Raw genomic sequence first — 144179 nt, forward strand, 5'->3', positions numbered from 1 at the left:
ATAATTCCTCTGCCCTTTTAGTTTCTTTTAATAATAATAATTTTCACCATAACCATAACTTGCCCATAGATTCGACCATAATATTTCACTCACCTCGTGTAAGATAGCATTTCCTATTATTATTAACTTTGATGTTTCAAAACGTTATAACATGACCCATCTTTTTTCTAATTCATAGATAAATAATAAATATACTAAAAGGTATAGGTATTGCAATCCCGCTTGTATTTTTCTATTCATCGCTGTAATATGGTGGTTTTTTTTGTCCTTCACATAAAAATTTACTTGCCTTTAAAAAAACAGTATTTTTATCTTTTTATACAATGCATTAGACATTATGTATGTATTTTAGAGTATTTTGATCGATTCAATATATTTATAAACAATAAAATAACCAAAATATCTTCAGGTAGTGGCGGAGCCACCTAGTATATTAGGGGGGCAACTGCCCTCTTAATTGTTTTTGAATAATAGGAATTAATTTAATTGTTTTAAATTAATTGAAAGTTATATTATTTTTAATTGAATTAATAAAGGTATGAAATTAAATTTTTTTATGAGATGAATAAGCAAACATTTCAATTATTGTCAATGAATAAAGATTGATATTTGTAAAATTAAAGGTTGGTTTTTTTTAAAAGAAAAAAATTATTTTTTTATTTTTAAAAATAATTTATCATGATAAATTTAAACTATCAATGTTGATCCATATCCATACATTATATACAGCATGTTATATTGTAATAGGTGTGTGAAATGAGTTGTGATGAATTGATATTTATTTTATCATGAATTTCATATGGAAGATTTATAATTATTATGTAATTGAACTTAATTTTGTTATTATAAAAACTTAAAGAGAATGATTATAATGTAAGTTTTTTCATGTTAAAAGTATTTTTAAATTAATTTTACTCTATATGAGTTGGTATATTTATTTCAAATTAATTTTTAATGCATATCTATATAATATATTTGCCCCCACATTTAAAATATTTTGGCTCCGCCACTGTCTCCAGGTGTTAAAAAAAAAGGGTTCCATGTACAGGCATTTTGGTATTTGTATTTTTTTCATACATAATAGAGTTGCACATGTACCATTGGATTTAAGAAATTTAATTCATCGGGGGTAGGGGTATTATAATCTTTTAAACTCAGTTTATTTGTTTATTGTTAGTTTGATCAAGGATAGTTAAGTAATTTACCATTAAAATAATATTTTTAATTTGAAAAAGTTATTGGCATGTGCAGTGCACGCGCTAACGTGTTGGGGCCGCCCACACCCTTTAGGCAACACATGCAACAGCTTTGGGTGCTCAAAAATGAGCTTTTGATGTCTAATGTTATTCCTTGTCGTCTCCTTTTCCATTTGGAGTGGCATTCAGATGTTGTTGGTTTATTATTGATGATATTTTCCCCCCCTTCATTTCTCTCTCCTAGCCCGAAAAATGAACCATGGTTCTCATTGTTACTAGTATTTCAGATTCGATTATTTTAGTTTTGATTTATGTGTTTTTTTTATTTTTCTTTTTGTTAAAGTTTTTTTTTTTAATTTAACCCTTGCCTTTTAACTTTTATTGATAATTTTTTTATTCAGTCTTTCTACTTTTAATTTTTTATTTTTATCATTTGTCTTTTTATCAAAGTTTTTATGGCTTTCAATTATATAATTCAAATCAAGTTTATAATTTTTTGCCTTTTTATTAAAGTTTTGATATGCATCAAAGTTAATTTTATCCTTCAAATCAAATAATAATAATAGTAGTAATAGTAGTAACAACAGTGGTGGTAGTAATAACAGTAATAATAATGGTGATAATATTAATAGTTGTGATAAAAATATTGATAATAGTAGTAATAGTAACAGTAAAGACAATGATGATGATGATGATGATAACACTAATAGTGATGATAATAATTTCAAAGCATTTCTTCAATTTATTTTCTTATTCAAATTTGATCAATGTTTTTTTTTATTATTTTTATATTAAATTATTTATAGAATTGATCTTTTTTTTTATTTTCACCCTCCTTTAATTTTTTCACATGTCATATTTGGTGTCTATTTTTTATTTCTATTAAAAAAAAATTAATTTATTTTTCAATTTCATCCCCCATCATTTAATTTTATTTGTATGTCAAATCCGGTTCTTATTTTTTTACTTGTTTTAGTTTGAAAATTTTTTTAGATTTAAATATTTTGTTAATCTCATCCTTCAATATTGGGTTTGATTTGTTAGAAATTGAACCTTGTGATTTTTTCAGATTTTGTGCTTTTGATCTAGTAACTCAAGTCATGAGTTTAAAGAGATAACACGAATTGATATCATTATTTTCAATTTCATCACTGAATATTTTTTCTTAAAATAAAAAACATGAGTTTTATGATTTTTTTCATTTTCTTTTCTATCAGGTTATTCCGATCTCATGATCTTGGCTACAGATTTAACAAGTTAACCCGGGTTGACTTGACCCTTATTACCCAGGCTATAAATTTGTTATGCTAGCTAAAGTTGACTCGAGCTGGTTTTTTTTTTTTTTAACATAATTATATCCTTTCATATTTAATTTGTTAATAATTGACTTGTAGAATTTATGCCCTTTCAAGAAAAATGTTTTTTGTTTCAAGTTATCAATCACTTTTTTTTATTATTTGATTAATTTATTGTAATTATCTTTTTCATCTAAATAAAATAAAACTAAGTTATTTGACCCAAAATGTCTATAACCACAGCGGCATATGTTTATCCCTTCTTTAAAAAGTGCTTGGGCACCTAGGGATTATTTTTTATAGAAAAATAAAATATAAGCATGGATACTAAGGCTAGTTAAGGGCTAAATTAAAATTTACTGGAAATGCTTGGGGTTGTATTAGAAAACTTAAAACTACAGAGGCCAAAATAAAACATCTCTGCATCCCGGGGCAGAAAGCTCATCCAAAAAAACCACCAAAGCAATTTGCAAACTTATTGCTTCGTAGTTTTTTGCGAGGTTAATTAGGTCATACGAAAGGGCCAGGAACTCACAGGCCAGAGTCCCAAGATGCCCTGACTAAGCAATTGTGAAGCTTATCGTTCCCAGCAAGCAACCTGGTTTGGTAGGTACAAGCTTACAACAACAAGGGACTGTCCATTGTGCGAGCATTTGTTCAGTTTTTGCCAAAAAATATAGCAAAAGGTGCTTTAGTACCTTATTAAATGGGCTGTAGAGAGGTAAGTGTATGGAGAAAGCGGGGACAACAAGATCTCTGGACTATCTTCCATGGAGATATCCCATTTATAGTACCATATCCAACAGCTGCCACTCCTGGCCATTTTAGGTTTGAGGGCACTATATCCTACATTGTACTATTACTACTACCCTACTGTGCTCTGCCGTTCTATCTATCGGAGTCTATCCTACCTCTAGGTAGGGAGGGGCTAGGACTGGAGAAACATTGGGATAATGCATGGCGGATTGATCCTGTGGGCTTCCATCATCGTGACCTTTTTCTCTGCATTCTGCTTCTTCAAACTCCTCTTGCTAGGCAAGAAAACAAAAACTAGAATTTTCATGTCAATAATACCTCACCTTGGCCATTGATAGTTGAATGACATGATTTACTGTGCTCCTTGCCGCACGGAAAGAAACCCAAATTCTTAATTAACAAGAAAAACCAGCACCAGCAATCACCATGTGTTCCGGTGATAATGAAGCATTAAAGCAGCGGTGGCTGAAAGGTGGAGATTAAAATATCAGGAGCTGCAGAGCTCACGATCAAATCCTCAAAACCATTTCAATAAATAAATCCACGGCCCTTGCTTTTTTTAAAAGAACAAAACCGGGGAATAAAACACATCCAACTTGGCGAATAATGCAAGGTTAGTTCCTAAACCAAGAAATCGTTGGTGTAATGATAATAATGATATTACCCTTACCGAACCAGAAAGGAACAATCCTCCGTGTAATGCACTTGTTGTCTCCGTCTTTAAGGATTTTTAATTAAGTTTAATTAAATAAGGGCTTAAAATAAGAAACAATATTATCCATAATCATTCTTAAGGGAAGGCATTGCCCCTCTCTCTCTCTTTTCCCCTGACATTTAGCGCAGGGAAGATTGAGAAACAGAAGGCTGTCGGTTGGGACTTGGGGACAAGTACTCTTTCAATTTTTAATGTATAGTCCCTACCAAACCCTGGCACTTCAAAAGGGCACCAAAAACAGCACTTCTGCCGCCACTTGAGACAAAACACGCATGGCATGACTTTTTTGTTTTTCTTTTAATGATCTTGAAGAGCGATTTCGAATGAAAATAAAAAAGAGTCTTTGCTGTCCAGCGGAAACATGGTATTGTTTGAAATTGTATTTTAAACGGTGTTCTGTAAAAAATATTTAAAAAGTTTTAATGTATTCTTAAATAAAATAATATTTTACTTTAATTGAAATTTAGAATCTTCTTAATCAACCCTTGAAATTAAGATTTATCATTAAGAAATATATATATATATAGAGTACAAAATAATGGATTTACTATTTTCACAATTTTCTTTTTTGTATATATATTTTATTTCTTTTTCAATAATTTTGAGCCAAACCTTTTTGCTATGTATCAATATAAAATACACACATATTAATTGATGTTAGTCACGTCAACATTTAACAGTCTTAGGTGACTGTTGACATTGGTATACCTTCGAATAAAAAAAAAATATTGATAATTTAAGGAGGGTTTGAAAATGTGATTATATTCATGTTTTTAAAGAAATTATTTTTTTTATTAAAAGTTAATTTTTTATGTTTTAAATTATTTTGATGTGTTAATTTTAAAAATATAAAAATTATTTTAATATATCTCATTATAAAAGATATTTTAAAAAAATAATCACAACTATATTTTTAAATAACCCTTTAAAAAGATAAAATAAAAAACTACATACTTCAACAGAAAATTATAGTTTTGAACTATGAGCGTGTTTGGTAGTGTGGTAGCGGTTGCTTTTCAAATAGCTTTTCGTGCCGAAAAGCATGCCAATGATGTTTTTTTATTTTTTAAAAATCATTTTTGACATCAGCACATCAAAACGATTCAAAAAGTACAAACCGAACTCAATTTTAGCAAAAAAAAAAAAAAAATTTCAAAATTTAACGAAACACAGTTACAAACGCAATGCCAAACACTCTCTATGACCAATCACACAAGCATCAACCCATGTCTCTTCGAATCATGTCTGAATATTGAATAGCTCCGGCTATAGACCCTCAGACATGACAAAGTGTGTTTTCAATCCTTCGAACTTTTCATAATTATCAAAGACGCATCCAAGAATCCTAGTAATAAATCAAATATCACCATTACTTTTCTCTTTGTTTTTTCTTCTTTTTGTATTTTTAGAGGAAAAACAAACAAAAATGATGTGTTTAGTAACAAGAAAAAAATATATTTATCTTTTTATTTTCAGTTTTTGTAGAAAATTAAAAAAAGTATTTATTTGTTTGAAACAAACAGATTTTCTCATAAAAAAAAATAATTATATCAAGATAACAATTATTTTTCTGTAAAAGATTAAAACCATAATGTTATTTTATACATATTAAGAATTGTAATAAGAATTTATATTGTTGACAAAAAAATGAAATCTTTGTGTTGAATTTATAATAAGAATTAAATTCACAACACTAATTAAATATATAAAAAAATAATTTTAATATTTTACATTGCTAAAAAAATTATATATAGAATAAAAAATATATTGTTGAATTAAAAAAACAGTGAAAACTTGTATTAAAAAACTGAAGAGAATCTTTAAAATATGTTTTGTGAACTCGGTATAATATTATATTTGAAAACTGAAGAGAAGCTTGTACAAGGGGAATTTTGTCAAATTTTTGTTAAATTTGTATGAATCCTTTAAAATAAAATGGAAAACTCTTGGATGTTTGATTTGTATTTGTAGAGTACATGATTGGGAGGGCCTGGTTTAAAGGAAACTTGGTTCATTATATATATAAAAAAAAACCACTCCTTCTCTCACTTGCATGATCCTATGTTTAAGGCAAAAATTGTATTTCAAAAAGTAGAGTGATATAGTTGAGATGTGTTTTGACTTGCATTTTGTTGCTTATTAAATGTATAGTAGAATATTTTGATGTTAAATTATAGATTGATTTTATGAAATATAATTTTAGATTATTGTTGAAAAAAGAAGAAGGAAAAGACCAAGTAAACAAAGCCTTTCTCATTAAAGGTCATGAAAAACTACAATTTGGTTCCTCAAGTTTTTATTTTTTATATTTGATCTATGTTCTTTAATGTTTTTACAGTTTGGTCTTAAATTGTATTTTTATAACATCTCAATCTCTAAATGCTGAGAGATGAGAAATAAAGTCATCAAAAACAAAAAACCACGCTTTATTTTTTTTATATATATTGAACTTTACCATTAATTGTGAACTGATTTTGTATTTTTTACTATATAATAAAAATAAAAATTTATTCAATCTACTGAGTTCATAACTTAGATCTCAGGTTTGGTGGATTGACTAGGATGAATCTAGCTTATTTTTTGTTCTTTGATTTTTTATATCGGAAGTTATCCAATTGACAAGGTCATGATGAAGTAACTCTCACACAATTTAATTTAAAATTCAAGTTAAATAAATAGTCAAGTCGAGATTTTTCAAGTTTAAATTATTATATCGAGTTTAATGATAATACCAAAAACATCGATAATCTATATATTATTTTTTTATATTCTAAAAACTTTGTTGATCTATATGACGATGAGATCGCGATCAATAAACTAACTATCTTTGTGGTCCATCATAACATGCAAATCAAATTTGACTAACCAACTTGTTCATTTTTCTTTTCTTAAACATCAATTGCAAAAATCTTGAAGAAATTCAAACACATCGGGACGAGAAAGACTTTGTTGCCCATTTTGAAGGAAGAACCATCAATCATTAAATAAATACAAAAGTAATGTAATCTTCCAATCCATTGCGTGATTATTGATACAACGACACCTGTATCAAAGAAAAGGATATGACACCATTGTTGTCAAGGGTCCATCTTCTATAACCCTCTTGCTTAGAGGCATACTCTTTGTAGCTGTCTTAGCTTTGTAATTTTGTGGCTGCTAGCTTTCAAAAAACGACCTGTTTGCATCTTTTATTACAAAATTAAGGAGCTTTCTTAGCCAGTAGAAAGGGAAAAAGTTCGTGCCAATTTTTAATATACTTTCCACAGTGTAAATTCAAACAGAGATGGCTGAAAAAAAATAATAAAAAAATAATTCTTACAATGTTCCTGGAATAAGATCTTCACGAGCACTCTGTTTTACGAGGTTTTCGAATTGCATGCTCTAGAGCTCTGGCTCCACACGTACCGAGTTTATTGGCACGAGCTCTATTATTAAACTTCTAATTAATCATCCAATCCCCAATTATATCATAAAACAATCCATTCTCACGACTAGGTCAAATCGTCTCAAATCAATTTTTTTTATACAAGCGGCTGTCATTAAATAATATATTTTTTTTAGAAGCTATTTTTTTCTATGGAATTGACTTAAAAAAAACCTTTGCAGCGAACAAGAGTCATCCAATTTCCAGACACGAGAAGTCCACAAATTGTCAAAGCCAGTCTTCAATGCGAAAAATACCGGGAGCTAGGGACATGCGGTACTGCTTTAGCTATTAAATTAATAATGTTTCTGTTGATGCTACAGAAATGAGAGCTGAAAGCACACAGCAATGGCAACCATTCTGAATTATTAAGATAGAAAAAAAATAGAATCCCTAACCTGCCTCCTTAATCCAGTGTTAATTCTCTCTCAGGGTGCATGTATTAGTAAGATAATATCAATAATTATTAATTAAATGTAAATTTAATAGTTTATGATGTACTATTTTTTAAAAACTTAGTCATTATTCTTTTGATTTTTCTTCATTTTATTAAAGTTGATTTTTTTTTAATTTAACACCCCAATCAAATTTTTATTGGTGCTCTTTTAATTAATTAATTAATTAAAACAATAAAATCAGATTTTATGATTTAACCTGGTAAATCTACAACCTTGATCATGAATTCTATTAAATTTAATAATTTTATTCTTTTAATTACTTTTACTTAATAATATGAAAAACTAAAGGGTGGCGTAAGAAATATTTTTGAGTATCCATATTTCATATCTGAAAATTAGTACTTTATTTGACTAGTGTTTCAACACAAGTTGGATAATTTATTTTAATAAAAAAAATTATAATTATATATTGAAAAGTCTATATATATATTTAATTAAATAAATTAAAAACTATTCAACTCGTTTAGCTATAAATGTTAATAACAATTTTTTTTATATCAAGCAAAAAATATAATTGTGAATAAGAAAAATAATGTTTATTTATAATAAAATAAAATAAAAATTATATGTGTTAATAAAAATATATAAAATCTCAAATTAATTTTTAACGTAATAGAAAAATAAAATAATAATTACAGTATCTACTACAATAAAAAATTATAAAAAAATCATAATTATGCAATTTCTAAGAAAAACACAAGACCTTATATATATATATATATATATATATATCCTTAAAAAAACTCAAGATTACAATAAAAACCAATTCTAGCATTCCACAACAACTATTTTTTAGTTCTCTCGAGGAGAAATTACTTGAGACAACAAAAGAAACAGTACTGATAAATAAATCCTTCGTTTGGAAGCACACTTGCCTGCTCATCTACTGTTGACAATCAGAGCTGGATGTCGCAATGAATACCTTCATCATACATGCACATGAACTGAATTGGACGTCTAAACAACCCTAATTAAGCTGCCGATTAAAAAGCCTAGCTCCTCTAGTACACGGCAGCTATAGACGATCGGAAGTTATTATTATGCCTGCTTTTAAGCTTCCTAACACTGATGCCGGCCGTAGCCCACAAAGAGTACTCCCTTTCCTTTTCCTCTGGTCTCTGAAAAAAATCAAGGAGCACTAATCAATAATATCCAGAGTCCTGTACATCTTTCGCCATCAGTGTATCTTTTGGTTATTGCCGAAGCAAACTCATGGCGGAGACCCGCTCGCAAGAATTATTCAGGTACCAATCTGAAAGCAACTAGTTGAGCTAGGATGGAGACCTTGCTTGGTAGAGGGGGGGGGGGGGTTGAAGCATGAATTCTAAAGGCATGACAAGTGCAAATATCACAAGGTAGGACCTAACATGATCAGATGTTCTTTCATCTTAACATGCCATTCTAGCAGACATTGAAGGTTACCTGTCATCCTTCTTCTCTCCGATTACATTACATTTCCTCTACGTGTTCTTCCCATCCTTTTATATCCACGCTCCGGCGACAATATGAGAGAGTATATAATCTTCAAGGTTTTCACTACTAGTTCCCGTATCGCAGCATAACAAAAATTAATTATGGGAAATTTTAAATGGATGGCTTGATCGTTCGGGTTTTTAATTTGTTTTTTTTTTAAATTACAGTATTATAAATTTTAAAATTATTAAAAGTATATCTAATTATTAACTTTAGTATATCAAGAAATTAATTAAAATACATACATACAAACTGATACTTAATATATTAATTTTCACGCGCATCACACACGTTCATGTAAGATATTTGTACTAAGTTAGTGTATTTAAATATATAAACTCTTCTCTCTGATATCAAGAATATTTAAACTAATCTTCAAGTTAAAGGCTGCCGTGAACTTCCTTGACCGCCAAGGCTATCCTTTAGATTTATAATAATTAGGTGATTATGATAAAAGGGACACTTGAAGTGATAAATTATGGAATTATAAGTGCTTTATTAGAACCAAAAAAAAAACTGTGTGGTGATATTGGGCGCGAGTGAATCACTTTCCTTTAGGCTTGGTTTGTAGGAGAGGTAGAATTTGTCCTTGCAAAATTTAAGCGAGTTTGAAATAATTTTTTTATTTGGGTGAGTTTTTAAGGGAAGGTGAAATTAACACTTAGGGGGTAAGATATAACCTCCAAGGCTAGTTTATTATTATTATTATTTTTTTTTTTCCTCCCTCTTTACCTTCAAATTAAATACATATCAAACAGTTTTTTTTTTTTTATCTCTCGTTAATTGTCACTGATAATTTAATTGTTTTTAATATTTTTATTAATATTTCAACCTTTAATTTATTAGCGCACCAAATATTCTTAGAATCAAACTTTTATATCCTTAAAACTCATTCTTATAATAATTATGTTTATAACAATTTACTTTTATTTCTTAACCCCATACCAAATGACACCATAAATAAATCTTGCCGTCCCTTATATGTATTGTCCTGAAAATATCCCTCAAAACATATAATCTGAAAATAATTTTGAAAAAAAATACAAAACATCTATTCTGAATATAGGCTGGTGTTATAGCTCTTAGATAAGATAGAAATGAATGCCACGTGTACTGATTGGAAATAAACAAAAAGGTTATGATTATACAAAATCCTAAATGAATTAAAAAAAAAAAAGAAATCTGTAAAGGAAGGAGTTGCAAAGCGAATAAGGATATTACACGGCGTAAAATCTTGTGTTGGGCGCCCAAATCTCAAAAGACCAAATAGAAGCTGCGTACGGAGCTATTTATATTTCACACAGCAGCGATTAAAGGAAAAGGAAAATAACTGCACCAACAGAAAAAGTAAATAAATAAATAAATAGAAAGCCCTCGTGATTCTTTTTCCCCCCCTTCTCCGTTTACCTCTTTTTTTTTTTTTGTTATTATCAATCTTCTCTTTCTCTTTCCTTTTCTTGTGCAGAGAGCTCCCTCCTCCTCCTCCTCCTCCTCTCTCTTTCTATAAATACATCACTTTACTTTCTATGTGTGTAGCCTCTCTCCCCCTCTCTCACACGCACCTTTTATTATCTCTCCCTGTTCTGTATTTTTCTTCTTATTTTTACCATGAAAAACCGCTAGAGGAGCCAAAGAGAGACTGAGGCAGACACGCAGGCTTTCTTTCTTTCCTTGTTTTAGTGGAATTACTATTTCTTAAGACACATCAAAGTTGTTAAAATTACCACCACTGCTACTCTACATTGCAATGTCGGCTTACAGAGATGAAGATCCTCGTATTCATGACATCAAAACTAGGATTCGTGTTGTTCCCAATTTTCCAAAACCAGGTTTTTTCTGTTTTTTTTTTCTTGGTTGTTGAGAATCATAGACTTGGCGGAAATAGCTTTATGATCTCGAATTTTAGAGTTAAATTCAAGAATCGGTTGTTGCAACTGGGTTTCGCATACGAAGTTTCTTTTCGATTCAAAGTTTTGTTCCTTTTTAAAACCTTCACCAAGTTGTTTGAGTTTTTCTTTTCATTTCCATTTTGAACGGCACCGAATGTTTATGCTCTTTTGTTGTTTTGGTAAAACACGTTTAAGCTTCCATGATTCAAGACTGTACGTGCTTTTCCATGTATATATGCTACTCTACTGGCGGTGAAAAGCAGAGAATCTATGGTTATGCTTCATTTTTGGTTATAAGTTTATAAGTGATGGTTTATTATGGCAGGTATTATGTTTCAAGATATCACCACCCTATTACTGAATCCTAAAGCATTCAAGGACACAATTGATTTGTTTGTTGAGAGATACAAAGGCAAAAACATTTCAGTTGTTGCAGGTAAAAACAAAAAAACAAAACTCACAAGAAAGAGTGAAAGACCCCATTTCTGCTTTTTATTCTTGTTTTTTCCTAGGCAAATTTTCATTCTGTTTGAGGTGTAATTAGAAGATCTGATTTTAGGCCTTTTAACAACTGATCTTGGGTTCAAGGTGGTGTGGTCCTTTTGCTTACAGAGCAAAATGCACCACTGCCTAAGTTTCTGGTTGTCTTTTTTTCTTTTCTTTTTCTTTTTTTCTTTTTATGAATGGCTTTTTGATGGGCTCATTAAATGCTAAATGGAAGTGACTGTTTGAGTGTATGTGATGTTTAGTTTTTCATTCTTCTTTCTTGTTTGCCTTTTTTTTCTGCTAGAGAGTGATTTCTTGTTTGACTAATGGGCTTTGTTAGTGTGGTGTGCCATTGATTGCTCTCTGTTCATCCTTTTCCCCTTAGCGGCTCTCATCTGACCACTCTACTTCTCTCTATTGTTGCTGTTGTTGTGGGCATGTGCTAGGATCTGATTTGGGTGGATTGTGGTTGGTGATGGATGCCCACCCTGTTAAAAAAATAGGTGGACCCAAATGATGCTAAAGTTAAGATGGGCCGGCTTCTTTTGGCTATATTGTAACGTAGATTTCCCCATTTTACTGTTTGATGTTTTGATCCCATACCTCGGTTATATTGTCTCTTGTTTTCAGTCATATCCTTTTATTTTTCCTTTTGCAGTAGCCAGTTTCGCACCTGAAATTGATGGCGTTGTGAGGTCTTAAATGACGAACCGCTGTCTTTCTTATAGTGGTTTTAGGTTGTCTTCTGCGATGGGTGATTTTGTAAGATGGCCACGGTCGCATCCCTTTGGTTAACTAGTGTCTTAAGAGTGATTTTTTTATTAGCCGCACGTAATGTGTGGTCTTGCACTTGCAAATAATAGCAAACTATGCATACTTGAAGAGGTTTCATGACCTCTTACTGATAGTGCCGTTAGACCTCATTTTGATTTTGCTTTTCGATGATGAAGGATTCGGTCAGCACTTAAGTGTACTTTGCTTTGTCCCGTTGTGTGGGCATTAGAATCTGTCTCTTTGTAAGACCACGTGGATGGATTTTGTCTTCTTGTGTTTATGTGGAACTTTATACATTAGTGGAATCTTCTTTAGAGATTTTAGTTTCACATGGAAAAGTTTCGGCCTTTTCCTTTGCCAGATAATTATCTGTGTTTTTCGTACCTGTCACCAGTCTATTATGCTACCACTGGATTAGCTCTAGTGCATGTGTTCCGCGTTTGGTCAGTTGGAGATCTAGCTTATCAAATTCCAGTGCAGGTTCATGTCACATTCAAGTATTACGGGCATTGACTCTTGCCACTTGAGCTTAAAATAATCACGTTCACCATGATTTCTGTTGTTCTCTGCAAAGTCCTATTCATCATATTTTAGATGTGGAGTCTTCCAAAACTGTATATATAATGCTTTGCAGCTCATATAATTCTTTTTCCTTGATAGAAGAAGTTCTGATAAAAACAATTTGCTGGTCAGAAAGTTTTCCTTTGCATCATTTGCGTGTTCTAGCTTTTGTGTCGTTCAACTGCTAGGGGGCATTTTATGGTTTTCATCACTTGAAGTACTCCAAGTTCCATGGTGATCAAATCTTAAATATGTTTCTTGATAAGATATCTTGTCGCCTGCATTGATGTTCTCCTGCAAATTTCGTTAACTGCTGTCACAAAGTTTGTATTTGCCTCCTGTTACTGTTTATTATTATCATTACTTACCAGTAGTCAAGATTCTTTGACTTTTGAGCATTTTCCATGTGAGGTACTATTTCAAGATTCGAAATCTTAATTAATGGATGCTCCTCCCTAATACACGCATACAAGACTGATGTTTTAACTAATAAAAGAGCTCAGCTCAGCAATCTGTTTATATTCGGACCTAAAATGTGAGCAATTGTCTTTTTCAGGAATAGAGGCTCGGGGATTTATATTCGGACCTCCCATTGCTTTGGCAATTGGAGCAAAGTTTGTTCCTCTGAGAAAACCAAGGAAGTTGCCTGGTACTCCTCGTCTCTTTACTAATAACCTTTTCTACAGTGGCATGAACATGTTTATATTTCAAGATGTATTTGGTACGCTCATGATAAATATCAAGCTATATACTGATCGTACATTTTTTGATCACTGTATTGCATTTTATTTTTTCTTCTCTGCATGCTCTGGGACTCTACAATTGATACTGATATTTTTTTTAATGGCGCTTCACAATTTTTATTGAAGTTAAATCGTCAAAGGTGTAACTTGAAACTAAGACCTCACCCCTCTTGCTTATGCTAGTGGATATAGGCACTACTCCTTGAACTACATTCTTGGAGCTACGCTCATGTGGATCAATAATCAGCCGCTGATTTGCATCTTAATTTTATATTTTTATAGTTGCTAGAGTGTTAGTTAATGGGTGTGCCATACAGTTGGTCCATTTGGTAAATCAGCACCCTTGTATAGAATGTGTTTTGTTTTATCCTTAATAGGTGTGATCGTGGATGTCCATTCTGCGTTAGAAAGCCAAATATATTCCTCACAGTGGATATGGTTTACTGTATTAAGAGAATGCCTGTCTTCTTCGCACTGTTAGCCACCCAACCAGTTTAAGTGCTTGAGTGATTTGCGTTTTCTTTTTCTTTTCCTCCCCCACTGCTAGCTTAGCTGTGTGGAGTGCGTTTGTCCACATTAATTTTCACTCTCCATATTATCTGTCACGTCAGAGAATCTTTCAGACACATAAGTATTGATTTGTCATTGATTTCTGTAGATGTCTCTGTTTTTTATGGACTAGAAATCTCAGCTTCAAAGACGCTACATGTGGTGCTTTAATTCATATTTTCTCTGTTTACAATCTTGTTAATAATTATTGTCGTGTTGACAGGCGAAGTTATTTCAGAAAAGTATATTCTAGAATACGGAAGAGATTGTCTTGAGATGCATGTTGGAGCAGTCAAATCGGGTGAGCGTGCTTTGGTGGTTGATGATTTGATTGCCACTGGTGGCACTCTGTGTGCTGCCATGAATTTACTCGGTAAACCTATTTCTTGTTAAAAGACTTGAGATTCTTGTATGTGTTTTAGTTGTTACGTGAGCTGTCTGTATAACAATTCATGTATACAAGACCATTGATGAAAAGATAAGCAAGATTGTCCTATTCATTCTTAAATGTGATAAGAGTACAATGATCCAAAAACACTGAAATATTTATGTTTGCTTAAAATACAAATTCAGCTTCTGATCCACTCAATCTGGGACATTTAAAATGTCAATCAATCCTAATAAACTAGCAACGGAACATGCAATCTGGAAGTGAATGATAAACAAGTTTTAATGGCAATATTCTACAGTAGGAGTGATGCGTTTACTTGCATTATACATACTGTAAATGTTGGTTGCAGAGCTGTTCAAGTCTTCATAAACAGTAGATCCATTTACATGACAAATTAGAAACCCAAGTTTTTCTGTACTATAAAAAAGAAGACACTGAATAACAATTTTCACCAGGGGTTCATTGCTTCCCATGTGATGGAGAAGTTACTACAAGGTGATAGTTTTGTGATCTGATCAATGACTAATATTTTGATAAATTTGTCTCCTTGTTGATTGCTTTCTCAGAAATTTCACTGAAGCATGATCCAATTCCTTGTGATATATTTTGTTTGCGTATTATTCAAACCTTTGTTCTGATTGAGTGCACGGCTTCTCGATATTATCTTTCAGAACGTGCTGGAGCAGAAGTGGTTGAATGTGCATGTGTAATTGAATTACCAGATTTGAAGGTGTGTATGCTTCCATATTTTCTTATTTTTCACTATATTTTCTGTTGATCTTTGTGGTTGGAGATTCTGTTAGAAACAGGACTTATCTGTTTCTTTGATGTCTTGAATTTTTCTGTCCTCTGTCGGTCTTTCTCACTCTCACACACTCTGTAGCTAATCGTCTTAGTTACTTGAACGGAAGATGGGTTGCATAATTCAACAGTTGATGATCTATGTTCTTGTAATCCTAGGATTTTCAAATGTAACAAGAAAAAACTTCCCCTTTAACTGACGTCTCAAGTGCCTTATTTTGCCCTATGGCTTGAACTCTCTAGGTCATCATTTTACTACTTGTGTCTCTTGGTGGCAGCTTCCCTTTAGTTGTTGGTTTCATTTCCTGAGCCTTCTGACGCGTAAACCAGTTAAAAGGTCTGGATATTCAAATATAAGATTTTCAACGAAATCATAATTTTTAAATATGGAGTTACCAGCATAGAATTTCTCGGGAAATAGCTCAATGTGTTCCTTGTATAAATGGTCAGGTCTTCAACATGTCTTTATGGTTTTTATTATATCTATTATGTCCTTGTATAGTATCAAATTCTCCATTGTAAATTAACATAACTATACCTTTCATTCTTAAAATATCCTTGAACTATATAAGATTATAATTTTTAAAAAACATTTTGAGGAAATTTTCTATTATATCCTTGTATAACTCGAGGTTAATTTTGGGATGAAAAAATATAATTTTGTCAATTTGAGTGGAAAAACTTGAAGGTTAGATTGAAGAATTACTGTACAAGGACATAATGGACTCAAAGATGGGGGTATATACAGACTTTTCCAATTATACAAGGATACAAGGATAGATTAAGCTATTTACCTTTCACAATCTTGAGAATAATTTTTTAGTGGTACCAAAATTGGCCTGGATAATTTAATGATTCTAAGCAAGTTTTCCGCTGATTTTGCATGGGGTGAAACCATTATGTCCCAATACTGTCTACGAGAGATCTTTTGTTCGTCACTTTCTATGGAAATAATGGAACTATTAAGTTCGTACGAAAGTGAATTTAGTCCTTGTGAGATTAGAATTTTGACTTGATGGTGTCAAATGGAAGAGGATTCCTAAGAAGTGAGTTTTCTTCACTATGTAAAGAACCTTTAAAGAGGTTATGATCACCATTTCAGAACCTTAATCGTGTCTTTCCAAGAGCTACACTGTTTTAAAAAATAATGGGTTAATGGAGACCGACCCAGAGCAGTATATGGATTCCAATATTATTTTTTTCCAAATAATGCAACTTCAGGGTTGTTTCCCTTAGAATTGCCTTTTTATGGTCGTATGTGAAGTGCAGGTGCTCCGAGGAAAATTACATTTTCCTTGGTAGAGATGAAGTTTCTGTAATCAGGGTTAGAGTAGCATCACTAAATGCTGATTTTGCTGTGATTCTGAAGCTCAGCAAGTGCGTGCTTAAATTGACAATGGCTTTACTCATAAACTCTAATTGTTAATATAAAAGTAGTGCCGCTTATCTGCTAGTTTATTGATACTTTGAAACTGGCACTTGGATGCAATGCAGTGAAATATATTAAAACAAGATATTGTCAGCTCTCTTTTCAAGTCTACTTAATGCTTTCTATTTGAGCAGCATCACTTGTGTAAAAATTGCAGTTGCACCCTAACGTGTCTTTTCAGTTTGTTTACATGGGTGTTCATTCTCATTCATGAATGCATTTTTGAATTTTATGACAATCAACATTTCTCTGCTACAAAAATGGTATTCTTCCATTATCACATTTATGGGTCTGATGTTTCAGGGTCGGGAGCGATTGAATGGCAAGCCATTGTATGTACTCGTGGAGTCCCATTAATCATGTGGCAGATGATACCTGTGATGATGCAGAATGATAAATGTACATTAGAGGGATATCATTTGTTATTTTTCAGCTGGAATTTGCCTTTCATTTAGCCCAATTGTTTGGACTCGTAGTGGGTTTTTGATAAATCATGGTGGTTGAGATCCTTACCATGTAATGCAGAAACATCGAATTTATATGAAGGGCTTGATTTTAAGGAAATGATTGTAGGAATTTCTCCATTTTTTTCCTTCTGGAAGATGAATTCAACCTATCTTGTGTTAATACGAGGTTCAGACATCAACTTTCAGAACAGAGATTATGTTGCAATCCAATTATTCTCTGCCAAACAAGGCAACGAATGGAACATCCAAAGACAAACGGAAACGAGTCAAAACGACAATGCTTTCCTTGCTCACTTCTTCTCTCCATGATGTTACTTCAATTAACATGGATGGATTTTGTAGAGTTAGCTGTGTTAGTGTAGTTTTCCTGAACACATGGCTATGATATTTTCAGTAGGATGAAAAGCGGTCTTCTTCCTTGGAGAGGAAGAACCTTGCATGATAAGAGGTTGATGTTTTGCTCGCAGAATGAGTCGTCTTGATCAGTTTCTGGTTCCAATGGGATCTATCTAACTGGATTGGACATGTACTCCTTGAACCCCAAAAGTCTAAATCGGAAATCTTTGATTTTTGTTGTTGTTTGTATTTGATAGCCAAGCAACCATGTCATGGAATTTGTGTCAGCTATGGAGTTGCAATCTTTACTTAAACTACCAAAACATATAGGCAGGTAAGTGTATGGTAGGGGGTCATAGGTTCGGAATTAGATTAATGAAACAATAGGATGAGAAGTGTTTATCAAAGACGGTGACCACGAACCATCCATCTGCCGTTCATTTTCTCCCCAGGGAAGCAATTGCTCAATCAACTTGTTCAAAGTTTGACATTTTGATTTTATGTTTTTAAATCATACATTTTAATATAATAACTACTCAAACTTCTTTATTTATAAATAATTTAAATATTAGATAAAATATTATTAAATAATTCATATGTGAAATGTATATGTTTACACAGTTTATTTTACAGCAAATCCGAGACGGTCTTTTTTTTTTATTAGCCTTTAAACAATTATTTGATTTCAATTATTAAACTTATTTTGTTTTTGTTTTCATCATCTCATGTTATGTTTACAATGTTTTAAGCTTAATAATTGATTTCGGTTCACATGCTATAAAAAAAAGTCATGGCATTAAATTAAAGCTTGATATTACAAAATAGAATTAAAGCTTATTAATTATAAAAGAAAATCCAACATTGAGGATTAAATAACTTTTCAAAATGTTAAACTCTCGCTCAATAGTGTTCTATATAAAACAATATTGATGATTAACTAACTCATTTTTATTTTTTTTAATGAATGGTTTGTAAACTCATTCAAGTGATATCAAATTCCATGTAAAGAAGAAATGATTTCTCTTTTGAATGTCGTAATTGACATCACCATGTTAATGTTTATTTATAAATAAGAATAAAATATATTACTATGTTTTTTTTCTTCTCTAATTTAGACATTTTAGATGCTTATTTCATTTAATAATTATTTTATTTTATACCTTCTTGAATTTTTAGGTCACTTGATTTTAATATTGCATAACCTAAAACACGTGAATCGTTTGCACTTCCTTCCCAATGAGCAAAAACATATGTAAACCTCAAATCAAAATTTATATCTACTAAAAATTTCCGGTTGTTTCTTCTTTTCTACTTTGAAACTTCTCTTGAATTTCAATAGGAATATTCAAAAGAACATGGTTATCGTTAATTGCTCTCACACAATTCTATATAAATATGAAACAATGATGATAAACCTTTTCTTTTTGAACATAATTAATTAATATATAAAAAATATTAGTATCATTATTATACTTTAAAATAAAAATAAAATCTTTGATTATTCATTATCTCTACAAGAACCATATTCTTTGGGTGTTTAATAAGGTGTTTGCACAACTGAAGAACAACTTTTAAAACAATTCTAAAATAACGATGAATAATTTCAATACACTTATAGTAAATACCACTAACAAAATGAAATCTTGGGTCTCATCCCATAATTTGTAAGAACACAATTACATGCTTCCTAATAAACATAATTTTAGCTTATCATAATAGGTCATGACTTGTGAAGAAGAAACACAAACAATAAAATATATGTGGTTTTGTATGGAATTTGTTCGATACAATATCTATCATTTCAATTCAAAATATTATTCATATAAATTTTTTTTTTGAGCAACTACATTTATATGTGATTCTCTTAGTATATAATTATATTTTTTTCTCGTACAATTATAATAACCACTGAAGCTAAAATAGGTACAACTGCTTATATACATGTTGTATGAACAGACTTATTATCTATAACGAGCAAGTGAAATTCTTGGATAACAAAGACAAATTTTTTTTTGTTAAAAATGCTGGATGGCAAGTCCATTGTTAGAGTACCCGAAGAAATATTAATCATAGTATTACAATATAAAAGGCAATATAAAAATATTGCTTTGCAGGTACAAAAATTCAAAACCACAATGACTCAACACAACACCACCATAAAACACCCTTTATGGCTTTATCTTAAGAAACCACACCCAATCACCGACCAAGTTACTACATTATCTTGCAGCCCACTAATAAATATAAAATTAAAAGTGTTCAAAGTCATAAGTTAATGCATACAACTATTTAAAAAAAAAAATCAAACTTCGTTATTTTGGACATATGCACTTAACATAGCTCTAATAATCTATATATACAACATCATCAACTGTTGGATATTTATTGCGCAAATTTGTGTGTGTGTGTGTGTGTGTATAGTGTTATTCCTGAAAACAATACCTAACATGTTTTGCTATAAAAGTTATGGATCTCCCTTACCAACACTCAATCTAGCACGACATTAAGTTGCAAAAAAAAAGCTGTGTTTTTTTTTACCTGTCAACACTAAATGTCTTTTGATCCCTTTGGCACTGATCACACCTTATTTCTTAATAACTCAATCCCTTTTCTTCAACTACTCCTATCATGACCAATGATAAATATTGTTAGACTTAGCACCATAAAACAAAACATGTAAACTAAACTAATCATGTCAATATATGAAGCATCAACCTAGAAAATAATGCTTTTGTTTCATTGCAAAGCTTAATCCCTTGTAACGGATTAAGGTTTGCCTCCAAACTTGGCTTCTTTATGACAATATTATTCCATAGTTCAGACTCTAATTTCTTTAAGATTATAAAAAGCTTAATTTGTCTTAAATTTGTAATGTAATTCACTATTTTCTAAATTCGTCGCCATTAACTACAAAAATATGTCTGTTGATTCTTGCATAAGAAAAACAAAATAAAATCAAGTTTAATAATAAAAGATTTATATATTTTTTAATCAAATAATCAACATTCTTCATTGATGATTCAAGGAAGGCATATCCACCAATGTATCAGTCTAATTTTGCTCAACCAGATCGATCGATCTAGGGACCTAAGCAAGGCTATAGCATGTAAGATAAGAATTCCCTAATTCCATCATTAGCAATAAACTTCCTTAACATCAAGGCTATATAGCCTCTAAGATAAGAATTCCCTAATTCCATCATTAGCAATAAACTTCCTTAACATCTTGCCCATAAAACCTAGATTCAAATCTCCTAAAACAAAAACAAAACCAAAAATCATCAAAATCAACACTTAAATTCAAAGAGACTAGCCACCAATAATAGAAAGCAATTCATTCCTTTACAAAGTAAAGTTTAACAAAAAATCATCAATTAGATCACAATTAAAAATACACATTATGAGAATTGTCTCGAAGGGTAAAATAATTGAAGCAAGTCAATTGAAAATGTAAAGCAATAATTGACGAAGCAAAGACAATAATCTTCTAAAACAAGAAACTAGGGCATGACTGAGACCAACGAGTAAGGACAATCGCTTCTTGTTCTTTTTAGAAAATCACAAAGAAGCTGAGGCACAGGGCTTTGAGGTATGTGGGCTTCTTGTTTTGTTTTTGAAGAGGGAAGCAAGAGGCAACTACAAATGAAAGTATCGCTGGTCAACTGCGGTATCTATCTTCTCCATGCCTTTTGTTTTACACTTCAACGAGAGAAAATGGATTTTGCCTATTGAAATAGTTATCCAATTAGAGCTACAAAAAAAATGGATAATAGTTAAATTAATATTTTTTTTTTAGTTTTGACTTTAATTTTATATCCTGCATTGGAGTTGATCTTGTAATTCAATAAATTTCTTTTTCAAAGGAACCCTACAAAAAATCCAACACTTAAATATTATTATCATAATTTTATAGTTCCCATAGCTCATCAATGTGCAAATAACTCTATCTATAACTAAGATTCCACTTAGCATTGTGATAATACGGTGCCATTAGAGATATTTTTAGGTTGATCACAACTTTAAGGATTATTTAGTTTTCATTATTTAAACTTGTTATTTCATCTCAATTTATGGTAAATACAATGTCAAACAAATTCTCACAGTCAAATCTCATTTTCATTTTTTTGTTTTTTTAAGAAAGAAACTATTACCCCGACTTTGCCTTGTCTTGTTGTCAGCACTAGAGCTCCAACAAAAAATGAGTTGATAGCTTAACAAAGCAGCATCGATATATAGTCATAAAACGACTAATGAGCCCCCACCCACACACTAACACTCTTTTGACCAAACTCTCTTAATTTATCACAAAAAAAAAAAGTTACAAAAGAACACGAACTGGTGGGCTGGTTAATGAGCAATCATAGCAATTATTAGTGCATTTAAACAAGAACAGGTGGGTAGATTAATTAGCATTTATCAACCCAATTTCTCTCACAATAACCACACCATTAAAAATAAAAACTATCCACAGCTCAGCATTTAAAAATCAAGAAGCAAAGAAAAATTGTGTTGGAAAATGCACCATGTTTTTTTTAAAAAAAGGATCTTCCCTGGAGATAAAAGAAAAGAGAGAAAATAATTTCCACGTATTTTTACAATCTATAGATAATAAGAAAACAAGGCAACACCGCACGACTATCAAATACCATCAACTCGCCATTATCCCCACTCACCGAGTCAAACCCGACCCGACAGTCATCTATCAACGAATCAAAACCGATTTGCTTTGTAACCCGACCCGCTACGACCCGACAAACAAGCATCGCTCTCCTTCCCCTACCAGCACCAGCGCTCTCATGAGCTCCTCCACTGCCGGAGAACGTGCAAACCACTGCCCCCTTTCCCCCTGGGAAAACCCACGCAGCACCACGCGCGTCCTGTACACCTCCAGCGGGACCCAGGCAATAAAACCGCATCATCTCGTTTCCATCCGCGACGCACCTTGCATTCTCCTCCCATGTGGTCCCACCCGACAACCCGGCCCGGGTTTTAACACTCTCTCGGTATTCTTCAAATCGGGCCACCGTTCTGGGCCCGTTTTGCACTTTGAAGATCATCTCGATCCGACCCGGAAAAGATTTATTGCTCCAACTCGTGTGAAAGATAATCTCTACCACATTTCTCGAAGGGTGTCCCTCGGGCAGCTCGGCGAGGACAGGGAAAACCGGGTCAGGGTTGCGGGCTGACCGAGAAAGCGTCGGGGGTGTAGAAACGAGTTCAGGTTTGGGCTTTTGTTGGTTCTGATTGATAGGATGGCGTTTAGGTTTTGGTTTCTTGGTTTTGGTTTCAATAATGACATCTTTAATGATTTTTGAAGAGGTTTTCTTGCAACTGGAACTGGGCAGTAAGTGTTTGGGGTTCGGGTTAAAAACATCATCAAATGCTCTTGACTTACATTGCAATGACTTAACCCACCCGCTCGCCATTGAACGGACCAACCTGCAGACTAATGGTTACTTCCAGCAAAGCAAATACTTGCTGTAAGGTTAAAGGACTCGAAAAGAGAACAAGAACGAGAGGGAGAGAAGGGTTTCTTGAATTCTTGTCTTTCTCCTTCTGTCTTGGGTTTCCTGGGTTAGAGTTTTTGGGGTTGTGTTTGGTGTTTGGTTTTCTTTTTCATGACAGAGGTGAGGAGTTTGAGTTGTGTAATGTAAAGAATGGCATGGAAGGGACATGGCGCGATAATAAATGGACTGCCCCTGCCCCTGCCTCTCATGGGGTATGTTTTTGAAATGACGATAATGACCTAGATAGGGTTGATCTCTGATTGCCCACGTGCGCGCGCGTTTTGCATAGTTTGGTTTTCCTGACGTGATAGATAGAGAAGGAACAGAAAAACGAACGTTGCTTTATGTGGTTTCTTCCGGTTAAAAAAAAGAAGAAGAAGAGATGCGGTTCAGGTGAATTTTCTTTTTACCACAGGTAAATATTTTGGGTTTTGAATGGTGGAAGGTAAAGGTTTTAACTTTTTATCAAGACTGGCTTCACTTGCCGGTTTTTAATTTAATGCTGTCGTTTTGATCATGAGAATGAAATCGCCATATCTTTTCGAGTTAAGTATCCTCTCTCTCTCTCTCTCTCTCTCTATGTATGTATGTCCATATAAAGTAAAGAAATTTGGTTGCTTTGGAAAGGATCTCATCTTACCAACGCTTTTTAATTTCATCTTTAATGCCTTTTTTGCAGTACAATTTCGTTTATATCGTGTCAAATATTTTTTAATGGGTCTAGAAAAGTACTATATACCCCGCACTACAATGTGGGGTTAAATTATTATTATTTTTATAAAGAATAATTTTTGAAAAAATATTTATTTTTTTTATTTTAAAAACAATTTTATAAAAAAAACTAAATCAACCCGAGTTAATCCGTTAAACTCGTGATCCTTGCAATGACATTAAAATAACCCAATATAAAAAAACAAAGAAAATCACAAAACCTATTTTTAAAATAATTAAAAATAATGTTGAATGATGAAATTAAAAAAAAATAAGTAAAAAAAAAAAACAATGTCAACCCGCACTCACTTTTCCAAACTCATAACTTATGTCATTAGACCGGAAGTATCCTATCTAAAAAAACTATGAAACTCAGTCCCCAACCAATCAAATATTGAAGGATGAAATTGAAAAAAATAATTAAACTATACAAAAGAATCCAAAAAAAAAACAAATAACAATTAAAAGAATGAAGATCAATATTCAAATAAAAAATAATTAGAGGATTGCTATTTTTTTTTATTGAAGGATAAAAAATAATAATTAAAAGAATAAGGATAAAAAATTAAAATAAAAATAAATTAGAGGACAACTACAAGTTTTTTGTTGAATGTTGAGATTGAAAAGAAAAATCAATTTAACAAAATCACAATTAAAATAATGAAGATCAAATTTGAATAAATAAATAAATTAGAGGATAAACTATAATTTTTTTATTGAATGGTGAAATTGAAAAGAAAAATTAATTTAACAAAAGGATAAAAATTCAAAACAATGAGGATGAAATTGAAAAAAAAAAATATCACTAATGAAAATTGGATGATAAAATTAAAAATAAATTAAAATTTTACAAAGGAACCAAGAGCAAAAACTAGAAATCAAAAGAATAATGATCAAAGTTGAACTCTCAGTAAATAAGGAGGTAACTCTAAAATTTTGCATGGTTAACGTAAATTTTAAGAAAATAAAGGAGAAAAGATGGGAAAAATAAAGAAAAAAAGTGTCTTTGACATTTTACTGTTACACCAACATCGACACGTGTTGCCCCAACAGGAAGAGGCCAGCACAATGCTTCCAATGACATGATAGAATAGAGATTTTGGCTAAGAGAGGTGTTACACACACATGAAAGCGGCACAAATCTTGATTTTAATGGTATTTTGATTGTTTTACTATATTTTTAAAATAAAATAAAATTTATTTGTCTTCAAATAATTTAATATAATAACTAATAAATTTTGTAAAAAAATCTAATTACCTACAATAACCATAACCGGTTAAAAAAAGTTTTATGCGAAGAGCAAAACTGTTATTATAATGTTGCAATGAACAATGTTTTCCCAATAAGTTTTAGCTTTTGATAATATACCGTGGAGATAAAAGTGAACCACATGTATGTATGTATGTGTGTGTGTGTGCATTCGCTTCTTTTCATTCTTAAACAAAAAAAAGGATAGTTTTCTGGTTTTGACTTGTTTTTTAGAAAAGAAAAAAGCAGGGAGGTATTTATGGCTTTCTTTGGAGTTTGGAAACCCACACCGGCTTGAATCTGTCACCATATCAACCCTGTATTCGAAGATTTCTTTAATCTTAGATAATTAATAGCATTTTCCAAATTGATCTGTACTCAACGAGAAAGAAAATTATAATGCTCAAATGTTGTTTTTCTTTTCTTTTTTTCGTTGGTTTGTTAATAATAGTTCATCACCCTATCGATCGGTAAAGTTGCTTGCCTTCGAGCTATATGATCGCAGATCACCTGTCAACAAAGGAAAAGAAATATTATATATGTCTTCTCTTATTTGGTAAATCCTACAATATCATACTGTCCCTTTCTCATTTTAACCTTGTTGTGGACATTTTTATTAGAAAATGCTGAGTAGCTTGAAGTTCATGATCAGTTCTCATTTCGGGCGTACCATCCATCTGCCCTAAACATAAAAAAAAAACTTAATTATTCTGCATCAACAAGTATAAATTAGTTAGCACTCAATCCAGTGAAGTCATTTTCCATTAAAGGCCAGCCCTGCCACCTGGTTTTGAATGCTTCGCGTCTAGCTTTGTCTCTCCTTCAAATCAAAGGAACATTAACTATAAACAGTTTTCTTGGTGGGGCTGAAGTTTCAATGCAATAGGAAACCCTATGGGACCCCTCCAGGTTTGTTCTTTATGCATTATTGACTCACCTGCACATATACAGGCAGCCTTGCCAAGTTTCTCAATCAAAGAAGGAAATAATTAGTTACAGAGACCTGTTTGAATGACATACTTAAGAGGGTTGTGCCGCCATTATAAGTAATCCCCGCTGTGTTCACGACGGAATCCAAGAATTTTTCCAGTGGCAATTTTCTATTTTGCGTGTAGAAATTAATTCCTTGGATTAAAAAAAGAAGAGTATGGAGGAGCAAGGAGGTGGAATCTTTTATTGGAGTTTGAAATGGTACAGGTGAGGGAACAGAAGAATAGAAAGAGAATGGAAACTGCAGAGAACGCAATATCTAAAAAAGCACTGAAATTTAAACTAATAAAACGACAATTTGTCTTCCACGTTTATTTTTCTTTTTGGATTTTAATATTCCTGATATCAACCAGCATCATGAGCTAGACTCAAGATAGGTAGCCGGTCGCTATTCAAAATGTTTGGTGCTCATTGGGATAATGGCTAGCGGCTATGTTAGGAGGCGACAGCATTGATTTGTGTAACCCTAACAATAATATTATATCCATCTTTTCCATGGCAAACAGTACTTACAAGGCTCAAGTATTTAGAACTGGAGACGGATATGGACGCCCGTTTAGCTATCGTAGCAGGAAATTTGAATCAAGCAAGTCTTGATTATATGGTAATAATGAGATTCCATACGGCCATTTGATTAAAAGAAGTGCAAGAGGTTTGTCATGGAAATGGTTAGGGCATAAAAGCTAAGTATTGGTGGGTGAAGGTGGGGTTGGGGCTGGGTCGCCAGCCTTAGCTCTCACGCCTGTAGAATCTATTTGAACTCCGGGAACTGCGTTGAATGTGGCGTGCTTGGTTTTTAACAAGCCCCCAGAATTTCTACTTTCTAGCCTCTTCAGTCTCCACCACTTTTGTTTCGAAAATGGTATGCATGTTTTAGTTTTCTTGGAGAAGCTTGTCCAACCACAAGTCCTGCTCGCTTTACTTCTAAACTTCTAGGTCTCCTTCATGAACTTTACGAGACCTAAATGATTTTACCTCTTAACTTTTGTGCCCGTAGTGGGGACTTGTGTGTTTTGCTTTTACCTCAGTGGGTAAGGCATTCTATGTTATCATTAGCGATTATGTTGAATCTGAATCCATAATTGTATCTAACATAATATCTTATATTTAACAAATAATAAACCAACTCATTTAATTTGTTTTGGATCCAGGCGGGTTAGATATTTCAGGTTGGTGTATTTTTTATGGATATTATAGATATTTGTGAAGTAAAATTATGTTGCTAATTTTTATGGGTTTGTATTTATAAGCAGACCTACAATATAAATTGTAGATGTCATGACACCCCTAGTATTATGTCTACTTTTCATACCTTACAACACCATTAAATTTTTGGTACCCCCTCTCTTCCAGCAAAGAGACAAACTCTTTTTTATTATGTTAAATAAATATATATAATAGGAAACTCACTAACAAGAGCTTTGAAGCTGAATAATTTATAAAATAAATAAAAATAAATGTTAAATCCATAAACTATCAAATATAAAAACAAAAGAAGTATATGGTATACGGGTTGATTAAGTTTCCTGAACATCACTAGTACCTATGTACTTTCATGTTTTGATCCAGTCATGAAAATAGGATAATTTGATTAAAAAAAAATGAAAAAAATCATAAAGCTTATTTTTTTTTTTTAAGAAAACCAATGTCAAATGATGATATTAAAAAGAAAAATAAATCTAAAAAAAAAAGATGTCAACCTGCGTTAAAGTTCCAAAACTATGATCTAGGTCATTAGATGGAAAGCACTTCACCTGGAAAAACCATAAAGTTCAATCCCAAACCAATCAAATACCAAGGGATTGGATTGGGAAAAGAAATAAATTATACAAAATAATTCAAAAAATAGCAATTTAAAAAATAAGAATTAATATTGAAATAAAAAATAAATTATAGGAAATCTATTTTTTTATTTAAGGGTGAAATTGAAAATAAAAATCGATTTAACAAAAGGATAAAAAAATCAAAATAAAGAGGACCAAATTGAAAAAAAATAAAACATCACAAATCAAGATTAAAGGATGAAATTGAAAAAAAAAATATAAAACAACAAACAAAAATTAAAAATTAAAAATATGAAGATCAGAGTTGAAATATTAATAGATAAGAGGATAATTTTGATTTTTTGCATGTCTAACATGAATTTCAAGGAAAAGAGAGATAAAAGAAAAAAGAAAAAAAAAAGCATTGTCAACGACAAATCGCGTCACCACCAACCACATACACCATCACATTAGGAAGAAGACGCCTTAAAGATCCTTCTATATAGTGGCACACATCAATCATTTTTTTAATTATATTTATTAAATTACTAAATTAACCCTTAATAAACTCAATTATCTCTAAAAAAACAATATGAAAAGGATAAAAGTGCCACTAAACACTAGTTTTAAAATTTTGATTTCTACAATATTTTTATTGTTTCACTATGTTTCTAAAATACAAAAAGACCCACGAGTCCCTATAATTTGATAATGACCCATGAACCTTGTGCAAAGACCGTACTACCATCAATAACCACTTTGTTTATTTTTTGTGGGAAGGGCAAAACTATCATTACACTATTCTATTGAACAATACCAATAAGTATGGATGAACGATATTTTTCCAAGGGGAATTAGATTTTTTAATGTTCTCTGCTCGTATGGTGGTTCATGAATGTATCTTTATATCCATGAACCACATCTATTTTTATAAAAAAAAGGCTAAAATGAGATAAAGATCGTGACACATGAAAAAATGGCAATCATTTAGGTAATTACCCCTAATGAGTGATGATGTTTTTTTCAAAAATAAATGATCTTATCACGTGGTACATCAACTAAGCTTATATAGGTCTAGTTATGATGTAGGCATGTTAGAAGAAGCATTTGAGATCGAGGTATGTATACTTGGGGCTAAGAGGGGACCCTTATCTTGTTATATAGTTACTAGGATTTTTAGGCAAATTTAAAACAATTAGGAGTTGTGTCATATCTGCTGGACTTTTTAAGAATATGTGTCATTCCTTTCAGTGGTTTAATTATGCTCAAAGCATATGAAGAAGATAAAGATATGAATACCAAAATAATTAGATAAAATATTCTTTACTTATATAATAGTTAGTGAACATATATACTTTCTAGTCAAGAATGCTAGAGAAAGGCTATGATCGGGGCAATAATGATGGCATTTGCTGCTTTTATGACTACATGTTGCTTTACTTCTAGATTTTTTTGTGTACCTACTCTAAAAATACTTTTATAGTGATGACAACAGCTCTTGGATGGACTCAAAGAATGACGATGCTCCTCTTACTCTTATGCATATCATTTTGACATGTCTCTTCATAGAAATGTAGTTATTTGCATGCATTAGAACACTACTAGAATTCTTATATTTATTGACAGATTTTTTGTTGGTATTTGTAATATCATTTCGTTGGCAATTAATTTACCGACGAAATCACATTAAAAAATGCTTTGTTGATGAATCATTCGTCGGTAATTTTTTAAAGAAAATGATGAAAAGAAAAGAAAAAAAAGAGAAGAAGACATACCTAAGAGTGGAGGAAAATAGGAGTTGAGGAGAGGAGAGGAGAGAAGAGAACGAAATGGATATTGATGTTTTTTATACAAGGGGAAGAAGAAGAAGAAGAGGCTCGTCTATTGTGAAATGAGAGATTCTATTTATTGGGCATTTTATTGACAGTTTTACTGACAGATAATTAAATATTAATATTTCCAACCATTTCATCGATGATTCCGTCTGTAATATTTAATTAAAAAATTTAATTTAATAAAAAAATTTCAGAAACCGTCAAATATTACCAACAACTTTTTAATATGTCAGTGATTTCGTTTGTAATATTTAATTTATTCAAAAATTTTCAGAAACCTGCTAAATAACATTGATAACTTTTCAATTTGTTAGTGATTCCATTTATAAAGAACAGTAATTAATAGTGCAATTGGAAAGTGAACAATTCCAGAGCTCTTTAGAAAATACCAACAGAATGTTTCGTCGATGATTTTCTTTGTAATTGACATGATGAACAATGTCAGGGAAAAGTGAACATTTTACCAATGATTTTACCGATGAAATTAATTCCGTTGGTAATTCTATTAATATAAATAACACGTCATCAAATTTTTGGTTTTATTTTAATTTTTTTTTCATTGTAATTCTATCAGTATATAATATCGAAGGAATATTTTTGTCAGGAAAATTCATTGTAATTTATCGACAAAAATATTCTGTCAATATTTTTATTTGTATTTATTAATTTTTTAACAGTGAAAGGTAGAGTTAAGGCTCGTAAGAAAGAGACAAAAACGTAAGCTGCTTTTATGTTGCCAAAAGAGTCTCTTTGCGCATTCTCATTTGTTGGGCTAGTTGGCAGAGATTTGAAGATGCTGATGGGGCACTTATGACGTGGAGATCTGTAACCCTCCAATGGCTTGTAGTTTATGGGTTATCTGATATGGAGAAAAACTAGAAAACTTCCAAAAAAAAAAAAAAAAAAAAGGTGAAATGACTCTTGTTTAATATTTCTTACAAACGACACTAATTAGGCTTGAAGCAAACCTAATTGGGTTGAAAAAGAAAGATACCAGTTGAAGAAAACCTACAGATTAAGTATGTTGTGTTGTTTACAATACCCTTTATTAATTTACGAGATGTTTGGAAGTGCAGTTTAACTATATTTTTTTAAAATGTTAATTTTTTTTACTTTAAATTAGTTTTTTTTATATTTTAAAATCATTTTAATAAACTGATATAAAAAAAATTAAAAAAAAAATAATAAAATATTATTCTAATACAATACTTTAAAAACCAATCTATATCAACACCCTAAAAAAGAAACGTTTCTTTGGAAGGTTTGACAAGTAGAAGATATTCAAAGGCTTAAATTTATTGAGTTGATGAATGTTTTGACCAGCTTGGAGGCATGAAAGAATCAAAGCAGTTTTAGGAAAACTAATGCAAATGAATTAAATGCACTAAGATCTCCCAATAAATGAGATATTATTTCTTGATCTACTATATTTCTCATTCAAAGCCTCATAAATGCCGGTTTGGAGTTTTCCCTTTAATGCCTCGTTGTCATCCAATTCTTACCATTTCCTGCCACGAATTTCCTGAGGAACATGTGACCCCTTCGTATACTTTTATTATCCTTACATCTGTATTAGCTCTGTTATATAGCAATAACTAGCCGAGTTTATGGATTTTTTTTTATCGAATTATGTGATGATTAAAATTATTTATAGCGATTTGTATTTCGGAGAAAAATGTATTCATGCATAAAAAGATGTTATTTTTTTACTCATGCATAGCTTTTTTATTTTGATAAAAAAATATATCTTTTTTTATTAGCAACATGGTTTTTTCGAATATAGATTTAAGTGGATGATTTTTAAATATTATTTAAAAAAAATCATTATAAACTATAAAATAATTAAAAAAAAAAACTAGAGTCCTAAAAAAATTAAGGTCAGTCTCGCGTGCCTTATTCATTAATTTTTAAACTCAAGTGCTATTTGATTGGACAATTGATATGCTGTTCACTATATCAAAAATTGGGGTCAGAGTATTTTTAGTCTTAAAAAAATTTTTTATTACTTTAGTTTAAAAAAATAATTTAAAACTGTGGTTAAAAGAGGTTGAACTCAGAATATGTTTGTAGAGTGCACATGGTTTTTTAACTTATTACTTCATAAAATATAATACTATATTTAGAGAATAAGATTATATTACAGCATAGTTTTTAAACTCTGGTTTGAAAAAAAAAATTCATTGTTTACATGACTACTGAAACCAAGCCATGTTAAAAAAAAAAAAAAAAAAAAAAAAAAAAAAAAAAAAAGTCTAGTGTGAATTGCCTGTTGACCCAGCACTGTTGGCGAAATTACTCGGTGTGACCCGGTTTTCAAACATCGCAGAGTCAAACAAACGGGCTTTAGTCTTAAATCTAAATTTTATTTATTTTTATTTTTTTACTCAGAAAAATTTTATTGTTTTTATTTAAAAAAAAAAAAATTAAATTGAGATGCACTGGCTAGTTTTGAAACCGGTCCAGATATCGATTCGGGACCCGATCGAAAAATCGAACATGAAAAAAAAAAAGAATCTGAAGCTGACCTAGCTACTTTGACAAAGTGACTTCAAACTCGTTGACTTTTATTTCATTTTGATTTTAAAAAAAATGCTAGCCGGCCTGGGTATAAGCAACTCAAGTATCCAAGGAATGAGAGCAACCATTGCACTAAACAGCAGCCCAATATCAATAAACCAGACAAGAACTGAGGTGATGGAAAAGCAAAAAAAAAAAAAAGTACTTAAAATAATAACATTGCCAATTAACTTAAAATATGAAAGAAAAGGAAAAGGACAGTGGGGAAAGGTCAGGAAGTCCAAGAAGCCACAGAAATTCTTGATCAGTTGAGGAGTGATTATCGGATAAATCAGAACAATTTAGTTTTGACAGTCCAAATGGAAACAAGATGTGACAAGGAAAGGACTCTGATCATCATGTGATTTTCTTGGCCATTAGGATTTGGCAGGCTGGTAAGGGAAGGTTGGCTGGGCATGGAAAACCGCTATTTGCAGGCCCCATTTCCAGAGGTTGGTCCCCGCTCAGGCCTTCGGTAACTTCCATGACAGCCACCCTTGATCTGCCCTACCACCATTTTGGATCTTCTATCCTTCCGGTAGCACTTTAGTATACAAATGATGGTGGGTTTTTTAAAAAACAAATTTGTGTGCAGATTTGGACCCTTACTGGCTTGGTATGTCTGCTGGGAAACCTGTGCTTGGTAATTAATTGGTGGCTGGTCACCAAATTGAAAAATATGTTACCGTTTTACGGCGCCGATGAGGTTTTCTCTTCATGTAGTATACACGTACACAGCTGGAATGCATGTTTTGAACCCAAAATCTCTTACTCTATATGGAGGTTAATCAGCTAGTTTTTTCTTTTTTTCGTAGATACGGGAGCCAAGAGTCCACGAAAAACAAAACAAAACAGTGAGAAAAGCTATCCCAATCGCATCCTGATGCAAAAGATCAACGATTCCTACGTACAAGCTGAGTATTATTGTGCCAAGATAGCCGTTTTATTGTGAGGTTCTGTAAAACAAGTGCCGGCACCAAGAGGGATGCTTTAAGAACTGAAAGTTGACCTCTGTTATTTCGTCAGAAGCTGTCCTTCCCCTTTTTTTTCACTCGAAACACTTCAAAACAGTAGGATAGGTCGTCATCGTAATCATGTGATGTTTAAGCACAGATAATGCATGGAGCAGCACATGATCAAATTCGATTCCTGACATGTTTTTCCTCCAAAAAAACACACTACTTCCTAACACCAGCATATTTAAGCACGATCTCAGCATAGGTGTTCTTGAATCACTTCACGTGTCGTCTTCCATTGTTAACAAATCATTGCAGGAGGACTGAATCCACCCGTGCTAATGCAGGCAAGCATCCCGTTTAATTACTACTAGTATCTCATTATCATCCATCGTATCATCACCATTTGCTGCCTCACTATCAGTATTCTACTTCCATAATTGAAGATTTCGTTGTTCGTTTCTTGCACAAACATTGCAGTATCTGATGATGATGCAATGTCTTGATTTGTCCCGTCGTATTCATCCATGCAAGGATTTCCCCATGAGCGCCCTGTTTTTCAAACTGTGTAAAGAAATGGATTTCATTCCAGTTGAGAGAAGGTGCTCTACCCAGCATTTAAGAGGCAAAATTGCTAAGAAGGCCCATTATATATTATTGTTAAAAAGAGCCGAAAGGTAAGAAGGCCCATTAGTAATGCATACTAGCCGGCACTATAAAGTTAAATAAAACCCATCCTAAAAACAGTAACACTACTAGCCCATTTTCTTAATGTAAAAAATAATAAATCAAGATTAAGCTATGTTTTCTTTAAAAAATAAAATAACCATTTTTAGATTAAATTGAAAGAGATTATAATTTTTTATCTGAAAAAATTATTGACAATGCTAGTGGTGTGAATGATAATATTACATACATCAATGAATCCTTTCGATATTTGGATGGCTTGCCGGTGTTTGGAAATAGTGTAACGTTGTGTTTTTAAAGTGTTTTTTGCTTAGAATTACATTAAAATATTATTTTATTATTTTTTAAAAAAATTTTTGACATCAGGATCATCAAAATTATTTGAAAACACCAAAAAAATATTAATTTAAAGTAAAGAAAAAAAAAGGTTTTATAACTATTTTTTTTAGAAAAAGGGAAAGGCTATGTTTTTAAACCTTGTTCTGTAAAGAGAATTTTAGCTAAATTAAAATTTCAACTGACATTACTTATAAAAAATGATTTTGTACTTTAAATCATATTTTAAATAAATAACTTTTGAAATGAATTAATGAATTTAATACGTTTTCCTCTTGTTCTTCCGCTTTGTCCCTAGCATCTTAATGTCCAATGCGGCCATGCACTAGTGCAAGAGTTTTTTTTTTTGGATTTGTGATGCCGGACAATTGTAGTTGTGGATACTTGTTTGCGTGGGCAACTGGATGCGAAGCTCCAGAATTCTGAGATAGTTCACTATAGAATACTGGAATGTGCTGTTGCTGGCTTTTGAAAAGAAGCAAATATGATTCTCTAATCTCTTGAATTTGAGTACTGAATGCAATTGCTGTTCACCACAATATTATCATACTGTGATTAGTGGAAGTTGTTCACTGGTACTTGGCATTAAATACGTTCAAGTCCACTTCTGCTGCAACAAAGCAAAAAAAAATGAAAACAATTCTACTCTTCGAGTCTTCCTGCGTCCCACTATAATGCTGATGCGAAGGCCAAGGAGTGCATTAATTTTCAGGGCTCAGAACAATTGTGCATGCATCTTGTGGAGGCTCAAAAGAAGGCCATGTTGTCTAAATGCCATTGATGGCCCAAAAACGTCCCGACTGTCCTTGACTTGCTGCACCCGGCCAGCTTTGCTTAATTTGGTCAGCCCCTTAAATCATAGTTTGCTTCAGTTAAGGTAATATAACGGCCCGGATGGTTGGTGGACTATTTGTGATAACATGCCTTTTCCGACAAAGTTGAGGAAAATAGACTTTCAACTCGCCACGCAGACCCCAGATGTGAGTACTGAACTGGAACTGGAGGCTGGACTTGTGCTGCTTCAATTCTTGTAAGTTGTAATTCTTAATGGAGCAGTTGAGGTCTCGCATGGCTCTCTTTGGTTGTAACATCCATGAAGCAGAAGCATGTGCTTGGAACTGCTCCTCTAGCTACAGAAGAGATTTGGGGATTTCATTCATTATGAAAAGCGAAGAGGAAAAAAAGAAAAAGAACAAAGTGGGTGGGGGCGGGGGCCTCTTGGCAGGATCTGTAACGTATTCAGTATTGTATTTCCAAAGGATAATGAAAAAGTTTAGAAAGTAGTCAGCTCAATGATTTATGCAAGTGCAAAACTTGCTTTTGATTTGTTTTTTTGATCTAGCTATGATAAGATAACACTATCCGATAAGGTAATGTTTGTTGTTTGATTGATTGATGTATTTCGTGTTGCTTTTAGTCAATCAGGAAAAGGGACATGGTAAACTTGCTAGATTAGTGCTGACAACGACTGTTGAAACTTCTCTAGTTGCATCACTGTTTTGTTAGAGTGTCATGATGGAAACAGGGAACACATCCAAGCAAAAAGAGCTTCAATGCTTGGTGCTAACATGCGAAACTGACATCCGGTAACACCAATGGGGATCAAAAGGATATACTGTACTGTATGTTAGCTTGTTGTATAGAGAACCAAGTTGTAGAATACTGGATGGTGGTTTTAACATGATCCATGTCATTATTGTTTCTTAAGTCCATTTCTAATTACTGTTGCTGAAAAAGATATGCACATGCGTTCTTTGAATTCTGTATACGTTTGCACTTCGTTTCGAGTTGCAATCACATTTTGTTGCTGTAGAATCTAAAGATGGTCTCTATCTAGCCTGCTAATGGAAGGGTCCTACCATGGAAATTAAGCCCTTTGAATCTGTGACCTGTTTTCATGTTTGTCTATATTGAGTCTTTCTTTGTGGCTGGTCCCCAGCTTAACGATTGACCGAAAATGATGGTTGCTAGCTTGCTGTTTTGATGATTACGTAATTTTGTTTTGGTTTTTGTGGAGATGCTGTTGGAGCTTGTCAATTTGCGAAATAACAGCTGCTTTTGTATGTGCTTTACTCTCTTCATTTACCATTTCTCGATTCTCCCGTTAAATCAAGCACACTAAACTCTTCAGGAACACGAATGCCCCAGTCGCGTTTAGTGTAGTGAGATTGAATTTGCCAAAGCGCTCCATTGGCGTTTTAAGAGTTTACAGAAAGAAACCCTTGTTTACACACCACTTTAATTTTATCCATGTATAGGCTATAGAAGCCCGCCCGCAGTACTTCTACGATCGACATGAAACATCAAGTTTTACGACTTTTTAAGTCCACAAAAACAACCCTGTCATTTTCTATATCGGGGCCAAGTTTTCATTATTTCACTATCTTACAACAAGATTAGAGCTGCAGATGATAAGATTACAAGCAATCTCTCTTCTTGTACTGCTCTCTTGGAGACTTGAGAGGCAATTATTTAAAGTTCCCTTGCATCGTCACCCAGATCAAGTTTTGAAATAAATTAATGGCCAGAAAGAACCATGGCCAGCGTGCCAGGGTGCACGGGTTTATAGAATGGCACCGCAGGCTATGTGGTTGTTCACCCATGTACCTTCAAGCTTCATGGACAGACCTTGCACCTGATTGCCTCTGAAATGTTAGACCAGTCAAATCGAACATTTATGATTATGACCAAATTTGAGACAAAAGTTATGCTGAGAAAGCCTGTTATGGATAGCACTGATCAGTAACTGTCATGTTTCTCTTCGTGCTAGCTTGTGAGTGGAAGCCCAAGAAAGTGATGCAAACATGTGAGGCATAACTGGGTTTTTTGCAGTTTGTACATGTACACTTCAAATTATTTTGGGAGGCTGGCTTTGGCAACTGGCAATTGCATAGGTCATTGGCTGATACGGACTAGTTTTGGACATATTCTGGTCACTAGCTGAATGATGGTTATGTTTCCATTTTCCAAAAAGATTTAGGATCGGACCAAATTGGGTTTTGGAGTGGTGAAGGTTTGGGGTCGGATTTTTTACTTACGGCTGTGGTTCTTTCTTCCCCCCCACTATTCACCATTTTATTTACCCTTTTGGTCATCGCCACTGGCACAGTCAAATTACCTGGGCAGAGAGAGTCAGAGGAGAAAGACTGACAAAATGGAAGAGAAATACACAGGTAAGAGTTTGCAGGGATGGAGTCGAAAGCACTGCATCATTTGAATGACTTTTCTCCTTTTTCCCACTTGCTATGAATAATGATGAATTTACAAAGCTCTTTTCATTTGCGTGTTTGTGTGTGTGAGAGAGAGAGAGAGAGAGGGGGGCGGATGTATGCGTATGTTTTTTAGCAGAAGGTGATCTTGCTTTCTTCACCATGCATGCACCCGTCGTTTTATTATTGCAGTGATAATCATTGGTGTTACAACACGCCAACAGGTTTGCTAATGAAGAAATCAAGAGGGTCAATTAATACATGGACTATACATCATCTAAACGACAACATATCAATATATAAACATGCTTATAACCACTGCATCATCTGATCGGTTAATTTACTCCGGTAGAAATCAAGTTTGTTCTTGACTTCTGGGTTGCGCGAGGATGCAGTTTCTAAATGTACGTAGCAGTAGGATTCCTTGGGATGCATTGATCGATCACGTCCACTTGGGAAGTTCATTTATTCTTAATTCCTATCACTATCATTACGTAGTTCCCTTGATTTCAATTTCGGAGAAAAACCTTCAAGATCGAAATCATGTCTCTTTCTTCCTTTATGCAGGAGAATATTGGATCGGTGGATGAATTTACAACTCAATGATAAAAGCGAAAGAATAGTAGAACATGATGGTTGTTGTCCTCCTACAGGAATTTTTTTTTTTTTTTAACTTGCCTCCCCCTCTGCAAATTTGGATGTTGTTATAAGTTGAAACACCAAGGAGCGTGTTTGTTTTATAGTTTTAAAAGATTTTTGAAAAAAAAAATGAAAGTGTTTTATTTTTATTTTAAATTAATATATTTTTGGTATTTTTTAATGTTAAAAATAATTTTTAAAAAATAAAAAATATATATTATTTTAATATATTTCTAAATAAAAAACATTTTTAAAAAATAATCATTATCACAATTTTAAATAAAGTCTAAGGAAAGCAAATAAAAGGGTTATTAGTTATAATTTGTCCTCAAGTTATTACAAATTTTACTACAGTAGTTGCAGTTGTGGTGGTTATATGGCTATTTTCTTGATTATTAATAAGGAAGTTTTCATGTGATTTGTTTTATTTAATTAATATATTCTTTTTAAGTTTTGATAAATTATTTTGATTTATCTTGCATTTTTACAATAACACTCTGTATATTTACCTTGACTGGACATGTCAATGATACTATATATATATATTTAAAGTTAGAAATTATTTGTACTATAAACAACACTATCATAAGTGTAGTGTCGGACATGTTTTTTTGTGCCAAAAATTTTTATTCGTTTTTTAGTTTCTAAATGAATATTTTTTAATTTTCGGATATTGTCTTTTCATGTTTCTATTAATACATTGCTAAAAATTGTTTTCTGGCTCATATCACAAATCACTTTCTAAAAGTGCTAGGTTTGGTTGACAACTTTTCAGATATTTTTAATATTTTTTTTAGATTTTTTTTTTTTTTTTATTTAATTTTTTTTTCATACAATAAAAAAAAAAATTGATGGTACTTTTTTTTATCTCCAGCCAAACCCAATAGCGTTGGGTCCGGCATCTAGCAGGACCCATTAGCATTGGGTCATATCTGACAACCAGAATTAATAACATTGGGTCTTGCCTCCAGTCTACCCAGCAACTTTTGAATATTTTGGCTGTCAGATCCAAGTATACTAAGTTTATACTAAGTTTAGCTTTGTTTTCCAATCCAAAATACTTAATAAATTTTTTATTTTTTAAAAAAAATTATTATTCATCTGCTGCAAAGTGCGGCAAATATATTAGTGTGTGTACACATTGAAAAAGAAGAAATTTGTGTTCATTAAGTAATATTCATTGAAAACATATTGAAAAAAGACGAGAGAAAATGGTGGTAAGTCCCCACTAATATAAATTCAAGAAAACGCATACTCTGGACACAAATACAAGACAACAGTTCATAAACAACAACACAAATCTCTATCAAGCTAACCTGCCCAATCAACAAAGACTAAGATCTTTCGCTGCAATCATCATCAAGTCAGATGAGAAATTTGTGAGTTACCATGATCTCTTCTTGTAAAAATTGATTGCGGCGGGCCCCGGAATATTTCCACCGATTGTCAATTGGAATACAAAAGTGCTTCTGACGGCTTAAATGCCTAGAAACAGGAGCAAGGGTTGATTACAAAGAGAGAGATGGGAGGTGGTAAAAATAAAAGATGATGCCTTTCTCGTACGGTACAAGTCGGTCACGCACCTTCATAATTGCAGTTGATAAAGCGCTTCCATATTGCAACTGCGTTTTTTTATAAATGAAACATCATTCAAATTCAAGGACGCAATAATTCCAACGTCTTTGTATTGTTCATTTAGTCAATGTGATTAGCATTTCCTGTATTTCTCGTAAAGAAAGTCCAAAATAATCATTTGCGATTCACACCGGAAATCCCCACTCAATAATTCCACGGTTCTGTTGATAGAATCATCGAGACCGGCCACAATTTCAAGTGGGTCATGTGCCTGAGCAGTCGATGTCTTCTCCCTGTTTTTTGCTTTGCTTTTTAAGGATGTAATCACGAATCTTTCATGCTTAATTCTACTAGTTTTGTTTTTTGCTTTGCTTTTTAAGGATGTAATCACGAATCTTTCATGCTTAATTCTACTAGTTTTGTTTTCTAATAGTGAGAAAGAAGACGGATTCTTCCATCTAGTGTCTCTCGAGGTCTTAATTAACACCATGGAAGGCCTAACAAGGGTCTTAATTACCATGGGCCAAGTCCACTCCGAGGTATATATTCTTTCCCCGTCAGATGAGGGAGACATGCTATCAAATATTCGTGAGTGGTAAAAATGAAAATGAAGAAAAACTGATCGGACTCCGAGGTGTATATTCTTTCCTTTGAAACTCAGCTTAATTCGACGGTTGTCTTCCTTCGAATGGAAGCCTTGGGATTATTCGTTTCTTCGGATTAAAGAGAAACCCATTTCGACAAAAGTGAGAATAGAACATGATCGATAACAAAAGGCAAAAAAATCAAGAAAACAAAAAAGCCCACAGCTAATTCTTGCCTCGGAAGGGTGAGGATACGTAGGGGCAGGCACACATGTAGTGCTGGTGAGGCACAGTTGTGATACGATATAAATTTTGAAATGATAGGGGAGAGTACAAGTGTTGCTTGCTCCATGCACAGATGACACGAAGAGGAGGAGAGGGGCCGGCGGGGGATGACGTTCTTATAGTGCTCCAATGAGTTGTTTCCCAGCTGGAAGTGGCGATCTCCATGCATATTGTTCAGTGTCAAGTGCTTGAGAAACATGGATGTGATTGCAGGTTGTTGGTTTCTTTGCAATTCTCCTCGACCCTCCCCCTTCTCCTTTGAATAAGCGAGCGTTTGCCATTTCATTGCTGTCCTTGATGCTCTTGAATTCCTCACCACGACTAAATATTGGAATAATTAAGAAGCCCCACACCCACAACAAATATCCATGCTTAATATCTCAACTACAAACCACAGCTAGCTCCATTGCGCCTAATTTGGTACCGTCTGATCTTGCCGGACCTCCCTTCTGTGACGAGTTTTTTACCGCCATGAACAGAATGCTCGTACGAGCTCGGACATGTTAAAGCCTTGTGTGATAGATATTAAATTTTAAAGTGTTTTTTTGTTTAAAAATATTTTAAAATAATGTTTTTTAATTTTTTAAATTTATCAAAAACACACATAAAAAATAATTTAAAAGTAAAAAATAAATTTCAAAAATAGGGATGTGCTGCAACTCGAAAGAATTCATGATTTACAAGTTCCGGTGGTTAAAAACTTGAAATAGAGAAAGTGCTCTTTACGGCTGTCATGGGATGGAATCTGTGTGATATTAACTGGACTATATATATATATATATATAGCTAGGTGGTGACACGACACCCCTCAGTCAACACAAAAAAATAAAAAATAAAACAAAAGTGCGGTAACAACTCTATTTATTTAGCACATGCACTGACACCTATATTCAGCTATAAGCGGTATGACCCCTATGATGAGGTGGGAGGCCTTGATCCAATAAGATTCCTTGGCGATGTTGTACGGCTCACATTCCATTTAACCGCATTAATCAAGGTTAGCTCCATTTATTTTAATTAGTTGCCAACTAGTATCATTTAATTCTCTAATTAAGTTGACACGAAGTACTTCTAATACTAATACTTATTTAAAAATAAAATTAATATTTTATCATAAAATAATTAAAATTAAAAATATGATTGTAGTTGTTTTTTAAAGTTTTTCTTGTACTAAAATATATTAAAATAATATTTTTTAAATTTTATTTTTATACTGCATTAAAATAATCCAAAATATAAAAAAAAATTATATTTTAAAAAACACTTATATAACTACTCCTGCTTTTCTCGTTTTCTTATATGCTGGTAGTTGTCTCCTGTTGTAGTTGGGTCATCACTTGCTAGCTTCATCATTATCTTTTTCTTTTATATTATACATACATGTCTAGGCTATGATCATTTTCAACAGCTAAATTATATATAAATATATAAACTTATTAAATCGAGATCCTTAATCAATTGTATATTTATATATAAATTGAAAAATACAAATAATAAAATTCAAACTGAGAATATTCTTTTTTCTTTTTAATTGACTCCTTGTAACCTGAATATTCCTCGTGCTAGCATGATTGTATACCAAAACATGTCATGCATAAAGCTTCTCGTGATTATGCATAATCTGCTTATTAATTACATTATTAGAGAACACCACCCCACATAACTTGGAAGTGATGCTCCTCATTGTTTGCCTCCAAATACACGAACAAAAACTGTATGTTAGTTGATGGCCACGGAAGTAATAAAGAATAATACCAAGTTGATGCCACGATACAAACACAGACACTCACACCTTATCTTCTTTGAGAAAGGGGGATTTTTATAAGCCTAATCTATGAAGGCCCGCATATGATAAACCACAAAAAGGTTTTATTTAATTTTCTTCTGTTTTTTCCTGCTTTTGTCTTCAATTAATATGGAAAACCAAAACAAACAGCTACGGTCCATAATGGAAATAAGGTGCCAGTTCATTCACTATGCGGGAGATAATGTTTTTTAATTTAGTTAGTTAGTTGATTAAAATAGAGATGTTCTGTTTACCAAATTAGGAAAAAAAAATTAAATTTTCATATAGATGAAAATGTTTTTGTTGATGTTGACGCTATGAAGTTAAATAATATTTTAATAATTAGTGAACATGCAGAAATTGATAAAGATGATGAGATCGACGAGCTTTAAATTAATAAAAAAAAAGATGATTGACATGATGATGATAAAATTAAAGAAGAAGATAATTTTGGATAAAAATATTTTAAAGTGACTTTATATATAAAAATCAATGTTTAATGAAATTGACATTAATATAATTTTTCTATATGTTATTGTTTTATAATGAACTATTGTTAGCATAAGTGGTGTTACTATATTGTGATTTTATTGTATTTGCAAGTTGTATAAACAAGGAATATAAAATTATTAAGGAAAAAGAAATTGTTTTATACCGATCATGAACTTAGTTCTTCAGTAAAATTTACAACTTTGTGATTTTTGTGTATATGCTTGCTTTTATTATTAGCATGTTACATTTTGTGTATGATTTTCTTTTAACAGTATTTTCACATAAAAAATAAAATAAAACTAGTTTGCAGCATAAGTTATTGATGCATATTTACAAGTTTTAAAGTTTGGGTAGGCTTTTGTATAAGAGAGATGTTGTTGAATTGTTTTTTTTTAAATAAAATACAGTGATGATTTTATTTTTTTTATATCAAATTTATTTAGATAAAGAAAAGAAAATTAGTAGAGATAGAGACGAACATATGTAGGTAATGCCACTAGATGCCAGCCATGATAAGGCATCTCAAGCACCCTTCCTCAATGCATGCTCGATGAGTGCGAGGGAGACTTACAGAGTGGGTATCCATTCTTAGTAGAATGTATACACTAGGAATTATATTGCTAAGTGAAAACCCGACCACAACATGTAAACTTATTTTCCCTACCTACATGATAAGAAATTAAACAACACTGGATAAAGTCTGAATGATTAATTTTATTGAATGGATTGAAATTTAGGTCTATAAATGTTGAGGTTGCTCCCATGATAACATCGACGAAGAAATCATTGATGGAAATGTCTTTATCTAAATGGAGCTAGGTTTTCAAGAATCCTGAATGGAAGCCTATGATTGATCATGCCTAGTGCAGAAAGTTCAAGGTTAATATATACATAACAATTATTTTTTTAATATTTAATTCAATTAATTTTTTATTTTTAATAAACTAATTATTTTATGAAATTGATATGTAAAGAAAAAAATTATTGAGAGGAGCTGGCAAAGGCGTGCCTAAGAGATAAATAAATTGTCTTTAATGATATCTTAAAAAATAATAATACAAATTTGGTTTTTTAATTTAATTTAATTATGTTTTATTTTCAAAAAAATTAATTGCATATAATACGGATGGAATTACAATCAATAACATATAAATATAATTTTTTAATGAATTAATTACATCGGTAATATGCCTACTTATGATTTACCAATAGAATTATTGCTGGTAATTTTTTTATGCAATAATTCTTTCAATAAATCTATTAATAATTATGTCACCGACGGAAAGATTGTCAAAATAAAAATTACCAATAATATATTTTGTGATGATATTTTTTGGGCCATCATTTTGTAGATAATTGTACTTTCAATAGAATCTGGCTTGAAACACCGACAGAATATTGCATTGGTGTTTTGCTATTTTTTGTAGTGATTTATTACCTAATTCATTTTGCTACAAAATCATCAAATGGAAATACTATATATGGCCACGCTTGGCAGGACACACGAAGTTGTGTCCTTTGGACAACTATTCAGAACTCACGAGGGTATTAGATTGGACCCACTTGAGAAATCTTGAAAAGTACCATCGACCATCCAAACCAAATAATACGTCGAGACCTGTATAATCTCAAGATTAAAAATAATAATAGAAAAATAAAAATACCACCATCAATCAGGCTAACTTGACTATTTGTCCTTACAAAGTTGAGGCTGCAATTTCCACCATTTAATTCATGTACGGACATATTGGATTAATTAAATTATTGATTACAATGCGAATGCGAATTAGATGCTGATGACTTGGAATGAAAACTTCGGAAGCGTTTGTTTTTGTGTTTGTAACTGCGTTTTGACAAATTTTAATTTTTTTTTTTTGCTAAAATTAAGTTACGGTTGTACTTTTTGGATCGTTTTGATGTGCTGATATCAAAAATAATTTTTAAAAAATGAAAAAACATCATTTGCATATATTTCGGCACGAAAAGCTATTTGAAAAGCAACCGCTACCATCCAAACACGCTCAAGAGTAAAGAGTTGAACGTTGGTATAGAGATCGACTCAAAAGGGACGTAGAATTCATGAGAGAGGTGGGTGTGTCTTAAGATTTTTTTTATTTATTTATTAATGTGAATAACCGGGTTAGTTTGTGTGTATCTTAACTAATTTTATAGATTCTAAAATTAATGACCATGTAAGCTTTTAATGATCCTAAAATTTATGATGCTTAAACTAATAATTTTTAAAAAATAAATTTAAATCTTAATTAGTTGAGCTATGTTACTGAAAATCATTATTATTTAGGGTAGTGGTCTTATTAAGAATATATGTTATGAACCCTTGTGTCAAGGCGTTCTCCTCTCCCTCGACACATGAGCATGTGGATCCCCACATATAGTCACACAACGAAGGACAAACTTCACTATTCTCAAGCATGATATATTATATATAAATATAAATAATTATTAAGAGCATAGTTGCAGTAGATATATTGTAGAAGAAGATCAACAAGCATTATATTGTGCTCATGGCAATCAGTGCAAGCAACACCTTCGAAAAGAATGAGAAAACGACTAATACATAAAGTTAAGGTGTCCACAGATAGAATAAATAAAGGATAAAAGAAGAGGTGCTTTACTTTGGTTCTGCATAAAGTGAGATTTAATTAGGGTTCCTTGCGTGACACTTAAATTAAACAGCCTTTGCCTTTTCAACATGGTGCCTGGAAGCGACTTGCGATTAATTGGGAATGTCAATTCTGGAGCTTATTGTGGGGCCACGTGTAATGGGGTATTAACGCACCTTAATGCAGACACATGGCTAGGGGATAACGCAGAGAGTCTTGGTCTCACAAAGACCTGACACCATTATTTCATGGAGCTGTGGGGGTTCGTGATTTGATTTGATTTGCTTCCTCCCTTTTCATGTTTTCTTTGAACTACCTCTCCCTCTCCTGCTTGGATTAGATTCCCTGTATTGTGACCTTCCTGCTTTGCCATGCAATCAAAATTGTCTTCTTCCTCCTTGATTTCTCTTCGTCGAGAGCCAGCATCCATCTCAGTTTTGAACGCGAATTAATTCCCAAAACACCACCGTCTTATTCCCGGACAAAAACCTAAAAGACACAAACCCGTTACTTTCTTGTACAAAATACTACCTAAAAACCCTAATTACCAATCTCAACACCACCCCTAAAAAACCCCAAATTTATTGACAGCGAGACTTTTATATATATATATATATATATATAAATGCCATCTATAGCGAAGGAAGTGGCCGACAAAGCTCCTCTTGATCATAAAGACATGTGGAATTCATCCCTTTCAGCCCCTGAACCTAATGAATTTGTTGTGCTCGGGAACTCGTGAAAGCAGTTTCACTTATGGCTGAAGTCCTTCTTTGTGCACAGCCAAACCTTCTGCTCGATCGATCCTTTCTATATAATTTTCTTTCATGAATGGTAGATGACAAATACAGTAGGATCGTGCAAGTTTAAAGGAGTTTCTTTGTTGATTCTCAATTTCTGATGCACTAAAACTTGAAACATCTAGAGGGTGTTTGAGAGTGTGGTAGCGGTTGCTTTTCAAATAGCTTTTCGTGCCGAAAAGCATGCCAATAATGTTTTTTTATTTTTTAAAAATTATTTTTGACATCAGCACATCAAAACGATCCAAAAAGTACAAACCACACTCAATTTTAGCAAAAAAAAAAAAAAATTTTGATGAAAAGCCGGTTTGGTCACAATACCAAACGGGCTCTTAGACTGCAAATTAAGTTGTATTCATGGAATTATTAACAACAAAACAAGCTTGGAGTTCGGTTGGGATGCTTAATTGTAATTTTTCAAACTATAGTGGGTTATCAGAATATAGATTTAACTACAGGATATTAGTGTAATTTTCCCAATATTATTTCATAAATTTTGATCAACTAATATAAATATCATGTTATATATATTACCAGATCAGAGAAACGAATTTAATTTTGATAAGTAAATCTTGTGAAAATATATATCACAAACCATAAAATTAAAAACATATTATATATTATGTCATGTATATGAGATCAATATTAATTTTCCCTCGATTTTTATTATTTCTTTTAATGGTATACGTATGTTAAGGCTAGTTTTTGCATACCCTAATTCTTTGATAATTGGATTAATACCCTAATATACCCTAATTCTTTGATAATTGGATTAAGCTAGTTATTTAGTGTGGCCGGGTTCTGTTTCCGCATGATCGAATCGACGTGTTAGCAACTCGCCAGGCCTGCTTTCTGACTAGCTTGAGTGATCACATTTTTCTTTTCTTTCCTTTTCTAATCGGTGCTGAGTTTGACACGTATATGATTAAAGCACCGGTGAAGTATAAGGAGAGTGACCATGTCTATGACCACAAAATCTACCTGAAACTGAAATCGGGGTCACCAATTTATAGAGAGGCACCCCTTGATTGCCGGGATATTTTTAATAAATTAGCATAATAAATTAAAAAGTTTAATAGAATAATATTATTTCAAAAAACAATTGTTTAAATAGTATATTTTTATTTTATCATGCTTCATAATAACGATATTTAATAAATATTATTTTTAAAAAGCATAATAACTATCAATTGGTTGGCCAATTTATAATTTTATAAAATTTTTTCTTTTAAATATATTTTATGAAATAAAAATATATATTTTATCCAACTTGTAAACTAAATATAAATTCCAATTAAAATCTTAAAAAGCTATCGTTAAAATAATTATATGTGATTCTAAGTGATTAGATGTGAATCTGCATAATTAAATAAGAATTTACAAAGAGTTTTTAAATGTTTTTTTTTTTTAAGTAACTATCCCACCCGTTTAAATTTTAAATTTTAAAAATCTAGCTTAAGGATACTAGTTTTTAGTAGTTTTGTGATTTTACTTCTAAACCAGTAAACTAATTAGATGTAAATTTAAATAAATATAATGATTTGTAATAATGATATCATGGTTTCTAATAGTGATATATAGAAGTATGGTATTTCATGGAAGCTTTTTAGTTCCCTGCATTATTTCACCGTATATTTGTATTTTACATGCTAATTGCCTGACTTATCATGATTGCCAAGGGTGGACTTCCATGACTCCAGGGAATACAGACGCAAACATACATGAATTTCTTTGTTTGAAAACGCGGATAAAACTGTATTTTTAAAAAAATTATTTATTTATTAAAAATTATTATATATATATATATATATATATATATTGTTTTTACGTGCTGGTTTTAATTTTTAAAATAAAAGTATATTATTTTAATAAAAAATATTTTATTATTATAATTCCAAACAAACAGTAAAAACTCTTGCGTGCGTCAGTAAATTTGGAAAACCAAAAGCATATTTAGGGACTTGCGCAAAAATTACATCACGAAAAGAATGGATTGTGGAGGACAGGATAGAAAAAAGAGAGAGAAGGAGCATGGATTGTAGGACCATGTAGATTCATTAAGGCGATAAATGTAATAAAATAATGTAAGGGACGACGTCATGAGCCCTGTAATGTGCCGCCTATCTTGTGCTGTGATGAGTCGTTACGGTATAATTGTATCCATTTTTATTGGGGTATACTTTCATTTATTTGAATAGAAGGAGGACTAGTTGAGTGGGTGAACCGCAAAGAAAAAATCAAGGAATAAAAAGAATCAAGACCAACATTGAAAAAATAAATAATCATTAGATTGAATGATAAAATTAAAAAAAAATAAAAAACTTATAAAAAAATTAATGAAAAAAATTACAAATAAAAAATGAGGACCGATACTTGAATACTCACAACTAAAAAAATTATCATGAAATTTGAATTGACCAATGCATGTTTTAAGGGATGAAATAGAAAAGAAAATAAAAGAGCTTATAGCAACAACGCGTTAAGAACTAACAAGCTGTTAACCTATGGGTTACATCACATTGCATGTATAAATATGATAGATATATATTTAATCAGTTCAAGTTTCATCATATTTAAAACTGTTAAAATTTGCTTTTAAGTTGAATCGGTCGATTGTTGTTATCTGTAATGAACATCTTGGAATTTTACAAGAACCGGTTGATTAAATGATATGGTATTGGTCAATTCTTTAGCCGTTAGAGGCATTCCAACGACTATAAACTACTAATTTCTTTTGAAAACATATATATAGCTCTCTTTTATGCAAAATTAAAAAATAGATTATGAACATACATGATATAAAAGTTATTTAAAAAGAAAAACCAACTAGAAATTATTAATCATAACATAATCTAAGTTGTGCTAAATTAAATCTTTATATTCTAGCATAATAGTATAAAATCTCACACTCATTACACTTACACATCTTCAATCATCCTAAGTGTTATTGAGTGAGCTATTGAGATTATAGTTTTCAATTGTATAATCTATTATTTTGAGAGAGTGAATCTTATTGTAAACAAATCATAGCCTTAAACACTTGAGGATTTCGAGAAACTCTTGGCATTAGCGAGTTATTTTCACAAAAAAAAATTAAAAAGAGAATATCTTTCAACTGATGTAATTACTTAGTGTAAAATCATCAAGAACATTGTATCTTTTACTTGAATTAGCAAAACAATACAATACTTAAGTATAGTTGGTATTTGAAGTGTGGATGTAAGCTTGTCAAACCACGTTAAAAATCGAGTTTAAAATCTCTCTTCCTTTATCTGTTTAATTTAAGCACTTTAATTATATTATTGGTTATTGTATTATATGTGTTTAGTGTTTTTATTTGCATTTTTTTTATTAAGATGAGTGTTCGGGTTAGTTTACGTGCACCTCAACTAATCTTACGAGCCTTGAAGTTAACGACTATATAAGCTTCTAGTGGCTATCATATTAACAATCACAAGGTTTGAACCTGGGATTACAAGAGGAGCAAACCCATTAATTTCAAACTTTTACTATTAGGCCACCTACTAAATAGTTATTTATTGATATAATTGATGGAGTATCTAATTCACCCCCTAGGTGTTATTTCTATCTTAATCCTATAACAATACCAGCATGCGTCGCCTCTTGAGAAACAAGATGCCACATGGAATTTCATGACATGATAGAAGAAAGGTTTTAACCACCGTATATAATATTAAAAAAAAATAAATGAATGGAAAAGGATAATTACATTTTTCTTGGGAATTTTATCACCACTTTAGAGTATTTATTTTAATTATGACACAAGAAAATGAAAATAAATTTAAAAAAGTGTTTCTTCACCGCTCATGTAACTATATTAGTAAGGAACTACATGACTATTTGGTGAGAATGTGTACTCCAACATTTTAATTGTAGAGGACGAAATGGCGGCTAGTTCATGAATAGCCCATACCATACCCAGCTGAAAACAATATGCCTAAATAGCAACGAATATTCAATGACTAATTATATTTTTTGCCTCATAAAATAAAAATAAAAAGTACAAATAAAAAGATATGAAACGATAAATTAAATACATATACAGAAACCATTTATTTGACTGTTCACACGAGTGGCATTGAAGAAATAGTCGAATAATTTGCTCTTTGTCAAGGGGGAGAGAGAGAGAGAGAGAGCCTGTGAAACCAAAATTAAGTTTCACTACGTGTCTAATTTTCAAACATAGCATCAATAACACCCACATAGTATTTTTAGATGATTTTAGTATATTAATATTAAAAATAAAAAAATTTAAAAAATTCATTTAAATATATGTTTAATTAAAAAATAATTTTAAAAATTATCTAACACTGTGGTATCAAATTATCTATTCCATATAAATATTATCATGTAGCATGACTAGCATTTCGCACGTAGGATAGGTGAATTATTGACGTCGATAAGACAAAAGAAAGGAAAGAGGAAGCGTGGGGAATGGAAGAGCGAGCCAAATGCACGTACCGAAACTACTGCTACTGCTGTTACATGTGATTTTTTTTTTTTAAAAAAAGAAGTTAAAGGACACAAAATTAAAAATATTCCTGGAATAACACAATAAATATTTGTGAAATAGGATAATTTAAAAAATAATTAGAATAGTAGCACAATTTATACTTGCATGGTTGAAAAACATGAGATTTATACCTTGTTGTTATTTATAATAATAACTTTTAATTTTTTTTATTAAATGGACAAGAGGAAAGAAAAAAAAATATTATAAAAATATATTAAAATTCTGATTAAGATACTACCAATTTCATTAAAAAAAAACAAATATAATAACATTAAAAAATATCTCCAACAAAAATATAACAGGGTCACATTTATTGCTAAAAACATACGAGACTGCTACTATTTTTAAATGATAAGTATGATACACTTAAGTTATTGTTGATGATTTTTTTTTAATATTATTGGATTTGTTTTATTAATATCTTTCTAATGATACCGATAATTTTATAATAGGAATTTCAATGTATATTCAAGTATTATTTTTTTTTTCTCATTTAAAATCTCTCCTGCTCATTTAATAATGTTTTTGAAGTTTTTACTCTAAACAACAAGAAGTTATAAATATTTTATTTTCATATCAAGAAATACATAACTTGTGTTATTTTACCGATTTTTTTTTAATTGCCAATGTTTTTTTTTTTTTTTTAAGTACCAATAAGTGAAAATAGCCACTACACGTGAGAGTTGGTGATTATTCCTCCTGTTTCATCGATAGCTGACACGTGTCAGATATAGAGTTGTCCGCCACTCTCGGCCCCTCTACGTCACGCCGGACCACTCTCAGATGCTATGGCTTTGAGATCCGTACGGACATCATGGTTAATTTTCACGGGCCGGCTGGCTCTTCCTAAAGGTTTGCTCCCAAAATTAATAATTTTTACTTTTTGTTTGCCGTAGCGGCAGTACCCAGCTAGTGAGATATTGACATTGTTGCATCGCTTTCACTGTGCAGATGTTCTTTTTGGACGTCCATATACACACATTTTTGTGACTTGCTCACAAGCCTCTATAATATTCAAATTCATTAAATTATTTCATTTTCACTTTTTACTCTTTCAACCTTTAAAAAAAAAACATGTTTTTCCCAATAAAATAAAGAAAACCGCTCACCTTTATTTTCCAGCAAGAAAATAATTATTACTATTCTTTAAAATAAAAAAAAAATTTATTGAAAAACAAATCTCAGGGTCTGTTCACCAAAAAAAATATTTTTCTTTTTCTTTTCCATTTTTTTTTATTGATGAAAAAATGAAAAATACATTCATTTACCGAGAACAAAGACAAATTTTTCCAATGCAAAAATGTATAATAATCACCTTAATATTTAATTTTGTGATGATCTAATTGTAAGACATTGATTTTATTTAAATTAAATTAAGAATTATCATGAAAAAAAATTATCTTTATTAATTTTATTATTTTTAATATTGAGCTGGTTAAAAATTACATCTATATATTTCTTCATGAAACACTATATATTGCTACAGTATTTTTATGCATGGTTTTTTTTTCTTTTATTTTTTTCTAAAATTTTCTTTATTAATTTTATTTTTTTAATATTAAACTTATTAAGAATTTAACTTTATAGTTTTTTCCTTAAAAATATTATGAATTATAACAATTTCTCTCTCTTTCTTTATATATATATATATATATATATATATATATTTTTTTTTTTCGACAAACCCACGACAATGCAGAAGCATCCCACGAGCCCACGGCATCTAGTATTTTCTAAACTTAGTATAAATTTGAAAAAAAAAAAAAAGTCTTTAAATACTTTAAACGAAGAATATTGATTAAAAAAATTACAATTTCCTAAAAAACAAAAAATCAATCTGTTATTCAATTGACTGATTGACATGTTCCAATAGGCTCTCCACTGTCCACTCCACCTCTTTGCCTCTTCCATGAAATTTCCTTGGAAGTGGATGGAACATGTCGACGAGCCCCTTGCGATGTTGCTTGGATCTCTAGCCTCCTTTTCGAGAAATGGAATTTATCGCTCGCATTGATCTGTCACTCTCACGAAACAAATAAGTAAATCTTGGTCAAAGAAAAACAGAGTAGAAATAATGGTCCTAAGAATTCATTGCGCAGGCTTTATTAGTGTTGAGTCAAGAACACTTTCTAGCCAAGAGAGAATAGGATGAAGTAGGAATAGTATACTAAGTACTGGTCCTATCCATGGCTATGGACTCAGTACTCTCAGCTCTGTCTGTGGTTACTGGAGCTGCGAGCGAGATTTGAAACCACCGCCAATCCCTCCTCTGTTCGCGTTCCAATATTTTCTTGTTTTTTAGCCACTCCCCGCGAGGTGGTGCCTCCATGCCCATGAGTTTTGAGGTAGTGGAGGTGGCTCTGTACTCCACGCACAGAACATGGTAAATGAATCCAAACATGACCCTGTTACCTGTAGGGGAGCGTCAATCGTCAACCTCAGCCGTGAATGATCTCAAGTGGTGATTTCCAATTTGATGTTCTCCACGTAAACACTTCATTTATCATGCTACACATATAAAACTCCGGAGAGCTGAGAAAAGCATTAATGGTGAGCAAGCTGTGTTTGAAAATGATGTTTAAATTGTGTTTTTTATTTAAAATTTTAATTATTTTCATTTTTTTAAAAATTATTTTGATATATTAATGTCATAAATATTTTTTTAATAAATTTATAATCAAAATATATTTTAAAAATCAAATATTATCACATTTCCAATTAGAGGTGATTATTTTCTGTCCGGTTTGGTTTTTATAAAAAAAATAACCAAACCGATTATTTAAAAAAAAAACAAAACCAAACTGAAATCGGTTCAAACCGATTAGTTTTGGTTCGGTTTTTTTTTAAAAAAAACTGGATCAAACCGGTGTGGCTCTGTTTTTTTCAAGTTTTTTTTGTTCGGTTTCAGACTAATAAAACCAAAACCGAACTTATCAGTTTTTTTAACATTTTAATCGGTTTTATTGGTTTTTTTTTTATGATTTGTTTTTTTCAATTATTTTTTTTAATTTTCTCAATTTAATTAATTTTTTAGTTTTTTTCTCACTCCTGTTTCCACTCACCTTTTAGAAATCACATACCAATATGATTAATGTTGTGATATTTGAGTTTGTCTTATTGTGTTAAATTGTTTTTATTTTTTCTTTTCTTTACCTTTTAATTAACTAATTAGACAAGTATCTTCTCCTTCCTTTACCCATTTTCGCTACAATTTTGCGCCACCTCAATATAAATTTGAATTTCAAACGATAGATCTCTTCCATTCAAATTGTCCACTGAAGCTACAGCAAGAAAATGATTCAAAGCTAAACACAGTGAAGGCAACTGATAAAAGTAAATTGCTTTTCAATTTCAAAAGTTCGTTTATTTTTATATTTTAAAAATATTTTTTAAAAAATATTTTTTGAAATATTGTTTTTTTTTATTTTTTCAGATCGTTATATATAATAAAATAATTTTTTTAAAAAAAATATTATTTCAATATATATATTATTTAAAAATATTTTAATTCTAATTAAATAAGCAGAGTTTTTCTTTACACACGCGTATCCTGTATAAGCAGAACAAATCCGTGCAAACATCACCAGATAATATAGTTTTGTCTGCTGGTGAAGCGTGGTAGTGTGAAACTTAAAAAGAAAACAATAGCAAGGTATAATTTCAAAACACTTCTATATTATTTGGGAATGCGGGTAAATCCGTGTTTTAGAAAAATTTAAATTTAACACCACTAATTATAATTATAATAACAATTGATATGATGAAGGGCTCTGGGAAAATAACAACAGTAAACACTGATGCATAGAAAAACCATGTTTTTTTTACATGGCTTCATCATATCCAAGGGCAGAGCCAGGAATTTTTCCTGTCCTGAACTATTAAATAAATATATATTTTTTTAAAAAATAACTATTAATTCATGTGTATAAATTTTTAAAGTTAACATTACAGTTTTAATTCAAATACATTACCTAAAATATTAAAAAAAAAATTAAAAAATGCATAAAATTGAAGTAAAAAGTAAAAAGAAACTTACTATTGAAGTTACATCCTTCGATGTTTTATGAAATATAATTCATTTATTATCAATTCTGAATAGATATTATAACAACCCCTCAAATGAAATAAAATAATAATCTCATGTCAACTAGAAAATAAAGTAATTAATTTTTTTCCCTCTCTCAATTCCTCCTTCCTTCACTTGATTCTTCCTTAGATTAGGGTTTTATAAGTTATACTTTGTAAGTTTATAAGGTTATTCTCTTACTTTTCTTAGTTTTTTTCCTTAGATTTTTTTTTTAATGTTTTCCCTTGTTTCTTTCTTTTTCTCTCTTGCCTTTTTTTTTTTTTTTTTTTTCTATTCTGCTTCTTTCCAGTCGGCAACATATAAAAAAAAAAGAGCTTATTTGTTTTATTTTTTAATGGCAAATAATAATTTTACCCTTAATGAGTTGTTTTGCTTTTATTTGACAATCTTTTTTTTGTTGGCACTACTAAGCTCCGTTTATTCTAAAATTTTAACCAGATTTTATTCAATATATTTTAAGATCCCTTGTAAAATTTCAGCTCAATTTAATAGTCGAATTGAAAATTATATTCAATAACGTAAAACTAGTCAAATTGTGATTCTCATCAAATTTCTAAATTTCTCCAAAAATTTAAAAATTTTAATCCAAGCTAAAGTATTATATTACAAGGCTCTACGCAAATTTTTAAAATTTTTTGATAACTCAATTAAAAATTTATTTTATATAAAATTAATTAAAAAAATATTGAATAAAATCTTAACCTGGGCTAGAACCCACCCTAACCTTCAGTACACACCTCCGCCTATGATCATATCACTGTTTTTTTTTAGCACCACTAATTATAATTATAATTGATTTAATGTTTAAAAAAGTCTTATAAGTGCTGTTAAAAAAAATCATCGATCTACACCTCTCTCTTCACCAATAGCCTCCCTTCACCACTGATCACCGGTCTTCCTCTTCTCTCCCCCACCAATCGTATCACTAACAAACTCCCCTTCACTCTCTCCAATCACCATCAACGACTAAAACCACCTAAATTAAGCCTAATTAATATCAGCAACCACATACTACTCACCCATCTCTGAGCAGCCCCGTCACTTCAAACCCCCCCCCCCCATCAACCACCATTGCAGGCTTCTCCACCATGCTAGCCTCTTCGTAACCTAGCAGCCCTTTTCTCTCTTCCACCACCGTAGTGAACCCAACACTACCACAACTGAACCACACGAACGCCAGAACTAGCACCACCACACCAGCCTAGCACTTCATTGCCCAACAGTCACCAGCTCTGATTGAAACAGCAACTACCAGATCTGGCCTGTGCACCACACCAGCTAAACTAGCAACATCCCCTCTCTCCCTCGCCAGAAAACAACCTCAACCTCAACCTCAACCTCACATGATTCCAACCACCCTACTTCTCTCATCTTGATTTTAGTGGCTGTGAAGCTCACGATTGCTTGGAGAAGGGGCATCATAGCCTCTAATATGACAAGTGTTGTTATTGTCATATTTAATGGGAGCTATTATTGGTGGTGATGATGTTGATTGTTGTGTCACTCACTAGTTGTTATGGAGAATCTCGACAATGAGGTTGCCATTCATTCACAATTGTTATTGCTATTAATAAATAAGGGTTGTTGTCGTTGTTTTTCCATTGATTTTCGTTGTGGGTAAATGTGCAGCAAGCTTTAAATCGTTTTAGGATCAAGGATGAAGTTTTCAATTTAGAAACAGTGATGGTTCACTATGATGATGGCATGGGGAAACAAACGAGAAAGTAGAGGAGAGGAGGGGGATGACTGTGGTGGCTGATGGAGATAGAAAGAGAGAAGGAAGGTATCGAAAAAAGAAGGAAGAAAAATCTAAGGACATTTTAGTCTTTTCATCAAAATTTTGATTTTGACTTGAAAAGTCGGAGAAAAAAATGTTATTGCATTCCAGCCTAAAAAGCAAAAAATAAAAATAACAATCAGATAAAATTATTTATTTTTAAAATTTATTTTTAGTATCAGATTATTAAAATAATAAAAATATAAAAATTTAATTTAAATTAAAAAATAAAAATTTTAAAATTTTTTAAAAGCATTTTCATTGAAAAAAAATCAAACAGACTCTTTTCGTTATCTAAAGAACGCTACTGATTTATAAATTAATTTATCACAACACATCAACTAAATAGATATACTAATTTATCGAAATTGCTATTTGATGAGTCATCACCTAATTGCCTGCGTTTGCACGCAACAGAGAGCTCACTACAAGCATCCTCGAGATGATTTAATTCATATCTCAATCCGTACGTGTGTAGTAGAGCCATTCATGTTTTCAAGATTTACTCGACGTGAATTACAATCAATTATTTTTGACGCAAGCATTTTTTTTTTCTTACAAATAATTTCTTGTTTATAATAATAATAAATTAATTTCCTCATGGTAAGATAACATGTGGCCCCTCCTCTTGCTTCTCCAGTTAAACCAAACTTGCACTTTATGTTAGACTAACAAATCAACTGCTCCACTTCCGGTTTTAAAATTGAAACTTGGTTGGTGATTTTTTTAAAAATATTTTTTTTATATTAAAATATATTAAAATGATATATTTTTTTTTATTTTTAAAAAATTATTTTTAAGATTAATATATCCAAATAATCTAAAAAATATTAAAAAAATTAAAATTTATAAAAAATATTAAATTTATTAAAAATACTGGTTAAGCTACATTTCCAAACATATAGTAAATGAAAAGCAAGAATTTTTTTTCAATTATATCTCGTGTTTTGCTGCTCAGTTACTTACAGTTTTTTTATGAAAAGGCAGAAAAATCACTACTAATATTAATTACAGCTTCCGTCCAATTTAATGCACACAATTAAAATGGATAAAATATAAAAAACAGAGGACCACATATTATTTTCACCTATATCTATTTTCTTAAAAAAAAATTGAGCAAACAAATATCACGATTACTCGGTAGATTATTTTAGCAACCGATCTCAATTTCATCGATGAAACCGGGTTGGTAATTGAGCCAATCAAGATTTATCCACTGGTTTTTTTAAAATTTGTGTGTGTGTATATATATATTATATATATTCTTTACTATAGATTGTGGTTTTTTCTATTTAGATATTTAAGATTTTAAATTTGATTTATAATTTTGATATTTGAATTATGATTCTTAATTTAAGTTTTTTATTTATCATTTTTTTCTTAAGTTAAAGTTAAAAACTATATTAAAATGGAGATTTAAATGACTTTTAATATAAGACGTCATCGATTCAATAGTTTAATAATCCAAACCATGCAACGAGTACGATAAAAATCAACAACTACCTCCATCCTCGTCTTTGCTTGCACTCTCAGAAATCAAATAAATTAATATACTCATTAATGTTCTCTTGAAAGAAAATAAAAAGAGAGAGAGAGAGAGAGAGAGAGAGAGAGGAGAAGAAGCAGCTCAAACTGGCACTTGAATTACCATTCTGCCATCATCCTCTCTTCCATAATTACCCCTTCTCCCTCAGTTTCACTCCCCTCCTTCAATGCATTGCGCGCACACATACACATACTATACATAAATATAACACAAAAACTGCAAATCTTCTGTACCAGTATAAATATTTTATACCTCAAGGACCCCTTTTATAAACAACCCAGAAACCAGAATCATCTCTTTCACCATTTCTCTCTGTCACAGGTATTGCCCAAACACTCTGTTCATTCTCTCACTATTTCTCTTCTGATTATTAATGCTGTTGTTTTGTTTTGATTATCGTCTCTCTTTTTGTGCGTGTCAATGCAGCAAGTGCTAGCTTGATGTGGGGATTGCCTTTCTTTTTGTTATCTGTAGCGAATTAGCATTAAGTTTGTTTTTGGCTCTAAAGATGAGGGTCAGAGAAATGCATCCATTATGCTGCATCTCACTAGAGAGTCCAGATATCGGGAGCCAATCACCGGATGCAACGTTGACTCGAGCAAGATCGTTGCCGGCGACATTTTCCGGCGGATCTAACGGCAATGTAGGGGGGAAAGCGGCGGGATCGGAGGCGACGGTGGCTGGGGTGTTGTATAAGTGGACGAATTATGGGAAAGGGTGGAGATCGCGGTGGTTCTTGTTGAAAAATGGCGTGCTTTCTTACTCGAAGATTCGTCGGCCGCCGGAGAGTATTAATCTTTGTGATGATGTTAGATTGATTGGAGAAATATCGACGAATCGATTATTGAGATGGGATAGTCGTGGCAGTGGAAGACAGAAACCGCAAAAAACTGTTGGCACTGTCCATCTAAAGGTATCATGAGTAAATTGAAAACCAGGAACGGGAAATTAATATTTATGGATCAATGAAGTGAAAGTGTTTGGTTGTTCATTCATCTATTTTTCTTTATTTTTTTGGGCGGTATTGGAGGAACTGTTGCTGATATCGGAAAGTTTTTGAAAAAAAAAAAAAGAGTTTACATTGGATTTATTTTTCTTTACCAATTCTATCAATTTATTTATCTTGCCAAATTGGTTTTGGATTCATACTTGAGTGAGCAAAAGAAGGAGATGTTTCCCTTTCCTTTTTAATTTCCCTTTGTTGTTGATTTTAACGTATGGAATGGAGTACTCTGTTTTGGTTTGTGTTTTTACAGTTTCAACTGGTTGTTAATGCATAGTGGGTCACATCAGCAGGGGGGGTTTTGGTGTGTTGTGGGGGTGGGTGGGTGGTGTAGCTAGAATAAGGTACGGTGTAGGTTAGGTATTTAAAGCTTCGGTCACACCAACGGTGTTGAATGAATGGATGGATTTTAGCAACTATCAAATGATCTTTCATTTCTTGCTTTTTATCATTGACTTGAGTTTTGTTTTCACACACATCCCATCCAATGCCAAATCCACTAGCTTCTTTACTGCCCTGTATTTTTCACACTTAGGTTTACTTCTTCTTCTTTCCTTTTTCTTTTTGTCTTTAAAATAATGAACATGGCATTGATCAAATGGTAGGGATGGCGTGTCTCTCCGAAATGATGAGATGGGTTTTGTTTGTTACTGGATTTAGGTGTTTGTTTTTTGGGATTTGAGTGGCTACGTGGGTAATTCTCTTATTATTATTTTATATAATAAGCTACTGGATTTTTTTTTTTTACTTGAGTTGATGGTTTTGATATTGAAGCAGTCACTGAACAATTTTGAGACAGGTAGGTGCCGGCTTCACTTATTTTGAAAGTCTCAGAGTTTGTTAATTTTAATTCTACTGCGAGTGTTTATAACCTAGAGAAAAAAATGATGCTTTTTTGCGAGCATTTTAAGCATATTCTTTTATAATCATTAGATCCAGCAGACTCCAATTTTATGCCTCTTTCTTACTAGTGACAAGCTTTAGCATATTTGGGGTCTCATTTTTTTTTTTTGACCAAAACATTTTGGAATCTGAACGGTGGTTCATCGCTTTTGAGTTCTTACACCTGATTTATATTCTCGTGGCCAAACAGTAGTCCGTGTTTTTACCGTTACTGGTGGTTTTGAGGCGCCATTTGGCCCTAAACTAGTTAAAGGCTTTTGCTCCTACTTGGGTTATTTCTTGGTTAGCTGAAAGGTGGGCAGGACCCGGTTCAAGAGTCTTAGCGGTTTCTCCTCTGGGCGTGTCCTGTTTTTTTGTTACAGTGATTTGTTACTTATCATGGGGAGCCTTGTCCTTTAACATTATAGCTTCTCCTTACCTAAATGAATCTTTGAAATGTTATCCCCATTTGAAATCAAGAACACATTCATTATTCGAGCTTATTCCTAATTTTTGATTTTGTTGTTGATTTAGTTAGACAACCATGCTACAATCTTAGTTGTGAAGAATAAAGATAGCATTTTTAGTATGTTTATATTGAACAATGTGATGATATGTAATTGTTGGGAATGTTTATCGGGATGTTGTCTGAATTGGTGTAGCAGATCTCATCATTTCGTGAGAGCAAGTCCGATGATAGGCGGTTTTATATATTTACAGCTACAAAGACACTTCATCTGAGGACTGATTCAAAGAGAGATAGAGTAGCTTGGATACAAGCCTTGGTCTCAACCCGGAGCCTCTTTCCATCAAGATCGCTAAATGATAGTCTCTCCCTTGTATCACATGATTTGTCTATCTCAACTGACAGGCTTAAAAAACGTTTACTTGAAGAGGGTATCAATGAGAACCTTGTAAAGGATTGCGAGCAGATCATGCTATCCGAGTTTTCTGAAGTACAAGGACAAGTTAAAGTTCTTTGTGAAGAACGGTCCAATTTGCTAGACACATTAAGGCAATTGGAGGTAACTAATAACCACTAACTTTCTATTGGAGATATTGGTAGTGATCTTCTGTATATTTATGCTCTTTTACACATCTGAATGAATTGTTCTTTTTTGTTCATTGCATTATCATGTCAATTTTAAAATTGTTGTGATCGATCCTTTTCTTGAAGACAAATTATTTAATGGGAGGATTGATTCAAGTATTTGTTCGTCTTCAAGTGAAAAAAATACTAAGGGTGGCCAAACAAATCTTCATCTTTTTAACAATACAAACATGACCCTAGCTCATGTAGATTAAATGTTATTGACTAGCGTATTTCTCGAGAAAATCCTTTGTGCATCTCCAATATCTTCATGGATCAAGTAGCAGCTTAGCATTTCCTGAGTGGTAAAAATATGTCCTACGTGCTTCTAACATGTACTATGCTTTCTAATCTCTTTTTGAAATTTGTTTGAAAACTTACTATTATAGTGCACGAGCAAGAGCAGAGAGTTAATAGAACGACACATGATGATGCCGATAGGGTTTTGAATTGAAAAAAAATATAATTTGCAGGTAGTTAATGCAATTTCTACTGTTCATTTGTAAAATCTGAGACTATTACAGCATATTGGAAAAGTGTGAATGCTTTGTAATTGATGGGAGTGCCAAAACAAGTTGCTATATCTTTCAATTTATGGAATAAAGAATCACTAATATATTCTACCAAACATAGACCAATATAATATTAATTTCGAACATAGAGGTTCACGTTTGTTTTCTTAGTACTAGTGTTGAATAATGACTGACATGATACTTTTGTCTTTGCATTGCAAGTGATGAACAGTCTGTGACAATTGACAAAGTTGATCCAAAAACTATTTGAATTGTAATATTATGTTCAGTACCATGGCTTCTCTAATGTTTGCTTTAGATCTTATATTTCTGGATATAACTATTTGTTTTCCTTATAAGGTGGATGGTTGCAGGTATTATTTTGTGAAGTATGTATGCTTTGAAATAAGCTTGCATTGCATAACCCAAATAATAATTTTTTTTCTTAACTTTTTTATGCAGGCAGCTAATATCGAGGCTGAAACCTCAGGAATTCAAGATGGTGAATATCAATTGACAAAGCATGAATTTTCAAGTTTACAACGTGGAAAATATAGTGGTATGGTACCTGGCACTTGATCTTCCTATTTTAAACACATTACTCGTACAAATTACTAGACTTTTGTCTTTCTTCTGATCACTGAAGTTAACTACTGCTTGCACAGCAAAAATTTGAGGGGATCTGGTGTATTTTCATGGAGTTGAAATATTTTAAATACAGAATGTTATACAACTTCTTTCTTGATTTTAGTGATGTTAATTGGTTGTCTCATATTTATTGAGCAATAGTTCATTAATATTCTGCCATGTTTATTTATTTATCTTTTTTATTTTTAAAAGGTTTCTTGCTCAACAAATTTGCATCAATAACTATATTTCACAAGGCTTTTTCCCATGTAGTCTTATCCCTGGTGTCCTATTATGAATTTCAGAATATAGCACAACTGAATCATCTGATGATATCGAGAAACAAGAGCTTGAGGAAGTGTCAGATGAAGATGGAACCTCCTTTCATGACACAAAAGAATATTTTACTGAACCGACATCAATGACAGAAGCTGCAAAGTACTCAGAGAAGCATAGGAGATTTAATCAACTTGATAGTGAAGAGAAAATGCGTGCTGATAAGCAATTTTGTAGTTCTGGATATCCACATATTGAAAGGCGAAAAAAGCTTCCTGACCCGGTTGAGAAAGAGAAAGGGGTCAGTCTGTGGTCTATGATCAAAGACAATGTGGGGAAGGATCTCACACGAGTTTGTCTCCCTGTTTACTTTAATGAACCAATATCCTCTCTTCAGAAGTGCTTTGAGGACTTGGAGTACTCCTATCTTTTGGACAGAGCCTATGAGTGTGGAAAAGCAGTAAGAGTTGCATACTTTATAGTTTATTAGATGCTCCTCATGTCTTGATTCACATTGAACAACCTTTTCATTATTACACAATGCACATGTCTAAGTGTCTTGAGTATTGCAAATTCGTTATTGTGTTTCTTTACATTGCAGTCCAATGTTTTTTACACTTGCATGTGAGATTCATAAATTATGCACGCTCCAATTCTATTGTCAACAATGAGATGGTAAACAACACGGATTCTCTATGGAAAGTGATAGATTTTATTCTTCTTTATATCTGGACATTTCTCACAGATTATGGTCTTTGTAACAAACATCAATGTATTTATAAGCATTTTAAATATCTATGAGTAATTAGGAAACCTGAGGACTTCAGCAACTGATCTCCTCTCTGTTGATGATGTTTCCTTGCTGTGATACTGACTCGTACGTTAAGGTGCCATGTGAAATAACAATAGCCGATCTAAGATCTATGGGAAAACCAGTGCCCCCCCAAGTAAATATAATTGACTCCATCAAACAAATATCTCTTGAATTCCATGCATGGAATTTGGCTAAACCTTCACATATTTTGACCAGTAGACGTTGATGGATTTCAGATAGCAGTTAAATTCTATAATTGCTAGTATAAAAAATCTTAGGCATGCAGTGAAATGCATGCGTTGTTAAGTCTCAGTTTCTTTCACTTCATGGACTTATTTGGCATGTTTCCAGCATCAAATATTTCATGAAAAAGGAAAATCTTATTGGATTGCTGTTTGGTCCTCACTGTTCCGATGTGTTTTATTTTTCAGGGGAACAGTGTCCTAAGGATCCTAAATGTTGCTGCTTTTGCCATCTCTGGATATGCTTCTTCTGAAGGCCGGCACTGTAAACCCTTTAATCCTTTGCTAGGAGAAACTTATGAAGCTGACTTTCCTGATAAAGGAGTTCGTTTCTTCTCTGAAAAGGTCAGTAATCTTCTCCGATTTATAACAGAACAGGGTGACTTAACCTAAGCTGTATTTAATATTTATATTGAACTCAGATTGATCGCCAGCTGCTGCCTGAGCTGTTATTGAGATATACTATTTTCTTTTCTATACTGAATGAAAGATTATGACATATACTTTGGCAGAGTTTCAATTTATTGCATAGGAAATTTTTTAGGAAAATCATGACTGTTTAGTGTCCTAATAAATGCGGAAGGGCCTGCCTGCACCACACTTTTTGTCAAAAGGGGAATTAAATTTTTTTATAAATCGCAACACTTGGGAAGAAAACTAGATGCTGGTCAAATCACTGTCCAGGGTTTGGGAGTAAAATTCTATGTGAAATTATCTAAACAAAATAGGACGGCTCATTTAGTTTGTCAAATAGGAGAAACGAGCCAAACAAAATGTTCTTTGGGAAGATAAAGGAACTGTCTGGTCATGAATGCTTCTCTCTTCATATGAAGTACATTTCAATGATATTTTGAGTTGAAACAGGTTAGTCACCACCCAACTCTCATTGCCTGCCACTGCGAAGGTAGAGGGTGGAAATTCTGGGGTGACAGCAACCTCCGCACAAAATTTTGGGGGCGGTCAATTCAGCTCGACCCTGTTGGAGTTCTGACCCTCGAGTTTGATGATGGTGAAATATTCCAGTGGAGCAAGGTATACACTTCTGTGTGACTGTCTGTGCAGGATATGATCGGTGAATTCTTTTGATCTTCTAGCTTCCATTTCTATCAGTATGGTGCATTTGATTTGACACAATATTTGCTTCTGTCAGGTCACAACAACGATTTATAATCTTATCCTTGGAAAAGTGTATTGTGATCACCATGGGATGATGCATATACAAGGAAATCGACAGTATTCATGCAAACTCAAATTCAAAGAACAATCTATTCTTGACAGAAATCCTCACCAGGTTAGAAGATGTTAGGTCTTCTGTCTTCATATGGTTTCCTCATTAGAATACAACATGGTTGGTCTTAGTTCTAGTTATTTTCCAATTCATTCAGTGTCCTGTATTTATAGGTCCAAGGGTTCGTTGAAGATGTTTCAGGTAATAAAGTAGCTTCATTATTTGGGAAGTGGGACGACAGCATGCATTATACTACTGGGGATGGCACTGGCAAGTCAAAGGATCGCATTACCTCTTCTAATGCCACCTTGCTTTGGAAAAGTAATAAGCCACCTGCTAATCTGACTCGGTACAACTTGTCATCATTTGCTATAACTCTAAATGAATTAACGCCAGGACTCCAGGTAGTGATGATTTATCATATAGATTTTCTAGTAACCATTTTCCACGTTTGCATCTCTAATTGTTTTTTATAGCCATGTCTGATCCCGGGTATTTGATAACGGATTAAGGAGAAGCTCCCGCCCACGGACTCCAGGCTTAGACCAGACCAGCGGCATTTGGAGAACGGGGAATATGAAAAAGCAAATGGAGAGAAACAGCGGCTGGAGAAGAGGCAAAGAATGGTATATTCAGAGCTCTTGATCTTTCTTTACTTAATTATACTTAATGTTAGTGCAGATATGTTGGAATAATTATAAGAACATGGTGTGTGGAGTTGGACTTTCTATTGGTGATGGAAGAAGATTTCTCTTTTGCCTCAGCAAAGATTTGAACACAATCACTGTTAGTAACTTGAGATTAGATATCACGGGTGTGATTATGCTGTTGCTTGTGCTACATATGAACTAATGAGATGCGGACAATTAGGCTGTTATGTAGTTTTTTTTAGTTTACTGATGCCTGGATGTTGATTGATTCTGTTACTTCGATCAACATCATTTAGACCCCTATATATCAGAGTATAAATCTGGAAGAAATAATATTTAAGAATTCTTTGCATGGCTAGATTTGAATATTAAGAGCTGGAATGAGTCATAAACCTTACATGTGCACTCACAAAGACCCGTCATCATTCCTTATTGGAGGTCATTATACTTTCGTTCATTCTATGCAGTCAAGGAAATTACAAGAGCATGGATGGAAGCCAAGATGGTTCCAAAAGGAAGGTGAAAATGGATCTTTCCGCTATGTTGGTGGCTACTGGGAAGCCCGAGAGCGGGGAAACTGGGATGGATGTCCAAATATATTTGGCGAGTTCAATGAAGAACTTGTGGAATCTTCTGAAGGGCCTTGACTTGATGGAGGTGTATATTATTCTAAAAACTGCATTTTTACGCTTTCTTAAAAGTGCAACTTCTTTGAAAACTTTTTGTGCTGGTGCACCATTGTTTGTGGTGAAACGAGAACCTAAAGCATGAATCAATACGGAGACTATCCTAGTCTAGAAATTCTTTCACCAATTTGTTTTTTTTTGGACTTGGCATGTGCTCTGCCCATGCCATGCTAGCTGGTGAAAAGGTTAAACGATGGAGTAGACATGCATTGTGATACAGTAAACCGAGGTCCCTCAAAAATTGTGTTTACCATTCATAGAAAATTCCTTGTGTCGAAAACGAAATTTCTAAGCAGGAAAAAAGTGGAAATCAAAACTGACCACAGACAATAGCCCTTCCTTCTATTAGAACTGATCTGTGCTTATTGATGATGCAGAAAGGGTTGTCACAGAGCAAGCTGTGGACATCAATTTGGTTGGGGTTAATGTTCCAGATTCCAGCCACTTTCAAAGGTTGTAGTCCAAGGTTGACAAAGTTTTTCCTGTGGACTCTGATTGAGCACCTTAATTTTTCAGTTTACAGAGGATGGACAGGATAGAGCCATTTCCTAGTAGCATTCGTAATTTTCTGCTATAAGGTGCTATTTGTGTTATGTAGTCTCTCCCTCTCTATTTGTTACACTTCTTTGAACTACACCAGCCATTGGCTGGAAATCTTATTTTGATATTTATTTATATTTCTGTCAGAAATAAAATTAGAAAAAGGAAATGTATTATTGCCATCATCCCACACCAACTTAATTGAAAATAAAACACACAAGTATTTGGATGAACCTTCCAAGCTTCATTGATTAAATCAAACTTACTTAAAATTAAATATATTTATCCTTATATATATATACACCTCTAACTATTCTAATCTAACCAGGAATCTAATTATCCAATTAAATAAGGATTTTAATAAATTAATCTAACAATTTTATTTTTTTTAAATCAAAGATTCCTACATATACTATGATTATAACTAGTATCTAATAATTCCTCTCTTAAACCCTCTCTTAAACTGATGTTCTTAACACTTAGTTTATCAATTTTTTCTTTTAATTTTATCTTGAATATCTATTTTACATCAATGATCTTTCTTCTTTGAAGTTTTGTTAATTCCAAAGTATTGTTTTCCATTTTAACATCAATTTCATCACTTAGGAGCCTTTTGACACTTTTTTTTTTTTTTTATATAGCATCTTCAAAAGTTATATGATCACAATAAAGAATAAAAACAAAATGAATAAGCGCAATCATCAAATTGATTAATTTCAATTATTATAATCACGCATCTATATAAGTTTTTTTTCCTAACATGTTACGATTATTGATTATTATAAGTTAATCTCATATTGCTTTATTCTCTAGTTTAAGGCTATCACCTTTATTTTTGAGCAACCTAGAAATAACTATTTATCCTTAATTGCTAATTTGATTTCCTTTCTTAGCTCTTCTTTTTCATTATTAATCAACTTCCACTCAATTTCAATATCATATTCTTTTCTCATTAGAACGGATGAACTTCTTTTTTTATTAACATTAATATAACATCAAATTTGATAAGATTTATCTAAATTAGAAAAGACAGATTTATCTCAACTCATATAATTGCTACACTTAGTGTCTAAATACCATAAATTTATGTGATTTTTCTCATTTATATTACAAGCCATCAATAAAGACGTTTCCTCTTTATTCTCTATAAAATTAGATTTTCTACCACTATTTTTATTCAAATTATTTTGATATTCAAATATCTATGACATTGAAAATCATTCAACATTTGATTTGTCTATTAACTTTGGCATATAAAATGTTGAATGATAATAATCATATCATTTTTCTTATTTTTAAGAATTAGAAGACTATTTATTTTTATATTTATGATGTGATGAAAATCTACCATTATTGCTGTTTGTGTTCCTTCCTCTTCATCTTACACCTATTTATGAGGTAGAAAAATTATTATTAGATGAAACTTGTAAAACTTGCTCATCCTTGTCTTGTCTATTCAATTTTTGCTCATTAATTAGCAATGAACTTTGCAATTAATCAATATCCTTACCTTCCTCTATTGAACACACAATAACATTCAATTTTGGCATCAATGATTGAGGGATTTTCTCAATAAAAGTGATATCCTCCATTTTATCACCATGGATTTACATCTTGTTAACAATTGCCATTGTTCATGAAAAATAGTCTATGACTGACTTTTCTATATTCATCCTAAGCAATTCAAATTCTATTCAAAGTACTTGAAATTGTTTTATTTTTGCTCTAGTTGTTACATGGTGTTTCTTTCTCATTAAATCCCAAATATACTTGGAGATTCCCTTACAAAGAATGGTTTCCAAGATTGATGAGTAAATTAATTAGAAAAAATAATTATTTAACTTAAATTCTTTTAATTGTTGTGCTTCCATCTCTATTTTATACGTATCTGTTATTGTTGATTTGGATAGTAGTTCAATTATTTCTTGAAAAACAATTTGCTAATACTCTTTTAATCATAATTTTTTTTTCATTAACATATACTTCAATAATCATAACAACCATCAAAGAATGGAATGGCCGGTTGAACAAAATTACCGAAAGCCTTATAAGTTATAACATGCCACACGGGTATAATTGAAATAGATGAAGTCTAGGTAGATTGTTTGAAACTACAAACGAGGAGCTTGCGTAGTTGGTAAAATTTCTCAAGTGATTTGGCCTCAAAATGCTGCTTATAACCAAAGAAAAGGAACTAACAAGTTCTGTACGATTGCCTTTCACACACACACGCACAAATGGGCGTAACACTTGCAATGTAATAACTTCAACTCCGGCGCATATATAGATTCTTTTTTCTTTATAAAAAATGTGAATTGCATTATGGATTAAATTAATCAAATTTACATGGCAGGTTGCCTGTAAACAGTACAGAGACTAATAATTAGTCCAAGGTTTATAAACAATGAGAAAAAAGATTTAAGTTTATACAGTAAAAGAATGCTAAAAACTCAAATACAAAGAACACATTGTCATAGACTTAAACCTATCAGATTAGATATGTACAGAGAAGAATATAAAAATCAATTGATGAATACAAAAACATTAATGTTATAAGCAATTTTTGAGACCTCGTCCAATAAATTGAGTTATTTGATTAAAATGGTTTTGTGGTGTAATTTTTATGCTGTAATTGCATTATATTGTATAGTTAACTAAAATGAAACTAATCATTGATCATCTCATCCAATTGGAAAAATAAGAAGTTGAATTTATCCTCCGCATGCACGTACGAGGGCCATTCTAATTACAATGAGAAAATGATTCCAATGAAAGATCATCGAACAGTAATTGTCACACAACGAAAACACAAAAAACTAAGAAATAATTCCTGCAATAGGAGCACACGCTGCTTCAGAAGCAAGGAAAGGCAAGGCAATACAGTGCATGATTAGGCACAAATGAAGTCAGAGGGTAGCTTCTTCCCGCATGTGTTGATAAGCAAGCTTAAGGAGATTGGGATATCAATGTTGATGCCGAGAATGTTAGCTTTGATGGCAGTGCAGAGGCAAACGGCTGCTTCAAGATCAACAAGTCCTTGAAGCACCGTGCAACAAGGTGTGTCTGGTGGGCTCCCCACAACCCCGCCAATAGCACCATTAAGCAACTTGGCACAGACACCCAGCTTTAGGGCATCTCTAGGGCAGTTATTTCTTGAAATAATAGGGTTTGGATTGGGGTTTGGGACAGGCTTAGGCTGAACACAAGTGTTGCACCCACTTGCCAGGGCAATGAAGAGAAGGTTGAGAAAGAGGAAGAGAACAGCCGGTGAACTCTTGGAACCCATCTCCTCGGACTTCACTGTCTGGAAAGTAGAGACGAAATGCCGTAGGAGTAGTAATTTGCTTGTAGTATTGTGGAAGTAACAATGTGCATGAGCGTTTTATAGAGTGGAATGGAGTCTTTGGAATGCGTTGCTACAACTGATAAGACAACACACCACGCATAAAACAAAATGTCGACAACCAGAGAGGAGACCATGTGAATTTAGCTGGCAACGTAAGAGATTCTAAGATAAATACAGGTTGGTTTCTGCCATAATTAGTTTTTTAGGTATTTGTTTTTTCATTCTCCGGATCACAAGATTGATTAGTGGCTTGCTTAGGCACCCCGTGAACATGATCCTGCGGCCTCGTGCTAGGGTTTGCGACTCAACAGGTAGATCGTTTTAATTGCACAGAAAACTGGATTTTCCATTTTTATAAATGGGCCAGAGAGATACAAAAGATGCAGTTTAGAAGCCCGCACAGAGAGGGTCAGGAGAGCACATGAAGCCGAGAACCAGAGCACTGGCATCTGACCCAAGAAAAGACTAGAAGGCTCTGACAATTAGACCCAGTATATGTGGGTCCATGACGATAGAAAAAATGGCTAGAAAACAACACGAGCCCGCAATCACTGAGGAGAGTGGCTCAGGAAGAAAATTCAATTTTAATAGCTACTTACTAAAGTTTCTCTTCCTTCTCTTATCCCATCTCACTTCTTATGAAATATTGATAAATAAAATATCTCGAAAAACACAAAACCAATATAGAAAGGCAATCGTGGGTTGAGTGAGGGGTTGGATCTTGGATTTAGATATTTAATTTCCTAGCATAGCATTAGCCTACTAGACTCTAAAATTTCTACATGTCCATCATGACCCAATCTTTTTTATAACAATAAAAATAAAAATAAAAATAAAAATAAATTTATTGGATTTGAGATCAAATTAAATTTAAAAACTTAGTTCAAATATATTTAATGAATCTTACTTTAGTGTCCCTCTAGTTAAGGCCACAATTTGTTTTTTTTTTTTTAAAAAAACAAGTATATAATACAAAAGACAAAAGAGAAGAAAAATATAGAATAAAAAACAATACGAATACTTGGAAATTCATTCAAAGAAATTCAAGTCTATCAAAAAAGTATAGGAACAAAATCTTTTTCTTCATCAAATTAAATTAATTTAAGATCTTATATGATTGAAGTTTTTGGGCTAATGTGAATACTTCATCTTCATCGAATCAAGCCAAGTCATAATTATACATCACATGAATAAATATTTCAAACTCGTGTGAATACTCTTTATTTTTATAAAATCAAGTTAATATATCGTATACTTAGAGCTTTTTAACTCTTATGAATATTTTTTCATCCAAAATAAAATTCAAATTTAATTGTCAAAGCACACTCAAAAGAATTTTTATTTTTTCTTGTAATCAAAGTCATTATTGTAATTTTGATATGAATCTTAGTATATGAAATTCTACGTGTATAGTTACCATAATCAAAGGAAAGGTAATTGTTGGGTCAAACAATATTTTTTAATTGAAGAGATTCAATTAAGTCAAAAATTGCTACGTGCATGTTTCACAAAGGATTCTCTAATCAATTATATCCAGGCTATCTAAGACCAAGCAAGAGATCAGACAAAGAAAGAGATCCAATGCAATGACTTTCAAAGCAGTAACCTTTCAAGCTTCTCTACTAGCGAAACATTGAAAAATGAAATCATTGGAAAATTCTTCTTGTTTTTTCTTTTTCAAATTTCTGATCAGAGTTATAACGTACCCACGATGTTGTAGATCTTCAATCAAGTAACAAATATCGTTTTGTTTTGTATTTAGTCTTCTGCCCTTGCCCTTGTCAGGAATCTATCGAAGAAGTTAGAGACGTCGTCTTACGGATCACGCCCTAATTTTCTGTTGGCTAGTGAGTTCACATACATAATATTGACAAATGGCCGTCGACCTGCGCGCTAACAGAGGAAATGCACAGATATAAATCCGTAGTATTCTCGTTTTAGCTTCGAATTTCCAAATGGACATCATTAACGCGTAAGCATTCATCTTCACTAGACAATGATGAAACCAATTAGAATCATATACCGATCTGTGATTAGTGATTAAACCAATAATTAAAATAAGATCATGGATCGGTTGCAAGATTGGATCGATGCTGACTTGGTTAAGAAATCGCAATCAAATTAACACAGGCTAGTGGATCTAAAGCTAAAACTGGCTCCACAGGGTATGAATGGTGGGAAGATTAAGAAATCGTAAAAATGGCTGAAGTTGATATTTTCTTCGGCTGTAGCAGACATAATTTCATCAAAATCCGCAGTGGACCCCAGATGGTAGGTTTTAGGGTTGCCCGTGACACTCCATCCAGCAAGCAACTTCCACATGAATCAAATAAGCCAAGATGGAAGTGTGTTTCCTTACTACACAATTTATATAAATCGACAAGATCCAAGTTTTATTTTCATAAATAGTACATTTGGAACACTAATTAAAAGGGAAAAAACCCATAGAAAAATCCAGCTGTGATTGAAATTATGGCTATCCATTATTTGGCGTGTTTAACAAAAACCACTAAAAACAATGTTCTTGAGGTGCTAGGTTTATCTCTGCAAATTTATGCATGGGTTGATTGCAATGGATCTCCTGATACGGATCAGTGGCGGTACTTTCACGGTGAAAGAGGAGTTGTGATTAGCATTGTCAGTGTCATTTTAGTTTCCTTGCATGCTTATTTTATTTTTCTCAAGTCTGCTCTTCACCCTGTGAGCTCTGTTTGAAAAACGGTAAGGGATTAGATTACAAAGTCAATCGTGAAGAAGGGGCGTTTTGAAGGGTGACCATTGGGGAAAGCTTAATATCATGAAAACCGATTTGTCCTTGGCAGCGGACAGCGTAGGATCTGGCCTAATATAGAAGGGAGGTTACGTAAGAGATATGCAACACCCTTCATGATGAGAACGAAAGTAGAAAAGAATAGCAGTCTTTGAAAAAGGAAGTGAAAATGAATAATTTTCTTTTTAAGAAAATCCACCCTCCACCAACTCTGATATGGGACATATGGCGACTCAACTTTGTTCCATCACGAGACACTCAAACAAGCAGAACATCTTTATTCTGTGGATGCACATGATTAATGAAACCAGAATGAAAACGAGATATTGGCTAACTAGATAGATCCATGGTAATAACGCTAGGGCCGAGGAACATGGCAATTTGCAAATCCCTTGCTATACAACACAAGCATCCAAGAGTTTGCCTAAAATTCTGCCTGTCTGCTGCCAGCTAATTAAATTCCCAGGATCACACATGGGTGCATGGGCTTCTTCCATTTCTCTTGTTATTTTGTCTCAACATCAAATTAACGGACTGGACCTCCTTGACCTCTATAAAAACCTACTCCTCGTTGCACATCCCTTCATCACTACAAGTGCTCTCTTCTATAGCTTCTATTAGCAAGCTAGAAGGCACTGTAACTAGTAATCTCAAAGAAAGCCATTAGCGTTTGAGAGAAATGGCTCCCAAAAGAACCACATCTCTTGCTCTCTTTCTTGCATTCAACCTTCTCTTCTTTTCCCTAGCCACTGCTTGCGGAGGTGGTTGCCCCTCTCCTAATCCTAAACCAAAGCGCCCAAACCCGAACCCGAACCCCAACCCAACACCAAACCCTTCCAGTGGAAAGTGCCCTAAGGATGCACTTAAATTAGGTGTGTGCGCTGACTTGCTGGGTTCATTACTTAACGTCACCATTGGCTCACCCCCAGTAAAACCTTGCTGCAGTGTCATTCAAGGCCTTCTTGATCTCGAGGCTACTGTTTGTCTTTGCACTGCCATCAAAGCTAACATCTTGGGCATCAACCTTAACATTCCACTTTCCCTAAGCTTGCTTGTCAACGTCTGTGGAAAGAAGGTTCCCAAAGACTTCCAATGCCCTTAAATATATTTATATCTTTCCATCATGGTTTTATTACAGTGTCATTTTCCATGTTCTGAAGTATGATTTTCTATTAAGAATATTTGTGTGATGTAAGGAAAACAGCTGCTGGTTTTCGCTTGTTACGTGCTTTTCTCTTTTATTCAGTTTCCACGAATAAGTTTAGTTTTCCTTGATGATTTCCAATGTATTAATTTTTATACCAAATGAATGTTTCTGTTAGTAGTTGATGGTCGTGATTGAAATGAAATGTTGTCCAATCTTCTGTTCAAATAAACCTTTTAATTTTTGTCTATTTCTGTTTGAAATCTTTGGGTGGTAAAGTCATGTCCCATGTCTACAATTTGCAATAAATTATGTATGCTTGCACTGGATGGTTCAAAAGATTTATCTCATGCATTTATTCTAGCAGCCTTTTGATGTCATCAATTGGTTTGAAATTTAGGATTTTTGACGCGTTCGTTGAAGCTATTTAAGGCTTTTATATTTACCATATTAAAATTTATAGTTAAGTTTGGGTTCCATTAAAAATACTTAAATCTCTTGATTGGTAATCCATTCCTAATTTTTTATATTATCAAGTATTTTTATAATTATTAGATCTGGGATAATTTATACAAGAAAAGAAGAAGAAGAAATTATCATTTAATTTAATTAATAATATTTTCAAACAACCATGGTTAACTTAAAAATCCTGTTTGATTTGAAACTTACTCATTCTTGTTATTATCTTGTGTTTAACTATTTAATTTTAATTGAAAATAGAGTGAAGATGGTATTGTTTGATCATCAAGGTTCATATTATTTTAAGAAACCATCTTAATTCTAAAATTTAAATTTTAGATGAAGTTCTAAGAATAATTTTATATTATTTTTTGATAATAATATTAGAAAATGTTAAAGAGATTTACTTAATGTACCGAAGAAATTTATTTTATCAATTTATAATTGCAATACTTATAAATAATTAAGTATAATTCTCTCTATAAAAATACCTTGTTATCTTAGTAAAAAACAAAGGTATAACTAATCTGGTAAAAATATGTCTTTGAAATTATTAGGAATTAATAAGTAAAGCATCATAAAATTTATTTTATTATTTTAGAAGTTACATATAAACAACAATTTAAAGTAATCATAGAAATACCCTTCTACCAATGGAGCGCTTCTTTTCCAAAAAGAAATGCGATCTTTAATTCAAGATTTACACATGTCATCTCTTATCAACCAAAGAAGAAGAAGAAGAAGACAGCAAATATGAACGAGCCAGTTTAATTAGCCAAGTCGAAAAATATTGGTGATCATGCCATTAATTTCCTTCGCTTGCAATTCATATTATTTTTTGACATTATTTTTACATCGATCTAAGCAAAATTCCATAACAGTACTTGTACAATTTTCTGTCAAATGAAAGCTGGTGCAGTTCCAAAACGGACAATTAATTTCCCAAAATCGTTCGGTCCAATGCATTATATATATATATATATATATATGAAAGTTTTGGGGTTTTTATTTTCTTGGTGTAAATGGACTTTTCACTGGATTGTGCCACGAAAATATATTCAGAAGAAAAATAAGACTAATTCAAAGCCAGGACAATAATCGAGCTTGGATCGCACTAAGTGGAGACAACAAGCATGTCTTTATTTTCCAGAACTGTTGCTAATTATTCCTTGGAGCACTTCTAGTGATAGAAGTAGCTGTTAAAAGACAGCACTGCTCTCTTTAATTACTTCATTAATTGATCAAGAGCACCAACGCATTCCATAAAGTCGATTGCAACTTCAGCCCGTGACTGGGAACTTTGCTTAAGGTAAACGCGTTTCATGATCACATGCAAAAAGAAAAACAGTAAACATTCCCTTCCGTTTCACTTCCCCGCTGCTCGAAAAGGCAAAGATTCCATGTTTTGTTCGATTCAAACTTACCAAAACGCTTAGTTTTCAAGAAGTTAATGATGATATCTGGCCGTCCTAAACGTGTTGAATATACATACTTGTTTCTGTATGTTTTTGAGACCTAATGATGCGAAAACGACATGTCATTTGACCTCCTATCAAATGTTTGTTTGTTAGTTATAGAATAAACCCATTTAAGAAATCAATAAATTTTGCGTCCTTGATGAGTATTAAGTACACAAGTTTCAATCCCGTGAACAATCCCTTGTGCTTTCCAGCTTTTCATTCTGTAAACGAGCAACTATGGATAGTTACGCCTTAATTATATTTCAGTTGAAAAAAAAAAGAAAAAAAAAAAAAAACTATCCTTGATTTTCAGTACATTGAAACTTTAGTCTCTACTTTTTTTTTTTTTTCTGATTTTGGTCCCTTATCATGTTTTTTTTTGTTTGGAATGTCATCCTATCATCAATCTGTTAAAGTTGCCTACACGTGACTTGCACACTAGCGATCACGGTTTGATTCATGTGATAGGTTAAAAAAAATGTAACTTTCAGTGGTCAAAATTAATGATCAATTTGTTAAAATCTGTTAGGGAAAAAGAAAATTAAAAAACAAGAGGTCAAAGTGTAAAATAAAGAGAAAGTCCTTTACCAATGTATTTGGCATGGAGTTTTTTCTCTCCCTCGTACCATTTCTTCTTTCTCTATAGTCCCCATATTTTTTATTGTTTTAATTTTGATATGAAAATTCATTTTATTTGCATTTTATTGCTGAGTTAGAAAGAGAAGATATAAAGTCTTATAAAAATGGTGAGAAGAGAGAAAGTCACTAGTTTAACTACTTTTTGGTGATAAAAATTATTGTTTTTTATGTCAACAATTTCCTTTCATCATGGAAGTTTAATGGTAATGATTTTTTCTCTCTCTCTAAACACTCTTGTAAATGGAGATCGAGTTCAATTTAGGTTTTTTTGACTTGATTGATTTTGATTTTATTTTAATAATTTTTAGAGTCATTCAGGTGGTTGATAAAGAGTTTATGTTATTTTTGAAGATGTTTTTAGATGAAAATGGCATGAACAAATTAAAATTCTAACAAATCCTTCCTTTAGATTTTTAGCAACCAAAATAGTGATTGGATATTCTAACAAGCGACATGTCATTTTTTTATTATAAACAATGTAGGAGTGACAAATGACATGTTATTCACCCTTATAAAATATAAGGAAATTGTCTCAAACATATGAGCTTAAGTTGGAAAGCCTGTGCACTTGAATTGTTTTTTAAAGGTCGAGGTGTGGTTGAGCTGCTCGGGCTAGGCCTAAATGCCTGATTTTTTATTTTTTATATAGTGTTTTAATTTTATTATTTTTTTCATGTTTTTTTTTAATTAATTCTTCTTTGTGATTTGAGAAAATTTTCATAAAACAATGAAACATAAAAGAGAAAATGTGATTATATTAGGACCAAGAAGTTTATAATTTTTTTTTAAAATTAGATATTTGAATTGCTAATTAAGATTTATTTTTGGTTTTCTAAAAAAAAAAGAAAGTAAAAAAAACTAATATATATATATATATGTGCAACCAAGTTGATAATTAAAGATATATTTAAATTGTTAAAAATAATTATGTTTTAAAGTAAATGTAAAATATTGTAATCAATATATTCACCACATGAAATACATGAGTTAAAGAATTATTTTTTAAAACAAAATTATACTCAATTGCTATCTGTATAACATATTATGATAATTAATGAATAATTAATTTCATTTTTTTTCCATAAGCGTGTCTAACTTTGCCTCTCTTTTTCTTTCTTTTCTTCTCCTATTTTAATTTTTAATATGAGTTTTTATTTAATTTTATTTTTTTAGGTAGACTACAAAATTAAAATTATAAAAAAATTATTATAGGTGCGTGTGTTGTATTATGGATTCAAGTCAATTTTTTATATATATAAAAATAAAGATGTTCAGATGATACAAATATTTTTTTTTAAAAAAAAATGTAAGACTCGAGTTATTAAATTGACTAAATTCAATAAACTCGATTAATTTAATAATATGATTTAAAAAAAAAGTAACAATAGTAATTAAAGAGAAAAAAACGACTGATTATTTGCAAAAAAAGGTTACCTATGGATACCCCTGGTCACACAAGAAAAAAGAAAAAAAGAAAACGTATATTGTGTTCATAATTTGTCTGTTTGAGACGTTGAGCAAGGTACGGAAGTGAAGTGGGAAATAGGAGGGAAATGGGTTCTGGACATTTGAGAAAAAGGCGGGTAACGGGCTTATCTAGTGATGTGGTGGTTTTATGCTCTAATGGTCCAGTTGGAGAATTAATAATTAGCCCATGGATTTCGAATCCTATTCCTAAAATATACATTACTGAGTTGCCATTTGCATACTATAAAGAGATTTGGAACTTAAAATAACAACTTAATTCTAATATTATGCTTAACAAGTAATTGTAATGAAATTTAAAATTTTTAATATCAATTTTTAAGATAAAAAAAAAAATAAATTTTATAGTGCTTAGAGAGTAACTAATGGTATTATATTAGTTACTTTTTAGGACTCCATTTTAAAAACATAATAAAGAGACATAAGCATGAGAGAAATATTAGGTGAAGATATTTTTATCACTTTTTATGGACCGTTAATTTTATTTTCTCTTTTACCATTAAAAACAAGCAACAATGTGGTTTGTCTGAAGTATGGTGTGCAGGGTGATTTTAATTTTTTTTTATTATATAACTATCTTATTGCCTGGAACTCTGAAGACCAATTTGAATTTCTAATTATCATAAAATTAAATAGTGAATCCTATTTTTAATTTTACCTAATGATACAAATTATATATCATTGAGATATTTCTCGTGACACATCTAATATTATATGTGAAATTTGTGTTTAAAGTCATATGAGTGTTGAGCATCAAATAAGGAATCCCTTTGCCCTAAGTATATCCAGACAAGCTAGCTTTGTATCCAACTTCCAATGCTTGGATAACCCATCTTCGAATACATGTAACTCAAGTTGGCATAATCACATGAATTTTTCTTGAAATAATTCTTAAAATGCTATAATGCTACAAGGATTTCAACAAAAACAAAATTATAATATTAAGGAGTTGTCTACTCAATACATCAATAAATTTAAAATTAGGCTATAAAATCAAAAAACTTATATCCATAATCTTGGAAGACAAGGAGAATGACCAACATTATGTTGGAAAGACCTCAAGGATCACTTCAAGCAATAAAAAAAAAATCTAAAAAAGCAAATGAAGCCAATCATGTTAAAGAGTGAAAAGCAAATAACATAGCCACAAGACTCTATGGATGATGATTATCAAATCATTAAGGAAAAAAATCAAAGCATCTATAGAAAAGTAAGAAAAACATTTTGGTTCAAAAAAAGAGAGTTAATTTTCAACCTAAAATCACCAACCCACCACTATATGTTCCATCATTGATTCCCTTTCTATGATGTTTGTGAAAGAATAAGCTAGATAAGCAATTCTCCAAATTCCTTTATATTTTAAGAAATTACATATTAACATTTTTTTTATAGAAGCCTTATAACGAAATGCCAAACTATGTAAGGCTAATGAAGAAAATATTGTCTAACAAAAAGAAATTATATGAGTATAAGACCGTGATGCTAACTAAGAAATGCATTACTATTTTAAAAAATAAATTACCACCAAATTTTAAAGATCAAAAGAGTTGTACTATTCCATACATAATTAGAAAATTATTATTTTGAAAAATCTTTGTGTGACTTAGGTTTAAATGTAAATTTGATGCTTTTTTAATGTTTTAAGAAACTTAGTATTGATAAGTCATAGGCCACTACAATATCGTTATAGTTTGTAGATAAATTGATCAAACATCTATAAATAATTGTATAAGACGTGTTTGTAAAGATCGATAAATTCATTTTCCCTAGGAAACTTTATTATTCTTGACATGGAGAAGCACTGTGAAGTCTTCTTTATTATTGGCTGACCATTATTAGCAATAAGGATGGAATTGATCAATGTTCAAGAAGAAAAACTAATTTTACATGTCAAAACCAAATTTTAATGATCTTTTCAAGGATTTTCCAAAAAATATATATATATATAAAAGAATAATAAAAAAACATGTTTTCATACATTCACACACCTATATTGTGATTTTTTACTTATGTTTTATCTTGTTGATTTCTACTCAAAACAATCAAAACTTTATTTATATATATATATTATATATTATATATATATATATATATATATTTATATATATATATATATATATATATTGATGTAATTGAGGCTATTAACGTGCCCATTTTATAATTTTTGACTACTTTTCTTATTGAATTGATGTTAACGTTGTTTTAAAAAAAAAACAAATTAATCAAAATAAAGAGCAAAGTGAACAACTAAACTAAAGTGCAAAATAAGAAAATGAGGGATCAAAATAAAATATAATTGTTTAGGGACCAAGCAATTAAAAAGAAATGACAATTTATTAGCCATAAATAGATGAGTGGATTCTTGAGAAACATTATAGGGGGGGTGTTAAAAAAGAAGGATAAACTCTAGCCATTATAGGAAGAGATAATGAGAGAGAGAGAGAGATAAGAAAAAAAACCCTAGCCACCATAGCACAAACCAACCCATAAAAAACCCTCTCTCTTCTCCCTCTCTCTCTCCAATAACAACCCTAACCTCTCTCATCTCTCCTCGCTATCTAGCCAACTACCCCAACCTTATCTCATTAAAAAAAATCAAATAAAAAAGAAAGATAATAAAGAAACAACATACTACCAAAAGTTTCAGGTGCTGGATATACTTCTTTAAATAACGATAATTAATAATGTTGCCACTAGTAGGAGGTGGCGCAAGCTAAAGGGTGGTCCACCGCCCCCCCTAATCATCAAGCTCAACAACACATTGTAAGGTTGGATATAAAATAAATAACAAGAGAAGAAAGAATTGGCCAAACTTTGAATGATCGGGTCTCCCTTATCAGAAGGTATGACCAGCTTCGCCACCCCCAGGAGAAAGAATAAGAGGAGATTAATTTTGGCAGACCTATCCATGTGCCTCCTCTTTTTGTCATTATTCCAAATGACATGACATAATTTGAGCTATTGCTATCAACTTTTCTAGTATTGTTGCTACTGTTTCAGTCTTTTCCAGTCCATCTCAGTCGCTTTAAAAGGTCTATTTCAAATCCCATACATCTTTTGATAATTATTTTATAATTTTTTCAAAATAAATCAATTTATTTGAGGAAACATGACTAGAAGTTAGGGTCAGAATTAATTAATTTTGGAAAGAAAATCAGGAAAACAAATAAGAATAGATTTTGAACCAATTTATGATATTTATTTTGATATGATTATGATGTTAATTAGACATAAATAATGACAGTAATGAAAGTAATGATGTCATTAATGGTTTTTTCATTTACAAGCTAGAGGTTGAGTGTAAAGAAAATATGTAAAGTGTTCCACAAAAGAAAGTTATTAATTTAGTTGGTGTTGATCATGTTAACTACAAGTTTACTATTATTCAAGAATTATATGGATACAACACATGTTGATGAAACATGTTTGATGTTTGCAATTCATTATTCTAAAAGCTAATGATAGAGAAATAATGATGTTTCTAATGTAAAATTTAATGTAAAGGGATTAGAGTTGAAATATAGAACTATAATACAACTGAAACAAAGAAAAAAAAAAAGATTGGAGAACCTTGATTAGATATCTACAAGATTGAGGTAAGAACAATTTGAACTCGAAAAGGAAACCGCACATTTGCACATGCTTTCAACTCTAGGCCATCGATCCTTGAGGCAATTATAGCTAGGTATAGGTAGATCTCACCGAAGTGAAGAGGAGGAGATTCAAGGGGAGGAGGAGGGCACAAGTTGGCTTTTAAAATCCTCACCGTGAACCATGAAGCCGGGAAAAATGGAGGTGACTGATTTGGCACGATCTCCCTCGATCTTGGAAGACTTATTCAGGTATCTTTCACTGTTGCTATAATTTTTCTGTATTGATTAGTTGTCTCACACATGCAATAATCTTTCACATATCTAACTCGTCAAAGTTTCTCGTTTTCATGTCTATAATGGTGATTAAAAGAATACTCTGCGCATCAGTCAGGATCTGATATTTGCAAGTTTGAATTAATATTCTACTTCTTTTGGTGACCACCATTTATTAATTTTTTTTCTCTCCGCCCAATTGCTAATGATGTTCTGTTAATTCTCTTCAACCGAAAACAGAATAATCAGTTCCCAGTTTGGACTTCCGCAAGCCAATTCAATTTACTGCTTCACTTCTTAGCATCATTTCGTAGAATAGCAATATTATGGCTAGAATGCTATTTGTATTTAGTATTGTGATAGATGATATTGTTTTAAAATATTTCTATATCAACATACCAAAACCTTCAAATAGCAATATAATGGCCCGCACAGTCATACGTGCTTAGTAATATGATGATAGGTGTTTTTTAAAAAATATTTTTTTATTTAAAAATATTATGTTTAGATTTATTTATTATTTTTTTATATCAACAAATCAAGAACTTTAAAAAAACATTAAAAAAATAATTAATTTAATATTCTTTCTTATTAAATATACTTTTAAAATGTAATAAAAAAATATGTTAAAACACAATAACAAACAACATGTTAAAAATGGAGTAAAATTATGGTGAGTTTTTTTAGCTGTGGCGTGGATAATCTAATTTCAACGTTAATGAGTGAGACTTAAGTGTTAATGTATTGGAATAAATAAAGTTGCTGCAAATCACCGAAGCCGAGAATTTTAGTTAAGAAAGCCCGATTGAAAAAAAAAAAAAAAAAACAAATTACAGGGGGCAAAATTTACATTTTACTAGTTTCAAGACCAGAACTATATATATATATATATATATATATATATATATATATATATATATATATATATATATATTATATATATATCTTGGAGGGGTCACCAGCCCCCTCACTATCACAATCTTTATATTTATCGATGTAATTTTTTGTCAGTGAATCTTTTATTAGTAATTTTTTATCCATTGGTAAGTCTATTGGTATTAAAAAAAAAAATTATTATCGATGGATTTAGTGATGAAAAAAGCATGTAAAAAAAAAATTATCCGCTTCATTTCATTGGTATTTTTCTCAAAAAAATAGCGTATGTAATTTTGTTGGTAATTATTTTAAAAATATTTTTTAAAAAAAAAAATCTATTTTACAAAACTATAAAATAATTAAATTAATATAAATAAACACTCTATAATACTCAAAATGCTTGGAAAAAAGAAGAAGAAAATCAGCTCAAACAAATTTACAACAAATAAATAACACGGAAAAATAAATTCAACTAAAAAAATTCATATGAGAAAAAACGAAGTTTGTGATTGTTAAACACTACAAGATTTCACAGTTTTACCGACGGACATATTCCGTCGGTGTGTGACAGAACGTTCGTCGGTAAATTATTTACCGACTATATTACCGACGGAATACTTCCGTCGGAATACCTTTTGTCGGTGATTCCACATTCCGTCGCTATATCCGTCGGTAATAAAAAAAACACATTTACCGACGGCGGTGCGCGCCAAAAAAAAAAAGTTTCCCGCTTGGAATATACCGACGGAATACATTCCGTCGGTGTTATTTAAATACCGACAGAGTAACTCCGTCGGCAAAAGTGTCGGTGATATTTCATACCGACCGAATAAATCCGTCTGTAAATTCGTCGGTATTTTTATAACGACGGAGTATGTCCGTCGGTGAGTATGTCGGTGATGGGATGGCATACCTCAGACACTGTCCAATGCCGACGGATTTATTCTGTCGGTAAATCCCTGTGTAATTTTTTTTTTTAATTATTTAGAAAAAATAATATAAATTAATAGTAATACAAACCAATTATGCAAATAAAATTTATATTAAGCAACAAAAACTCAAAGTTAAACAATATTCATTACAAAATGAATGTGTTTTAAAAAAAAACAATTAATATAAAGGTGGAGGAGGAGGAGGAGGAGGAGGGTGGGGGTTAGGCGGCCAAAAAGGATTAGGCGCACATGTTCCGCCTTGTGTCATGTTCATGACCATTTGACGAAGCTCTTCATAGGCCGCTCTTTGTTGTTCAGACTCTGCTCTGCGTTGTTCGTCCGCCAATCTGTGTTGTTCGTTCGCCAATCTTTGCTCTTCTTTGAGTTGTGTGTACGCCTCTGATAGGTGGTCGCACCTTTGCTGCAAGGCCACAAACTCCTTAGATTGGGAGCTCGATACAGATTGAGAGCTCCCACCGGTTGAAGCAGTACCGGTCGACCGCAACTTGGCAGCGGTAGTGTTGGAGAGCCCGTAAACCCGATTTTTATCGGGTCCACCTGACGATCCAGCCTCCATCCACAAATCCGGATCGAATTCCGGATGGGTCGAAGGATCATCCCCGTATCTCTCCCTCAACCGATTATTATAGGTCTCCTGAAAAAAAAAAATCATATTCAATTCAATAAACATAATAATAACTTACAAAATAAAATGGTTAAACAAACACACCACAAACTGTTGAGCACGGTTGTCAACGAACTGTTGCGTCCCCTTTTGGCGGTCATGACTCCGCACGTGCGTCTCCACAAACAGCTCCATAGGGCTCGGCTCACGTCCAAGAGACGTAGCCTATATATAATGAAAAAAATGTATTAACAACAAATTAATTGAACGATATATTTCATTTAAATTAATCTTACCATCCGTTTCGCATGTGCAGCAAACAGAACGGAGCCGCCGGTGTGCGTTGTAACCGAGCCATGAATTTGCCGATTCCGGTTGCCGGCACCAGACTGTGAGCGTCGAGTGAACCGCTCAGACGTCACGTGCTGAAGATAGTGCGGCCATATATCTTCCGGGATGTATATTGGTTTGAAATCCCTCCAAACCGCAACATCGTTCCAGCCTTGTAACCCTTATCCCTCGCTGTTTTTTTTGCTTTTTTTTCTGGGCGTCATACCAAAAATCACGCAACCTAATTCACGCACGAAAAAATTACATTTCAAAACATAAATAATTATGTAAAAAAAAGTCGTATTGTTTTCGATGTTACCTAATTGCCGCGTGATTTTCCCACACCCTCCTCACAACACTGTCATGTTCATCGTCCCAGCAGAATCGATGCTGTATATAAAAAAATAATTTTTTAAAATGTTAATAATTTATTTACAATTATAACATGAATTTATAATTAGAAATAAGCTGAAAATTATATATTAACATGAACCTCAAATCTACGAAACCATGCATTGATTTGAGGCATCCATTCAGGATGTCTGGATATCTGACTCCATTGAAACAATGGAATCTCCATCGACGCTTTAAACGCATATGATATTAATCGGGCGGCCTCAATGTTTGTGAACCTGAAAAGAAATGAAATTAATTTGTGATTACTTCATAAATTATGTTTTAAATTTGTTTTTTTATATATAAAAAACTAAAACATTAACAAACTTACATTGAAAGATCGTCCTTCCACTGTGCCTCGAACTGGCGGGTAAATTGATTCCGCTTCGAAGACATGCCGCGCGTCTGCGATGTGAAACATCGCTGGAAGAGGCAGCATCAGTTGACGGCGCAGGTGGTGTAGGTGCCTCTTCTTGAGAGGCACCTAAGGAAACATCATCATCGCTGCTAGACGAACTTGATTCGACTGGACGACCAGCTCTGGTTTTCATTTTGCGCATCTAAACAATTTTATATTAATAATTGTAAAATAAAATTCAAAAGTTAAAAAAAAAATCGGCAGCACCTCCCCTATACTGGATACTACCCAAATCCACAAACCTGCAAATATTAACAATAGCCACAACCAATCGAACCAATCTATACTAATTATTCCAACATATTCAACTATTAATCCTAAGATAAATTCAACGTTAACAATTACAATTCACAAATTAATCAATAATTATATTCAAAACAATAAAAAATATAACAAAAAATAAATTCAATAAATGCAACAAATTATACTTCAACAAATTAACAATTACAATTCAACAAATTCAAAAAATTCAAAAAAAATTCAAAAATTCAAACTTTAACTAATTCTAAGTTAAATTAACTAATAACAATTCTAACAACACAACAACAAAAAATATTCAATAAATCCAACAATTAAATTCAATTATTCAACAATTAAATTAACAAATATTCAACAAATTCAAAAAATATTCAAAAAATTCAACTTTAACTAATTCTAAGTTAAATTACCTAATAACAATTCTAACAACACAACAACAAAAAATATTCAATAAATCCAACAATTAAATTCAATTATTCAACAATTAAATTAACAAATATTCAACAAATTCAAAAAATTCAAAAAATATTCAAAAAAATTCAACTTTAACTAATTCTAAGTTAAATTACCTAATAACAATTCTAACAACACAACAACAAAAAATATTCAATAAATTCAACAATTAAATTCAATTATTCAACAATTAAATTAACAAATATTTCAACAAATTCAAAAAATTCAACTTTAACTAATTCTAAGTTAAATTACCTAATAAAAATTCTAACAACACAACAACAAAAAATATTCAATAAGTTCAACAATTAAAATTCAATTATTCAACAATTAAATTAACAAATATTCAACAAATTCAAAAAATATTCAAAAAAAAAAAGGAACGAAATATACATACCTTAATAATGTGTCAAATTCAAAACTTTATCCACATTTCAACAAAAAACACCAACACAACAAAAATAAAAACAACTAAAAATAAAATAAAATAAAATAAATTAGAGAAAAAACACATACCTTTTAATATAATGAAGATTTACAACACCAAATCTTGCTAGAGATTAAAGGTGAAAGTGTTTAAGGATTGAGGGGGAAAAAAATAAAAAATCTAGGCTGAAAAACGCAGGAGAAGAGAAGAAGCGGCGGGGAGAAGAAGAAAAAATGAGGCGAAGCGGCGGGGGTGGAACTTATAGGTCAATTTTACCGACGGAATCCCCGACGGAATTAACATCCGTCGGTAAAAGGTTACAAATCCGTCGGTAAAAGGTCAAAATTCCGTCGGTATTTTTCGAATTTCGCCCCGAATTTTTAAAAGCCCTCCAAAATTTTCGCAGTCCGTCGGTGATTCCGTCGGAAAGCTGACAAGTTCAGGGGCGCATTAATTAACCGCGGTCCGTCGGTAATGCTGTCGGTAAAATGGGTAACCGACAAATTACCGACGGACCTACGCCGTCGGTAATACCGTCGATGGTGGTGTTATGTTTTCGAGCTTACTGTGAGATGCCGACGGAGGGCGATTCGTCGGCATAGCCGTCGGTGATTGTGGCATTTTGTTGTAAATATTTTCGAACTCTCTGTGAGATACCGACGGATGGCGATCCGTCGGCAGGGCCGTCGGTGATTGTGGCATTTTGTTGTAAATATTTTCGAACTCTCTGTGAGATACTGACGGACGGTGATTCCGTCGGTATGGACGTCGGTAAGTTTGCATTATGCAGGAAAGTTTGTCTTTGTATTGCCTGTTTACCTTCCTGCAGAAACTTAACTAATAAACTGTCCATCACATAAACACAATAACCACATTGCTTAAACAGTAAATATTTTGTTTTACAAAATACATCATCAATAATCTAAATTACATGAGACAAATGTTTTTACATAGGGCTTCATGTTCATAATTAGTCGGAATTTTCTTCTTCTTCCTCGTCAATTGAATTGTCATCATCTTCATCGCAATCTTCAATATGGATATCATCTTCTTCATCGACATTTGGTTGTCCGCTAGAGCTGAGAACAACATTCAACTCCTCTCCGTCAATATCAACAAGACTATCATCGAGAACTCGAAAATTTGAATTTTCTTCCAATTCAATCGAAGGAGCAACTCGATATGGTTCAACCAACTCACGAACTTGAAAGACTTCATCTCGCACACTTGTGTCTTCGTTCTCATCCTGAACAACCTCGACACGACCCCGTGGTTTCGTTTTTAAAACGGACAACCAATCAACTCTTGAACGATCCTTTCTAAATGAAGGGGTGTATGTGTAATAAACTTGTTGACATTGCTTTGCGAAAACAAAGACATCGTTTATGTTGCGGAGTCTAGCTTTTGAGTTGATTTCGACCAGACCATGGTGCAGATCAACTCTGATTCCTCTGTCCGTCGTGTCATACCAATAGCATTTGAATAAAAACACTTTATTCTGCTCGCATGATATTGCAGTTCGACGACCTCTTCTAATCTACCATAGTAGTCAACTTCTAACTGGCTACTTGTGGATCCCTTAACAAAACACCGCAGTTGTATGTCTTTCTTCCTTGCCCGTATTCTTCAGTATGGAAAACATATCCATTGATAAAATACCCGTTATAGCACTTAACTTTTCTTTCAGGGCCGAGGCTTAGTGAAGACAATGACTTGGGCGCACTCCTTTCCCATTTGATAAACCTTGTAAATATATGTAATTAAATGTACATCAATACACGGTAAATGAACGAGAATCTCGTAATGACATGCATACGTTACAATGAGTTTGTGATAGTGCTTACATGTGTTCTGAACCATGTGGCAAATTGTTCATCTTGTAATTGAAAGATCTGGGATTCGGTCAGCTGCGAGTTATTGGAGAGCAAATATTGTCGATGTTGCCTGCAAGTGATAATGAGTGTATGATATTACAATATATAATTAACAGTATATTACTGACAAAGTTTAATTACTATTACACATATATAGACTTACTGAATAAATGGTCTCAGCTCATCACAGTTAAATAGAACATAGTTGTGTGCTTGTTTGAATTCTATTTCCGACAAATATCTTCCTCTTACGGCATTTTTAGGTGTGGGTCGTCCAGTATTGGAGAATATTGACAAGTTCCCACTGGAAGGCACTTCACCGCCATCGTCATGCCGTGGAACGCGATTGATTCTTGTTCTCATATGAGGTTCGAAATAGTACGAGATAAATGTTGATATCTCTTCAACAATATAGGCCTCAGATATCGAAGCCTCAACATGCGCCTTGTTCTTAACCTTTTTTTTTAGATTAAACAAGTACCTGCATTGAAGTACAATTCAAGTATTTTCAAATAAGAAAAACATAGAAAATACTTTAAGATATGAATTCCATTGCAACTGTAATATCTCACCGTTCGAATGGGTACATCCATCTATACTGGACCGGTCCTCCAGCTTTTGCCTCGAACGGTAGATGTATAGGGAGATGCTCCATTGTGTCAAAAAATGAAGGAGGGAATATCATCTCAAGTTTGCATAGTGTCTCGATGATATTCATTTGAAGCATCTCAATGTGCTCAACATTCATCTTGCTGGAGCATATATCTCTGAAGAAATGACTGATCTCCGTTAGTGCATCCCATATTCCCTTTGGCAACAAATCACGAAAAGCTAATGGGATGAGTGTTTGCATAAACACGTGGCAGTCATGGCTCTTCATTCCATACAATCTGCAGTCCTCTATGTTAACAAGCCTTGATATGTTCGATGCATGTCCATCCGGGAAACGCAGACTCTTAAGCCATTTGTAGACTAGCAGTTGTGCGTTTTTCTCTAACAAGAAGCTTGCCCTTGGTTTTGCAACCCGTGACTCGTCATAAACCAACTCCATATTTTTTCGGTTACAGTATAAAGCTATATCCAATCTAGCCTTCATGTTGTCCTTTGTCTTCCCCTTCACATCCATGACGGTGTTGAAAATATTCTCAAACACGTTCTTTTCGATGTGCATGACGTCAAGGTTATGGCGGAGAAGATTAGTCTTCCAATACGGAAGCTCCCAAAAGATACTTCGCTTTACCCAATTATGGGTCAAACCAAAACCAGAAAACTTTTGCTTACCTGATTGAAGGCCAAACACAATGTCACCGTACTCTGATACAACATGATGCAATTCTTCACCAGAAAGACGCGGGGATGCAACATCTTTTTCAACTCTACCAACAAAGAAATCTTTTATGTTCTTTCTGAACCTGTGATTAAGTGGCAAGAAGCGACGGTGACAGTAAAAAAAAGAAGCTTTACCTCCGTTTGCTAGCGTGAATGCCTTGTTATTTTCCATGCAGTATGGACATGCGAGTTTCCCATGCGTGCTCCAACCAGAAAGCATTCCATAAGCTGGAAAATCACTGATAGTCCACATCAAAGCCGCCCTCATAAGGAAATTTTGTTTCCTAGATATATCATAAGTCAGAGATCCGGAGGACCACAACTGCGCCAGCTCATCTATCAACGGTCGAAGACAAACATCTATATTCCACCCCGGGCTGCTTGGACCGGGTATGACAGTAGATAGAAACATGAACTCCGGCCTCATACACATTCCCGGTGGCAAGTTATAAATTGTGAGAATGACCGGCCAACAAGAATAGGGAGCAGCAAATGACCCAAATGGGTTGAACCCGTCTGTACACAACCCAAGTCGAACATTCCTTGATTCAGCAGAAAAGTCAGGATGAACACTGTTAAAGCGTTTCCACGCTTCGCCATCAGAAGGATGCACCATCACACCATCAACGACATCGTGTGTTTGGTGCCATGTCATGTGCTCAGCAGTCCTTGGTGACATAAACAACCTCTGCAGTCTAGGTATGATCGGGAAATATCTAAGTTTTTTATATGCCACTAGAGTCTTCCCCCTGCCAGTTCTAGGTTTGTAACGGGAATGCCCCCATGTCATGCACTCGGTCATCACAGCATTTTCAAGGTAGTATAACATGCAGAAGTTAGGGCACATGTCAATTTTCTGGTATCCTAAACCGAGGGGTTTCATCATGGACTTCGCAGCATAGAAGTTCTCTTTGAGCCTGTTCCCTTCTGGTAAAATGCTTCTTGCCCAATCAATAATTTTGTCATACCCGGCCTCACTCAACCCGTGATCTGACTTGATGGTGAACACCTGTGCCACAGCCGATAATTTACTGTGGTTTGTGCAGCCATCCCATAATGGTTCGTCAGAATCTTTCAACAAATCAAAAAACCTAGCTGCCTCTGCATTAGGTTCTTCTTCTACGATTGGACATTGATTGACATTATCTTGATTCATTCTCATTGCATCCATAACCATGTTTCTGTAAGGATTAGTGTTGTCATTTGTCGCTTCATGCACGTTGCTAGCACTAGAAGTTGACCCAACCACCGTTTCTCCCATTCTCCTATTACTAACAAATACCTCTCTATGTGCATACCAACACTCGTAATCCTCCACAAACCCTTTGTGTAGAAGATGCATCATTACAACATCTGGATGCAGATACTTTTTATTTTGACACTTCCTGCATGGACACCTAATACCGCCTCCGGTAAAATTTCTGGGAATAGATGTTGCGAAATTAATAAAACCCTGAACCCCGTTACAATAATCCATCCTCCGCAATCCTTGGGGTGAATCTAGATACATCCATGAACGATCATCCATGACTTCTATCGAACCTCTATAAAAAGGACCCATTAATTAAGCAAGCTCTTAATTATTTCAAAACACAACATGTAATTCGGTAATTCTACAAATTAAATTTTAACAATTTTCAAACAAATACAATCTTACAAAATCTAAAACAAACCATAACAAGTATAAAATTATACATTCATATACTACAAGTTTGTTTGAGAAATAACAATAAAACATGTACATCTACTAAAAAAAAATAATACATATACTAAAAAAACAATAAAATTAACATTTAAATGTTAAAATTTTAAAAGATAGAATTACTTACAAAAAATGATAAAATTCGTCGGTAAATCAGAACACGGATGCTGTGACCACAAAACAAATACAACTTGTTGTGCTGAGATGAGCAAAATTCTTGTTTTGGGGCGGGGGGGGCTGGTTATTTTGCAGATGGGGAGGGTTAGGATTAGGAAGAAGAAGGAGAAATGGGGGAGAGAGTGTCGGCAGAGGAGCCATATATTCACTTTTGCCGACGGACTTACCGACGGAATAAAGCCCGTCGGTGAATCCGTCGGCAAGATCGTCGGTAATTCTAACGGGCAATCGACACGTCACCGCACGGACCTGCTATTCAAATCCCTCGGTGATTCCGTCGGTATTTTTAACGGTGCACCCGTCACATCACCGGTACGGATCTAGCATTTCAAATCCGTCGGTGATTCCGTCGGTATTTTTTGACGGTGAATAGGTCCCATCACGCGTACGGGCCCCGGTTTTTAATTCCGTCGGTGATTCCGTCGGAAACATCACCCGCCAAAACCTCCGCGCCACTGCCCGCCCTTTTTTCATTAATTCTGAATTTTCGGTCGGTAATGACCGACCGAATTACCGACGAATATTGTCCGTCGGTGATTTCGGCCGAAAAATACCGACAGAAAAAATTCTGTCGGTATGTCCGTTGGTATTTAGCGATTTTCTGGTAGTGAAAAATCTAAAAATCCTATAAATAAATAAACTAAAAATTAATCTCATATGAAAAAAATCCTACAACAATATTCATACAATTATTAAGAACAAAAACAATTAAAAATAAAATACAAAAATAAATATAGTGAAAAAAAACACAAAAAAGGAGAAAAAGGAAAAATCTTATCTTAATGTGGTTGCAAGTGAAGCTAAGAAGAAGAAAAAAAATTTGTAAAGTACATTAATTAAAAAAAATGAGAAGAAAAAATAAAAGAAGCAGTTGAGGAGAGAAGATAAGATAAAGAAATGGATATTGAGTCCGCCCGCGTAGCGTGGGCTTCCAACTACTATATACTAGAAGAGCAAAATTCCTCTCGTTGCCTTTTCAAGAAAGTGTAAAAGCAAACTAATAAATTTATCGTTTTATCTTCCTTTCATCATCAAACAAGAGCTAATTGTTATTTTCATTCTAGAATTTATATATTTACCGTGCCACCAAATATTCTCAACCAAGATCCTTGGAAATTAACAACATAACAGAAATGCATAATATTATATTGTTAGTGACTTAGTTCTACAAGTAGAAAAAGCGCGAGAACATAAATCAAACTTCGTATTATTGCAGCATAATAGAAATAGATTACGAGCTAGGAAGAAAGGCAAAAGGAGCCTTTCAAGATAGTCACTACATACACTAATCGCAAATTACAGCGATTATTGATATAGCAATGTTTATGGCACGAGCCAGCAAAAGCCTTGCTAAAGTCCCAAGAAAAATAAAATGAGGTGGGGAGAGAAAGCAAGGAAAGCTAGATTATAAGCGGCAATTTAATATTAAACTGACGCGGGACAACAAAGAAAAAGAATTAAAGCAAGAAAAGAAAGAAGCTTTAGAGAAAGAAAGAAGCTAAGAAGAAGAGGAGGAGAGGGGTTGGAGATATGCAAATCTGCATTTTTTTCATTAATCATCAAAAGTCCCTTAACATTTAGAAAAGTAGGGTATTTATACTAAAACCCTAACTTGAATAAGCAATTGGGCTTATGGCCCATTAAATAAAATATCCAACATTAATTAAATCAAGCCCAACAAATAAAGCTAAATTAATAAAACTCAACTGAAAGTCCATATAAATTAAACCCAAAAACATAAGTTAAAGCCCAATTTCTTAATGGTTTGGGCTATCCTCCATCGTCTATGATCATACGTGTGCGTAAATAGTGTTTTCGGTTCGGTGTCCCCATCAATTCTCCCGGGGTTGGAAGAACTCGACCCCGTCGAGTATAGGTTAAGGCAGCTCCGATAATGCTCTCAAAGATAAGGATCAAACTGTTGTGATGTCTCTCTGATAATCCAAGTATATTATGAATCTGGTCGTCGAGTCCATATACTGGGATTTGCTGAAGTTCACCATCCCTGGTAAAAACAACTTGTGCATTCAAAGTAGCATTAATATGTTCCTTTTGTGCCAAAGATATGGATAATGAGGTAGGAGTATCAAAAGGAGCATCAAGGGTAGGCTGTATTTTATAAATACTGAGGTCTTTCATGTTCAAAGTAGAGTTAATATCAAAGTTTAATGGCAATTTAATGACATAATTATTTGATGTAATCATTTGCAACACTTTGAATGGTCTAGCACTACTTACTTGCAATTTATGATCGGTTTCCAAAGGACACCGTTCAGGTCTAATCTGTATCATGAAATAATCTCCAACATTAAGTGCATTATGATATTTAAGTAAATCAGCTCGAAATTTGTATTGTTCATTACTTGCTTGAATTTGTTTCATGATCTCAATATGCAAATTATGAACCCTACATGGTAATGACTCAGCTGACTTAGACATCCTATCATGAGGAGATATGGGAAGGTGTTCTATAGGCTTCTCAGGTTTGTAACTATGAACACTAAATGATTGAGGGTGTGGAATGAGACAAACATTATTTGAAACCTGTGTAGACATGGTATGGACACAATCAAGTAAACTAGGATTATCTTCATCTTCCTCATAACGTGCATGTGGTAAGGGGTCAAGAAGCTCAACATGTTGCTCTAAACTTATGATGTGCTGGACACCAAGCATGTGGGGTGAGGAATAAGATAATTCAGGAGGACTAATATCATGAGACTCTTCTAAGACCATACTTATCTCTATAGGTGATTCCACTGAAGAGTTCCTTAAAATTTCCTCTACCATTAAAGCAGACATATCAGATTCTTCCTTAACCTCAACCTCAAGCTCATGTGGGCTCATTGTGTTAAGTTCCTCTTCTTGCACATCCTCGTCATCTAGGTCACTAAAATCCTCAAGATTAGGCTCATACACTTCAACACTACAATATTCCTCTTTACATAGATCCTTATATTTTTCGATGACTAAAGGTTTAGAGGTACAATCTAAAGAGATATGACCAAAACCTAGACAATTAGTACACTTAACCATAGAACTCACTTTAGACACTTCATTAACAACTCGTTTGCCTTTATCTTTCTTGTAAGGTTGTGAGTTACTAGGATTAGGTCTGTGGGGTGAAGCAACTAACAAATAATCACTACTTCTGAATTGGGACCTAATAGGGATACTATAAGAGTCCTGGCGATTTTTCCACTGATTCTTTGTGACCAACTTGTAGTCTTTAGTTAAGGTATAAGCTTGGTCAAGGGTAGATACACCTTGAAATACAACTTCTCTTCTAAGATCATCATTTAAGCCTCTACAAAATCTACGCAAACTCATGGCTTCACTCTCTCTTATGGCACATCTAATAATGTAATCGTTAAATTGCCTTATGTACTCATTGATAGACTTATTTCCTTGTCTTAGATTGTTCCATTGGTCTAAGAGTTTATTCCTATAAGACTGGGGTACGTATTTCTCTTGAAGTTTTTGTTTCATTTTGATCCAGTCTGTTATAGGAGGTTTACCTCTCATCTCTAAACAATCTTCAACATCTCTCCAATAAATTTTGGCTTTATCAATGAGTTTCATCTTAGCAAATCTAACTTTCTTATTATCAGACAAATTATGCCACTCAAAGAATTGATCCATATCACGAATCCACATATCAAATATCCAAGGGTCATGACGACCGTCAAAAGTGGGGGCTTCTATTTTGTTAGGACTCAAGACTCGCTCATCAAAGTTATCGTGTTTAGAGTAACCTAAATGATGGTCATATTGGTGTCCCTCAGAGTGATCTTGTTCATAATGATTATTCTTGTGATATTTATTGGTCTTTGAGTGCCTTATTCGAAAACTCTCTTGGGGCTCAATTCTGCTAAACATGTTGATCACCTAAGTTTGCAGTTCCTTTAAAATGATCATCAGAGTATCACTAAAGGTTGAGTCTACAGTAAGTGTGAACTTGAGCTTAGACACTAGATGATCGTGACACAAATGCATGCAATACTAACTTATAAATGGAATTGAGATCACAAATGGTTCTTGCATGTAAAATCACAATACAAAAATAAAGCTAATTTGTTTTTTTTTTTTTTTGATCTTTTTTTTTTTTAATGTGGAGATTAATCAAGAACAAATTACACTAATAAAATTGTAAGCATGTAATACTAGATTTTTTTTTTTTTTTTTGTAAATGATTAAACAAACACGATGTCACAAGCGAGAACTTATAATTATCAAATAGAACAAGATATTAGCTATCACTAATGAAAGAGGTTGATGAACATAATTAATAATAAAAATGCTAGGTGAGATTTTTTTTTTTTTTTTTTTGGCACAAACAGAAATATTAATGATAATTTCGAATACTAAGTGCAATACCAAAGAAGTAAAAATCAACAAATCAAAGAGTAGAGTAATTTACCGACCAAGATTCAAATCGTCGAATTCGATAGCGGATGGACCTCAGATGACATGGCAATTGGGGTGACATGGCTGCTCATGCTGATGTGGCGGCTGATGTGGATTTAGAGGCTGACGTGGCTGCTGACACAGTTGATGCCTTGGCGTGATGACATGGCAGGTGACATGTCAATTATGTGGCCAGATGCTGTCTTTGAGTGATGACGTGGCAGGTGACGTGGCGCCGACGTGGCAGGTTAATTAATTTGCCTTGCACGCTGCTGTTTCCTTCTTCTCTGTCTCCTTGGGTGTTGTTGCTGGCGGCGCACGCGTGACTGCCGAAGGCGAGGACCACTGCAGTCTGTTGCAGATCGTGGTCGCCGCCGGTCGATTCTACTGCTCTATCGGTCGCTAATGGCGGGGCGCGACGATGGTACTGTGGGCGGTCGCTGGCGCTGAAGAGGACAACACCGGCTGAGGCGCTGCCTTTGCTGCTGTAAACCCGAATCGATGCTGGCTGTGATGGGTGTTGTGGGTGGCGGCGTCTGGTGGTTTGTGGTGTCTGGTGTGGTTTGTAATTCTGATTTGTGCTGCTGAAACCGCTGTGGTTCTGTGGAGGCGCCGCTGAAGACGATTTGGTGTCTGTCGATGGCGTAGGGAGCGGTCTTCTGTAGGAGAATCTGTCGTCGTGGATCTTGGTGTGACCGGCGTTGATGCAAGCTGTAATCGACGTTGAACAGTACCTGTGAACAGTAAATTCGAACAATACCGATGAACAGTATCGGCGTCCACACTTTCTTTGTAATCAGAACAACATATATTTTTTTTTTTTTTTCACGGCGAACAGTGACTTTTTTTTTTCTCAGATTAATCTAGGGGTAAACATAACACATAGATCGATTAATTGTAAGAACAATTAAAAGCCGTGCTCTGATACCAAATTTGACGCGGGACAACAAAGAAAAAGAATTAAAGCAAGAAAAGAAAGAAGCTTTAGAGAAAGAAAGAAGCTAAGAAGAAGAGGAGGAGAGGGGTTGGAGATATGCAAATCTGCATTTTTTTCATTAATCATCAAAAGTCCCTTAACATTTAGAAAAGTAGGGTATTTATACTAAAACCCTAACTTGAATAAGCAATTGGGCTTATGGCCCATTAAATAAAATATCCAACATTAATTAAATCAAGCCCAACAAATAAAGCTAAATTAATAAAACTCAACTGAAAGTCCATATAAATTAAACCCAAAAACATAAGTTAAAGCCCAATTTCTTAATGGTTTGGGCTATCCTCCATCGTCTATGATCATACGTGTGCGTAAATAGTGTTTTCGGTTCGGTGTCGCCATCATAAACTGAAGGACTTAGGAGGGAGGACACTTGAAATCTTTAGCGAGCTTCCTATCGCATTCGTTGAGCAACAACTCCACAGCAACAGGAACATCTAACTTAATAAGGCCCGAGAGATCAACTTTGATTCGAGTGCAAAGGCAGACAGCAGCATCAAGATCAACAAGACCATCAATGAGGCTGCAGCATTTGGCCTTTTCTTTTTCACCAACGAAGATTTTCAACAAATTCTTAGACGTGAGCCATATGCATGCAGCCGGGAAAATTGGAGGTGATAAATCTGGATCGAATATTTTCTAGTTGACTTTCCATGCTCTTTTTTTTCCTGTCTCTTTGTGGTAGTTAATAGTTAATTTAGTATCAGAACGATCAGTTCAGAGTTCGAAATGTAAAATTCTATGCCAAATAATCTAATGCAAAGTCACGAAAAAAAAAGATCATTTTCTAAAATAATCTCGATAAAAATAAAACCAACTCGGGTTAGTTCAATTAACTTACCATTCGTTATATAAGATTGAGATAAATATAACTTCAAAACAAACCTAGCAAAAAAAAAAACCGAAGCTAAATAAAAAAAATGTTGAAAAATAAACAAGATAACCCAAGTTAATGAACTTGACAAATCCACACTAAAAATAACCCTATAAAAAAAAGCAAAAAATCACAAAGCTCAAAGATCAATAATGTAATGCAAAAGGATGCTATTAAAAAAACTTAAATTAACTCAAGTTAACCTAAGTTAATTTGATTACCTTGTTTCTCGCAATATAAAATTAAGATAATTTAATATAAAAAGTTTCAGAAATAATGAAATTAAAGTTGGAATCACTGAAATATCAAAACGAGAAATGGTAGAAAACATGAAGCAAAAATTAAAAAGAACAAAATACTGAATTCTCATCTATTATTCTATTACTAGCGGAATAATATATACATTAAGAAGGCCTACAATTAAGGAGAAGAATCAGCAACATCAACTGACTCCTTTCATAGGATGATTACTGTCTAATTTCTAGAGATTTACAGGTATTGATATGGCAACACAATATTTGAATGTATCTGCAAGATAAACATTATCTTGGTAAATACTATCTTGAAGATCAACCATATCTTCAAGATCCCCCCTTAAGGTGGAGCAAGAAGATTTTGAATGCCCAACTTGCGAAGAAGAAAGTGAAATTCTGATTCAGCAAGTAGACTGTGTAACCATATCAGTTCACTAGCAGTGGCAGCTATAAAGTGATATTCTGATTCAGCAGAGGAACGTGACACTATGGGTTGTTTCTTGGACTTCCATGATATAGGAGCATCACCAAGGAAAATGTAATAACCATTAATTGATCGTCTAGTCATGGGACAGCTTGCCAAGTCGGCATCACAATAAGCTTTGATGTGAAAATCATTGTTTGATGGAAAGAAAAGACCTTAACTAGGAGAACTCTTCAAGTAACGAAGAACATAATAGGCAGCATCAAGACAGGGCTGACACGGTTTTTTCATGAACTGATTGAGAAGTTGCACTGCATAAGTGATATTGATCGAGAAATTGTGAGATAAATAAGACGTCCAATCAAGCGACGATATTGACTCAGATCTTGTAAAGGTTCTCCACAATTTGAAGACAGTCAATGCTGTTAAGGAATGGGAAAAGCAATTGGCTTACCGCCAGCCATACCAGTTTCTTTTAATAAATCGAGAGTATATTCGCGTTGGCAGAGAGTTATTCCTTGAGGAGAACGAGCCAACTCTAAGCCAAGAAAATACTTAAGTGTGCCGAGGTCTTTGATGGAGAAACATGTACTGAGATAATGCTTGAGTTTTTGAATCTGCAAATAATCATTTCCAACAATAACCATATCATCTACATAGACAAAAAAAAAAAACAATGAAAGATGTACCTTTAATCAGAGTAAAAAGTGAATGATCATTAGAGGATTGTGTGAATCCAAATTTTCTTAAGGAGAAGGAGAACTTTTCGAACCATTGACGAGGTGCTTGCTTTAGTCCATATAATGATTTATGAAGCCTGCATACTCGATTGTCACATGATGGCAGATAGCCTAGGGAGGAATAATATAGACTTCTTCATGTAATTCCCTATAAAGGAATGCATTGTTTACATTTAGTTGAAGTAATTCTCAATTCTTAGCAACAGCAACAACTAACAAGCATCTCACAATGGTCAATTTTGCAACCAGTGCAAATGTTGCAATATAATCCAATACTTCAATTTGTGTATATCTTTGAGCTACTAAACGAGATTTAGTGTTCAATGGAACCATCTAACATGTATTTCAGTTTGTATATACTAAACTCCAAGTTTGATTTTGCTTTAGCGCAGAAATTTCTTGTTTCATTGCTTCACACCATTGTCGGTCTGTTACAGCTTGGGAAAAGGTTTTAGGTTCACTCACAATAGAAATATTAGCCAAAAACACTTGATGACATGTAGCAAAACGAGCATAAGACAAATGACTTGCTATGGGATAAAGAGTACTTGAAGAAACTATATTAGATATGGGTTGTGATGACTTATCTATTCCAAGAAGCTGCCACACATAATCATCAAGATGAAAAGGAACTCGTCGAGGTCTTTGAGACCGTAAAGTGTTCGAGGGAACAACCTGATGATCAGAATTAATGACAGTAGGCAGCTTCAGCATCCAGATTATCTGGAGAAGTTTGAATTTGTGGACTATGATCCAGGAACATGGTGTATAACATCTCCAATGAGTCAAAAATAGGTAGAAGGACAACTACATTTGATTCCTTTGGAGGATTATGAAAGTGAAAATAGAATTTGTTTTCATAGAAAACGACATCATTAGATGTAAAAATTTTGTGTGATTCCATGTCACATACTTTGTATCCCTTTTTCCCTATAGGATAACCGATCAAAACACAAGTCTTATATCGGGGAGCAAATTTATCATTAGATCGATTTTTATCATGCACATAATATAAACAATAAAAAAACACGTAAATGTGAGTAAGATGGAGGTTTTGAAAACAGTATCTCATAAGGACTTTTTCCAGATAATTTAAAAGTGGGAATATAATTTATCAAGTAAGTTGCAGTCAGGACATATTTACCCCAAAATTTGATTGGTAAATTGGCTTGGAATCAGACAACACGAGCAACCTCTAACAAGTGACGATGTTGTCACTCTACTATTCCATTTTGTTGCATAGTATCAACACAATATGTTTAGTGTGAAATACCATTATGAGAGAAGAATATGAACATATGACCAGCAGTAAATTCCAGACCGTTATCACTCCTAACTATTTTGATACTCTGATTAAATAGAGTATTAACCATAGCATGAAATTGAATAAAGTATTTTTGTGCTTATAACTTGTGTTTGAGAAGATAAACCCATGTGTATCTAGAATAATCATCTACAATGGTAAAAAAAAAAAATAATGAGCACCTGACATAGATGGTGTTTTATATGGTCCCCAAATGTCGCAATGGACCATATCAAAAGGAAAATCAGATCTATTATTGCTTAAGGGAAAAACATTTCGAGTTTGTTTAGCTCGATGACACACATCACAACAGTTGTTTGAATTTTTAAAAGACAGACTAGATAATTCTTGAATTAGGGATAATCGATCAAATGAGATATGTCCTAACCGCTTATGCCACAAGTTGGAAAACGAAAGAAATGATGTTGTTAAGACAAAAGGTAAATACAGCCCATGGAAGTAGTATAAGCCAACACGTAATTCACCCATTCCAATCAGTTTTTTCGATTTGAGGTCCTGTAAGACATAAAAAGATGGAAAAAATATGATTGAACATTATAGTGCTTTTGTCAACCTACTTATTAAAAGAAGATAACATGTCAAAGATGGTATATAAGGAACATGATTTAAAGTCATGTTTGACAGTTGGATTTGACCAACAGAATGCACAGGAACAGATGTTCCATTCAGTAGTTTAACTGGAAAATAATGAGAAGGTGTTTTTGTATCACAAACAGTAAGTGCATCACATGTGATATGTTCAGAGGCACCACTATCTAGAATCCAATCTGTAGTATTAGATGAATGAGTGACCTTACCGACAAAGTTTGTTATATTCTAATTAGTAGAGGGTAGTAAGGACATGAGTTGTTCATATTGTTCTTAAGTGAGATTAAAACCTTTACCCGTAGGCTGACTTAACCCTGCAATGGCATTATTGGATGAAACATATTCTGGCTACCTTTTGAAGTTTTTGTTTTGTCTCACAAAATTTGAAATCTTTACTTTGATTTGCCAACCTAAAGGATATCCAACAAGTTTAAAACATTTATCTATGGATGTCTAGGTTTATCATGATATGAACATTTAAATTTGCTTGTCTCTCCTATTTGTTGTTCTCTTGCAAAATCCCTTACTAGAAATCTAAAAGGTTTGACAGTAAATGTTGTTGCCTCTATTGGCTGATCATGACCAATTGAAGCAATGGCTAGTTGCCTCTCTTCTCTGGTTACAAATGCATAAGCCTTGTTAATTGAAGGAAAGGGTTCCATGTTTAGTATTTGGGACCGAATGATTCCATATTGATCATTCAGTCCCATAAAAAACTGATAAACTTTTTTCATTTCCCTCTCTAGCTAGATTTCTTTTATAGCACCACATGAGCATGAAGGGACAGTAGAGTAGGCTGGCAACTCATCCCAAAGACCTTTTAGTTTGGTGTAGTAGACTACTACAGTAAGATCTTTTTGTTGTGCCACACAAATCTCTCTTTTTAATTCATGAATACATGGAACATTTCCTTGAGAGAAATGTTCCTGCAATTCTCCCCACATTTTATAAGTTGCACTCATATAGGCAACACTATAATGCAATTATAAAGCTAAGGCATTAAAAATCCAAGACATTACCATTGCTTTGCATTTTTCCCATACCTGAATTTCTTTGTTATCCTCCTCTATTTTGAGTAAAGAGCCATCAACAAAGCTCAACTTGTTTTTGGCTCATAGAGCATTCATTATAGCACGCCTCCATGTTGGATAATTGTCTCCTTTCAGAAGACAAGAAACAAGAATTGATCCTGGATTATCAAAAGAATTCAAGAAATAAGGTGATGATGAGTCGTGTTCATACATCGATTTTGATGTTGAACTTTTGAATGTGCTGGCGGGAATTTCTCCACTCATGATGATTGAGTGTTTTAGAAAATAAGGATCAGTATTTGCTCTGATACCATGTAAAAAACATGAAATGGAAATTAAAAAGAACAAAATATTGAATTCTCATCTATTATTCTATTGTTAACGGAAGAATATATATAGCAGGAAGGCCTGCAATTAAAGAGAAGAATCAGCAACATCAGCTGACTCCTTTCAAAGCACGATTACTGCCTAATTTCTAAAAATTTACAGGTATTGATATGGTAATATAATATTTGAATGTGTATGCAAGATAAATATTATCTTGATAAATACTATCTTGAAGATCAACCATATCTTCAAGATGAACCATATCTTAAAGAGAAATTTAAAAAAAGAACTCAAATCTGGTCACGAGAATGGTATACAACCTAGGGAGACATGGAAAAAGAAAAGGTACGTAATTTATTTGTCCTCGCCATAATAGCATCCACACTGTCGCTGCCCAGATCTAAATTCCTAAGACCACGAAAGTAATATATATGGGTGGCCAGGAAAGATGAAACTGCGGACAGCCCATCTTCCATTTTTTTTTTTTATGTAATTGGATCTCTGGAACCCTAGATTAGTCAAGTTAATGAGTTATGAGAAGTATAGACAAAAATGCATTAACACTAAACTATTAAAAAGCAAAACTCAAAAAAAAAAATTCGTATTAAAAAAAAAACTGAAGAGCCCTTAATTTTATATGTTTCGATTACCTCAACTGAAAACACATTTTGCAAGTATGAAAACTAATTCTAAAAGAAATGGGATCAAATTCGACTTTTATAAATTAATAGAAAAGGATTGGTTGGGAATATTGCTGTTTTGTTGCTATATATATAATAGATTTAAAACCCAATACTTGACAATATAAAATCCAGTGATAAAACGATTTTACAAAGAATCTATTATGGAAGCTATAATATAAAACAAGGGGAATATAATAAATAAAGAATTAGTTTGTTTGGAAAGAAGAATTCACATATAGAGCATAAAAACAAAGAAAATCAAAATAAATAAATCAATAAATATGAAAAAAAAATTATAAAAACTGGAACATGACTTTGATTCACATATTTAGAATAAGCTAAAACTTCAATAAAAAACACCTCTAAGACAACCAAAAACCGAACAGACCCTTGTATTCTAAAAACTATGAATTCAATCATCAAAAACAATTTAATCATGTGAAATTACCAAGGCAAACAGGCATCGGAGAGTAAAAGGGAAAAGTAGGGACTTTTAGCGAACACTGATATAAATATAAAATCACCTCTCTTATAAAATTTGTATATTTAATTATTAATTTGGTTGAACATATATATTAGGATGTGTAGTTTATTATAGCTGGTTTTTCTTTCGCAATTTAAATATCTAATGAAATAATTTTTAAAAAAAATTGTTTTAAACTTCTTTTATATATTTACATTTTCTCTCATATGTCACCAAAAGAAAAATATAATTTTTTTTTTATCAAAATATGATAGATAAATATAGTCACCAGAAGAAAACTTAATTTAAAATAAAAAATAATAATAATAGTAAACACTTCAAACCTTAAAAACTATCCTTTAATCTTCCCCGACATAGACAAAAAACAGGGAGAAGGATTAATCTCTGAAGAAGCAAATTAGTACAGTCAATTTGTTTTGTTAAATCAACACTGATCAATGCATTAAGGTTGTGACCAAACAGAGGAGCTGGCATATGCTTGCAGTTGCTGAAGCATGTGAAGTGGACAGCAGTTCCATGGCCTTTGGGAAGGAAGTTAATGTCTGAACCATAAAAGCATGCATTACTGCAGATATCTTATTTATTACCAGACAGGGCGATTGAAAGTTCAAAACCAGAGTTATGATCAGCAGCTCAACCTTTAGAAATTTCCATAACCAGGACAACCACTTTGGTTTTTCTACGAAAGATTTGAAACAATCATCATTAAGTTTCCTCGTAGAATAAGATTTGTTGATATCAAGATCAATGATTGTTATATCTGAAATTGATGTTAATCAATGATTTTATCTCTCTTTAATTAAAATCTAATGATTTTCTATCTTTTCTTTCACTTACCCAGGACTAAAATATAAAAGAAATAAACTTTTTAATCAAATTTGAAAGTACAAAAATTATAGGGACTCTAAAGGTAGGACAAGAAAAGTTACGAGGAAAAAAAAGAATTTTTCTCTCCAATTTTACGTTGTCCATGGGGTTTCTCCTTGTTTACACTTTGACCCCTTTTCACTAAATTTTTCTTCTTTTAACAACTTTTGATAAATTAGACTTCACATTGGGCATTGAATTGGGGGGCTAGAAAAACATGTTAGCCTTTGGCATATACCAATTCACTCTAACATGCCAATAAACTAATTGCTAATTGTGTTATAAATCAGAAGATTTTGTGGATTTAGAAGAACGATGATATTTATTATTATACAGTATAATTAAAAAGGGTGCATTTGTTCTTTACCAGGCCTCTAATTTTTTTTACACTTCAATCACCTCCCATATACGATTTGTTATAGAATATGTTAATATGCAATTAAAAATAAACTTTACATTGTAAAATTTTATGCTGTAATTTAAAAATTAATAGATCAATGACCAAAATTAACAAAAAAAAAAAAAACTCCTTCCACTTACTTTGTTCAAAGGAGACATAAAAGTTTACTTCGATCCCTCAAGTGTCATTATTTTTCTATTTAGTCCTTATTCTTTTTAATGTTTTCACTTCGGTTGTAAAACCTCAATTTTTTTATATTTCAATCCCTAACTATTAAAGGAGAGAGAAAGTTTAGCAAAAGATGGTGGTCAAGTTCTTGCCACCAATAACACAATTTTCATGTCGATAGGGAACTCAAAGGAGGTTGGTGGCCAAATTCCTGCCACCAATAACTACAATTTTCATGTAGATAGGGAACTCAAGATGGTTTCTACCATTAATGATTCTCGAAAAAGTAAATTGAAGCTTCACAAAAAATTGCCCACGATATAATCCAGGGATAAGGAATAAAACAAGAGGTTAGACATTACATAAACCACATGCTTAGAGTTGAGATAGTCACCCTTATTTAAAATAATCCAATTTACTGGCAGAAACATAAAAAAGGAATCTGAAAAAAGGAACGCCATCTTGCTTGAGAACCAGCTTTGAGAAACTTAAAAGGCTGTTTGTTTGATGTTAATTTCAGCAACAGCCATTATTTCTAACCATCACAGTTCACAAGGGCAAAATGATGAACAAAAGAGGACAGACATTGAAAAGAGCAAGCATACAACCACTCCTAGATCAAACCTACGGTTCTCCACCAAGCTCCACCTTCAGGTTGTCGTATGGATACACCTTCGGTGTCTTCTCAAAAGAATAAAAAAAAAAAAAAAAATGCTGTTGTCAGCATAAGAGATGTTAAATGTGGAACAGGAAAAATGTTGAGTGTGTGCACTCACAAGCATCAGAAACGTAAAGTTCTGAATAAGAAAAATGTTTAAAGCGCACTAGCGCACAGAAGCAGCACAATTGCCTTAAAAGAGGATGCCTAAAATGTTAAACATAAAATATGAAGTTATAGAACAAAATATGAAGATGAAACAAGTTATAAAGAGAACGCATGCAGCTGATGAGATAAAGTGATACTTGACAAAACATAACAAGGTTATTCACAAAGCAGAAGCATAACATCGTCATACACTATGAATACAGAATCATTATTGAAGTGCCCAAAAATTTCCATAAATTACAGAGCTCTCCACTAATGATAGACAAGATAAAAGACATCAGAATGCCAAAATGAAATGCTCTTAAAATGGATAGGACCTTCAAAATTCTGCTGCAAACACTTTTATGCTTGATCAATATCTTTGAACTTACAATTATTATCTCTCAAGAATAATTAGATTTTGCATAATGCCAAGGCAAAAGAAAATTCAGGGGAACAGGATGCTTCCCACAAAAATTTGTCCAGGCTTTCCGTATAATTCTCAAGGACTGTACATTTGGGAAAACATATCAGGAAATTGGTATAGCTTTCTAAGGAGATGATCAGGTTGAATTCCCACTCTAATACATGGGCTTGAATTACCCAGTCTAAGTATATCGGTATCAGTGATATTCAAATACTCTAATCAAGTTCAGAGATGAATCTCACCTCAGAGAACCTATATCATGTGAGGTGGTGGAAGTTTATGATTCACAATTCCTAGAAGGATAGACATTTTTTAAGCTCCACTTTTTTATCCAACAAACACAGGGTGTGATATTAATGACTGGATAATTTTCATATATCCAGAGGCATATCAACTGGCTCGATAGAAAAACCTTTGCTTGTGGAATCAGTGACAACAAACAAACATAAGGCTTCCCCAAGGAAAAACACAAGACAGACTCAAGTATCATCAAGTGCTATGAATATGAAAGGGTATATAAAATATGAAAGGGTATATAAACTCTATCAATGACTAGCAGTTGTTAGAATAAGCAGTTCCTGCAAGTTTACAAGTTCTAATGTATCCCATACTTAAAGACATAGGAAATTCAGATCAGTATAAAACTGCAGAATTTTGAAAGATATTTGAAAACTTGTCCTAAAGTGGAGTGATTGAGCACTGACTAGGAAATAGATTCACTGTGTTCAAATGTAGCACACTTCAAAATTCAACTCCTTCATCCCCTGTGACTTAGTTGAGTTAAGCTGAGCTGAGCAGTAATCTGCTGTGGCTATAATTGGATAAAGGACAAAACCAAGACAGATGCATCGAAGGAAAACTATGGTTCTCTGTCAAGTGTGAGGCTTTAGATTTGGAGCATGGACATCACATTCTCACTCGAGAGTTTTCTTCCAAAAGTTATAAGAAATCAATTCCCATCGCTAATTTTTGCAAGGTCATATGAGTAATCAGAGGAATCAGTTGTTTGTAATTGCGTCATCATCTGAATCCTAAGTTCAGTATCATGTTTTGTCCTAACTTGTAATCTAGCCAGCTCAAAGTTTGCTTCCAGAAAGACAAAGGTTTTATCTTTTTCAATATTTTTTGCACTGAAGCCAAGTATTATAGAAACTTGATGGTTATTACAAGTTCAAGAGCTTAACTTAATAATAGTTTTGACAAGAATACCAACTTCTTAAGCACATAACTAATAGCTCTTATCCAATGTAACAATGGAAATGCCATCATAGATGAAGGCACATCTGTTTTCCCCACTTTAACCAAAAGCAATACACTAGGAAAGGGTTGATTGAAACAAAATGTGCTCATGAAGTTGATAAATCTTCATCCAGGAGCTTCCAAGAACCACCAACATGTCCTCTACCATGGCATCAAGACAAAGTTGAATTGAAGTAGATGTCATCATACAGCATTTTTCAACTCAAAAGACAACGTATTTTCACATCACAAAACTCGATAACAAAGAACTAGTTTACTAGACTGATATCAAAAGTGCAACAAATACCAATTCCTTTCAAATACCAAAGCTAAATCTTATTAACATTTTAAACATTCATGACTATCCTAATATGTTCAGTTTTCTTTCTAAAACACTAGAGTAACATTTCAATCACAGAATTAGGGCAGAAATCAGAGCTCTATAACCAAGCAGATCTTAAATCCCCCCCCCCAACCCATTTGATGGTCATTTACTTTGCAAGATAGTCGCGCGTTAATCAGAGGAACCAGCCATTTATATTGCATCATTATTGAAAGCATAAGTTCAGAACTATATCATGTCCTAACTTGTAAGTTAGTCAGGTCGAAATTCACTTCCAAAGAGATCAAGGTTTTGTCTCTTTAACTAATGTTTGCACTACAGCTAAGTACCATGAAATTAAATTGATTATACAAGGTTGACAACTTAACTTGATAATATTAAGTGTGAATATCGGTTATGACTCGGAAGGAAATTTATTTCTCCACTTAATTAAACACGCCAACAAAAACACATTCACCAATTGATACCAAAATACCAACAAATATCGATTCCATTCAAGTGAGCAAATCAAATATTTAAATCCGAATGAAAATATGAGTTATTTAACTTACAAATGGAATCGTAGAAGCTTTATCATTCCACACAACTAACAACCCGAGACTCGCGAAAAATCCCAAACCTCCACATAACCAAGCCAAGGCCTCATACTATTACCATCAAAGAATCCCAAAAGGAAAAGGAAAATCAATAAATTGATATTTACAAGTTATAATAATAAAATCAATAGTCACTGGTTACCTTTCCAACAGTATCGGCGATTCGATCTATGCAAGGTTCTGGAAACGCAGTCCCATTGTCCCACGTCAGCTCATCATTCACGGAAATCTGAAAGAATAAAAACCCCAAATGAATTTTCTTTATGGATTTCATTTTTTTGTAAAAAATTGAAAATAGTTAATATATACTAACGGGTTTATCGGGGACGATGTGTTTTCCGACGGGGAGGCCCATGCCGGAACGGAGGCGAAGAGAGGAGGCGACAGAGCGGCTAACGACGCCGTTTCCTCCCATGATCCGTGAAGCCACGTTGCTCAATCTACCTGCCATTTCAGGTTTAGATTTAGCTTCCTTCTTCTACTTCCTGAGGTACTGTTGTTGTTGTTGTCAGCCAATCTTCACTACCTATCTGGTGATTTTCCCGAGTGTTTGTGAATTGATGAATTTCAGCAATTAGAAAGAAAGAGTTAAGTTCTAGTAAACGATAGCGTTTCAGATGTGTGCGGTGTAATGTTTTGGGCTCGGAGCCCAGTAGTTGGCTCGCTGTAATATTTTCATTTGCATTAATGATTAAATTTAATGTTTGATATTGTGAATTGTTTTTAAAAGTATTTTTTTTATTAGAGAATATATAAAAATAGTATTTTTTTTATTTTCAAGATTTTTTTTTAATATAAATATATTAAAATAATAAAAAAATGCCAAGAAACTTTATTTAATACAAAATAAATTTATTTTTAAAAAAAACACAATAAACACACTCAAACTCTTGGAACTACCCTTACTTGGCTACTTAGTTTTTTTTTAAAAAAAAAAAAAAAAAAAACCCTCTATAATAACATGGTTTAAATAGAGTTTAAATAAAACAAAAATAATATTGTTTTGATCTTAAAAAAATCAGTTCAAACTTCAAAGTTAAACTTAACCCCGACTAGCTTTAGGTCCATGAATCATCGGATTGATTCACAAGATAAGTAGAGTTTTGTAATCAAATATAACAGTGATTGTTACGACATTTGCACTGGAATACAGTGGTGAAAAATTGTAATATTCATTAAATATAAATCATTAGATTGAAATTAAATAATAGAATTTAATGCATCATAAAAATAAAAACAATTTAACTGTTAATATTTTTTTTCCACTTAATCCAAATCATTCAAAACCAAAAATAAGATTTGAAACATGATACATCATACTCTCATGAGAACTTGAGAAGCTACAAATCACTAACTATCTATATTATAATTCAAAAAAAAAAAAAGACCAAGAAAAAACCAAAGTATTCCCAGCTGATATTATAATTAAAAAAAAAACTACTGTGAAAAGACTAAGAAGCTTCTTGACGATATGTTTAAATTTTTTGCTAACATTGTACATTGAACATTATTAATAAGTATGGAGCTACACTAATTTCTCAAGGCTGATTAGCTATTTTTAATTAAAATGTAATACAGAAGATTTATTACTCTATATGTGCACCATTGGAGGGTTGGCCTTGCTTCAAATTCATAAAGAGATTGGGAGAAAAGAAATTTTATTGTAAAAAACCACCGGTTCAAATAGCCTGTACATACCTAACGCTTTAAGAAAAAATTATATAAGTGCTTTGTTTCTGTGTTTCACAAGTACATTTAAAAAAAATTTAAAAATTTTTATTTTTTTATTAATTTCAAATTAATATATTTTTAGTGTTTTCAAATCATTTTAATGTACTGATGTTAAAAATAAATTTTAAAAAATCAAAAAATATCATTAATAAATATTTTAATATAAAAAATTATTTAAAAAACAACAACAATATTGAATCACAGTCTTCCGAGGTGAGTGCACAAATTCACCGTCCTACTTGCGTATCTGCAAAAGGGTAAAAACACTAGGACGGCGAAAACAATTACCATCTCACATCTGCCGTGGAAAAAAAGACGCCTCGAATAGTCTGCATTTTTTTTTTCTTCGGACCGCGGTGTTCCAATTTTTGAACACCAATCATGGGATACCAGAACCATGATGCTGGACCTGGTCAATTGTCATCTGTTTTGGATTTTGGACTTTTGGTGTCGAGTCTTGACAATTGACATCCCCATTCGCTTAACTGCGGTTGTAGTGCGTTATCAGATAACTGGTCTCTGCTGCAATAAGGGTGGTATCAAGATTTTCTATTTTATAGAGAGATTATCTAAAAAATAAACAATATCTGATATTAGAATGTTTGTTTTTAATCATGATAACTCTATGGAGTAAAACAAAACAAATTATAAAATTCTATTATTAATATGATTTTTTAATTAAGAAGCCAGGATATGTTATTTATGATTTATAAAATAAATTAAGGTATTTATGAGCCGAGAAGTTGCTAAAACTAATTAAATATTAAAATAAAAGGTTAGTTTTCATAATAGAAATAAAATATAGATGTACTTGCAAATGTTTTATATCCATTATAGTTTTTTATTTGAAGTGTTTTCATTTATTTTATCTTAGTGGCTTATTGTTGTTACTAATAACAAATTATTTTTTATATTAAAAAGTGTATATAAATACACCTAATCTATACAAAATATATGAGGAAAAAAATTCAAGATAAATTAAATTAATCTCTTCAAAATATTATGCAATTAAAAAATATAAAAGAATCAATCATTTAAAAAAAACAAGCATTAGGCTTTGAAGCGTCAGCCCGTGCATGTTTTTTTTTTTTTTTTTTTTCTCAAGAGCAGCGAGAAATCATTCGTTTTTATTTTTTTTTTAGCAAGCAATAAGCCGTCTATTGTTATGTTTTTTGGTCACCTCCACTTAATAGAAAATCGAGGTCAAAGGTTTTGTATCCTAAAACCCAATTTTTAAATTGTTTTGATTCAAAACACTATAAAAATTTCATAAATAATTTACTGATACAAAAATACTCCAAAATCATTAAAAAAAGAATGGAAATCAACCAAATAAAAAATTCTAAATGAGACTTTATCTATTTTTAGGCCTATTTTTTTTTTAAAAAAAAGGTCATGCTCATTAAACGTTTTTTGTCAAATGAAATTTATTGATACAAAAAAAATATGTATTTTGTGGTCAAAAAGTAGTTATTTATTAACTTTCTCTCTTTTTAGTTATTTTTAAGCGACTTCATCTTTTCCTTCTTAAACTCGGGGTTGAAATGTTAAAAAAATAAATTTTTGAATTTAAATTAAAATTTCAAAAATTAAAAGGACTACAAAGTAAGAAAAATAAAAGTAGGTGCACTAAATGTTTTCTAGTACATTTGAGATTGATTATAAGATTTTTTTTTTCTTGTTTTACACTTCAAATCTCTTTTCTTGAATTTTTCTTATTTAACAAAATTTTAAAAAATTGATTATTAATTTGGGCGTAAGAAGTTATAAATAACAAAAAAATTAAGGTTGTGTTTGTTTTCCGGAAACTGGTTTTCGGAAAAATCACTTTCCAAACTTTTCCATATTTATTTGTCATTAGAAAAGTTGATCAACAAAAAATATTTTTTAGTTAAAAGAAAATTTGACTTGGTTTCCAGGAAAGTGTTTTCCTTTTATTTTAAGCAGAAAACACTTCCCGGAAATTGTAAAAAATATTTTAAAATGTCATATTATTTACTGATTATATCAAATTTGATCCTTAAACTTTTGATTGCTATATATTTTGTTTTGAATATTTATTTTTAATTTTATTCCTTAGAATTTAATTTTTATATTAATTTTGGTCCTTATTTTTATAATTTTTATTTGCTTTTCTCTTATTATTTTTCAATTTAAATTTTTTATCTATCAAATTTGATCCTTGTTTTTTTTATTGTTTCTTATTTTATTTGAAATAATTTATGAAATATTAATTATTATTATTTTATTTTCTTCATCTTTTATTATTATTTTTTAAAAAAATTTGATCTCTATTATTTTGATTATTCTTTATTTTATTTGAGATAATTTATGAAATTATATATATTTTTTAATTTTATTCTCACTCAACTTTTTAATTTGTAAAATTTGTTCCTCATTATTTGAAAAAACTTGAAAAAAATAAAACATTAACAAGTTATTTTTCAACTTATTTTCCATGACATAACCAAACACCGGAAAATATTTTTCAATTTATTTTCCATTCACTATCAAATATCAAAAAATAATTCACTTTTTCAAAATTTACTTTCTTAAAATTTATTTTCTAAAAAAAAACTACTTTTTAATAAACAAACAAGACCTAAGTTATATAGCGTGTAATCTAATCCAAGTATTTTATTGTAATGTAATAGCAATAGCTCTTTGAGGAGAATTGCCCTTGTAAAGGCATCTCCAATGTGCTAAATAAAAAACTAAAAAAAAATTAATTTAGCTTTTCGTTTAACATGCTAAGAGAAAAATGCTAAATATAAAGATAAAATATTGTTTCTCTTATAAATATATTATTACTACTATCTTGCAAAAATGCTAAAACCTTATAAATTATTCTTCATTCTAACAATTTTATTTTCCCTATTTTTCCTTCAATTTTTTTTAAAAATTTCTATTTTTTAGTTTATTTTTTTAAAAAATTATTTTAATCTTATGACTTGTATAATAAATTTAGCAAATTCACTTGAGTTGTTTTTTTATTAATTTTTTAATTGATTTTTTTTTAATTTCATCCTTAAATATTATGTTACAAGTTGTTTTTAACATGTCAAATCAATTAAATCATATCAAATGATTAAAATAATTATATATCAAATATATTAAAATACAATTGACTCTTCTAAACAAACACACGCACAACACAAAACACACACACACCCCATTCATAAAGCTATATTACAGATTTGAATCTTCTAAATAACATTTGTACTTGTAGATGCTCTAAGCAGGCTTGTTTGAGATGAATGCTGCAGATTTTCCAAAAAGAGTTCCAATCCGTACAGTTAGCTAAGTATGTCTTAAGGCCAGCGTGCTTTTGCAACATAACTTCCCACAGTCCAAGTTCTTCTTGCAAGAGTGACAGGACGAATATCACCATCGCAATTACTCCACATAATTGTTGCAACAGCAAAACAAAGCCATTTTTAGTTCGAAATGGATGGGAAACCTTTCCCAAAAATGTATTTATACTGACAAATGACAACGCTGAGTGAAAACTGGAAACATAAAAGTTACGAGTGAAAACAAGCCAAGATACTACCTACAAAGCGCAACGAATAGAACAAATGTCCATTGACCTCAAAGTCCCAACTGGCTTTGCACCTCCGAGATGGTCTTAGCAGAGTTCCTGAGCCTTTGTGCCTCCTCATCCGTCAAATGCACATTGGTCACCCCCAAAACCCCTCCTCTACCTAGCTGTGCCGGCAAGCTCAAGAACACATCCCCGTCGCCAATGCCATAAAACCCATTTGCAAGAACGGAAACAGGGTGGATTTTCCTCTGGTCTCTGAGAATGGACCGAGCCAGGTTAGCAGCTGAGTACCCAATTGCCCAAGATGTGTAGCCCTTGAGACTAATCACTTCATATGCACTCTCTACAACTGCTTTGTGGATTTTCTCCAGTGCATCCTTCTCATAGGGTATTTGCTGCTTCTCTAAGAAGCTCAATACGGGCACTCCTCCTACACTTATGCTAGACCATAATGCCACAGAACTATCCCCGTGCTCACCGACAATGTAGGCCTACCAAAGAAAAAGTAAAGATTCAGAAATATTTTTTCCTATAAAGAAATGTTAACAATTCAAAAATTCAAACGCAGATAGCGAAAGTCAAATTTCAATTTTGACCACATGATTTGCTCATGAGACTTCCTTCTTTTTTAAAAAAAATCAAAATGTACAGAAATACTTGCACAAGCAAGTAAATGATGGAAATGGAAACATGAATCATCAAGCATATCAGCAGGACAGCAAGATTGCAGAATATCATCAGAAAATTACAATCAATGATTCCTAATGCTCAGCTAGAGATAATTGTTTACGAGATTGTTTAGGGGAAGATTGATTCCTAAAGTTTAGCTTCATCAAATCTCTCAAAATCTGTATTGTAACTTCAATGCACGCTGTTGTGAACTTCTTCTACTTAAAAAACACTCAGCAACAACACAGACGAATGAAGAAAATATCTACTGTTCTTCTACCTCTTCTCTAAATTCTACAGAGCATAGCTGAAATTCTGTAATTTTTTTTCTTTTCTGTAGAATTCAATGTATTATCTGCCGGCTTTCACGCACCAAAGCTTCAAACAAAGTGACATGAAATGAAATTGAACATATGCTCGAAAAATTGCGGCGGGATAAATTGTGATTTTGCATGACTCAAAAAAAAAAATAACAAACAAGATCAATCGATGTCCTCACCTGTACATCCTGGGCATTGACATCAAGATGATCAGCAATCAAGAACCGAAACCTGGAGCTATCCAAATTGGTACCAGATCCAATAACCCGATTCGAAGGAAACCCCGACAACTTCCAGGCCACATAAGTCAACACATCAACAGGATTCGACACAATCATCAAGATCGCGTCAGGAGAATACTGAGCAAGTGGAGGTATAATCCCCTGAAACATTGCAACATTCCTCTGCAACAAATTCAACCTCGACTCCCCGGCAATCTGTCGAGCCCCAGCAGTTACAATACAAAGATCAGATCCAACAGTGACAGAGTAATCAGTGGATGCAAGAATTTTGGTGCGGGGTAAAAAAGCTGCAGCATGTTGGAGATCAAGCATTTCTCCGCGGAGCTTGTCAGGTATGGCATCAACAAGGGCAAGCTCGTCAGCTAAGTCTTGCGTCAAAATTGTTTGGGCTATTGCCATGCCTACATTGCCGGTACCAATAACAGAAATTTTGGTGTGGCGTTTGGTGGGTGATGGCGGAGATGTGTTTTGGATTGGTTTGAAGAAGATCTGAGACAGGTCTAGGCCTCCTGGGCCTAATGAAGAAGCTGAAGCGCTCTTTTGCATAGTGGAAAGTGAGAGATGAGAGTTCCTTTTCTTTTTTTGAGATGGTTTGTTTTTAGGGAGGAGAGATGAGAGTATTTAAGGTGGGAAAGTTGGGAGGCAAGGGTCGAGGCGTGCAGCGGGGGTCATGGAGGGATGTTTATGGAATAGTCAGAGGCCGTTTGGAACGCTTCCAAACGGCATTTTATTAAATTGTTTTAATTAGCTAATTACAAGAATAGTTTTTTTAATATATATATATATATATATATACACACCACACATTATTTTGATATACTTTTTAATAAAATATATTTTAAAAAACAGCTTCTACTACACTATGAAACATCCTCTCAATCTTCCATAAGATCCTTGAGATCTTAGATTTGCGATAAATACACACCTTTTGCATTATGAGCAACTCCCAAGCATGTTATAGTATATATTGTGGTAATTTTCATTAATGTAATTTAAAAAAAATATTTTTAGTTGAAATTAATTTAATTAAAAATATGTATTTGGTTAAAATTATAATTTAAAAAAAAACATATAAAAAATATTTAATTATAACAGTGATATTACTAATAAACTAACAAAAAAAACAGACATTTATTTATTATTTCACATTTACATTAATGTGCATATTGCATTAATGATACATTTTATCTACTTTTATAGTTCTATTAAACATGCAAAATCTCATCACAAAAGTAATTCATACATGAAGGCCTTTAGTTTTTATGAGTTTATGAACATGGAACTACTTTGTTTAAAAAATCCCTGGGAAGAAGATTGGGATGGTGATAAAATTTTATTCAAACAAATATAAATTACATGTTAAAATAACATATTGTTATTATATTTTGTGTTGATATATTTTTTTCCAGTAAATAATATTTAATTTTATGTAAATATACAAGCACGCATGTATATATCATTAATAACTCCAATACAATTCTATATAAGAAATAAGAAACACCAAACATAATTTTCAAATTAACAAGCCTAAAGCTATACCAACTATTAATCGACATTACGAATGTATCTAGGGCTCTTTGCAATCTTGCGTGGTGTGTTTTATCTTGACTTTAAGAATTTTCTATTTCCTTATATGATAACTTATTTCTAACCATAAAATTATATAGTTAATGTCGCAGGTACAATAAAATTATTAACTAGCAGCGTAAAAATGCCCGCTTGTATTGTGTAATTTAGAAATCGTGAAGTAAACATAACTATTGACAATAGTTCCTATGCTATAATAGGTTGCAAAACATAATTTATATTAATGTATGAAATTACATTTAAATATGTGTTTTAGATTCAATAAGTTATTACCTCGAATAATATAATTAAAACAAAAGTAATTAATCATTAAAGACAAGCTAAAGCTTTCTATTATTAACGTTGAAATCTTGAAACAATATTTGTGGAGTCATTAATATCTAAAATTTAGTATATCCATGAAACTTTCTTGGAATTTATTTTTTTAAAATTTATTTAAAAAAAAAACTATTTTATACCAAGCAAACGGACCTATATAAATAAAATTAGTTTTAATAGGAAATTGGTCTCAAACATGTTGCAAGTGCACGAATTTGGGCAAACGAGCCATGAGCAAAAACTAATACCTTTGCTCCACCTTGGGTGCCTCGAGAGGACATATATCACGCGCTTCAACTGCGCTTGGAACTTCAAGGTTTCATTCAATTCTTACCAGGTGTCGTCACTGTTGGAAGAAATTATATCCTACCATGCTCATGACCCAACAAAGTTGAGCCCATATGAACGGTGACGTGGCAAATTAAACCATGTCATCATCTTGTTTGTTTATGCGGCCACGATATATATATTTTTTAAAATTATTTTTTTATATAATTTTAAATCTTCTTCGGTGATATTAAAAATAAAAAAATATTAGTTTAATATATCTTTTAAAAAAAATAATTTAAACCATGTCACAACAATAGTTTACAATAACGAAGCCTACTTTAATTAGGTACATCGAAGAATCGTCAGATCACGTGGGGGTGTGGCTGCTTTTTCCTAAAAACATACAAGCGTGTCGCGAGACGAGAGATTTTGAATACTTGATGTCCGCTCCAAGTTAACGTGTCCGTACTTTTTCATTTTTATTACAACGAAGGAACGGAATGGTCTAAAGAGAAACAAGTCTGTTGGCAGCGGTTTTTTGGGTGGAGTTTCCAGAATCGTGGAAAAAATAGCCAAATCTGTGGGCCGTAATAGTATTCTTGCTCAGAAGATTTTCCAGTATTTCAAAACCACCGGCGTTTACATGGAAACTGTTACTAGTCAAGGGGTCTTTTAATTTTTTTTTTATTTGATTCCGATACAATTATAATAAATATTTATAAAAGAACAGCGATTTAAATTCTGAAAAAAATATTTTTTAGCTATTTTTTTTATTCACATATATATTTTTTAACCAAAGATATCCTTTATATTAACAAAATAGTTTTTTTTAATAAGAACTTAAGAAAACTAAAAGAAAATCCCTCGGTCTAGGATATCATTTTTTTTCCCGAGGTGCTCTCAATTTTTTTGGTATCATTATTTTAACCAAATATATTTTTTATATTTTTTTTTTTTAAGTCCAAAAATAATGTTTATTCGTTGGCTACGAGGATAAGCCATTTAAAATTTATTTTTGTGATGATTAATGATAATGTCATCATCTAATTTTGAATTCTTTCAAAATACAAATAAACAAACAACTTGGGTGATAAAAACAAGCTGAAAAAGGATCTATATATATAAATGAGAGCTGGAGTGACCAAACTGAGTTTATGACAACTTTGGAAATTCAAATACATATTTGAAAAACTCAAATGTTAAAGACAATGCAAGTTCAAAATGAATTTTGAACGAACTTACATAAAAATTAAGTCTAAAGACTCAATTAGATTTTTAATAGGTTAATTTGATTTAATCATGGACTTAATTAAGGATTTAATTAGACTTTTAACTGATCAAATTAATTTTACTAAGAATTGAATTGTTGAAAAATTAAGTTTGGAAACTTAATTTGAGCTTAATTGTTAAGATTGAAATTTTAAAGGGCCAGATTTAATTTTTACAAGCTTATTTGGATGAAATAAGGTGTGAAGTTGCAAAAGACGTTTAAGTTTAGGGACTAAAATCAGTCAAAATCAGGGGTCAATTTTAAAAAAAAATCAAAAGTTTGATGGTTGATAGGGGTCAAATTGAACAAATTAAAAACCAATGGCTAATTTGAAAAAGACACTCAAATTAGAGGAATCAAATCAAAGTTTTCAAGGATGCAATGCATAAAATTAGAAGTTTCATAGTCAATTGAGGGTGTATAAACTAGAATTGAAACAACAGGGACCAAATGAAGTTTGCAAAATCCTAATTATAAAATTTTAATTTCTAGGTTTTAATTTGAACAATATGTCACTCATTTTTAATAAAGAGAATAAGTGACATGTCGTTTAGTCTTTATTTGTCATCTTTTTCAGCCGAGAAGACTGATCAATTTACCAACTTCAAGCGAATGAATGTGACATCTCCAACTACCTCAAGGGCTTAAACCTCCACTAATGGACTTAGAAACACCTTCTCTATAAGGATCAATTATCATCATCACACGTTTATAACTACTTTGGCTAAATAAACTCAACAACATCATGTCCCTAATTAACTTCTCTTGCATTTGATAGTTTAAAGCTGATTAGGAGCCCGCATCTTAATTAATGAATGTAGAGTTCTAAACCTTCAAATCATATGAGATTTGATCCCCATTGTAGGTATACATTTCCTCTACAAGGATCAGCTACTCCTATCCTACATTTACATCCAGTTTGTTACAATGATCTCTCCAAATAGCTCATCGATCATTCATGATTGAAGAAGAAAATCACAATGATTGCTTAAACTTTGTGCATACCTTCTCTTGAAAGGTTTGGACTTATAAAAAGAAAAAAAGAACTAGAATACACCTTTCTAGGGAGGTTAGATGAGATAATGAGCAATAATCTTCTCTAACAAACTCTTAGCAAAACAACCATGGTTTTGTCATTTCTAGTTTGGTTTAGCTTATAACAAGGTTGTTCTCGAAGACACCAAAGAAGGAGGATCTGAAAAGAAAATGGAGAGAAAATCTCATAAAAAAAAACGAGAAAGAAAATACAAAAGAGTCAAAAGAATAATATTTAGAATATAAAGAAAAGTAACAAAGAGGTTTTTTAGGGTATCAATCTAAGATTGAAAATAAGCTAGAAATCAAAAGGAAAAAAAGCAAGGAATCCAGAGATGGAATCAACTTTTTTACTACTAGGTAAACCTTAAAATCTTTGATGAGGAGGTAGAGCTTAATGAGCACACCCCTTTCCTTTTTATTTCTATCTTTTATATTATTGTTTATAGTATTTGTTATGTATCATTTGACATCATATATCACTTTGAAAGCCATGATTATTGTTTGAGGATGTTTGGTTATATTGGTGTATTTTGTAAGAGTAATGATACACACACACATGTTAACAATTATTTTTTAATGAGAGACTAGTCATTTAAAACTCATAGAATCTATAATTTATTACTTATAGATTGACATATCATTTTATATATACAATTAGGATGAGAAATTTATTTGTAAATCATTTTCTATCATGCAATACAAAAACCTATTGAATGTTCAAAGGTAAACTAATAAGAGGCATAAACACATATAGCATAATACACACCCAGTGTTTGTTAATTTATATATACTATATTACTTTTTTCAAAGATGTAAACATCAACTTTATCGAAAATAAAGAAAGAAAAAAATTAAATATTAAGTATAGTTTTAAAACTTGGCTTGGCATGGCAAGTCGACCCGGGACTCGAACGTCCAGGGCCTAGAACCGTGCCAAGTCTAAGAAAAAACAAGCTGGGGATTTGGCCCAGCAAAACCAAGTCAACTCAAAGGGTCGATACAGGACCCGAACAACCCAGGTAAACCCAGCTAAGACTCAACTATTATATATATATATATATATATATATATATATATATATATATATATATATATATATAAAACGATATTGTTTGAGCATTTTACTGTCAAATAATTTAATAATAAAAGGCTAAAACGAAGAAGACAGAAATGAAAAAACATAATCTCTTATATCTACAATCCACACACTTCCAATTCCCATCTCCCAATTGAATTCACCTTATCAGAATAACATAGAAGCAACATCAACAACCAGACTTGAATTCCCAGTAGATTTAATCAAGAAAATCTCAACAAAAACATCAACAAAGTCAATCCAAATGCTATTTCATTGTCTCCAGCTCCACCGAGTTGTTTATCTAAGAATCAACTGAAACTGCAATTGAGAACAGCTGAAGCTAAAGACTGTGAAACTCGACGGCGTTCAAGTTGCTGTTAAAAGGCACCACCCTCTTAGAATCTCTTCCTCTGACAATTCAATCACCGGAGAAGTCTATTGTACATACTTTTAAATATCAAGTTTTATATAATAAGTGATTTTGTTAATTTATTTTAGAATTTCACTGGAAATTAGTACGTTTCAAACTTCCAGTAGAATAGGAGAATCAAAGATTCTTGAATTCAAAACATAATTGTACATGCTTTTAAATATCAATTTATTCGATACTGTAAACATCCTCTGTCCTTGCATCTTTCTTCCTTTCTTTATGTAAGATATTCCTTGATTTGCAGAATTGATGATGTTGGCGCCAAGCTGTTGCGTTGGATTTTTTTTTGGGTCAACCCATCTAACTCGTGACCCAATCATTATACTAGGTCAATCACCGGATCGAATTTAAAAACTATGATATTAAGCGTTAAGAACATATACAAGCATTTAAAAGCCCAAACAAATATAACAAAATTACGTGTTAGTTTAAATAACACCCATAGTAAGTACAGAGACTATTTTCTCTCTTTCTTCCATAATACCAATGTGTTGTGGTCTATATAGAGTTTAAGATTAACATATACACAAACTAATAAATAATGTTCAGTTTCCTTAATAATAAAAATTAAATTATAATAGTGAAGTTAGTGGGTTTCAAAATGTTTATTAAAGTATTTTAAATTAACCTAACTTATCTTCAAGTATCTATAGACTAATATAATATTTTATTAAACTTTGTTATGTTTTAAAAGTTTTGAATATGAAATACGTAGGATCAAGTATTTCATTGAAGAGGAGTATAGGACTATGCATATATACAAGAAGAAATTACTAGTTATAATACAAATTATATACTTAAATATATATATCTATCATAGTAATTCATATGCGAGAGATTTTTGAAACGCATGCATATTATTAGATTTGTAGCTTGCGCTATATCTCGGGACTAGATCCAAATTGTAAACTGTTTTGGGTTCCAACAATGGTAAAAAAAATAAAAAAATCTAAGCATATTATTTTCGATGGGAGAAATGTCCATGAAAATGTACAAGATCAAGTCAAAACAAATTTAATTAGTTAAAGCAGTTGTTAAGTTTCATGATCATATTTGTGTATTTTAAAGTCAAGTTATCGTTAAGCATAAACAAAGTAAATTCAACAGAGGATGGGGGGAAACTATTGAACCATAGTTTTGAAACTCGGCCTGGCCTGGCGGGTCGTCCCGAGGCTAGAACCGGGCCGGGTTGAAGAAAAAACAAAGAAAAGAAAAATCCGGTGGGTTGACCCGGCAACCCGGTTGACCTGGCGTGACCCGGTCAAGACCTGACCTTAAACATGTTGACTTTTATTTTATTTTTACTAAAACAATGTCATTTTGATTTAAGAAAAAAATTGACTCGGCCGACCCGACGACCTGGTCAAAACCCGGAACCCGGGCCTTGGACCGGGCCGGCCACCTGGTCGGCTCTTAAAACTATGGTTTCAACAGTAAAAATGGACAAAATTAGCTCATTATTTCTATAGCTTTACTCTCTGTGTCAAATCTAGTTTGAATATAAACTAACCTTAAGTATAAACACACTCACACAACAACAACAATAATGATTGAACATCTTAACATTTTCTTTAACAATAACCTAAAAATAGTAAATTGTCATATAATAAAACATCGTAATAACACTAAATATTAAATAGCCATCTGAGGCTATAATCTTTAGAGCTACAGAGAAGATATATATCAAGAGTAAACAAGTTGTTTTTCCTAAGAAGAGAAAAATTGACTGTCATCATGAATATAAAAGGAAAGTGAAGGCAGTTATGAGCACAAACACACCAAATAAAATAACATATGACATCAAGTTACAAGCATAAACTATGGGGAAAAGGGGTGGAAAAAAAAACAAAGAAACAAAGAAAGATCAACGTAGGAATCCTTACATATAAATGCAAAAACAAATAAATACAAGACCAAAAAGCAAACCATAACAATAGAGAAAACAACGTGCAAACCACCATGCTTGAAAAAAAAATATAACACAAAGAAATATTAATCCATGACAGATAAAACAGGTGCAAAACACAAAGACAACCTATAAGTTTGAAGGCCACAACAAGCAAGAAAATATAAGACCAAGCAAAGCACTATAACAACAATAACAAATATATATATATATATATATATATAGAGAGAGAGAGAGAGAGAGAGATTAAACAAGTAAAAGAAAAGCTTATAATAAATAAATAAATAAAAGTAATAATGAATATAAAACAACCCTAAGACCCGCTAATCAACCTGAAAATCACACAAAATAGTAGAAAGTAGAGCAATAATCAGAACTAGACATTGAATTGTTGGCAAGACAACAATGACCAACCAGGGAGTTATGATCAAACACACATGTATAAATAAAATAAAAAGGAAAGACTAACATGCACAATCCTACCACAGATGAAAAAAATCCAAGAAAAGCACAAAACATGCCCCCGTATATAACCTTGAAATAGTAAGGGAAAGAAATGAAAACTCAATAATCTTAATAATTAAATCCTCTTAATAAATCATTCATAATCTTTATCAAATCTTGTCTTGCCCCGCATCTATGCATGACAATAACTCAGAAATAACACCCAATCTAAAGAAAAAAAATCCCATAAAAGAAAAAAAAATCAAGATTTCAAAGGATATACCTATTTTTTCTTTTTCTTTTTTCATAGCCTGCAACCTATCTTGGAAGTGTCATTGCAAATACCACCATTTTCATTGTCAATGGCGCGATAGAAAAGCCTTCCTGCTACATCATTTTCTTCTCCATGGCGACCTACTTCACGTGTTTTTCTTCATTTGATTGTTTAAAAACAAAGAAGCAAGTGAAGTAAAAGATGAGATTTTAGTCATCAAAAAGTCCAAAAGCAAAGGGAGAACTATGATCTCTAGGCAATCATGTCTCTCAATAAAAAGAAGGGAAAAAAAAGAGGTGTTAGCCATGCTCTCAACAAAAGAAAGGACATACAAAGCAGGAGAATAAATTGAACAAAATTATAGTGAGATCGAACAAAATTTCTTAGAAGAAACATTACTTGAATCCAAGGTAAAAACACTCTTAATCTATAATGAATCCCTAATCCTTATTTATTTATTTATTGTAATGTCGAAGATTTTATCTAAAAACTGATCACGGGAAAGTCTAGGTGCCTAAAAGTTGGTTGTAGATTATTGACCGTTAAAACTTCAATAATAATAATAATAATAATAATAATAACAACAACGAGGAAAAATTACACTGAGTAATCCAAGATTTGGTCTTTTATTTTTTTTTTTATTTTTAACTATATTTCTAAATATTACACTTTTTATCTTAACCAAACCAGGTTTTAAAAAAATAACCATATGATTATAATACTCCTATATAAGTCTTGCAGTGTTTCGAAAATTGCATATTTGCAATCGATCCCAAGCACTTAAACTCTAGAATTTGAGGTGATGTTGGACCAGCTAGTACAATATCAGATAACCTATCTCATAAAAAATATGAACAACTCATTATGGATTATAAAGAAATCTATTGAGTTGTAATGGAGATAATATCATAAATGAATGGTACATGTGCACCCTCTATTTGGCCCATGGCCCTAGTGAAAACTAGCTTTCTCCTCCTCCAACGCCATTTTTATTTTAGTTTCATTGTATTTGAACGTACAAATATTTAAATTTGTAATAAAAATATGTATTTTTATATTAAAATAATTTATTTTTATATATTTAATTTTTATATTATTTTAATTATTTTTCTATTTTTTTTCAATATATATTTTTTAAAAATATCTTTTAAAATAATTGAAAATGGTATTACTAACGAAACAAGTTTGTCGGTATATTCCACAAAATTAGAAAAGAATTACAGCAAATGTCATTGCTACTATTAACTTACTGACAAAATAAGTATGTCAATATATTTTAGAAAGTTGGAAAAGAAATATTGTATATGTCATTGTTATTGTTATTGTATATGTCACTGTTATTGTTAACTCACCAACAAAATTGCTGATGGTATTCTATCGATGATATGTAATTTTACCGATGAAATTACATGTGGTTTAACTGTCAATGATATGCTAAATTATATTGAAGGAATTACCAACGGAATTACAACAACAACAACAACGATTCAGATCAGAAATTATTTAGCCCAATCATCTTGGGTAGGGTTATTCTTGGATATAATTGGGTTGGGTTTGGACACATAATTGCATCCAAACTAACTTCTAATAGTATACAAATTATAAACCCAAAACATTCAATTTTTTTTAAACCCAAGCGAGTTGAATATATAGGGTTGAACTAATTTTTTCATAAATATTATATATATCAACGAGTTTGATTTATATTCCTAATTTTCATATGTTGTATCACCATTAAATTTTAGATACCATCTTCTCCCTCCAACAAAAAAAATCAAGCTATTTTTTGTCACCTTAAATAAATTTAATCAAAATATTTTTAAATAAAATAAAAATAAATATTTAATCTATAAACAATCAAACAATATATATATATATATATATATATATATATATATATATATATATATATATATGTATGTATGTATGTATGTATGTATATTATACAGTCAGTTTAACTAAGTTTTAAAAATTCTAACTCGTGATATCTATTTTTTAATTTTTTTTATACATTATCATATTTTATATCTACATTATCTTGAGAGACACGAACGCGGCTACGATCTGCATAAACTGTCATACCTTTCATTCTCGTCCTCGTCAAGCTCACAGAAGATCACAACATAAAACGGAGCATCACCGTTCGATCGAGAGAGCGACAGTCTAACGAGAGCCGCAAATGGAACTACCGCAGCTAGCAGAGCTGGAGCGAGTCCAAACCGGAATCCTCAATGAAATATCAAACCTCGATCTCACTCTCCTCTCCAAACAACGACCTCTCCGCCGCCGCCAACGACGTCATGGGGCCACCTAAGCTCGTCTCTCCGCCATTCTCCGATCAAACGGTGTCGCTGACTTCGTCTTCGTAAAAGCTCCCGCCGATTACTACGACCGGTCTATCGAGTCCCGACTCGACAATCTCGGTGCCGCCTCTATTCATCACCGCTGTAAAAGCATCGTCTTGGTATATTGTTATTTAACACATTCGCTTTTTTTTTTTTATTTGCCATCTTAATTTGGTCAAATTTATAGCTTTATTAAGCTGTAATGAGGTTTTTGGATGTTAAAAAGTTTCTGAGGCTTAAATTAAATTGGACTCTGACCTTTATAGTTAAAGGAAGTTTTGACTCAGCGAAAATGCTTTTAATATGTTACCCTCGTGGAATTAAGTGAGGATTGAGTGTGAATTGATGACTAAATTTTATGCATTTGATTGATTATTCATCAAAGAGAGATTAAGAAGATGGTGCTTAAATGCATTCGTTCCATTGGATATGTCAAAAATTTGTTTGCAGTAATCTACACATTGTTGAATTTGTTTCCTATGCAAATGAAATTAGGATGCCCCGTGTGTTTTACCGAGGGAATGAGATTTTATTGAGCTTGGAATTAGAAATGAATGCAATCTTTGGAAGTTATTGATTGTTTTTTTGATTCATTATAGATAATGATCCATGGAATGGGTAGCTATGTTTGTGCTTTTAGTACTGTTCACATGGCTTAGGTTTAGGGAAACATGGGAAAGGAGAGGGCAGGCGAGAGGAGAATGCGGGGATCGTCACTGAAGATTCAATGGGGATATTCTTTGTTAGCTATTAGATTCCTTGGTGGTAACTGGTTAGGATTTCAAAGTTCTGAGTTTTGGGTACAAAACAATTACAGACAATTCGGTTCTGCCTGGTATTCCATTACAAATATCATGTCCCGCATTCCATAGTCTATATCTATGATTAGGAAAGGAGTTTGAGCATCTTATTTAGTTTTTGCTCTAGAAGTAAGAAATGGGAGAAGGGGGTAAGGGATTTGGACTTTGGAGGATTCAAAAGGTTAACTGCACGTGCACCACCTCACAAAAGTTGGTGAAAAATATTACTATACCTATTTGGAGCATGCATTTATCAATTAACAATAATTAAGTGGCATTTTGTGGATCTGAAAACTAGCTATGTTTTAGTTTGCAAAAACTTAAAAGTTTGACATCACTCAATTTAGATGTAACCTGGTCTCTCATGATAAAGTGTAATCCTTACAATAATCTCTGCTTGAGACTGCTGGAAAGTTGTTGTAAAGCGAGCACTCATCTGGAAATATCCATTAGCAATAACAGCACTAACCTGCTTCTTCTAATAGTGTCAATTCAATATTTTTCATCAGTCATCGATAGCGAGCACTCATCTGGAAATATCCATTAGCAATAACAGCACTAACCTGCTTCTTCTAATAGTGTCAATTCAATATTTTTCATCAGTCATCGATATTAGGATGGTTACTGAATAGAACTGTATGTTTTGGCAATTAGTATCAAAGTATTATCATTTTCTTGTATGTAAAACTCATCTTATAAGCCACAATTCATCATTTTCCTTCTGTATAACTTTGAATGGAATCATTTCATTATTGAACTATCTTCTTTTTCTTAATGTATGAGTTCCTAACCAAGAGATTTATCCTTTGACTTACTGAATGATGGGTTAAGTTCATTTATTTCCTCAGGTTAATACACAGGCCCCATCCAAAATCATTGACTGCAGTGATCACAATAATTCAAAGTATTACAGTGTTGTTTTTCTGGTACATTGCTGTTTCTATAATCCATATTTACAATTTTCCATTTATGTGATGCCTGGACATCTTACATATGGACACCTCCTTTATTTCAGTACACTGTTTGATTCAATGCTGAAGCGGTTAAAAACTATTTGTTTGCACTCAACGATGGGAAGATATCTAAAAAGAAAATCAATTGTAAGTTGTTATCCTCTTGATGATCATAAAGGCTCATACAACAACTTAAATAATCATTCTTCAGATGGAAAAGAGTGGTTTATTAATATAGGTTGCAAGTGTTTTTCAAGTCATTATGAATACATTTTCTGTGAATTCTCTCATGCCTTTGTGAACAAATAATCTCTGCAGTCAGTAACAATTGCAATACAATTCAATAGTTATTATTGCGCATAAGAGGTGGGTAACAATTAAAAACGCTCCATTAACTATTTGGTTATGTATTAGAAGTGGGTGGGTGTTGCATTTGGTACTGGAGACTGGATAGTTAATTCAGTTTAATTGATGCAAAGCAATAATATTGATGGCTCTTGTATCTTTGGGAATCACCATCTACCTAAAGATTTTGGGTTGTTGATCTAGTATATCACAGTTTCCAACAGAGCTGTGCCATGGCACATCCATTGTGCTAGTGATACGTCTTTCTTAATGTTTTACTATTTTCATTACCCTTTCCTTCTTATGCATAAATAACTTGAATATACTCTTATAGTTTCCTAACAATATGAAGAAAAAGGTAAAGATCACTTCCAATGGTTACTTGACAATAAATAAATAAAGAGTTTCCATGCCTTTGTATATCCGTGGAATGGAGTACCAAGATGGGACACTGACTCACCTCATGCTTCCTCACATGAAGATATCAGGATTATTTTTAAAATTAACACAGTAAATTAACAATTTTAACAGTGTAACACCATTTGAAATTTGTTTTAGTAAAATAGTATATTTTTACGTTATCGTGTTTTAAAATAGTAATATTTAAATATGTTATATTTATAAAATATGACAACTTGACATATTCTTATTATCAATTCTCTGGCGCAATCAGTTGGCCAATTCAACCAGTTATATGAACAAGTGGTTAACTGTTTTATATAAAAAATTATAATTTTATAGATTTTTTCTTCCAAATATGTTTTATAAGTCAAAAAATATATTTTTTTCCCAACCTATAAACTTAAAAATAAACTTAAAAATAGATTTCAATTAAAATCTCAAAAATTTATTGTTCACACAATAGTTATTCTTTGTTTTTTGTTTTTCAATGTCAATGATATAGTTGAGTTTGTGATAACTAGAAAATTTTAAACAGTTAGTTATAGATCTACCATAACTAGATAAAGATTTGCTTCATAGATTACTTGAGTAGCCTAGAAAATGCATTTATGATCAGTGAGACATGTCTAAGTCCAATAGAAGGTCTGGTCGTGTCAGATCATAATAATAGCTCAAAAAAGCTATAATTTTTTATCTGACTATTTGATTGCGCTTAAATTTTAACGGAAGTATCTGAAGATGGTTTTTTTTATGGAATCGCTACTTTAACCTTCAGATTTTTAGATTTTAAAATTTTGGTCTGGATATCTTAATTTTAGCAATTTTATGATTTCTTTTATTAACCAATTGACTAGTTAGTTTGTTCTAAATTTAATTTATGTCGTGGTTTAAAATCATAATATTTAAAAGTGTGTTATTTTATCAAAAAATTTTGCTTGTGTTATTTCACCAAAATTTTTGTTTTTGTATTTATTCGACATTTCTTTTCTTTTTATATGCTAATTACCCAATTTATCAAAGATATCATATTTGCATAAATATTTCAATATCTTTTATCAGCATCATTAACATAAGTTGCCGATATCTCTTCTTGTTTAAAATTTACATATACCTTCCAATATTCTTTTATTATCAAGATTGTGGAAACATTGTTTGAAGAATCTCGATTCCCATTGGACTCTGTGCGCATGTGTGTCCAAGTAAATGGCTTGTGAACAACAATCACAAGTCAATTGATTTGACTGATAAGAATGTTGTCCCCTTTCATAGACGCATAAGTAGTCATGATTTGCCTATTGTCAGTAAAAATTAGAGCACATAGACAAGATTTGTGGAGGACATGGCTTGTTTGAAAAATGGACATGAGATGTCGGGTTTCATTGACACCTTTTCTTATCTGCTTTTGTATTGTATTCATACAAAAGTTATAGCTTAAGTGGTTATATGCATGCACTATTAAAAACTTCCAAGTATGGTTATAAAGAAAATACTTGAAGAGTTATACAGCATCGTGAAAAGTTGAGAAAATGATGGTTGTCACAAGAATTGTCATTTGCATGAAGACTTTGTTGAACAGGGAACATAAAACAAACATAAGATAACACAGGAAATGCTAAAAGATTTGCGTCATTGAGAGCTCTACCCAAGAAGTGTTGAATAATGTCTTCACGATAGAAATATTTCAGTGATGGATGTTGTGTTATGTTTGAATGCCCTTTTGTTTCTTTGACTAATAAATCTGTAGGACTTGGACAGAGTTAAAAGCATCTGGGAACAAGTTTGATTAATACTTATTTATGTAAGACTCTGCACCATAGAAGATGCAAGTTTTGCTGTAAATTTTACTCCCCTTTTCTTTTTCATTTTTGTTGGTTTTTTCCTCTTTTCCCCTGGTAGGCTTGTAACACAAGTGCAGTTTCATCAACTTTTATGTGATTCTTAAGTAAGGCAATGCAATGTCGTCTTCTTTCGTTCTTATTTTTAACATGCAGTGAGGCTTGCCCCTGAGGAGACACCAGCTAAGCTGATGGGATGTGAGCATAATGCAGTGACGTGTTAGCTTGAAAGCAGACATTCCGATAAATACTCATCTTTTTTCTATGAAATCAAGAGATGGAAACTGTTCTTTCACTATTTAGTAAGTATCTTGACATTCCCTTCTGTTAAGTATTTTATTTCACCTCATTCTGACTTGGATGTTTCTTTGGTTATAGCCAATCTCATATTGCAACTTTTAGCATTTAATGCCTCTTCAAGCTCCGTCCTGGCTTGCAAGTATGTTGGTAATCTTTGGAAGGAAGATTAATTGCTAAGCTGTACAGCTTAATGCAATTCCCAGAGTTAGAGAATTTAGGATCAATCTCTATCAAGATTTGTTGGTTTTGATCCAAATTCTTCACTTCAATGCCTTTTCACTTCCTGTGATGTAAAGCTTACCTAAGGTCTTCTTGATGTGCACATGTACATGTTTTCCAGACAGTACACGCTTCAGTGTTCTGTCTTGCATGATGCAGTGTGAACACTTCGACAGTTTGTCCCAAGGATTAATAGCTGAGGTAGATACTTATCCCTGTTTTGCGTATGGGTGGTGTGGCTATTTTGTATACACGGCATGGAAATTTTGGCAAAAAAGAAAAGTAAACGGTACTCTTGATTTGTTATTCGTATCATGAATGCTAACATGGAACTATTTTTTCATTAATCAAATCGTCAATTGCTGTGCCAGCTATTGAGTATTCAAGTGGTCCATGGTTCAAAAAATCACACTGTCAATTTGGGATGTAACGTAGTGGTCCACTCTAATGGTGGTCAAGATCAATGATTTTCTGCCAGTCTGACACTAAAATAAACTTCGGGATGACACTTAACGTTGAGTTGCTCGCATAGATATAGGCCTGAGCTAGCTGGGAATATTTACTGCAAACAGCTGTAGAGATGCATATCTGTCTCTGTGATTTTGCACATACATTTGTATAGGGAACATCGTAAATTGTGACAGGGAAAGATGAAGTCTTTCAAAAATATTTTAGATTAGCAGGGGATGATCCTGAAAGATTGACACACAAGCGTATGGATATATATACATGAGGTGAGAGAATTATGCCTATCATTGTAGTCTTACTAATTGGATTGAAGAGTTTTGATCTCAGGTGATTTTGGATGATGCAATTGTAAGACTCAAACCTGATTTCTTCTTGTCGGGTGGTGGAGAGGTTTCTCTGAAGCTGGCGATAAGGACCTTGGAATTTATTCAGGACATGAAGAACAGACATTTCCATCAAGTTTTTACAGAGATTTATTTTTATCTTTTTAGGACAGTTATGATATTTGAAGTAGAAACCTTTGCTGTACACTTCATTCGTTCTTGGGATTGAAATTCTTTTGGAAGATCTTTAGATCTGTAGCGAATATATTAATTTTTGTTTTTTGCTAAGGATTTGGCAGGGAAAAGTATACTTTTGCCAAGATGACAGCATCTGCGTAATCCTTGATACTACGTATGTGTACCTGTTCAGTGTCCTGTTTTGTTTTCTCTCCCTTCTTTCCGTTTAATCCAGGGGAAAGCTAGAACTACAACATGATCCCATGTTGTTTTGAATGCGAATGCTTAAATCCCTTTAAAATCTTGGTAAATGGAGCACATTATTTTTATAGAGCAATCCTGGCAACTTCGCCCACTAGGTATTATCATCATCCTTCACAATTTGTAGAACACCAATCCAAATAGGTTTTACAAGAATGATGAGAGGAGCAATACTGCACGGGTCCTTGCAGTATCCATGGAGCCTGGAGGTGAGGGTTCTCAGTCATGATTCTTCATGGTGTCTCCTAGAGGTTAGCTGAATTTCCTTTCGTCCCCATGCGTCGGTGCAATTGATATAGCTTGATGTTTGCGTATTATCGTTTTCACCTTATTGCAGCTGTCTACGGAGAGAGATAACTGAAAAATCAAACTGCAACAGATACGATTGCTTTCATTTTAGAAACACCAACCAACCAACACAATGTCAACAATGGCGAGAAATCCATGTCAAGTTTGTCCCTTTTATTCACAAATGTCATTAATACAAAAGCGTAAAATACAGTGAATGGGGCCTCCATCCATCTTTTCACATCTTTTATCACTTAACCACCTCATTTAAAGTAGCTAGCCACTGAAACATTACACAGTTGTTGGAGCGAGCTGATATTGTGCGTGTCAGAAATTTAGACTTTTTAGGGCATCGATCCTTGTTGTCCAGTCACAGATCGAAGAAGCCACCATCAAAAAATTGAAATTATGGTATGTCTCTAAGACCTATCTCCATGTTTTGAAAGGCTTTAGAACTCGGTTGGAATGAATATTGAAAGGGTTTTTATTTTTTAAGTTGAGAGAGTTTGCTGCCCCTGGCTCGTTAATGTATAATGAAGGCTTTAGCGATCCTTTTAAACCAGTAGAGAAGACGAATGTTAACGAAAATGCTTAACAATATCGACCACAGGTATCACTCTTATTACTGACAGAAAATATGAAAAAGTGTTCTTGAAAATTGTTTTTTTACCTTGTTCTGAACTTTTTTACATTATTGCATGCAAATCTTGGAAATATGATCATCTTCCATTACACAGAAATTTGAAGGAGCTGGGTCGGAGAAGAAAGCCATTTAAGTACATGTATTATCACAATATATACTGGTCTAGGGTTTTTTATTGTGGATGGGTGGTTTCCGATGGGGTTGTGCATAATCCATGACAGCTACATCCTCGGCAATGTCATTTTCCTCAGATCGCACAGCTTCCTCGGTATCATTTGCTGTTGATCCTAGCATAGATCGTCCTCGCCCCTTCAATCCCTGAACAAACAATCAACCAAATTAACATCCCTATAAGCATCCATTTAATTGAATATCCTTGACATTTATTATATGTAAACATAAATGCATGTTCATACAAAATTTAATATTGATGATCAGCTACGGCATGTAATTAAGCAAATTCGTACTTTATGCTACTCATGATCTCATTGCTTGTATGGTGCATGCATGAGCAAACCAATCTGCTTTGCCATCCTGATGGAGGACATGGCGAGGAAGATGGGCCATGAGTCTTGGTCAGTACCACACCAAGAACATAACATGCCCAGCAACCATAAAAACCATCCTTCAATAAATTAATGATCATGGAGTATTTAACTCACCTCTATTATTATTTCAGACGACTGTTGAAAATCAGCCTTTGAAGATACGATAACTTTATTTCCTGCACAGGTAAAACATTAATTACTATCACATAGGAAAGCAGTCTTATAGAGCATATTCCTTTCTTTTAACATGTAAGCATTGAACAAATATTTATAAGACAAAGGCTAGACATCATTTCTCCATTTCCATGGATTATGGAGTAGAAGATTTAGTTTTTCTTTTTGCAAAGACATGGGTATCTTAAGATCTAGATAGGGGTACTTGAAGAGACTCAATACCGTATTAAATATTTGGAACCCTAGTTAAGCTGAATAATTAGATTACAGAACTTGAATTGCATGATTGATTTTCGACAGTGCTACTAGTTCATTGAAGAGTAACTTAGGATCCTCTAGGCCGAGTTATCGCGTTTGTTATAGTAAGGGTTTGTTTGTATATGTTTTATTTATGGTAGGTTGCATTCTGAGGTGGAAAATTACCTGAAGTTGGTCCTTGTGTGCCTTCTTCTTGCTTCATAAAAGCTTCTTCATCTTTCTTTTTCATAGTGGTTGCACTAAGTAAACTGATCTTACGAGTAATTGTATCATCTCTTCCAACTATTTGTTGTCCTTGTGCTCCTTGCTCCTCTGAAACTGGAGGCATCATCTCCGATGGAGCTAAAGTAGTTCTATCGATATTCAGTTTATCGACACCTTGCACCAAATCCTGAAAATCCGACTGAATCAATTATCGTGGACGTAAAAAAGTATAGACCAAAACTGAAATGTTTTATAAAAGCAAAATGAACTTAAATGTATACATTCACTTTTAGTTTTTTATATCAATAACCTTGTTCAGGACTTGTTTTTTGGTTTCCTTATCAGAGAGGCGAAGAACGCGAGCATTGCATGCATGCAAAGAAAGGCAAATGAGAAGTAAAAGAAAGAGAGTAGACATGGCGAGAGATGATCTTGGAAATCGATGTCACAGAATGAATGGCTGTTAAGGTTTGTTTGGTGATGAGTTCACCGTCAGGGCTCATAAGTATTTGTAATGCTTGGAGTAGCAAGAGCATTTAATGCAGGTTTTGTATGGTCTGAGAGACGTTCTACAAGAGAACATGCAAATGTTTGGGTGATGAACCTTGAAAGCGAAATCGAAGATATTCGGGGGCCTCCTTTGTCTCTCTCTTTCTCTCTCATTTAAAATCAACTGTGGAGAACCAAGAAAATAGAGAACATCATTATAGAGCCTCATAATGAAAATGTAGTGGTGGTGGTGGTTTATTGGAAATTTGAATTTTAAATGTATGTTCAATATTGTATATACCAACAGTATTTCTCGACGACAACCAGTTAGCTAGTCTAATGGTTTCTGAGCACATGACTAATGTTAATTTCTGCTGATCTGCAGTAACAATATTCCAGGGAAAATAATTTAAACAAGTTGACATTGCAGACAATCAAGCTATGTTGCATGCCTTCTTGCATCCATCTGAAGCTATAAGATGTCTAGCCAGATCTTCTTCGTCTTCTTCCTTTTTTCTTTCCAGAAAACAAGTTGGACGATTCTATTTTCTATCAGCATGTATAGGATCCACCATGGTAAATTAAGAACTGCTAGTGCATGATACACGTGAGGCTCTATACATACAGCAATATAAAAACGTTCTATAGGTCCGACCCATGTGTTTCTACAGAGGATTTCCATTCCTTGTCTTAGTTTGTGCATGGGATTTAGTAACTGCATATGGGCTTGTCAGTTGAGACAAACGTTTTTGATCTTTGTTGACATTATTTCCATGGAGAATTTAATCTATCCTGTGAAAAGGGGTGACCAGTCAATGTTCAATATTTCGATTTACTGTGCATAATTATCACTCCCTTTTTATTCGGCATGATATTAACAACGCAGCGGTCTTTCATTAGTTTCATTTTCATTTCGATTTTATTCATGAACATTTCTGAATTAATTTAGATGATAATAATTAATTGATAAACAAGCATAATATAACGATTTTCTGCGCCTATGCACGAAACAGAACACGATCTCATGAAGGATATATGAGCATAGACCTCATCTCACTTGCTAGAATACCAGAAAAAAACATAAAGAAAGGAATGGAAGGAGAAGAAGGGCGGTGACGGGGAGGCATTGATAGAACATGATCGTCCTTTAAATATATGCTTTCTGTTCTTGTTCACCAATTGCTGCTGACTTCTCATGACATTTCTAGATAAAAGAAAACTCAGCTCATGGCGTTGTTTGGAACTCACAGAAGCAAACAGAAACATCATATATATATGTAACAGATGTTGGATCACATACAGTATCACCATTTAAGGTGGCAATATCCTGTCACCGGCTTGATCAGACTAAGGTTTTTTTTTTCTCACATCGATTTCTTTAATTTCCAGTTTTATTGATAGATAGCTTTGATTCTTAATATCATTAATTATCCATGCTAAGTGTTAGTGATTGTTTTTTCTCTCTTTTTTTTTCCTGGAGATTAATCTATACTGCAATGGTAAAATTAAAGAGTTAATTATACAATATATATGGATATGGTACGTACATATGAAACCAAGTGAAACCTGGCCTGATCAGAGAGCGGTGTCTTAAATCTTTTCAAGAGCAAGTTGAAACACTAGGGACACTGGTGGGGACAGAAAATTGGAGAGACAAAGGTGCATGACAAACCATAACTTGCACCTCCTCTTTGGGACATGAGAGGGTCCGAAGCCCCCTCTCGCCGTCTACAACGAGCATCAACTAGGCAGGTAAACCATGTGCTATTCACATAAGCATGGCATTACCATGTCAGAATCTTGGGCCTCCCATTTGTAGCCCAAGCAAAGCAATGTGTTTAATCATGTTGCGGTGATCTCTGGGTTAGAATTATTAGTGTTTGAAAATATAGCTCCGGTTTAATTATTTTTTTAAGTATTTTTTATGTTAAAATATATTAAAATAATATTTTTTATTTTTAAAAAATTATTTTTAAGATTAGCATATCAAAACGATCCAAAACATGTATAAAAAAATAATTTTTAACAAAAAAATATATAATTTTTTAAAAAATATGAATATAACCGTGTTTTCTAAACACTCTATAGTTTTCTTAAGGGTCAATTTAACTAGGAGCAGGGAGAGGGAGCATTGACCTAAACAACTGGGAAGGATGTGGACATCCAATTGACATGGAGAAACCTGCCGAACAATTTCGCAAATGGAGCTGTTTAATATCTGCAACGCATTCTGAAGAATATGATCCTAACGTTGCAAGTTGCTCGTACACTTTCCATTTCGTTTTGAAAAACAAATAAAAATATTGAAGGTCACAGTTGAATCCTTTATGCTTGATCAATACCACATGTAAACGGCTAAACCTAATTTCTGAGTTCGTTTTATGACAATATACACAACAAAACTGTTGAAGAATTCACTCTTAATGCTTAACATTCATCATTCTGTTGCTTTCCACGATTCTTAAATCGAGTAAAGATAGAATTTACCTGGTGGCGAGTTCTTTTTCTGCCCAGCTTACAGATGAATGACGCTGTATTCTGTTGCAAGTTGAGGGAAGGACAATTAAAGCTACACTGAATAAAGAATGATAAGGCCTTTGTCGAAAGAAAGGAAATAATGCTAGGAAAATAGGATTTTCTATGATTTTTTAAACGATTTCGGGTTTTAATTTGTTGATAATTTTTTGTTTGATCACCGTGCACAGATTTATTTTATATAACATGGGGTTCTACACTGCATCGTCTATACTGATTTTACAAGAGGACAAAATCCCACGACAATGGAAGCCCAGTACTCCATTGTTACAACCGTGAGAGCCATTAGCAAGACCCACAACACAAAAGCGTGAACGGCAATACACCAGAGATTTTTCCAAGTGACAGCACTTAAGCCATCACCGAAAGGCCGTCCCTCCTGGATTGCCTGGCATCGGACTGTCACTAAGGCCTCGATATATTCACCGTCTTCTAGGGTCAACCTTTAACATTTCAATTTGATTAATATTTGCTTTATTTTCAAGATAAAGGCCGAAATCGAAACCACTCGATTAAAAAGCCCTTTGTGAAGTCTTAAAAGATGACTTGGGATTTGGGAATTAAAGGGTTTATCAAGCTTATATACATGACTGCAATTATCTTTACAATTAGGCAGAATAAAGAACTATTGACACGAGGGGGTGAAGACAATAGTAATGATATATAATTTGGTGGAACCAGGAAATAAACGAGGCAACCACAGATGTCTACAGTGGAATCTGAGACCCAAAAGTGTTCTCTCCGCTGTAGGTAACATAGAGAAACCCGTCTTCATCCTTTTTCTCCACATATATTGCAGACATGATAGCACCTGCAAACAGCAAACAGATGACAATGTCATGCACCTTTACCGATCCAGAGGCTGATGACAAGATCTTAAGAGAAAGACTATATATATATATATGCAAGAGTTTACCTGTGGGTGGGAGGACATTATCCACAAATATAAAGATTGCCTTTTCTGCACTCAACTTGATTCTTTTGCGGATAACATAGACAAACTGTCCTACAGTCAGGTCAGCTGGAACAAGGTACCTGCAATTTTCAGGTTCAGCTTATAGGGAGAAAGCTCAATACCATTAATCATAGCAGCTTATCAAAATCCCAGTAATAAAAAAAAAAGAATAGATATTTTCTAGGGCTAAACCACTTAAGAAAAGGCCATAATTAAAAGATGGAAAGGTAGACCATTCCACAGTGATAAAAAAAGATATAAGATAAACTATTCCAGTGACACAATGATATAAAGGTGTTCAGGTGTTATAGGGCTGGTCTGGAAAAAAGGGGGGTCAAGAAAAATTTATTGAGATACCGCTGGTATATTCTGGCAATCATGAAATGGAAATAATGAAGATAGAAACTGTAGGTTATATGGTGTTTCCCTTTCATGCAAAAACAATTTTACAATCGTCAGTTTTCTAATCATCTTTAAGTTCTAGCAGGTTACGAGCATTAGGTTATATTTCAGCTTTGTGCAACCTGCAGGAATCGGTGGTGTGTTCCCACATGCATACTCAAAGGTTGTCAAAGAAACTAGAAACCATTTGTGTTGGGTTCCCCTTCATGTGAGTGGTGGCAAAGTTAAGACATGAAGAAAATCAGAAAGCTATCCACTCTACTCACTTTTTCTTGTCTATGTTTGGGATATCACTTCTTTCTGCCTTCTCCACGATCACCTTAAAAACAAACAAGCACAATTGGAGACAGGTAACCTTAAAAACAAACAAACACAACTCATGCAATTGTATACAGCAACTACAAAGTAATGTCAGAGCTTAAATCATGAAATATTTTCTGAAGTGAGAGACATTTTAATCAAGTTTTGTATCCTGCAAAAAAATGAAACTCAATCCAACTGACTAGTAATATTATTTACATAGTAGAACAAAGCCAGATCATAAATATAAGGCACTTTTTAATACAACCCGGAGAAAAGAGAAGTATCCAGAGCATGCAGCAGATCCATTTTTTTACTTTCTCTGCAATGCACCATGCATTCATCATCAACTGCATTTCCTTGTTTTTAAAACTTTCCAACCAATTATTGTAAATAACACCCATGAGGCATCCCTATGAATGATAATTGCAAACAGAATTAACCCATTGCACAACCTGATTCCATGGAAAAGCAGAAGCAGTTTGTTGCTAGATCATTTGGACAAAAGACTATTGTTCAAGATTTTCATCATATTCATGTGTTAAACTGTCAAAACCCTGAAAGATTTTTTAAAATAAATTCAGCAAATATATTGTCCACATGGAAAGTAATGCACCATTCTGCAGTCAACTTTCCACCATATATTCAACCTTGGTAACAAATGGAGATACAAGACACCAATTTACAAACAGAAGAATAATAATCTCATTATTGGTTCTAATGCAAAAGATTTCAAGCATGAGAATCAATAACCAACAATTGAGAGAGGAAATTATCATTGGTCACTCACCGGAAACCTATCTGGGTACTTCTCCCTGATCCTAGCAGCCTCTGCCCTCCTCTTCTCTGAAGAAAAGAAAAAAATAAAACAAAAAAGTCAACACTTTTCGTCAATTTGCCATGATCAAAACAAAAAAATCCTACAAAATTCAAAGTATATACCAAGACCATGCTCTTGCTTGAAGTAACTATTCGCCATTCCTCCTGAAAACAGCACAAGGAATAAGTAAACAATCTTAGTCTTTGCCCATCACCCGTCTAGGAAAATGAGAACTTGCATCCATTAATCCGATCAACAACATAGCAACTAAAGCCCTTCTTTTCAATTCTTCAAAATGTAAGGTCCATGAGAATATCAGCTTCAATCCATAACTAAAAACTTACACAATATTTAACTTTTCCCCTTTCTTTTCCCAAGTAAAAAAAACAGGGGGGGGGGGGGCTAAATGATCACGGTACATGACATACTATTAACAGAAATGAATTATCCAAAAATAAACCCCAAAAGTAAATTAAAAAAAAAAAAACCAAAATTAAACAACACGAACCCTAAACTAATAGTTTCAGACAACAATAACAACCATATATTCAAAAACATCAAAAGCCCATGTTCAAACCTAAACAACAATAATCTAAGACTTCACTGAAACAAAAAGAACTAACTTTTAACTGAGCCATCTTTGTCAACATCAATAACCCACCACGTGAAAAGAATAAAAAAAAAAATCAAACCCAACTGCATAATTCAAGAAGGAGACGAAGAAATTACAATGCTAAGTTAGGAAAATCAAGTACAGTGAAACAACAGGTGCAAGCCTAACCTTGTGAATACGAAGCCAAAAGAGAAAAAAGAGCTGCTATTGTTGATGAAGATGAAAAACTCGTGAGTGTTAAAAGCTGCTTTAGTTTGGTTTTTTACCACATTGGTTCCCGCGCGTCCCAACGTAAAAAAAGATTTTGAGGAGAAAAATTTGAGGCTCGGAGGAGCATGACTTGATTAATTTATTAATATAATAATAATAAAAGGTAATAATGATAAAAATCGAATTAAAAAAATATACAATTATCAATTTAAAAAATAATTTTTTTAATATTATAGAAAGATATTCTTTTAATATTATTAAAATATTTCAATGAAATTATTTGATAATGAATCCAAAATAAAATAAATTTTCAATAAATTAAATATTAAATAATAAAATAAAAAAAAATAAAAAATTAACTTGATTTCATTCGAGTTACAGGATAGTAATATGATCATAAAACAATGATAAAAAATTAAATAAAACAACAAAAAAAAAGATTCTAATGAACCTGGGTAACTCACTAAGTTTGGGACCCAGACATGAAAACGGGATAACCTCATAAAAAAAAAATTAAATCACGAAACTCAATCCTTAATCAACCAAATATTAAAGAAAACAATTGAAAAAAATTCAATTTTAAAATAAAACTTAAAAAAAATATATCAAAATCAACCTAGAACTAGTGACATGTGTAATGATCAAGACTTACTTCATAAAAAATTGATCTAAAAAAGTCATAAAGTTAAATTCCTAACTAACAAAATATTAAAAAATAAAATTAAAGATAAAAAAATCAATAAAAAAGAATTCAGAATAAGATAGATAATAATCACAGGAATAAATACCAAGTTTGATATAAAAATAAATAATAATCACAAGAATAAAGATCAAGTTTGAAATAAAAATAAAATAAAACCAATTAATAAAATTAGAAAAAATAATAAAAAAAAATAACTATTGTAGCAGATGATGCAGGTGGTTGTAAATTTTTTTTACTTTGGGTGTTCAACACATCGTTCATCTAATCAGTGGCGGAGGGAGGGGGGACTGACAGGGGCCCCGGTCCCTCCAAGGAAATGCCCCTCCCTTGTATATTTATAATTGTAAATATTTATAATATTTCTTGGCCCTTCTAATTTATAATTTAGCCCCCCAAACTTTTTTTTCTTTGCTACACCCCTGCATCCAATACAAATTAGGTTGCAGGCAAACATGCATTTCCTCTTCTGAGGTTAGGTTTGGCCTCAAATAAATTATTGAAACTTTATTTTTAATTTAAAATAAATTATTATTTAAATTAATAATTATTATGATATTTAAAAAATTATGTCATACTTTTTAAATGAGACTAGATCCTCTTTTTATTATATTTGCAATAACTTTTTTAACAATCATATGAGCCTAGGATGTTATAAATTGTAAGAAATTCATACGAATATTCAATAGAAACTAAATCATTTTTTTATTTTTTTATATGGTTTTTATGAATTAATTATTCTTTGATTTTTTTTTTTCATATAGCCACATAAAAACTATGAAAATATTATTATTTTTTTATTTTTGTTTGAAAATTGCCTTTTATGTTATGATATTTCTTCTTGCTTAAAAAAAATATAATAGTAATAAACAAATTCTTGAAATATGAATTTTGCCTCCACAAAAATTTTTTCACTTCTTGAAAATATTATTTTAATTATCTTGTTTTTTTATTATAAAACAACTTTGTTAATAAAAATTAAGTTTTTTCATCAAAACTAAAAAAAACACACAAATAAGAAATAAGGTCTTAAACTTAAGAACACATTTTTCTCTTTTATAATTTAAATCTTTTAAACTCTTACAAATATTTATTTTAATCAACGTATAATTAAATGAAAAAATTATATTTAAAAAGAGCTCCACGGTCATAGAATCTGGTATAACACCAAGAATCTTTCAACCCCCCTTTTATGTTTGTGTTGCTTCCACTTTCATCTAGAGATTATAACTATAACTAGGTGACATGCCCGAGTGATGTCGCGGGCTTGCAACATGCTTATGCATTATCGTGGATTTGTGAAAAAAATCATATAAAAAAAATTGTTACCATCCACAATATTTTAAAGGAAAAAACTACAAAGCTATATTTTTAACCAGCTCATTATTAAAAATACAAAATCAACAAAAAAAATTATGGAAATAAAAAACACGAAAAAAATGAAAAAAAAGAAGATGACAATTTTGGAAGAAAAAAAAAGCAAAAAACAAATAATAAAAAAACATGTGGGGAAAGTTAAAGCTCAATTTTCAATCAGCTCAATATTAAAATCATTTAAGAAAACATTACAACAATCTATAGTGTTTTGTAAGTAAATATACAATTATAATTCTCAATCAGCTCAATATTAAAAAAAAATCAACAAAGATAATTTTGACAAATATAAAAAAAATAAAAGGAAAAAAAAACATGCAGGGAAACACTATAACAATCTATAGTGTTTCATGAGAAAATCTACAGTTGTAAATTTTAATCAGCTCAATATTTAAAACAATAAAAACGACAAAGACAATTAAAAAAAAAAAACACAACAAAAAAAATCATATGAGAAAACACCGTAGCAATCAATGATGTTTTAAGGAAAAAAAACTAAATTTTCAACTGACTTAGTATGAAAAAAATAAATTTGACAAAAATAAATTTGAAAAAAAAACATCGATAAAAAAAACATGCGAGGAAACACTATAGTAATGCAAAAATCATGTGGGAAAACACTGTAGCAATCTACAGTATTTTGAATAACTATAAAGCTAAATTTTTAATCATCTTAATATGAAAAAAAAAATCAACAAAGAGAATTCTAAAAAAAATTATTTAATAAAAAATCATTTAGAGAAACATTGTAACAATCTAGTGTTTTAAAGACAAAAATTAAAAAACTAAATTCTTAACTAGCTCAATAGTAAAAAAATAAAATCAACAAAAATAATTATATATATAAAAAAAGAAAATATAAAGAAGAAAGACAATTTTGGGAAAAATTAAAAAAAAAAAAAAAAAAAAAAAGTGGGGAAAGCTAAAGCTAAAGCTAAATTTTCAACCAACTCAATATTAAAAAAATAAATTTGACAAAGATAATTAAAAAAAAAAACATGTGGGGGAAACACTGCAGCCAAACAAAAACCATGTAAGGAAAATACTATAGTTATCCATAGTGGTTTTTTTTTTTAAAAGCTACAAAGTTAAGTTCTCAACTAGCTTGATATATATAAAAAAAACCGACAAAGACTATTTAAAAAAAAAAGAGTCAATTTTGGGTAAAAAAAATGAAAAAAAAACATGTAAAAAAAGAAGAAATAAGAGAGAAAAAAAAAAACACATGGGGAAAGCTACAGTGTTTTAAAGAAAATAACTAAAAAACTAAATTTTTAATTAACTCAATATTAAAAAAATAAAATCAACAAAAATAATTTTGAAAAATAAGAAAACAAAAAAAAAAAAAATATGTAA

General features: G+C 32.5%; 9 protein-coding genes and 2 long non-coding RNA genes across 22 annotated transcripts; 5 read left to right on the top strand and 6 right to left on the bottom strand.

Annotated features, from left to right (window-relative positions):
* The first annotated feature begins 10705 nt into the window (after positions 1–10705).
* LOC118035998 (adenine phosphoribosyltransferase 3) lies at positions 10706–17504 on the top strand. The gene is made up of 6 exons (XM_035041678.2): positions 10706–11146; positions 11532–11642; positions 13584–13676; positions 14543–14692; positions 15382–15440; positions 17244–17504. Exons 1-6 carry the CDS (start codon positions 11065–11067, stop codon positions 17295–17297), a joined length of 549 nt encoding a protein of 182 aa, XP_034897569.1. The 5' UTR covers positions 10706–11064; the 3' UTR covers positions 17298–17504.
* A 4686-nt stretch (positions 17505–22190) lies between these two features.
* On the bottom strand, positions 22191–23438 carry LOC118035997 (uncharacterized). The gene has a single exon (XM_035041676.2). It carries the CDS (start codon positions 23166–23168, stop codon positions 22335–22337), a length of 834 nt encoding a protein of 277 aa, XP_034897567.1. The 5' UTR covers positions 23169–23438; the 3' UTR covers positions 22191–22334.
* A 32275-nt stretch (positions 23439–55713) lies between these two features.
* LOC140955653 (uncharacterized) lies at positions 55714–56857 on the top strand. Its single transcript, XR_012170014.1, has 2 exons — positions 55714–56484; positions 56577–56857. It is a non-coding gene; the product is annotated as an uncharacterized lncRNA (long non-coding RNA).
* Positions 56858–58313: 1456 nt separating this feature from the next.
* LOC118035999 (oxysterol-binding protein-related protein 2A) lies at positions 58314–67005 on the top strand. Of its 6 annotated transcripts, none has more exons than XM_035041681.2 (12): positions 58316–58591; positions 58697–59183; positions 60818–61180; positions 62220–62316; positions 62690–63120; positions 63906–64061; positions 64581–64748; positions 64867–65007; positions 65118–65348; positions 65457–65570; positions 66062–66251; positions 66658–67005. In XM_035041681.2, exons 2-11 carry the CDS (start codon positions 58779–58781, stop codon positions 66239–66241), a joined length of 2286 nt encoding a protein of 761 aa, XP_034897572.1. In that variant the 5' UTR covers positions 58316–58591; positions 58697–58778; the 3' UTR covers positions 66242–66251; positions 66658–67005. The 6 variants fall into 6 exon arrangements, 5 of the variants coding, with proteins under 5 accessions (XP_073261908.1, XP_034897572.1, XP_073261906.1 ...); XM_073405805.1 differs by having other exon boundaries at positions 65118–65347; positions 65450–65570; XM_073405810.1 differs by having other exon boundaries at positions 60821–61180; positions 65118–65347; positions 65450–65570.
* A 2504-nt stretch (positions 67006–69509) lies between these two features.
* On the bottom strand, positions 69510–70190 carry LOC118036000 (14 kDa proline-rich protein DC2.15). The gene has a single exon (XM_035041684.2). The coding sequence runs from the start codon at positions 70104–70106 to the stop codon at positions 69711–69713; it is 396 nt and encodes a 131-aa protein (XP_034897575.1). The 5' UTR covers positions 70107–70190; the 3' UTR covers positions 69510–69710.
* A 3314-nt stretch (positions 70191–73504) lies between these two features.
* LOC118036001 (14 kDa proline-rich protein DC2.15) lies at positions 73505–74330 on the top strand. The gene has a single exon (XM_035041685.2). The coding sequence runs from the start codon at positions 73616–73618 to the stop codon at positions 74036–74038; it is 423 nt and encodes a 140-aa protein (XP_034897576.1). The 5' UTR covers positions 73505–73615; the 3' UTR covers positions 74039–74330.
* Positions 74331–105683: 31353 nt separating this feature from the next.
* LOC118036003 (NADH dehydrogenase [ubiquinone] 1 beta subcomplex subunit 8, mitochondrial) lies at positions 105684–109344 on the bottom strand. Of its 3 annotated transcripts, none has more exons than XM_035041686.2 (4): positions 109075–109342; positions 108904–108990; positions 108717–108812; positions 105684–106032 (listed from the first exon to the last, which is right to left on the bottom strand). In XM_035041686.2, the coding sequence occupies exons 1-4, from the start codon at positions 109210–109212 to the stop codon at positions 105976–105978; spliced, it is 378 nt and encodes a 125-aa protein (XP_034897577.1). In that variant the 5' UTR covers positions 109213–109342; the 3' UTR covers positions 105684–105975. The 3 variants fall into 3 exon arrangements, with proteins under 3 accessions (XP_034897577.1, XP_073266101.1, XP_034897578.1); XM_073410000.1 differs by lacking the exon at positions 105684–106032 and adding an exon at positions 106075–106665 and having other exon boundaries at positions 109075–109344; XM_035041687.2 differs by lacking the exon at positions 105684–106032 and adding an exon at positions 106673–107984 and having other exon boundaries at positions 109075–109343.
* A 4226-nt stretch (positions 109345–113570) lies between these two features.
* Positions 113571–115903, bottom strand: LOC118036004 (L-lactate dehydrogenase B). Its single transcript, XM_035041688.2, has 2 exons — positions 115205–115903; positions 113571–114527 (listed from the first exon to the last, which is right to left on the bottom strand). Exons 1-2 carry the CDS (start codon positions 115811–115813, stop codon positions 114084–114086), a joined length of 1053 nt encoding a protein of 350 aa, XP_034897579.1. The 5' UTR covers positions 115814–115903; the 3' UTR covers positions 113571–114083.
* Positions 115904–125903: 10000 nt separating this feature from the next.
* Positions 125904–132252, top strand: LOC118036005 (uncharacterized). Of its 4 annotated transcripts, none has more exons than XR_012168115.1 (4): positions 125904–126346; positions 127876–127953; positions 128043–131282; positions 131877–132252. It is a non-coding gene; the product is annotated as an uncharacterized lncRNA (long non-coding RNA). The 4 variants fall into 4 exon arrangements; XR_004685293.2 differs by lacking the exon at positions 131877–132252 and having other exon boundaries at positions 128043–130864; positions 130941–131467; XR_004685294.2 differs by lacking the exon at positions 131877–132252 and having other exon boundaries at positions 125910–126346; positions 128043–128127; positions 130719–131467.
* A 934-nt stretch (positions 132253–133186) lies between these two features.
* LOC118036006 (uncharacterized) lies at positions 133187–135174 on the bottom strand. Its single transcript, XM_035041690.2, has 4 exons — positions 134736–135174; positions 134387–134612; positions 133904–133965; positions 133187–133559 (listed from the first exon to the last, which is right to left on the bottom strand). The coding sequence occupies exons 1-4, from the start codon at positions 134841–134843 to the stop codon at positions 133404–133406; spliced, it is 552 nt and encodes a 183-aa protein (XP_034897581.1). The 5' UTR covers positions 134844–135174; the 3' UTR covers positions 133187–133403.
* A 2827-nt stretch (positions 135175–138001) lies between these two features.
* On the bottom strand, positions 138002–140831 carry LOC118036007 (autophagy-related protein 8f). Of its 2 annotated transcripts, none has more exons than XM_035041691.2 (6): positions 140708–140831; positions 140049–140090; positions 139897–139952; positions 139073–139125; positions 138366–138484; positions 138002–138260 (listed from the first exon to the last, which is right to left on the bottom strand). In XM_035041691.2, the coding sequence occupies exons 2-6, from the start codon at positions 140083–140085 to the stop codon at positions 138157–138159; spliced, it is 369 nt and encodes a 122-aa protein (XP_034897582.1). In that variant the 5' UTR covers positions 140086–140090; positions 140708–140831; the 3' UTR covers positions 138002–138156. The 2 variants fall into 2 exon arrangements, with proteins under 2 accessions (XP_034897582.1, XP_073267169.1); XM_073411068.1 differs by lacking the exon at positions 140708–140831 and adding an exon at positions 140656–140678.
* Between the last annotated feature and the right edge of the window lie 3348 nt (positions 140832–144179).

The sequence above is a fragment of the Populus alba genome, chromosome 1 (assembly GCF_005239225.2).
Source record: "Populus alba chromosome 1, ASM523922v2, whole genome shotgun sequence".
Lineage (NCBI taxonomy): Eukaryota > Viridiplantae > Streptophyta > Magnoliopsida > Malpighiales > Salicaceae > Populus > Populus alba.

Bases quoted from the DNA above. Each gene is read 5' to 3' on its own strand.
- LOC118035999 (XM_073405807.1), top strand. From the start codon at position 58,779: ATGAGGGTCAGAGAAATGCATCCATTATGCTGCATCTCACTAGAGAGT. The intron at 61,181-62,219 runs GTAACTAATAAC...TTTTTTATGCAG, and splicing joins ACACATTAAGGCAATTGGAG to GCAGCTAATATCGAGGCTGA. The intron at 64,749-64,866 runs GTATACACTTCT...TGCTTCTGTCAG, and splicing joins AAATATTCCAGTGGAGCAAG to GTCACAACAACGATTTATAA.
- LOC118036004 (XM_035041688.2), bottom strand. From the start codon at position 115,813: ATGCAAAAGAGCGCTTCAGCTTCTTCATTAGGCCCAGGAGGCCTAGAC. The intron at 114,528-115,204 runs GTGAGGACATCG...TTTCTTTGGTAG, and splicing joins TCAATGCCCAGGATGTACAG to GCCTACATTGTCGGTGAGCA.
- LOC118036003 (XM_073410000.1), bottom strand. From the start codon at position 109,212: ATGGCAGGTAGATTGAGCAACGTGGCTTCACGGATCATGGGAGGAAAC. The intron at 108,991-109,074 runs GTTAGTATATAT...TTATTCTTTCAG, and splicing joins ACATCGTCCCCGATAAACCC to ATTTCCGTGAATGATGAGCT. The intron at 106,666-108,716 runs GTAAGTTAAATA...CCAAATGTACAG, and splicing joins AAGCTTCTACGATTCCATTT to TCCTTGAGAATTATACGGAA.
- LOC118036007 (XM_035041691.2), bottom strand. From the start codon at position 140,085: ATGGCGAATAGTTACTTCAAGCAAGAGCATGGTCTTG. The intron at 139,953-140,048 runs GTATATACTTTG...TCTTTTCTTCAG, and splicing joins CAAGCAAGAGCATGGTCTTG to AGAAGAGGAGGGCAGAGGCT. The intron at 138,485-139,072 runs GTGAGTAGAGTG...TGAAAATTGCAG, and splicing joins CCAAACATAGACAAGAAAAA to GTACCTTGTTCCAGCTGACC.
- LOC118035997 (XM_035041676.2), bottom strand. From the start codon at position 23,168: ATGGCGAGCGGGTGGGTTAAGTCATTGCAATGTAAGTCAAGAGCATTT.
- LOC118036001 (XM_035041685.2), top strand. From the start codon at position 73,616: ATGGCTCCCAAAAGAACCACATCTCTTGCTCTCTTTCTTGCATTCAAC.
- LOC118036006 (XM_035041690.2), bottom strand. From the start codon at position 134,843: ATGTCTACTCTCTTTCTTTTACTTCTCATTTGCCTTTCTTTGCATGCA. The intron at 134,613-134,735 runs GTTATTGATATA...TCGGATTTTCAG, and splicing joins AAAAACAAGTCCTGAACAAG to GATTTGGTGCAAGGTGTCGA. The intron at 133,560-133,903 runs GTGAGTTAAATA...TTGTTTGTTCAG, and splicing joins CGTCTGAAATAATAATAGAG to GGATTGAAGGGGCGAGGACG.
- LOC118036000 (XM_035041684.2), bottom strand. From the start codon at position 70,106: ATGGGTTCCAAGAGTTCACCGGCTGTTCTCTTCCTCTTTCTCAACCTT.
- LOC118035998 (XM_035041678.2), top strand. From the start codon at position 11,065: ATGTCGGCTTACAGAGATGAAGATCCTCGTATTCATGACATCAAAACT. The intron at 11,147-11,531 runs GTTTTTTCTGTT...TTATTATGGCAG, and splicing joins TCCCAATTTTCCAAAACCAG to GTATTATGTTTCAAGATATC. The intron at 14,693-15,381 runs GTAAACCTATTT...ATTATCTTTCAG, and splicing joins TGCTGCCATGAATTTACTCG to AACGTGCTGGAGCAGAAGTG.